The sequence below is a fragment of the Magallana gigas genome, chromosome 2 (assembly GCF_963853765.1).
Source record: "Magallana gigas chromosome 2, xbMagGiga1.1, whole genome shotgun sequence".
Lineage (NCBI taxonomy): Eukaryota > Metazoa > Mollusca > Bivalvia > Ostreida > Ostreidae > Magallana > Magallana gigas.
The window spans coordinates 20,883,750-21,027,928 of record NC_088854.1 but is presented as its reverse complement, the minus strand read 5'-3'; the positions used below and the strand labels follow the sequence as shown (position 1 = coordinate 21,027,928).

At 32.2% G+C, this 144,179-nt stretch overlaps 9 protein-coding genes and 1 long non-coding RNA gene across 15 annotated transcripts; 6 read left to right on the top strand and 4 right to left on the bottom strand.

Moving 5' to 3' along the window:
• Positions 1-9,579: 9,579 nt before the first annotated feature.
• Positions 9,580-15,595, top strand: LOC136272835 (T-box transcription factor T-like). 2 transcript variants are annotated; one of them, XM_066075542.1, is made up of 9 exons: positions 9,580-11,735; positions 12,087-12,354; positions 12,591-12,787; positions 12,911-12,952; positions 13,189-13,385; positions 14,114-14,233; positions 14,563-14,609; positions 14,900-14,980; positions 15,332-15,595. In XM_066075542.1, the coding sequence occupies exons 1-4, from the start codon at positions 11,713-11,715 to the stop codon at positions 12,915-12,917; spliced, it is 495 nt and encodes a 164-aa protein (XP_065931614.1). In that variant the 5' UTR covers positions 9,580-11,712; the 3' UTR covers positions 12,918-12,952; positions 13,189-13,385; positions 14,114-14,233; positions 14,563-14,609; positions 14,900-14,980; positions 15,332-15,595. The 2 variants fall into 2 exon arrangements, with proteins under 2 accessions (XP_065931614.1, XP_065931613.1); XM_066075541.1 differs by lacking the exon at positions 12,911-12,952.
• Positions 15,596-29,733: 14,138 nt separating this feature from the next.
• Positions 29,734-33,951, top strand: LOC117684121 (T-box transcription factor T). Of its 2 annotated transcripts, XM_066075540.1 has the most exons (9): positions 29,734-30,091; positions 30,443-30,710; positions 30,947-31,143; positions 31,267-31,308; positions 31,545-31,741; positions 32,470-32,589; positions 32,919-32,965; positions 33,256-33,336; positions 33,688-33,951. In XM_066075540.1, exons 1-4 carry the CDS (start codon positions 30,069-30,071, stop codon positions 31,271-31,273), a joined length of 495 nt encoding a protein of 164 aa, XP_065931612.1. In that variant the 5' UTR covers positions 29,734-30,068; the 3' UTR covers positions 31,274-31,308; positions 31,545-31,741; positions 32,470-32,589; positions 32,919-32,965; positions 33,256-33,336; positions 33,688-33,951. The 2 variants fall into 2 exon arrangements, with proteins under 2 accessions (XP_065931612.1, XP_065931611.1); XM_066075539.1 differs by lacking the exon at positions 31,267-31,308.
• Positions 33,952-39,793: 5,842 nt separating this feature from the next.
• On the bottom strand, positions 39,794-46,425 carry LOC105329364 (uncharacterized). The gene is made up of 7 exons (XM_034459603.2): positions 46,196-46,425; positions 45,158-45,277; positions 44,595-44,638; positions 44,299-44,397; positions 43,867-43,953; positions 41,208-41,294; positions 39,794-40,730 (listed from the first exon to the last, which is right to left on the bottom strand). The coding sequence occupies exons 2-7, from the start codon at positions 45,274-45,276 to the stop codon at positions 40,708-40,710; spliced, it is 459 nt and encodes a 152-aa protein (XP_034315494.2). The 5' UTR covers position 45,277; positions 46,196-46,425; the 3' UTR covers positions 39,794-40,707.
• Positions 46,426-57,672: 11,247 nt separating this feature from the next.
• Positions 57,673-69,602, top strand: LOC105338319 (neuronal acetylcholine receptor subunit alpha-3). Of its 3 annotated transcripts, none has more exons than XM_066075544.1 (6): positions 57,673-57,788; positions 59,154-59,293; positions 65,802-65,846; positions 67,201-67,310; positions 67,471-67,997; positions 68,256-69,602. In XM_066075544.1, the coding sequence occupies exons 1-6, from the start codon at positions 57,743-57,745 to the stop codon at positions 68,678-68,680; spliced, it is 1,293 nt and encodes a 430-aa protein (XP_065931616.1). In that variant the 5' UTR covers positions 57,673-57,742; the 3' UTR covers positions 68,681-69,602. The 3 variants fall into 3 exon arrangements, with proteins under 3 accessions (XP_065931616.1, XP_065931618.1, XP_065931617.1); XM_066075546.1 differs by having other exon boundaries at positions 68,335-68,585; XM_066075545.1 differs by lacking the exon at positions 65,802-65,846.
• Positions 69,603-78,264: 8,662 nt separating this feature from the next.
• On the top strand, positions 78,265-83,534 carry LOC117681065 (neuronal acetylcholine receptor subunit alpha-3-like). Its single transcript, XM_066077630.1, has 6 exons — positions 78,265-78,385; positions 78,719-78,855; positions 79,180-79,224; positions 79,316-79,425; positions 79,848-80,388; positions 82,987-83,534. Exons 1-6 carry the CDS (start codon positions 78,340-78,342, stop codon positions 83,464-83,466), a joined length of 1,359 nt encoding a protein of 452 aa, XP_065933702.1. The 5' UTR covers positions 78,265-78,339; the 3' UTR covers positions 83,467-83,534.
• Positions 83,535-95,740: 12,206 nt separating this feature from the next.
• On the top strand, positions 95,741-99,805 carry LOC105325268 (neuronal acetylcholine receptor subunit alpha-3). The gene is made up of 6 exons (XM_034446856.2): positions 95,741-95,861; positions 97,283-97,422; positions 97,717-97,761; positions 97,844-97,953; positions 98,046-98,578; positions 99,020-99,805. The coding sequence occupies exons 1-6, from the start codon at positions 95,816-95,818 to the stop codon at positions 99,463-99,465; spliced, it is 1,320 nt and encodes a 439-aa protein (XP_034302747.2). The 5' UTR covers positions 95,741-95,815; the 3' UTR covers positions 99,466-99,805.
• Positions 99,806-102,234: 2,429 nt separating this feature from the next.
• Positions 102,235-114,175, bottom strand: LOC105325269 (uncharacterized). Of its 2 annotated transcripts, none has more exons than XM_011424760.4 (18): positions 114,069-114,175; positions 113,482-113,621; positions 113,107-113,169; positions 112,972-113,004; positions 111,234-111,415; positions 110,914-111,073; positions 110,413-110,509; positions 110,132-110,217; positions 109,799-109,963; positions 108,890-108,971; positions 108,468-108,622; positions 107,848-108,010; positions 107,514-107,594; positions 106,493-106,641; positions 105,180-105,288; positions 104,282-104,402; positions 103,554-103,686; positions 102,235-102,892 (listed from the first exon to the last, which is right to left on the bottom strand). In XM_011424760.4, exons 2-18 carry the CDS (start codon positions 113,604-113,606, stop codon positions 102,766-102,768), a joined length of 2,031 nt encoding a protein of 676 aa, XP_011423062.3. In that variant the 5' UTR covers positions 113,607-113,621; positions 114,069-114,175; the 3' UTR covers positions 102,235-102,765. The 2 variants fall into 2 exon arrangements, with proteins under 2 accessions (XP_011423062.3, XP_034300463.2); XM_034444572.2 differs by lacking the exon at positions 114,069-114,175 and adding an exon at positions 113,876-113,946.
• A 1,152-nt stretch (positions 114,176-115,327) lies between these two features.
• Positions 115,328-120,743, bottom strand: LOC105325270 (neuronal acetylcholine receptor subunit alpha-3). The gene is made up of 6 exons (XM_011424761.4): positions 120,575-120,743; positions 118,400-118,542; positions 118,127-118,171; positions 117,896-118,005; positions 117,138-117,670; positions 115,328-116,225 (listed from the first exon to the last, which is right to left on the bottom strand). The coding sequence occupies exons 1-6, from the start codon at positions 120,627-120,629 to the stop codon at positions 115,744-115,746; spliced, it is 1,368 nt and encodes a 455-aa protein (XP_011423063.3). The 5' UTR covers positions 120,630-120,743; the 3' UTR covers positions 115,328-115,743.
• Positions 120,744-134,953: 14,210 nt separating this feature from the next.
• Positions 134,954-138,823, top strand: LOC105325271 (uncharacterized). Its single transcript, XR_010710862.1, has 3 exons — positions 134,954-135,117; positions 137,018-137,059; positions 137,433-138,823. It is a non-coding gene; the product is annotated as an uncharacterized lncRNA (long non-coding RNA).
• A 319-nt stretch (positions 138,824-139,142) lies between these two features.
• On the bottom strand, positions 139,143-143,305 carry LOC105325272 (lysosomal thioesterase PPT2-A). Its single transcript, XM_011424763.4, has 9 exons — positions 143,102-143,305; positions 141,765-141,918; positions 141,429-141,521; positions 140,939-140,996; positions 140,774-140,829; positions 140,593-140,676; positions 140,221-140,305; positions 140,035-140,089; positions 139,143-139,723 (listed from the first exon to the last, which is right to left on the bottom strand). The coding sequence occupies exons 1-9, from the start codon at positions 143,231-143,233 to the stop codon at positions 139,580-139,582; spliced, it is 861 nt and encodes a 286-aa protein (XP_011423065.3). The 5' UTR covers positions 143,234-143,305; the 3' UTR covers positions 139,143-139,579.
• Positions 143,306-144,179: the final 874 nt, after the last annotated feature.

The following is a 144,179-nucleotide window of genomic DNA, read 5'->3' as shown; positions in this document are numbered from 1 at the left end:
CAATTTAAAGACTAAAATTAAATGAATCTGCACTTTTTTTTCACAATGAGGCAGAAACTTTATTAGCAAAGAATGGAATTGAAGAAGTTGACGTTCCAACAAATAAATTTATTTCAAATTTATTCTTGAACCACAAAGAGATGGCTCTCAAAGACCAATAATTAATTTAAAAAGGTTAAATTTTAATGAGTTTGTAAAAAACTAACATAACAGACAAGAGATTCTGCAATTAAAAAATATGATTATTTGATTTGTATTGATCCCAAAGATGCTTATTTTATAGTTAGTGTTCATCCAGATTTTACAAAAATGTTGGCATTCTAATGGAATAATATTTTGTATAAATTAATGTATTACTATGTAGCCTCAGCACCGAGAGGTTTTAACTAAGGTATATAAACCAGTTTTTGCAGCTTTCAGAACAATGGATACAGTTTTGTTACATTATCAACGTTTCTCTTATTATTAACAAGAGTTTTGATGCAAAAGTGAAATAGTAATGAGTGATTTAGATTATCTTGGTTTCTCAAAAAATCATTAAAAGTCATTGAAGACACAAAGTCAAAGATTAAATTTGTGGGCTTATTATTTAATCGATACAATTTAAGATTTTTCTATCCTGAAGAAATGATCTCTAAAATCATGACATTATATTAGAAACAATGCAAGAACATTCGGTTCCGATACGGAAGTTTGTGTCTTCGATTGGTCTAACTGTTTATACATTCAAAGCAAAAATAAAAGTTGAAAAATTCCTGCTTTGCTTTAATAACACATAATTCAGAGGAAATTGTTTAAGAAATTACATAGTTGATACACGATGTTGAGAAATTTAATAGAAGACTAATTAAAAATCTACATATTGATTATTTGGTTGAAACAAACGCATCCATTTAGGACTGGGGGCAAGTTTTAGTGACAAATACACTGAAGGTCAATGGTCGTTGTTAGAAGCTAGAATGCATATATTTGAAACTTAAATATATTGAAATCCTTTTTGAAAGTTATACCAATTGTCACATTAGGATTAAATCCGATAACACGACGACTGTAGGAACTAATGTCAATGCGACGGACAGTATGTCTTCTAGATCATTGGATTTAATTCAAATCGGAAATTGATGTATAGGAAAACATATTATTATGTTAGCAAAAAATATATAGGGATTTAAATATGTTTGTGCATAATTGTTTTGTAGAAATTTCTAAGATTCAAAAGAATGAATGTTAAAATCTGATATTTCTTTCTATTAGGTTTATTTGGGAGAATTATGAATAAAAGCATATTTATTGGATAGTAGAGGAAGCTATTATCATTTCTCTTCTTTGAATAATACATAGTTGGTTTTCATTATTGAAATCAATTTTAATATCTATTCCTACTAGGTTGTCAAGACACAAAACTCTACTGATTATGCCACACATGGGAGAGTTTCATCCCTTGGTAAGGAAATTATCCTTGATAACTTATGTTTTATCTGGAAACAGAAGAAAAGTGGGTTGAATAGTGCATTTAATGGAAAATTAATCTCTGTCAACTTTCTGAAGTGAATGTTCTTATATTTAGTTATAAATTTTAACATAAATTAATAATTTTTTAACTCATTTTTTTCAATGTAAAAAAGATTAACAACCAGACATTGATTTCAACAATGATTAAAAGATATTCTTAATATAGACCTCCTGAGACTTCCTGTAAATGTAAGCAGCGATGGATGTTTCAAAGCTATTGCGATTTTATGTGGTCTTTGTCCACTTCAAACATTGAATCTCAAAATGATGTCTCTTAAATTAGTAGCACTCTGGGCAATAACTACTACCGCAAAAGCAAAAAAGCCTATCAGTTTTGAATTTAGATTTTATATGAGTATTTTCAATGATAAAACCGGATTACAAATTCAAACTCCTGTAAAAACGTCAAGGCCAAGAACACCTTTGCCTTCAATTACTTTTCACAAATATGATAAACTAATGTTATGCGTCTGAGGCCTAAGAGGATATCATATACCCACCTACAGACGCCTTTTGTTTTGTTTCCCAAACCCTGTAGGGGGGTTGTCACAAATTCGTTTAAGATGATTGCCGCGCTCGGACAGGCCTTTTTAAAGAGGTAAGGTTCTGTGTTGTCAAATGATCACCCGTTTTAATGTTATGCTACAAAAGATAACCATGCTATACGATACCTATTGAGCCTTAGGCTTATAACATATAATGGATCTTATCCTTCACACTCTTAAAATAATGCTCGGATGAGGGACCATTATATATGTATGCTTTTTGTAATCTTTTTACCTAAATGATACACAAATTGCACTTTGGCGTGATTCATTCATTAAGTTATAACAGAAGTATTAAACTGTCCAGGGTTATGTTACACGATATATAAGAACTTGTTTAGCCAATCAAATTATGTGTTACAATCAGAATTAAAATATTTCACTTAACATTTCCAGCCCAAATTGAATTTTTGGTTGTATATTGGATATCAAAATATTATTCAAAGAGAAAAGTTTTGAATGTCCGATCTGAAATTGCTTGAAAACTTTTAAAATAGTCTTTAGATTTTATTTCATGTTCGAAAAAAACAATCCATGTGATTCATATGTTGACAGTTTGCATATACAGTTGTTTGTTATTTTTATTTTGTTAAAAGCATTCATCTTTTATCCCTTTTGAGAAACAAACAACTCAATCAAACAAACAATGCAAATAGCTGATAAAACAAAAGTATTCTAAGTATTGCTTCAGGTCAATAAAAAAGCAAAGTATGATTTTTTGAGACTATATTTATTTTTTGTGTACAATAAGATTGGCTGTCAAGACATATTCAATTTACATGATTGTACATTGCTATTATAATCATTTTTTTGTCCATTTCAATAGCTAACCATTTTGATTTATAAGTATAATTTATGAACTCTTATACACCTATAGATTCATGGACAAAACAAAAGATCATTTAACTTAATACAATATTTCTTCTATTTCAAAACCTACTTTTCATTTTTTTACTTTTGTAAAGTGAATTGAAAAATTAAGAAGAAGGTAATAAAAAATAAAAAATACAATTTATGCACAACAACACAAATAACACCATGTAAACACATCTAAACACAAATGAAACAGACATGACCTTTTTTGATACCCGAAAACATATTATGGACATTTTTAATTTATCTAGAAGTTGTTAAATCATATTATTATACTTTCATGTTAAATACTGAAATCTGATTGGTTAAGACGCAGTTGATAATCCGTTCTATAACCTAAGCGTAAGCAACACACTTAGCAACGGGTAACACAACGAATTGTTACATGCGCGTAAACTATGCGCGAACCGTTCGCCAAAGAATTCACGTCATTCATATATAAGAGTAGTAAAGTTTTCTTTAAAATTGAAACATTCAGTATAATAAAATAAATAGTGCCTGTTTAGGAGGCTTCGCGTAGGTTGACAATAGTTTTCCCGGGGTGTCAATTTCAACTCTTACCCTCCTAAACAGGCACTATTGATATAATAACATCTTTCAAAATATCAAATAGCTTATGATCATCAATTCATTGATACATAAAGTAAAGATAATATCAACCCAAAGAAACTTTTTATCTGCTGCGTTATCTATGTAACTTGCTCAAATTGATAGAAACAATTGCAGGAGAAGAAAGGACCGCTTTTCATTCATTGTCTTTGAACCATTCTGTGGGGGAAAAACAATAAGTACTTACCAGGATGCGTTACTAATAATTATTGTATGAGGTTATTTCTTAAAACAGACCGGAATAGCTTAATCAATAAAATCAAGTATTACAAGAGAAATAGACTTCTCTAGTAATTTTTTTTAAAGAAATTCTTAGTTTACCTATTATGGTGGGTAAATAACAGTATTCTGTCATATTTCTTTTTCGCACAAATAAACTTTTATTATCCGCTTTTTTGCTGTTTTTCTATTACTTTTTTTTTTTTTTTTTTTTTTTCGTATCTTAAATAATTGCAAAATGCATACTAAGCTGCAAACTAATATGCTTGCTCACTGAATGACAGAATACTATAGGACAAATCCAAAGCTTTTTAAATTGTCGCTATCCAAGCATGCACAGAAAAACAATTATTCCGAAATATTCATAAAGTCGATTAGTGTATGCGAATCTAGAATTGCATACTTTTTAAAATTTTGTTTCGTCTCGTATTTTAAAGCGCATACTAATCTGCAGACGAATTCAAGCATGCACTGAAAAAAATATACCAAAATAATTATAAAGTATTCTGCATCGAATCTGTTACTATGATTGATTTCATTTTCATTGATATTCAAATTGAATTTCAAAAATTTTACCTGATGCCGCGGTAACGTAGGGTTTCCAAACACGGATAATTGTTGAAATGAAGATTTGTGATCACCAGTTCCCTTCTAGGGTGAAACACAGCCGCAATAAATGTTGATGCAGCTGTTTGATTTTGCAGAACAGAAAATTCCTCCTCCTCTTGTCTTTAGATGAACTCGCACAAGATGCTTATGCCTTGGTCGATGCGTGAGCTGTAAATAAAAGCAAACACTGGGTGTCTAGTTGTCACTTTGCTCTTATATATTACGTAGGATTAAAAGGTGTTCACTAAACGCCTTTCAAATATACTAATATCAAGACATTTACACATTCCTAGCCAATAAGAAAAAAGACTTGATGTTACACAGAACAGCTCACAATTCCACATTTACAGTCATAATGTTTCACACTATTAAACGATGGAAATAAATTTCTATTTCTAACGTAGTCAAAGAGAACCTGGTAACGCTTGAATAGATTAATTGTGTTCAAATTCTAATTCTGTTTCTAAAATACGTTTCCATTTGTTGTCTACGCATTAATTGCAATTTTTTATGCTGGGATTATTTTATTAAACGTAATGTCATATGATCGCAAAGAATCCAGACCTCTCAATGTGAACTCGACATACGTTAACATTCTCCTGAAAAAAAAAGGTTTCAACTGAAACAAAATTGGTTTTCTCATTTCGTCATCGATACGTTCATGTAGAAACAGTGTATTAACTTATTCATAAAAAAAAATAACTGAAGTTAGTTAAGCCATTTTGTTTTGCTTTGACAACAAAAGAATTTTAAATGGAATATCATTTATTTATTAAGCTTTTCATTTATAATTTTGTTTATTTATTAATTGTGAATTATTCGTTCTCAACCAGTTTAAGTTAGTTTAAAATCAGATGTTGATTTTCCATAAAACATGTTTTAAAACAATCTAAAATTAAAACTGAGAGGGGCATGGTCATGATTTTGGACGAATTCTATTTTCATGATTTTATTATTTACAATGCTTTAGAAATGCATTTCAAATGATCAAATAAAATTTGAGAGTCACTCGTAAAGTTATAAGCAAGATACAGGGCTCACAATTCTTTGTCATGTAAAAAAGGCTCGTGCCCTGTTTTTGGTTACATAGGTTCAATATCCCAGTACAAAAACTTTTCCCAGCCTATGAGTCTATCTTTTTATTTATTTCAAGCATTGATACACAGTTCCTAACGTTTAACACATTCGTTTTAGGTTTAAAACTGAAATTTTTACTTCAACGTTCAAAAGGTAAACAAACGCTTTGTTTACATATCAAGAATTTCAAGCCCTGTTACTCGCTTGAAACTCAACAAATGACACTCAAACTTTGGTTGCCTATTAAAAATGTCCTTCTGAAACATTGTAAATATTAAAAACAGAAAAATAATTTTTAAAACAAAAAATTGTGACCATGCCCCTTTTAACACATAACGTCCCGTTATGTTAATCATCTTTTAAGTTATCAATATAAAAAATCGGTCTAATAGTAAATACTTTCGAAATGCAACAACACAGACCCGTGTCGCAAGGGAAAAGCCCCGCTTGATGCATTTGACGTATCATCTCTGTTCCTATAGAACTTAAATTGAACTAATCAGTTCAGTTCCAAATATGAGGAAGAAGATAATGTATACAGGGTTATTTTCGCCCATTGTAATTTTCGCCCTTCTACACTTGCAAACAGTTTTGCCCCGTCCTGAATTCCCCCAGACACAGTTGTGTTTAAAGAAAATCAATTGAAGACATCGGAATTCGCCCAGTCCTAAATTCGTCCGTTAACAATGAGGGCGAAAGGGGCGAGAATAAAACTGGGACGAATATTTTTCTGTAAACAGTACCCTTTAAAGACAATATCTCACTCCCATATCACAGGAGCAAAAGCCTCACCCAATGCATCTAAAATAGGGATCTTAATCCGTCCCGTATCTCACCTTTAAACTAGGCAGAAAAGACATGGGGACTTTGATATCCAATGTTTGTACTTCTGATTCTTCCGACGAAGAACCGTTGGATAAGGAGGACAGTTTTGTTTGTGTGTGTGTGTGTGTTGTTTTTTTTTTAAGACAGGCCGGTGTAGACCGCACACTCAGAAAAGAACAGGCTGGTTTCTGGAGAGGTAGAGGGATTGTCTCTGAATTATATATATATATATATATATATATATATATATATATATATATATATATATATATATATATATATATATATACCATTTAAACTGTCTTATTTGTATTGTGATTCAACTTTTTCTTCTGTAATTGTAACATGTAAATCAAGAAAACTTTGATGATATGCTTTACCTTTATTACTTTCCGTCAATTCAAACGTAATTATGTTAAACTGAAAAAGAAAAATCTGACAAAAACATCTGAAAAACAAGAATCCTTGTGTGACAGATTTAGTCAAATTTGACTCTGTAGTTCTGAGTTCTAGATGAAAGACATAGGTTTGAGATTTACCTTGCATCTTCTTCGCCAAAGGTACATGATTTTTTTGTTCGCTATTTTGTAAAAAAAAACTTTTTAGAAATGTGTGTATGGTAGATTTCGTTAAATTTGACTTTGTAGTTCTAAATTCAGTAGTAAACACTAAGGTATGATATACCATAGGTATAAAATACCTATCATACAGATTACAAAAGATAGGACAGTTTATACCAGGCAAAATACTGGGTATATTGTAGACAAATTGTCCAGAAACAAGGTTGTCATGTTGAAGAAATCACGACAAACAGATAACTGTTAATTATCAATCAGTGACAAAGACTTTTGAGTATATCGTTTTATCAACTTTTTCTTATAAAAAATGGTATTCTTTAATTTCATTTATGTTTAAAATTGGTAATTTATACTTTTTGCAACAACAATTTTAAACTTTTTATAGATCTGGATTTTTATCACAAATCTTTATCTTTAATTTTTACAAATTCCATTCTTATTCTGTAGAGGAAGAAAAAGTGTCTGCAAAGTCAATTATGGGGGAAAGGTTTCTGCATAGTCTAGTTTAAAAAAACCACTTTCCTCAGAGTTTCTGCAGCGTTTATAATGAAAGAAACACTTGCTTTAGAGTTTCTGCAGAGTCTACAATGAAAGAAACATTTTCAACAGAATCTATAATGGAAACACTACCTTTAGAGTCTTAAATGGGAGAAACACTTTACGTAAAGTCTTTAATAAAGACGCTTTATGTACAGTCTATAACCGGAGGAACACTTTCTGCAGAATTTGTAATGGAAGAAACAATTTTTAAGGAGTCTTCAATGGAAGGAACCTTTTATGTAGAGTTTACAATAAAAAATAAAAACACTTGGCAGAGTCTTAAATTGATGAAACACATTCTAGGGAATATTTTCTGCTGAGTCTATAATGAAAGGAACGCTTTATGTAGAGTCTATAATAGAAGAAATACACTCTGCGGAATTTATAATGGAGTAAACACCTTTTTCAGTGATTGCAATTGAAGAAACACTTTCTGCAGGATCTATTATAGAAGAAACATTTTTAGCAAAGGAAGATACATTTTCTGCAGAGTATATCATTAAAGAAACAGTTTCTGCTGAGTTTATAATGGAAGAAACGCTTTCTGCAATTTATGAAAGTACTTTCATCTGAAAAAATACTTTATGTAGTCTACAGTGGAGTAATAATTTCTACAGAGTCTACTTTGGCGGACACAGTTTTTGCGGTGTTTATAATGGAAGAAACGCTTTCTTGTTTAGAGCTTTTAATGGAAGAAACACTTTTTGTTAAGTCTGAGGTGGGATAATCATTTTGGTAGGGTATGTAATATATAAACACTTTTTGTAGTCTGTATTAGATTAAATACTTTTTGCGGAGTCTAGAATTGTTCTTCTGGTGACTTCAATCTCAATTCGAAACATTTATTCATTTGAAACGTTTTCATACTTGAGGAAATGTTTCATCATTTGTTTTATTACCTAATCGAAGGGATTTTGTTGTTTTATTACCATTTAAATATTTGCGTTTATTTTGAACTGCCAGTCAATAGACTGCGATCTATTAGACCGACGGTCAATAGACTGCGATCTATTGGACTGGCAACGTTTTTCAGAACGCGGGTATGTTAATGTTACATCCTCTCAATAGTTCTCGGGGAAGGTATATTCCATTACATAGACGTTGTTTTTAGTACTTGGTGAAACCAAATTCAATGTTATCAAAATGGAGTATCAAATAATCAACAGCTTTAAAGCCTCAAATAAGGTAAAAGACTATTTAAAATCTAATGGGTTTAAGACCCCCTCCTTTGTGTAAACTAATATTAAATTGAGATGTTGTAATGCATGCAACAGGTTCTGTGCATGTAAAAGATGAAAAAAATCTTAGTATCTTGCATAATGGCACAAAAACCATCTGCAATATGCAAATTGTAAACCCCGAAAACTAAAAAAGGAATTAGGTAATAAAACAATTATTTAATGCTTGAACACTCAATAGACCAGAATTTGTTTCCCTTGGTGCAGCGAAACAGCTCATTATGATCTATTGCCCTCGGCCATTGGCCTCGGGCAATAGATCATACTGAGCTGTTCCCTGTACTTCGGGAGAAATATTCTGGTCTATTGACTGCTCAAGCATTAAATAATTGTATAATATTCCATAGTTTTAATTTATACAAGAGAATTGACGATATACAATAACTTTAATTCGGAAAGTCAAATGAACGTCACTAATAATATAATTAATCAAATGTACTACATATTTGCTCTTTTACATTTGTTTGCTTGTGTTTCGAATGTCTTATTACTATGCATAGATTATATCAAACCAAAACCAGTAAAGTGTAACTGAAACGTTGCATGATTCATTCATTTTATACTTTTTTATGCTGCAAATTGTATAAAAATATTTGAGTTTGAAAACTAATGCCATGAAGTTAAATGAAGACCTTAATAGATTGATATTGTTAGAATATAAGGACACTTGACAGCAAATTATTTTGCAGTTAATACAGGAATATTGATGATACTCTATATTTTAGGGTTTTTTAAAAATCTAAACACATGATAGAAAATCGTGATTTTAAAGTTTTAACAGTTTTTTCTGCTTTAAGTAAACTCTCTAAGTAAATGTACATGTAAATAACTGAATTGAAACTTTTAGTAAGCATACATGTATACACAGGTATCTGATGGGAAAAAAAATCAAACACAAGTTAAAAGAGAAGAAATCTTTAAGAAGATTGGGTTTAACTGGCCATTTTGGTACATTAAGGTTTTCAACGGGAGAGAATTATACAAATCCAAAAAAAGATTTTGAATTAACCTTAATGAATATAACTTTATTGTAATGTTAATCATATTAACAAACATTGAAGGTAGACCTGACAGGCAAGCTGGCCACTCGTCCTCATTAAAATATTGCGCAAGGATCACTAGAAACGTTGTAACCTTTCTGGAATTATCTACGCAGTTCTACATGTACACATACTAATGTTAATTATAATGAAATATCGAATAATTGTGTAATGTCACGTTTCCAAATATGAAAAAACCGACAAACATTTATATTAAGTTAACAGTTTCAGCAGTTAAATCTGGTTTGTGAGGCGTTGTTAATAAAAGTACAATAAAAATCTAAAAAAGATTTATTTCACACAAAAACCATTAATCTGCATAAAATCAAAACTTTAACAGGACCACAAGTAAGTAAGATTTTTTTTTACATTTATCCATGAAATGATATTAATGACATATCTGTATTTCCTTTTTTCATGTTCTTAAATCATAGTCAATGTGTATCTTTTGCAATTAACCAAGTTTTGAGTTTAGTTATTTGGTATCACAATGTAACTACATTTCAGTATTCAAAACCATTTTTACAAATTACTTGGGTTTCATAACAGTTGAACAATTCTTATAAGATTGTTTTAAATGTTTCTTCGTAATTTTCGATGTTATATTCTAGCAATTTGTTTAAGAATCTATTGCAATCGGCTATGTTTAATTTCAATTTATTTATTCATGTAGGCAAGCACTTGCAATAGAATATACAGATTATTTCGGAGCTAAAACGAGTGATCAAGAAAAAAGAAACACTGCAGCAAAGAGGCGGCGCTTTGAAACGTATTCATTGAATTCATCTCCGAGGATGAATTGGTCTCTTTTCAACACGCAGTCATCCTCCGCGGGTAGGTTAAGGCAACTCCGAGTTTAATGACCGTCAAAATAATGATCAATTTAAAAACTGGTTTTGTTAAAGAAAACAGTGCGGAATATTAATACCAAGGGAATGTGTTCACCAAGATATTATTTTTCTACTTCGGAATCGACTCGATCTTTGAAGCTGCCGTGCCATGGTATCACGTGACAGTTAAAAATAGATCACTTTTTTACCTTAACAAAAAATCAAAAAGTGTAACACTACCCCGAAGTTCATTTGTATGTTTGCTACAATAATTCGATCGGCAATTAGTTCATGTTTATTAGTATTACTGCTAGAATCCTATTGTTAATCCCATAAAATAAATATTGTAAATATTTATCGGAAACCCTCTCAACTTCTATAATTTCATTGTAAATACTACGTATTTTTCATTTAAAACAACGAAGCAGAGGATTCTAGCAGCACTTTTCAGGTAGTTTAGGTCATATACCGTTGATATTTTCCAAAGTCATCTTTCATAATATCCGGGGTAGCGTTACACTTTTGCCTTTTTTGTACACACTGTCAGAGGAAAGGCTGGTCAAGCCATATAAATGTCGATCTGCTTACCTTATAACACTCGCTGATTAAACAAAATATCCATGCCTGTATTATCCTGTTCATATCCTGACACTCATCTAAATCTTAGGTATCTATTAAATAAGTCTCATTTCGGCATTGTTTACACTGCATTCCGATGATTTGTCTCCCGACATGATCTTCGCTATTAGACATGCTTGTGACGTCATCAATGATAATTATACGTAATAGAGAGAAATCGAAGATATATTCAGTTAGAAGAGTCTCTAGTGATATTTTATGCCTGTAGTTTTTATATTTTAAACCAGAGATAAAGTAAAAATCGACATGTTTCTGAGTGAAATATGACATCATGCTGCTTATTGTGACGTCATATCGATCAGAGGAATTTGATCGCTGAGAGTTGCCTTATCGTACCCGCGTCTTCCAACGTTTCTTCGACAGAAGAACTAGAGGAACAATCATCAGATACCGAGACCTACACGGTGTCTACCTCAGGTTCCTCAGGGTATCCAAACACCTCTGAGTCTGAGAGCAAGTCTGAGGACACTGAAAGAAGGAATGCAACAAATACGTTTTAGCCTTTGCAAAACGGTTCCGAATCGCTGGAATTGGAAAAGAGCAACCTTTGAAATAACTTCTACAGAAATGGAATTGAAATGATTATCAACAGAACAGGACGGTATGTATGTGTAAATAATATGACTTGAAATTAGGTATATATCTTTTATCATCGAAACATGCTCCCAAACACTGTTTATCCAACATCCTCTTGTCCTTGACTCTCTCTCATCAGTTTTCTCATACAAATTCTTTGACGTCATATTCATGAACATGTTTAGTAGATTATCGTTAAGAAATGTGTTGTTGAGTTGGTTAACAACATGCATGTTGGTAAACTTGGGACCATTAGCTGTGTGGACGTTGGAAAAGCAAAATGTATTGACTTTAATAGATATTTATAATCCCTCTTAACATATGATAACCTGGTTTGATTTCATTTTAAATACTTGTATTATCCATTTTATTTCAGGAGAATGTTTCCGTATGTAAAGCTCACCTTGAAAGGCCTGGATCCTGCGGGATTGTATGACATAATGTTTGATATAATCCCAGCTGACACCAATTATTTTAAATTTGTGGACAACAAATGGGTAGCTATTGGAGAAGCTGAACAAGATTTTAATAACAACTTTTTCAAGCCTCCAGATTCTCCACAAATTGGGTCGGAATGGATGGCAAAAATCATATCATTCCAGAATGTAAAACTTTCAAACCAACCTAGCTGTAAATGTGGAATTGTAAGTTGTTTTCTTAGTCACTTCTTAAAATAGTGGCTTAAGCCTTGCTTTATTGGCTTTAAATGTGTTAATTGATATTTCGATAAAATCGTACTGGAGATGTCTACGTAGCATTTGACATGTAGGATGTGTTAATTGATATTTCGATAAAATCGTACTGGGGTTATCTACGTAGCATGTGACATGAAGCATTTAAGTACAAATTGATTTTTGCGTATCTTTGTATCAATTTACAGTTCAGTCTCCGAACCCTTAAGAAGTATTTAGTGAGAATATCTCTCATCAAACACAAGACTGACATATTTTCGGTGCTTGAAATTCCGGTTCCTGTATCGACGTTTGTAGCAGTTACAGCATACAACAACAGGCAGGTCATAGAGCTGAAGATCAAGAGCAATCCATATCCGAAAGCCTTCCGGTACCCCAAAAGCAGGTAAATCGAATCTTACGTTTTGCTATTAGAGAAGCTGAACAAGAATTTAATAACAACTTTTTTAAGCATCCAAATTCTCCACAAATTTGGTCGGAATAGATGGCCAATATTATATCATTCCAGAATGTGAATCTTTCAAACCAACCTAGCTGTAAATGTAGAATCGTAAGTTGTTTTCTTAGTCACTTCTTAAAATTGTGGCTTATGCCTTGCTTTATTGGCTTTAATTGTGTTAATTGATATTTCGATAAAATAGTACTGGGGTTGTCTACGTACCAATTTACATGGAGGATGTGTTAATTGATATTTCGATAAAATCGTACTGGGGTTATCCACGTACAATTTGACATGTAGCATTTGAGTATAAGTTGATTGTTCCGAATCTTTGTATCAATTTACAGTTCAGTCTCCGAACCCTTTAGAAGTATTTAGTGAAAATATCTCTCATCAAACACAAGACTGACATATTTTCGGTGCTTGAAATTCCAATTCCTGTACCGACGTTTGAAGCAGTTACAGCATACAACAACAGGCAGGTCACGGAGCTGAAGATCAAGAGCAATCCATATTCCAAAGCCTTCCGGTACCCCAAAAGCAGGTAAATCGAATCTTACGTTTTGCAAAAGTATCAAGATATGATTCCAAACGGTGATATACCGCTGTATCTCTGTTTATTGTTTTTTCTGAAAATATTGATATTTGACATTTTTCTACATTTTGAGTAAAGATAACATTTTAGACACCCAACGGTCAAGAACAGATCACGTGTTTGTCATGTTGATTTAGACACCTCAGAGAAAAGGTCTATACAGTATGCAAATGAAATAATTGTTTGAATCAAAATAAACGCACGTATGACCATCCTCTGATTAGTAAAAATCAGAACCTTTCTTTCTAAGCAGGAAATATATTTAATATACTTTATGCAAGAACGCAGGTGTTACCTGGTTTCCTACTAATGGTAATGAGATATCTAATCAAATGCATGTAATACATGTACCTATGATAAAATATTATTAAATCCTCATCACGAAAATGGTACCCTACATTTGTGTATTACAGAATTACATTATTTGATAAAATCATTTTTAGTCATATTTGTTTATCTTTTATTCCTTAATATGGATGGTAAGGGATAGGTAGGATAGAAAATAGCTCATTAGTGGGATAGGATGCATGATAGAGGATAGAATATAATTGATTTGTCAAATTTCACGATAACAGTTCTGCTACTTGTTGAAATGCATAGTTTTGTCCATTTTATATCTATAATCGAAACTATCCTTTATTCTTTTAAATTTAATCTTTATTTGTGTTACTCCTTAGAATGAAAAAGCCTTCAGTTTCTCTCTCTGATAAGAAGACCAATAAACATCAAAACAAAAAAATCCCAACATCAAGAATGGATATGTTCACGGAAAGCTTTGATGAAATTCACCACATACAGTAAGTTTTATAGAATTAAAAGCATGTATATTCTCTTTTTTTGTACTAACTATCCAATAACTGTAATTTCCATCATTCCATATATTTCATACACCAAAAAAAATCCTCAATTAGTTATCAATATTTTATTTTAAAATCATCAAGACGAAGACGAAGATGAAGAATTAAAAAAAAACACCAAAAAAAAAAATTGTATTGACTTTAAACAAATTTATATCAAGAAATGATTTCGCAGGGCTACTTTTCCTTAATATAGCTTCTACATGTATAATAACAAAAGACTACAGTCTATACAGCTTACATTATAAGTAATTAATTCTACATTTCAGACAACCATCACAATCTACGGCCTTGCAGAACGACAGACGGAGACCAAGTAAGTACACGTACCTAAGACTTTTCAAGTAAAACATTTTAACATAGCCTTGTCAAACAGAGTTACATATTATGTAATCACTAAAGCTGTGTTGGAGATAAGAAGTAATTAATTTTGAATTCAATATTTGAGAGAGAAATGGCTTACATATGTTAATTGCTTTTATGTTCTAAAGTGACATGCTTAAAGACAAAGGGTCTTTCCCTAGTTTTCTTTTTTTTTAATAATAGCTGACATAGACTAAACAATTAAGATTTATTTTGCCTTTTTCGGTTCATCAATCTCCGAAGAATCAGAATTGAAGAACGATCAAGGTACTCAAACAGAACTGTCAATGGCGGATGGAAACTTATGGTGCATGTTACCAGTCTGTAAGTTTTATATGATACTTTCCATAAACTTAATTAGAGAAACGTATATTTCATACGACAATACTTTGTATTTTGTTAACTATTAATTGAAATTCTGGGAAGGTTATTGAACGACAAAATAATATTTCACAAGACAATACTTTGTATTCTGTTTACTGTTAGTTGAAAATCCCGGAAAGGAAAGGTCTATGCAATAACTGTTTAGGTAATATTTAGGTACCTTTTATTCACGTGTGAGATCATGTGTTTGACAAAGAGAAATGCTTCATCATCATAAATCGGTATTATATATAACACAACACTCAAATGAAAAAAATGTTTTGTTAAATGTTTGGGTTGCTTTTCATTTAGGTCCAATTGTAAGGAATCTTTTAAACATGGCGACCTCTCCATCATGTCCTCGCAATATGAATCCTGACATCAACTCACTGAGGCAATATTTTGAGGCATTGTAGCAGGTGGAATTATACTCTGTAGAGAAGAGAATTCCTTGCAACAAGAATATGTATATATTTTAAATCGAGAATTGCTAGAGGAAAATCTTGGTGAAAAATAGATTGCTTTTGTATTATTTTCATGTTATATTTTCATTGAAATAAATGTCTGTGGAGAAAATATTTGTTTGTTTTTAATGCACTTTTATTCCTTCCAAGTTCTCCAAAAAGGCATCTTTCCAACTCAAGGGTTTCTGATCCGCTCGACTCTACATAAACCCTTGACCGAATAGGCATAGTTTAACTGGGTTAGAAACATCGTACGCTGGTTGGTGTCATACAAGTTTGCATGATCCAATAAGAAGCGCTGTTTTAATAATGTTGTGAAGTGTGCATTGATCAATGTTGAACCATTGTCAAATAAATTTGAGACGGACTAGTAAGTATTTGACTTACTGCTGTCGGTTTTAAGTCCGAGTGAATCCATCTTTTGTACAAATTCGATTTTGTTAATGGGAGCAGCCACGTTGCTATATTGTTTCTGTTTATAACGCATTCTCTGATTGGTCAGAGCAAGAAATCACAAAAGTCCCAAAATGAGTACACTCACTAGATGGCGTAATCGTTAACCCGCATATGTATTGTCTTTTCAGTCAAGGGTTTATGTAGAGTGGAGCGGATCAGAAACCCTTGACTTTGGAAGATGCAAAAAAAACTATAGCTGAAGGTTTGTAACATTCAGAGGTACGAACTGGGAGCTACAGTTCCGTACATATTAAAAACTAGCAATTCACGACGCAAAAATTGCGCTAGTTTTTGACTGATTAGTCTTATTTTCAAAACATATCTTTTACAAAATATCCTCAGACAATTTACTACAAATATCGTCACTTCACTTGCCAAAAATTACTGTAAACCAAATATTATTCGCGACAACTTTATTTCGCAATTTCCCTAAAATTAACTGGTTCGCAACGACTTATTTTCGCGACCAAGCCTTTTTTAAAATTACGATTATATGGTAAATACTCGTCCGCGGCGAGAAATTTTTGCGACGATGAGGCTCTCGCGAACCTCGCAAATATTTCTTGCACGCGTATAAAAGTTGGTTTACATTATTCTTTTGGGCACCATCTCCAGCCCGGTAAAGTGAACTGGTGTAGTTTGTTTTTATGCAAAATAAAGCGACTCACAAAATCTGTGCGTGAATTTAACTTTATTCCACGATGTCGGTTAGCGTATTTCTGAGAAAGTCAAAGGCCTGTATAGATTACAGTAGTAAATTGCCTGTAAAATGTAATAAAACTATTTTTTCCGCAAAATTTTTGATAAAATTAGAATAATCATTCCAAAATTAGCGTAATATTTAGTTCGCCGTAAATTGCAACTTTAAAACGCACATGGAACCTTAGGTTCCCGGTCTTCCAACTTATCTTTCAACCGGGAACTAAATACCCACAGCTAACAAAAGGCTAGTCTCAAAACACTGCCTATAATAACGCATTTAACTGCTTATGCGATTGCCCCAAACCAATATATACTCCACATCTTTTGTATTCTGATGCATATGTCAATTTGAGTAATGTTTAACATTGGTTTAAATGTTTCTTAAAATGTCGTTAAGATCAGGATGGGAGATTGTTACGTTCATTACATCGCAAAATATTTTGGTTAAAAAACCTTTTTGCTGCTTGGCCACAAGCAAGATTTTCAATGCACACATAGAGATTCTAATGAATGTTGACATGTGCCTTGGCACAGAAAATTGCGTGGTCTCTAGTATGGACGTGTACGTGGTCACCAAAATAGAACATGTCCAAAACTCTGAGGAGCCACGATTTGGTTTTGAAATTGACAAATAACTAATTCAAGCTTTGATAGAGTCAAAAGAGTTTGCAACATTAAAAAAAATACTAGTAGGTCATGTAACATATTCGAAAGTTGGCGGCGTGAAAGTAATGCGCAGTATCAATTAAGGGCCGGAACTCTTAAGGGGATGTGCAGCTATCTTGTACATTTAAGGATAAGAATGTAAACTTTTCTTGAACTGGCTTGTTTCTGCCCGAAACTGGCCAAAAATGTTGCCAAAAGATATAAAAACAATAAATATGAAGTCCTACATGTCATTTTGTTTTAAAAGCATGCAAACAAGAACAGGACAATGCCTTTTTAATCACTCAGAACAGCTGTCGAACTGCGCAGCTACAGACTTATTTAAGGGATTTCAAGATCTGAAAAAAATATGAAGTGGGGGGGGGGGGGGGGGTCATTTGTGTCCTTTCTAAATTTCTAAATTAAACAGCGCAAGGTGCAAGATTTCTCATTTCAATATTTCTTACTTTATTTAATTTTTAAAATTTTAAATGTACTTATAAAAATCCAAATGTCATTTTAAAAAAAAGCTGACACCATCATTGCACAAAGTAAGACTTTAAAAAGTACTAATTGTGCATAAGTTAGTTAAATTGTCACTTTTTTAAATGTAAACATACCCTGATCAAATATCATAATTTTAGTAAAAAAAAATGATACAAAAGCGAAATTGGTTTTGAAAACAAGCTTTGTTATTTTACTTAATCAATCATACCTAACATTGCCATATAATATACTGATATTTTCTTATTGCCCCAAAATACTTTGTGTCATTGAATCAAAAACCTACTTGTTGTCTTTAAATCCTTTTAAAAGCGTAAAAAAGATTAACACAGTCATAATTACCGCTTTCGTCATAGGAAAGACACAATTGATGGCCATGGTATTTTTGAAATAAAGTAATTGCTAACGCTAGAGTAATCCAGAAGTGTCTTTCGCAAACTAACATGTGCTAGACTGTCGATGAATATATTCAATTACATATCGCCTTACGGCTTTTAGAAGTTATCATTGCATTTGATATGTAGTGTTGTTTTCATGTGTACCAAAGCATACAATTTGGGATCTCAATTTAAAGACTAAAATTAAATGAATCTGCACTTTTTTTTCACAATGAGGCAGAAACTTTATTAGCAAAGAATGGAATTGAAGAAGTTGACGTTCCAACAAATAAATTTATTTCAAATTTATTCTTGAACCACAAAGAGATGGCTCTCAAAGACCAATAATTAATTTAAAAAGGTTAAATTTTAATGAGTTTGTAAAAAACTAACATAACAGACAAGAGATTCTGCAATTAAAAAATATGATTATTTGATTTGTATTGATCCCAAAGATGCTTATTTTATAGTTAGTGTTCATCCAGATTTTACAAAAATGTTGGCATTCTAATGGAATAATATTTTGTATAAATTAATGTATTACTATGTAGCCTCAGCACCGAGAGGTTTTAACTAAGGTATATAAACCAGTTTTTGCAGCTTTCAGAACAATGGATACAGTTTTGTTACATTATCAACGTTTCTCTTATTATTAACAAGAGTTTTGATGCAAAAGTGAAATAGTAATGAGTGATTTAGATTATCTTGGTTTCTCAAAAAATCATTAAAAGTCATTGAAGACACAAAGTCAAAGATTAAATTTGTGGGCTTATTATTTAATCGATACAATTTAAGATTTTTCTATCCTGAAGAAATGATCTCTAAAATCATGACATTATATTAGAAACAATGCAAGAACATTCGGTTCCGATACGGAAGTTTGTGTCTTCGATTGGTCTAACTGTTTATACATTCAAAGCAAAAATAAAAGTTGAAAAATTCCTGCTTTGCTTTAATAACACATAATTCAGAGGAAATTGTTTAAGAAATTACATAGTTGATACACGATGTTGAGAAATTTAATAGAAGACTAATTAAAAATCTACATATTGATTATTTGGTTGAAACAAACGCATCCATTTAGGACTGGGGGCAAGTTTTAGTGACAAATACACTGAAGGTCAATGGTCGTTGTTAGAAGCTAGAATGCATATATTTGAAACTTAAATATATTGAAATCATTTTTGAAAGTTATACCAATTGTCACATTAGGATTAAATCCGATAACACGACGACTGTAGGAACTAATGTCAATGCGACGGACAGTATGTCTTCTAGATCATTGGATTTAATTCAAATCGGAAATTGATGTATAGGAAAACATATTATTATGTTAGCAAAAAATATATAGGGATTTAAATATGTTTGTGCATAATTGTTTTGTAGAAATTTCTAAGATTCAAAAGAATGAATGTTAAAATCTGATATTTCTTTCTATTAGGTTTATTTGGGAGAATTATGAATAAAAGCATATTTATTGGATAGTAGAGGAAGCTATTATCATTTCTCTTCTTTGAATAATACATAGTTGGTTTTCATTATTGAAATCAATTTTAATATCTATTCCTACTAGGTTGTCAAGACACAAAACTCTACTGATTATGCCACACATGGGAGAGTTTCATCCCTTGGTAAGGAAATTATCCTTGATAACTTATGTTTTATCTGGAAACAGAAGAAAAGTGGGTTGAATAGTGCATTTAATGGAAAATTAATCTCTGTCAACTTTCTGAAGTGAATGTTCTTATATTTAGTTATAAATTTTAACATAAATTAATAATTTTTTAACTCATTTTTTTCAATGTAAAAAAGATTAACAACCAGACATTGATTTCAACAATGATTAAAAGATATTCTTAATATAGACCTCCTGAGACTTCCTGTAAATGTAAGCAGCGATGGATGTTTCAAAGCTATTGCGATTTTATGTGGTCTTTGTCCACTTCAAACATTGAATCTCAAAATGATGTCTCTTAAATTAGTAGCACTCTGGGCAATAACTACTACCGCAAAAGCAAAAAAGCCTATCAGTTTTGAATTTAGATTTTATATGAGTATTTTCAATGATAAAACCGGATTACAAATTCAAACTCCTGTAAAAACGTCAAGGCCAAGAACACCTTTGCCTTCAATTACTTTTCACAAATATGATAAACTAATGTTATGCGTCTGAGGCCTAAGAGGATATCATATACCCACCTACAGACGCCTTTTGTTTTGTTTCCCAAACCCTGTAGGGGGGTTGTCACAAATTCGTTTAAGATGATTGCCGCGCTCGGACAGGCCTTTTTAAAGAGGTAAGGTTCTGTGTTGTCAAATGATCACCCGTTTTAATGTTATGCTACAAAAGATAACCATGCTATACGATACCTATTGAGCCTTAGGCTTATAACATATAATGGATCTTATCCTTCACACTCTTAAAATAATGCTCGGATGAGGGACCATTATATATGTATGCTTTTTGTAATCTTTTTACCTAAATGATACACAAATTGCACTTTGGCGTGATTCATTCATTAAGTTATAACAGAAGTATTAAACTGTCCAGGGTTATGTTACACGATATATAAGAACTTGTTTAGCCAATCAAATTATGTGTTACAATCAGAATTAAAATATTTCACTTAACATTTCCAGCCCAAATTGAATTTTTGGTTGTATATTGGATATCAAAATATTATTCAAAGAGAAAAGTTTTGAATGTCCGATCTGAAATTGCTTGAAAACTTTTAAAATAGTCTTTAGATTTTATTTCATGTTCGAAAAAAACAATCCATGTGATTCATATGTTGACAGTTTGCATATACAGTTGTTTGTTATTTTTATTTTGTTAAAAGCATTCATCTTTTATCCCTTTTGAGAAACAAACAACTCAATCAAACAAACAATGCAAATAGCTGATAAAACAAAAGTATTCTAAGTATTGCTTCAGGTCAATAAAAAAGCAAAGTATGATTTTTTGAGACTATATTTATTTTTTGTGTACAATAAGATTGGCTGTCAAGACATATTCAATTTACATGATTGTACATTGCTATTATAATCATTTTTTTGTCCATTTCAATAGCTAACCATTTTGATTTATAAGTATAATTTATGAACTCTTATACACCTATAGATTCATGGACAAAACAAAAGATCATTTAACTTAATACAATATTTCTTCTATTTCAAAACCTACTTTTCATTTTTTTACTTTTGTAAAGTGAATTGAAAAATTAAGAAGAAGGTAATAAAAAATAAAAAATACAATTTATGCACAACAACACAAATAACACCATGTAAACACATCTAAACACAAATGAAACAGACATGACCTTTTTTGATACCCGAAAACATATTATGGACATTTTTAATTTATCTAGAAGTTGTTAAATCATATTATTATACTTTCATGTTAAATACTGAAATCTGATTGGTTAAGACGCAGTTGATAATCCGTTCTATAACCTAAGCGTAAGCAACACACTTAGCAACGGGTAACACAACGAATTGTTACATGCGCGTAAACTATGCGCGAACCGTTCGCCAAAGAATTCACGTCATTCATATATAAGAGTAGTAAAGTTTTCTTTAAAATTGAAACATTCAGTATAATAAAATAAATAGTGCCTGTTTAGGAGGCTTCGCGTAGGTTGACAATAGTTTTCCCGGGGTGTCAATTTCAACTCTTACCCTCCTAAACAGGCACTATTGATATAATAACATCTTTCAAAATATCAAATAGCTTATGATCATCAATTCATTGATACATAAAGTAAAGATAATATCAACCCAAAGAAACTTTTTATCTGCTGCGTTATCTATGTAACTTGCTCAAATTGATAGAAACAATTGCAGGAGAAGAAAGGACCGCTTTTCATTCATTGTCTTTGAACCATTCTGTGGGGGAAAAACAATAAGTACTTACCAGGATGCGTTACTAATAATTATTGTATGAGGTTATTTCTTAAAACAGACCGGAATAGCTTAATCAATAAAATCAAGTATTACAAGAGAAATAGACTTCTCTAGTAATTTTTTTTAAAGAAATTCTTAGTTTACCTATTATGGTGGGTAAATAACAGTATTCTGTCATATTTCTTTTTCGCACAAATAAACTTTTATTATCCGCTTTTTTGCTGTTTTTCTATTACTTTTTTTTTTTTTTTTTTTTTTTCGTATCTTAAATAATTGCAAAATGCATACTAAGCTGCAAACTAATATGCTTGCTCACTGAATGACAGAATACTATAGGACAAATCCAAAGCTTTTTAAATTGTCGCTATCCAAGCATGCACAGAAAAACAATTATTCCGAAATATTCATAAAGTCGATTAGTGTATGCGAATCTAGAATTGCATACTTTTTAAAATTTTGTTTCGTCTCGTATTTTAAAGCGCATACTAATCTGCAGACGAATTCAAGCATGCACTGAAAAAAATATACCAAAATAATTATAAAGTATTCTGCGTCGAATCTGTTACTATGATTGATTTCATTTTCATTGATATTCAAATTGAATTTCAAAAATTTTACCTGATGCCGCGGTAACGTAGGGTTTCCAAACACGGATAATTGTTGAAATGAAGATTTGTGATCACCAGTTCCCTTCTAGGGTGAAACACAGCCGCAATAAATGTTGATGCAGCTGTTTGATTTTGCAGAACAGAAAATTCCTCCTCCTCTTGTCTTTAGATGAACTCGCACAAGATGCTTATGCCTTGGTCGATGCGTGAGCTGTAAATAAAAGCAAACACTGGGTGTCTAGTTGTCACTTTGCTCTTATATATTACGTAGGATTAAAAGGTGTTCACTAAACGCCTTTCAAATATACTAATATCAAGACATTTACACATTCCTAGCCAATAAGAAAAAAGACTTGATGTTACACAGAACAGCTCACAATTCCACATTTACAGTCATAATGTTTCACACTATTAAACGATGGAAATAAATTTCTATTTCTAACGTAGTCAAAGAGAACCTGGTAACGCTTGAATAGATTAATTGTGTTCAAATTCTAATTCTGTTTCTAAAATACGTTTCCATTTGTTGTCTACGCATTAATTGCAATTTTTTATGCTGGGATTATTTTATTAAACGTAATGTCATATGATCGCAAAGAATCCAGACCTCTCAATGTGAACTCGACATACGTTAACATTCTCCTGAAAAAAAAAGGTTTCAACTGAAACAAAATTGGTTTTCTCATTTCGTCATCGATACGTTCATGTAGAAACAGTGTATTAACTTATTCATAAAAAAAAATAACTGAAGTTAGTTAAGCCATTTTGTTTTGCTTTGACAACAAAAGAATTTTAAATGGAATATCATTTATTTATTAAGCTTTTCATTTATAATTTTGTTTATTTATTAATTGTGAATTATTCGTTCTCAACCAGTTTAAGTTAGTTTAAAATCAGATGTTGATTTTCCATAAAACATGTTTTAAAACAATCTAAAATTAAAACTGAGAGGGGCATGGTCATGATTTTGGACGAATTCTATTTTCATGATTTTATTATTTACAATGCTTTAGAAATGCATTTCAAATGATCAAATAAAATTTGAGAGTCACTCGTAAAGTTATAAGCAAGATACAGGGCTCACAATTCTTTGTCATGTAAAAAAGGCTCGTGCCCTGTTTTTGGTTACATAGGTTCAATATCCCAGTACAAAAACTTTTCCCAGCCTATGAGTCTATCTTTTTATTTATTTCAAGCATTGATACACAGTTCCTAACGTTTAACACATTCGTTTTAGGTTTAAAACTGAAATTTTTACTTCAACGTTCAAAAGGTAAACAAACGCTTTGTTTACATATCAAGAATTTCAAGCCCTGTTACTCGCTTGAAACTCAACAAATGACACTCAAACTTTGGTTGCCTATTAAAAATGTCCTTCTGAAACATTGTAAATATTAAAAACAGAAAAATAATTTTTAAAACAAAAAATTGTGACCATGCCCCTTTTAACACATAACGTCCCGTTATGTTAATCATCTTTTAAGTTATCAATATAAAAAATCGGTCTAATAGTAAATACTTTCGAAATGCAACAACACAGACCCGTGTCGCAAGGGAAAAGCCCCGCTTGATGCATTTGACGTATCATCTCTGTTCCTATAGAACTTAAATTGAACTAATCAGTTCAGTTCCAAATATGAGGAAGAAGATAATGTATACAGGGTTATTTTCGCCCATTGTAATTTTCGCCCTTCTACACTTGCAAACAGTTTTGCCCCGTCCTGAATTCCCCCAGACACAGTTGTGTTTAAAGAAAATCAATTGAAGACATCGGAATTCGCCCAGTCCTAAATTCGTCCGTTAACAATGAGGGCGAAAGGGGCGAGAATAAAACTGGGACGAATATTTTTCTGTAAACAGTACCCTTTAAAGACAATATCTCACTCCCATATCACAGGAGCAAAAGCCTCACCCAATGCATCTAAAATAGGGATCTTAATCCGTCCCGTATCTCACCTTTAAACTAGGCAGAAAAGACATGGGGACTTTGATATCCAATGTTTGTACTTCTGATTCTTCCGACGAAGAACCGTTGGATAAGGAGGACAGTTTTGTTTGTGTGTGTGTGTGTGTTGTTTTTTTTTTAAGACAGGCCGGTGTAGACCGCACACTCAGAAAAGAACAGGCTGGTTTCTGGAGAGGTAGAGGGATTGTCTCTGAATTATATATATATATATATATATATATATATATATATATATATATATATATATATATATATATATATATATATATACCATTTAAACTGTCTTATTTGTATTGTGATTCAACTTTTTCTTCTGTAATTGTAACATGTAAATCAAGAAAACTTTGATGATATGCTTTACCTTTATTACTTTCCGTCAATTCAAACGTAATTATGTTAAACTGAAAAAGAAAAATCTGACAAAAACATCTGAAAAACAAGAATCCTTGTGTGACAGATTTAGTCAAATTTGACTCTGTAGTTCTGAGTTCTAGATGAAAGACATAGGTTTGAGATTTACCTTGCATCTTCTTCGCCAAAGGTACATGATTTTTTTGTTCGCTATTTTGTAAAAAAAAACTTTTTAGAAATGTGTGTATGGTAGATTTCGTTAAATTTGACTTTGTAGTTCTAAATTCAGTAGTAAACACTAAGGTATGATATACCATAGGTATAAAATACCTATCATACAGATTACAAAAGATAGGACAGTTTATACCAGGCAAAATACTGGGTATATTGTAGACAAATTGTCCAGAAACAAGGTTGTCATGTTGAAGAAATCACGACAAACAGATAACTGTTAATTATCAATCAGTGACAAAGACTTTTGAGTATATCGTTTTATCAACTTTTTCTTATAAAAAATGGTATTCTTTAATTTCATTTATGTTTAAAATTGGTAATTTATACTTTTTGCAACAACAATTTTAAACTTTTTATAGATCTGGATTTTTATCACAAATCTTTATCTTTAATTTTTACAAATTCCATTCTTATTCTGTAGAGGAAGAAAAAGTGTCTGCAAAGTCAATTATGGGGGAAAGGTTTCTGCATAGTCTAGTTTAAAAAAACCACTTTCCTCAGAGTTTCTGCAGCGTTTATAATGAAAGAAACACTTGCTTTAGAGTTTCTGCAGAGTCTACAATGAAAGAAACATTTTCAACAGAATCTATAATGGAAACACTACCTTTAGAGTCTTAAATGGGAGAAACACTTTACGTAAAGTCTTTAATAAAGACGCTTTATGTACAGTCTATAACCGGAGGAACACTTTCTGCAGAATTTGTAATGGAAGAAACAATTTTTAAGGAGTCTTCAATGGAAGGAACCTTTTATGTAGAGTTTACAATAAAAAATAAAAACACTTGGCAGAGTCTTAAATTGATGAAACACATTCTAGGGAATATTTTCTGCTGAGTCTATAATGAAAGGAACGCTTTATGTAGAGTCTATAATAGAAGAAATACACTCTGCGGAATTTATAATGGAGTAAACACCTTTTTCAGTGATTGCAATTGAAGAAACACTTTCTGCAGGATCTATTATAGAAGAAACATTTTTAGCAAAGGAAGATACATTTTCTGCAGAGTATATCATTAAAGAAACAGTTTCTGCTGAGTTTATAATGGAAGAAACGCTTTCTGCAATTTATGAAAGTACTTTCATCTGAAAAAATACTTTATGTAGTCTACAGTGGAGTAATAATTTCTACAGAGTCTACTTTGGCGGACACAGTTTTTGCGGTGTTTATAATGGAAGAAACGCTTTCTTGTTTAGAGCTTTTAATGGAAGAAACACTTTTTGTTAAGTCTGAGGTGGGATAATCATTTTGGTAGGGTATGTAATATATAAACACTTTTTGTAGTCTGTATTAGATTAAATACTTTTTGCGGAGTCTAGAATTGTTCTTCTGGTGACTTCAATCTCAATTCGAAACATTTATTCATTTGAAACGTTTTCATACTTGAGGAAATGTTTCATCATTTGTTTTATTACCTAATCGAAGGGATTTTGTTGTTTTATTACCATTTAAATATTTGCGTTTATTTTGAACTGCCAGTCAATAGACTGCGATCTATTAGACCGACGGTCAATAGACTGCGATCTATTGGACTGGCAACGTTTTTCAGAACGCGGGTATGTTAATGTTACATCCTCTCAATAGTTCTCGGGGAAGGTATATTCCATTACATAGACGTTGTTTTTAGTACTTGGTGAAACCAAATTCAATGTTATCAAAATGGAGTATCAAATAATCAACAGCTTTAAAGCCTCAAATAAGGTAAAAGACTATTTAAAATCTAATGGGTTTAAGACCCCCTCCTTTGTGTAAACTAATATTAAATTGAGATGTTGTAATGCATGCAACAGGTTCTGTGCATGTAAAAGATGAAAAAAATCTTAGTATCTTGCATAATGGCACAAAAACCATCTGCAATATGCAAATTGTAAACCCCGAAAACTAAAAAAGGAATTAGGTAATAAAACAATTATTTAATGCTTGAACACTCAATAGACCAGAATTTGTTTCCCTTGGTGCAGCGAAACAGCTCATTATGATCTATTGCCCTCGGCCATTGGCCTCGGGCAATAGATCATACTGAGCTGTTCCCTGTACTTCGGGAGAAATATTCTGGTCTATTGACTGCTCAAGCATTAAATAATTGTATAATATTCCATAGTTTTAATTTATACAAGAGAATTGACGATATACAATAACTTTAATTCGGAAAGTCAAATGAACGTCACTAATAATATAATTAATCAAATGTACTACATATTTGCTCTTTTACATTTGTTTGCTTGTGTTTCGAATGTCTTATTACTATGCATAGATTATATCAAACCAAAACCAGTAAAGTGTAACTGAAACGTTGCATGATTCATTCATTTTATACTTTTTTATGCTGCAAATTGTATAAAAATATTTGAGTTTGAAAACTAATGCCATGAAGTTAAATGAAGACCTTAATAGATTGATATTGTTAGAATATAAGGACACTTGACAGCAAATTATTTTGCAGTTAATACAGGAATATTGATGATACTCTATATTTTAGGGTTTTTTAAAAATCTAAACACATGATAGAAAATCGTGATTTTAAAGTTTTAACAGTTTTTTCTGCTTTAAGTAAACTCTCTAAGTAAATGTACATGTAAATAACTGAATTGAAACTTTTAGTAAGCATACATGTATACACAGGTATCTGATGGGAAAAAAAATCAAACACAAGTTAAAAGAGAAGAAATCTTTAAGAAGATTGGGTTTAACTGGCCATTTTGGTACATTAAGGTTTTCAACGGGAGAGAATTATACAAATCCAAAAAAAGATTTTGAATTAACCTTAATGAATATAACTTTATTGTAATGTTAATCATATTAACAAACATTGAAGGTAGACCTGACAGGCAAGCTGGCCACTCGTCCTCATTAAAATATTGCGCAAGGATCACTAGAAACGTTGTAACCTTTCTGGAATTATCTACGCAGTTCTACATGTACACATACTAATGTTAATTATAATGAAATATCGAATAATTGTGTAATGTCACGTTTCCAAATATGAAAAAACCGACAAACATTTATATTAAGTTAACAGTTTCAGCAGTTAAATCTGGTTTGTGAGGCGTTGTTAATAAAAGTACAATAAAAATCTAAAAAAGATTTATTTCACACAAAAACCATTAATCTGCATAAAATCAAAACTTTAACAGGACCACAAGTAAGTAAGATTTTTTTTTACATTTATCCATGAAATGATATTAATGACATATCTGTATTTCCTTTTTTCATGTTCTTAAATCATAGTCAATGTGTATCTTTTGCAATTAACCAAGTTTTGAGTTTAGTTATTTGGTATCACAATGTAACTACATTTCAGTATTCAAAACCATTTTTACAAATTACTTGGGTTTCATAACAGTTGAACAATTCTTATAAGATTGTTTTAAATGTTTCTTCGTAATTTTCGATGTTATATTCTAGCAATTTGTTTAAGAATCTATTGCAATCGGCTATGTTTAATTTCAATTTATTTATTCATGTAGGCAAGCACTTGCAATAGAATATACAGATTATTTCGGAGCTAAAACGAGTGATCAAGAAAAAAGAAACACTGCAGCAAAGAGGCGGCGCTTTGAAACGTATTCATTGAATTCATCTCCGAGGATGAATTGGTCTCTTTTCAACACGCAGTCATCCTCCGCGGGTAGGTTAAGGCAACTCCGAGTTTAATGACCGTCAAAATAATGATCAATTTAAAAACTGGTTTTGTTAAAGAAAACAGTGCGGAATATTAATACCAAGGGAATGTGTTCACCAAGATATTATTTTTCTACTTCGGAATCGACTCGATCTTTGAAGCTGCCGTGCCATGGTATCACGTGACAGTTAAAAATAGATCACTTTTTTACCTTAACAAAAAATCAAAAAGTGTAACACTACCCCGAAGTTCATTTGTATGTTTGCTACAATAATTCGATCGGCAATTAGTTCATGTTTATTAGTATTACTGCTAGAATCCTATTGTTAATCCCATAAAATAAATATTGTAAATATTTATCGGAAACCCTCTCAACTTCTATAATTTCATTGTAAATACTACGTATTTTTCATTTAAAACAACGAAGCAGAGGATTCTAGCAGCACTTTTCAGGTAGTTTAGGTCATATACCGTTGATATTTTCCAAAGTCATCTTTCATAATATCCGGGGTAGCGTTACACTTTTGCCTTTTTTGTACACACTGTCAGAGGAAAGGCTGGTCAAGCCATATAAATGTCGATCTGCTTACCTTATAACACTCGCTGATTAAACAAAATATCCATGCCTGTATTATCCTGTTCATATCCTGACACTCATCTAAATCTTAGGTATCTATTAAATAAGTCTCATTTCGGCATTGTTTACACTGCATTCCGATGATTTGTCTCCCGACATGATCTTCGCTATTAGACATGCTTGTGACGTCATCAATGATAATTATACGTAATAGAGAGAAATCGAAGATATATTCAGTTAGAAGAGTCTCTAGTGATATTTTATGCCTGTAGTTTTTATATTTTAAACCAGAGATAAAGTAAAAATCGACATGTTTCTGAGTGAAATATGACATCATGCTGCTTATTGTGACGTCATATCGATCAGAGGAATTTGATCGCTGAGAGTTGCCTTATCGTACCCGCGTCTTCCAACGTTTCTTCGACAGAAGAACTAGAGGAACAATCATCAGATACCGAGACCTACACGGTGTCTACCTCAGGTTCCTCAGGGTATCCAAACACCTCTGAGTCTGAGAGCAAGTCTGAGGACACTGAAAGAAGGAATGCAACAAATACGTTTTAGCCTTTGCAAAACGGTTCCGAATCGCTGGAATTGGAAAAGAGCAACCTTTGAAATAACTTCTACAGAAATGGAATTGAAATGATTATCAACAGAACAGGACGGTATGTATGTGTAAATAATATGACTTGAAATTAGGTATATATCTTTTATCATCGAAACATGCTCCCAAACACTGTTTATCCAACATCCTCTTGTCCTTGACTCTCTCTCATCAGTTTTCTCATACAAATTCTTTGACGTCATATTCATGAACATGTTTAGTAGATTATCGTTAAGAAATGTGTTGTTGAGTTGGTTAACAACATGCATGTTGGTAAACTTGGGACCATTAGCTGTGTGGACGTTGGAAAAGCAAAATGTATTGACTTTAATAGATATTTATAATCCCTCTTAACATATGATAACCTGGTTTGATTTCATTTTAAATACTTGTATTATCCATTTTATTTCAGGAGAATGTTTCCGTATGTAAAGCTCACCTTGAAAGGCCTGGATCCTGCGGGATTGTATGACATAATGTTTGATATAATCCCAGCTGACACCAATTATTTTAAATTTGTGGACAACAAATGGGTAGCTATTGGAGAAGCTGAACAAGATTTTAATAACAACTTTTTCAAGCCTCCAGATTCTCCACAAATTGGGTCGGAATGGATGGCAAAAATCATATCATTCCAGAATGTAAAACTTTCAAACCAACCTAGCTGTAAATGTGGAATTGTAAGTTGTTTTCTTAGTCACTTCTTAAAATAGTGGCTTAAGCCTTGCTTTATTGGCTTTAAATGTGTTAATTGATATTTCGATAAAATCGTACTGGAGATGTCTACGTAGCATTTGACATGTAGGATGTGTTAATTGATATTTCGATAAAATCGTACTGGGGTTATCTACGTAGCATGTGACATGAAGCATTTAAGTACAAATTAATTTTTGCGTATCTTTGTATCAATTTACAGTTCAGTCTCCGAACCCTTAAGAAGTATTTAGTGAGAATATCTCTCATCAAACACAAGACTGACATATTTTCGGTGCTTGAAATTCCGGTTCCTGTATCGACGTTTGTAGCAGTTACAGCATACAACAACAGGCAGGTCATAGAGCTGAAGATCAAGAGCAATCCATATCCGAAAGCCTTCCGGTACCCCAAAAGCAGGTAAATCGAATCTTACGTTTTGCTATTAGAGAAGCTGAACAAGAATTTAATAACAACTTTTTTAAGCATCCAAATTCTCCACAAATTTGGTCGGAATAGATGGCCAATATTATATCATTCCAGAATGTGAATCTTTCAAACCAACCTAGCTGTAAATGTAGAATCGTAAGTTGTTTTCTTAGTCACTTCTTAAAATTGTGGCTTATGCCTTGCTTTATTGGCTTTAATTGTGTTAATTGATATTTCGATAAAATAGTACTGGGGTTGTCTACGTACCAATTTACATGGAGGATGTGTTAATTGATATTTCGATAAAATCGTACTGGGGTTATCCACGTACAATTTGACATGTAGCATTTGAGTATAAGTTGATTGTTCCGAATCTTTGTATCAATTTACAGTTCAGTCTCCGAACCCTTTAGAAGTATTTAGTGAAAATATCTCTCATCAAACACAAGACTGACATATTTTCGGTGCTTGAAATTCCAATTCCTGTACCGACGTTTGAAGCAGTTACAGCATACAACAACAGGCAGGTCACGGAGCTGAAGATCAAGAGCAATCCATATTCCAAAGCCTTCCGGTACCCCAAAAGCAGGTAAATCGAATCTTACGTTTTGCAAAAGTATCAAGATATGATTCCAAACGGTGATATACCGCTGTATCTCTGTTTATTGTTTTTTCTGAAAATATTGATATTTGACATTTTTCTACATTTTGAGTAAAGATAACATTTTAGACACCCAACGGTCAAGAACAGATCACGTGTTTGTCATGTTGATTTAGACACCTCAGAGAAAAGGTCTATACAGTATGCAAATGAAATAATTGTTTGAATCAAAATAAACGCACGTATGACCATCCTCTGATTAGTAAAAATCAGAACCTTTCTTTCTAAGCAGGAAATATATTTAATATACTTTATGCAAGAACGCAGGTGTTACCTGGTTTCCTACTAATGGTAATGAGATATCTAATCAAATGCATGTAATACATGTACCTATGATAAAATATTATTAAATCCTCATCACGAAAATGGTACCCTACATTTGTGTATTACAGAATTACATTATTTGATAAAATCATTTTTAGTCATATTTGTTTATCTTTTATTCCTTAATATGGATGGTAAGGGATAGGTAGGATAGAAAATAGCTCATTAGTGGGATAGGATGCATGATAGAGGATAGAATATAATTGATTTGTCAAATTTCACGATAACAGTTCTGCTACTTGTTGAAATGCATAGTTTTGTCCATTTTATATCTATAATCGAAACTATCCTTTATTCTTTTAAATTTAATCTTTATTTGTGTTACTCCTTAGAATGAAAAAGCCTTCAGTTTCTCTCTCTGATAAGAAGACCAATAAACATCAAAACAAAAAAATCCCAACATCAAGAATGGATATGTTCACGGAAAGCTTTGATGAAATTCACCACATACAGTAAGTTTTATAGAATTAAAAGCATGTATATTCTCTTTTTTTGTACTAACTATCCAATAACTGTAATTTCCATCATTCCATATATTTCATACACCAAAAAAAATCCTCAATTAGTTATCAATATTTTATTTTAAAATCATCAAGACGAAGACGAAGATGAAGAATTAAAAAAAAACACCAAAAAAAAAAATTGTATTGACTTTAAACAAATTTATATCAAGAAATGATTTCGCAGGGCTACTTTTCCTTAATATAGCTTCTACATGTATAATAACAAAAGACTACAGTCTATACAGCTTACATTATAAGTAATTAATTCTACATTTCAGACAACCATCACAATCTACGGCCTTGCAGAACGACAGACGGAGACCAAGTAAGTACACGTACCTAAGACTTTTCAAGTAAAACATTTTAACATAGCCTTGTCAAACAGAGTTACATATTATGTAATCACTAAAGCTGTGTTGGAGATAAGAAGTAATTAATTTTGAATTCAATATTTGAGAGAGAAATGGCTTACATATGTTAATTGCTTTTATGTTCTAAAGTGACATGCTTAAAGACAAAGGGTCTTTCCCTAGTTTTCTTTTTTTTTAATAATAGCTGACATAGACTAAACAATTAAGATTTATTTTGCCTTTTTCGGTTCATCAATCTCCGAAGAATCAGAATTGAAGAACGATCAAGGTACTCAAACAGAACTGTCAATGGCGGATGGAAACTTATGGTGCATGTTACCAGTCTGTAAGTTTTATATGATACTTTCCATAAACTTAATTAGAGAAACGTATATTTCATACGACAATACTTTGTATTTTGTTAACTATTAATTGAAATTCTGGGAAGGTTATTGAACGACAAAATAATATTTCACAAGACAATACTTTGTATTCTGTTTACTGTTAGTTGAAAATCCCGGAAAGGAAAGGTCTATGCAATAACTGTTTAGGTAATATTTAGGTACCTTTTATTCACGTGTGAGATCATGTGTTTGACAAAGAGAAATGCTTCATCATCATAAATCGGTATTATATATAACACAACACTCAAATGAAAAAAATGTTTTGTTAAATGTTTGGGTTGCTTTTCATTTAGGTCCAATTGTAAGGAATCTTTTAAACATGGCGACCTCTCCATCATGTCCTCGCAATATGAATCCTGACATCAACTCACTGAGGCAATATTTTGAGGCATTGTAGCAGGTGGAATTATACTCTGTAGAGAAGAGAATTCCTTGCAACAAGAATATGTATATATTTTAAATCGAGAATTGCTAGAGGAAAATCTTGGTGAAAAATAGATTGCTTTTGTATTATTTTCATGTTATATTTTCATTGAAATAAATGTCTGTGGAGAAAATATTTGTTTGTTTTTAATGCACTTTTATTCCTTCCAAGTTCTCCAAAAAGGCATCTTTCCAACTCAAGGGTTTCTGATCCGCTCGACTCTACATAAACCCTTGACCGAATAGGCATAGTTTAACTGGGTTAGAAACATCGTACGCTGGTTGGTGTCATACAAGTTTGCATGATCCAATAAGAAGCGCTGTTTTAATAATGTTGTGAAGTGTGCATTGATCAATGTTGAACCATTGTCAAATAAATTTGAGACGGACTAGTAAGTATTTGACTTACTGCTGTCGGTTTTAAGTCCGAGTGAATCCATCTTTTGTACAAATTCGATTTTGTTAATGGGAGCAGCCACGTTGCTATATTGTTTCTGTTTATAACGCATTCTCTGATTGGTCAGAGCAAGAAATCACAAAAGTCCCAAAATGAGTACACTCACTAGATGGCGTAATCGTTAACCCGCATATGTATTGTCTTTTCAGTCAAGGGTTTATGTAGAGTGGAGCGGATCAGAAACCCTTGACTTTGGAAGATGCAAAAAAAACTATAGCTGAAGGTTTGTAACATTCAGAGGTACGAACTGGGAGCTACAGTTCCGTACATATTAAAAACTAGCAATTCAGGACGCAAAAATTGCGCTAGTTTTTGACTGATTAGTCTTATTTTCAAAACATATCTTTTACAAAATATCCTCAGACAATTTACTACAAATATCGTCACTTCACTTGCCAAAAATTACTGTAAACCAAATATTATTCGCGACAACTTTATTTCGCAATTTCCCTAAAATTAACTGGTTCGCAACGACTTATTTTCGCGACCAAGCCTTTTTTAAAATTACGATTATATGGTAAATACTCGTCCGCGGCGAGAAATTTTTGCGACGATGAGGCTCTCGCGAACCTCGCAAATATTTCTTGCACGCGTATAAAAGTTGGTTTACATTATTCTTTTGGGCACCATCTCCAGCCCGGTAAAGTGAACTGGTGTAGTTTGTTTTTATGCAAAATAAAGCGACTCACAAAATCTGTGCGTGAATTTAACTTTATTCCACGATGTCGGTTAGCGTATTTCTGAGAAAGTCAAAGGCCTGTATAGATTACAGTAGTAAATTGCCTGTAAAATGTAATAAAACTATTTTTTCCGCAAAATTTTTGATAAAATTAGAATAATCATTCCAAAATTAGCGTAATATTTAGTTCGCCGTAAATTGCAACTTTAAAACGCACATGGAACCTTAGGTTCCCGGTCTTCCAACTTATCTTTCAACCGGGAACTAAATACCCACAGCTAACAAAAGGCTAGTCTCAAAACACTGCCTATAATAACGCATTTAACTGCTTATGCGATTGCCCCAAACCAATATATACTCCACATCTTTTGTATTCTGATGCATATGTCAATTTGAGTAATGTTTAACATTGGTTTAAATGTTTCTTAAAATGTCGTTAAGATCAGGATGGGAGATTGTTACGTTCATTACATCGCAAAATATTTTGGTTAAAAAACCTTTTTGCTGCTTGGCCACAAGCAAGATTTTCAATGCACACATAGAGATTCTAATGAATGTTGACATGTGCCTTGGCACAGAAAATTGCGTGGTCTCTAGTATGGACGTGTACGTGGTCACCAAAATAGAACATGTCCAAAACTCTGAGGAGCCACGATTTGGTTTTGAAATTGACAAATAACTAATTCAAGCTTTGATAGAGTCAAAAGAGTTTGCAACATTAAAAAAAATACTAGTAGGTCATGTAACATATTCGAAAGTTGGCGGCGTGAAAGTAATGCGCAGTATCAATTAAGGGCCGGAACTCTTAAGGGGATGTGCAGCTATCTTGTACATTTAAGGATAAGAATGTAAACTTTTCTTGAACTGGCTTGTTTCTGCCCGAAACTGGCCAAAAATGTTGCCAAAAGATATAAAAACAATAAATATGAAGTCCTACATGTCATTTTGTTTTAAAAGCATGCAAACAAGAACAGGACAATGCCTTTTTAATCACTCAGAACAGCTGTCGAACTGCGCAGCTACAGACTTATTTAAGGGATTTCAAGATCTGAAAAAAATATGAAGTAGGGGGGGGGGGGTCATTTGTGTCCTTTCTAAATTTCTAAATTAAACAGCGCAAGGTGCAAGATTTCTCATTTCAATATTTCTTACTTTATTTAATTTTTAAAATTTTAAATGTACTTATAAAAATCCAAATGTCATTTTAAAAAAAAGCTGACACCATCATTGCACAAAGTAAGACTTTAAAAAGTACTAATTGTGCATAAGTTAGTTAAATTGTCACTTTTTTAAATGTAAACATACCCTGATCAAATATCATAATTTTAGTTAAAAAAAATGATACAAAAGCGAAATTGGTTTTGAAAACAAGCTTTGTTATTTTACTTAATCAATCATACCTAACATTGCCATATAATATACTGATATTTTCTTATTGCCCCAAAATACTTTGTGTCATTGAATCAAAAACCTACTTGTTGTCTTTAAATCCTTTTAAAAGCGTAAAAAAGATTAACACAGCCATAATTACCGCTTTCGTCATAGGAAAGACACATTTGATGGCCATGGTATTTTTGAAATAAAGTAATTGCTAACGCTAGAGTAATCCAGAAGTGTCTTTCGCAAACTAACATGTGCTAGACTGTCGATGAATATATTCAATTACATATCGCCTTACGGCTTTCAGAAGTTATCATTGCATTTGATATGTAGTATTGTTTTCATGTGTACCAAAGCATACAATTTGGGATCTCAATTTAAAGACTAAAATTAAATGAATCTGCACTTTTTTCACAATGAGGCAGAAACTTTATTAGCAAAGAATGGAATTGAAGAAGTTGACGTCCCAACAAATAAATTTATTTCAAATTTATTCTTGAACCACAAAGAGATGGCTCTCAAAGACCAATAATTAATTTAAAAAGATTTAATTTTAATGAGTTTGTAAAAAACTAACATAAAAGACAAGAGATTCTGCAATTAAAAAATATGATTATTTGATTTGTATTGATCCAAAAGATGCTTATTTTATAGTTAGTATTCATCCAGATTTTACAAAAATGTTGGCATTCTATTGGAATAATATTTTGTATAAATTAATGTATTACTATGTAGCCTCAGCACCGAGAGGTTTTAACTAAGTTATATAAACCAGTTTTTGCAGCTTTCAGAGCAATGGATACAGTTTTGTTACATTATCAACGTTTCTCTTATTATCAAAACGAATTTTGATGCAAAAGTGAATTAGTAATGAGTGATTTAGATTATCTTGGTTTTTCAAAGAATCATTAAAAGTCATTGAAGACACAAAGTCAAAGATTAAATTTGTGGGCTTATTATTTAATCGATAAAATTTAAAATTTTTCTATCCTGAAGAAATGATCTCTAAAATCATGACATTATATTAGAAACAATGCAAGAACATTAAGTTCCGATACGGAAGTTTGCGTCTTCGATTGGTCTAACTGTTTATACATTCAAAGCAAAAATAAAAGTTGAAAAAATCCTGCTTTGCTTTAATAACACATAATTCAGAGGAAATTGTTTAAGAAATTACATAGTTGATAAACGATGTTGAGAAATTTAATAGAAGACTAATTAAAAATCTACATATTGATTATTTGGTTGAAACAAACGCATCCATTTAGGACTGGGGGCAAGTTTTAGTGACAAATACACTGAAGGTCAATGGTCGTTGTTAGAAGCTAGAATGCATATATTTGAAACTTAAATATATTGAAATCCTTTTTGAAAGTTATACCAATTGTCACATTAGGATTAAATCCGATAACACGACGACTGTAGGAGCTAATGTCAATGCGACGGACAGTATGTCTTCTAGATCATTGGATTTAATTCAAATCGGAAATTGATGTATAGAAAAACAAATTATTATATTAGCAAAAAATATATAGGGATTTAAATATGTTTGTGCATAATTGTTTTGTAGAAATTTCTAAGATTCAAAAGAATGAATGTTAAAATCTGATATTTCTTTCTATTAGGTTTATTGGGAGAATTATGAATAAAAGCATATTTATTGGATAGTAGAGGAAGCTATTATCATTTCTCTTCTTTGAATAATACATACTGTAGAAGCAGAAATATTCGTTGAGGATTTAATTTCGTTATTTTTGTTGGCAGTATAAATCAACAAAATTAAATTCATGACGAATTTTTAACCCAAGTATTAATGATTACAAAGAAATCACAATATGACGAAATTAAATGCCAAACAGAATTTTATTTGGTTTAAAAACAACGACATTTTGACCCAACGAAAATATGTGCTTCTACAGTAGTTGGTTTCCATTATTGAAATCAACTTTAATATCTATTCCTACCAGGTTGTCAAGACACAAAACTCTACTGATTATGCCACACATGGGAGAGTTTCATCCCTTGGTAAGGAAATTATCCTTGATAACTTATGTTTTATCTGGAAACAGATTGAGAGTCAATGAAGATCATACTTCGAATGCTACGTTACAAACGAAACCCGCAAACCAGCCACCAATAAAAAGTATCAACATGCGTGGCATGGGTTGAATAGTGCATTTAATGGAAAATTAATCTCCGTCAACTTTCTGAAGTGAATGTTCTAATATTTAGTTATAAATTTTAACATAAATTAATAATTTTTTAACTCATTTTTTTCAATGTAAAAATGATTAACAACCAGACATTGATTTCAACAATGATTAAAAGATATTCTTAATATAGGCCTCCTGAGACTTCCTGTAAATGTAAGCGGACATTGGATGTTTCAAAGCTATTGCGATTTTATGTGGTCTTTGTCCACTTCAAACATTGAATCTCAAAATGATGTCTCTTAAATTAGTAGCACTCTGGGCAATAACTACTACCGCAAAAGCAAAAAGCCTATCAGCTTTGGATTTAGATTTTATATGTGTATTTTCAATGATAAAACCGGATTACAAATTCAAACTCCTGTAAAAACGTCAAGGCCAAGAACACCTTTGCCTTCAATTACTTTTCACAAATATGATAAACTAATGTTATGCGTCTGAGGCCTAAGAGGATATCAAATACCCACCTACAGACGCCTTTTGTTTTGTTTCCCAAACCCTGTAGAGGGGTTGTCACAAATTCTTTTAAGATGATTACCGCGCTCGGACAGGCCTTTTTAAAGAGGTAAGGTTCTGTGTTGTCAAATGATCACCCGTTTTAATGTTATGCTACTAAAGATAACCATGCTATACGATACCTATTGAGCCTTATGCTTAAAACATATAATGTATCTTATCCTTTACACTCTTAAAATAATGCTCGGATGAGGGACCATTATATATGTATGCTTTTTGTAATCTTTTTACTTAAATGATACACAAATTGCACTTTGGCGTAATTCATTGATTAAGTTATAACAAAAGTATTAAACTGTCCAGGGTTATGTTACACGATATATAAGAACTGGTTTAGCCAATCAAATGATGTGTTACAATCAGAATTAAAATATTTCACTTAACATTTCCAGCCCAAATTGAATTTTTGGTTGTATTTTGGATATCAAAATATTATTTAAAAATAAATGTTTTGAATGTCCGATCTGAAATTGCTTGAAAACTTTTAAAAATACAATGCCTTTAGATTTTATTTCATGTTCGAAAAAAAAATCCATGTGATTCATATGTTGACAGTTTGCATATACAGTTGTTTGTTATTTTTATTTTGTTAAAAGCATTCATCTTTTATCCCTTTCTGAGAAACAAACAATGCAAATAGCTGATAAAACAAAAGTATTCTAAGTATTGCTTCAGGTCAATAAAAAAGCAAAGTATGATTTTTTGAGACTATATTTATTTTTTGTGTACAATAAGATTGGCTGTCAAGACATATTCAATTTACATGATTGTACATTGCTATTATAATCATTTTTTTGTCCATTTCAATAGCTAACCATTTTGATTTATAAGTATAATTTATGAACTCTTATACACCTATAGATTCATGGACAAAACAAAAGATCATTTAACTTAATACAATATTTCTTCTATTTCAAAACCTACTTTTAATTTTTTTACTTTTGTAAAGTGAATTGAAAAATTAAGAAGAAGGTGATAAAAAATAAAAAATATAATTCATGCACAACAACACAAATAACACCATGTAAACACATCTAAACACAAATGAAACAGACATGACCTTTTTTGAAACCCGAAAACATATTATGGACATTTTTAATGTATCTAGAAGTTGTTAAATCATATTATTATACTTTCATGTTAAATACTGAAATCTGATTGGTTAAGACGCAGTTGATAATCCGTTCTATAACCTAAGCGTAAGCAACACACTTAGCAACGGGTAACACAACGAATTGTTACATGCGCGTAAACTATGCGCGAACCGTTCGCCAAAGAATTCACGTCATTCATATATAAGAGTAGTAAAGTTTTCTTTAAAATTGAAACATTCAGTATAATAAAATAAATAGTGCCTGTTTAGGAGGGTAAGAGTTGAAATTGACACCCCTCGAAAACCATTGTCAACATCCGCTTCGCGGCGGTTGACAATAGTTTTCCCGGGGTGTCAATTTCAACTCTTACCCTCCTAAACAGGCACTATTGATATATTAACATCTTTCAAAATATCAAATAGCTTATGATCATCAATTCATTGATACATAAAGTAAAGATAATATCAACCCAAAGAAACTTTTTATCTGCTGCGTTATCTCTGTAACTTGCTCAAAATGATAGAAACAATTGCAGGAGAAGAAAGGACCGCTTTTCATTCATTGTCTTTGAACCATTCTGTGGGGGAAAAACAATAAGTACTTACCAGTACGCAATTGAAATGTTATCTACTCAAATGGATTAGTGCATTGTGATCAGAACTTGATAAACGATAAAACTCATCTCTTTTTTTATTCGTTTTTTATATTTGTTTTGGTTTTTCTATTTTTATACATTCGCTTTTCCCAATTATTATTTTATTTATGAGTATTAACGTTTTTAAAGTTTGTTTTTCGAGATATACAAAGTATCGATATATATAGTCTTATATACATGCAAAGCATATACACTTTTAATTTTTTTATCCAAGAAAATAACATTCTTTTAAACCGTTGCAATGCTATATGTATTTAAATTTACCAATGCATTAGTTTAATTGATTTGATTTGAATTGATCATATTTGAATATGTAAATATATTACACTTATAAATTACATATAGGCAGCGGGCTTTGTTTATATAAGCAAAATATACCTTTATAAGAAACATTCTTACTTTGAATCCTTGTTTTGAGTTCTTCAAGATGCTCGGTCATCTGTTTCATGTCTTGTTCTGTGGTAGGCTCCCATTGAGTTTGAAATGCTTTAAGTAAGGAAATATAAAATATTCTAGTATATGTGCCAGCTGTTAAAACAATCATATTATTTATACATTATTATTTATACGAATTCTATGTCAAAAATAATATCTCTGTTAACACAACTACATCTGGGCGAATTCAAGACGGGCAGAAGTCGTATGCAAGTGAAGAAGGGCAAAAATGACATGGGGCGAAAATAACCCTGTATACAAAACATAGTTTGTATGTATTTTAGGTCGATAAGATGATAAAACATAGTATTTAAATATCTATTTACACTTCTTTATATATTTATGCAATATAATGACATAGTTATGATAAGTTTATTTCGGTCTATACGATCTATTGTACTGATAAAAAGACAAAACAATAATAGTTTTATTATATGATCCAGTGACAAAATAATAGCGAGCGCAGCTCGCCGGCGCGCAGCTCGCCGGCGCGAAGCGAGCTCTACCGGCAAGGCGTGTGTGAATAGAAAATTCGGACTAGTTGCACATTCATTCAACGGATTTTTTTGGCGTCAGTAAATCGGACCAGTAATGCACCGTTTTAATCGTCCCAGTAGTTCCCTGTAATCATGGCAATTTTTATCACTTCACACTCTCACGAGAATCAGCAAGACAAATTTAGACAGTAAAAACAATAACGATGTAAGCGACATACAGTCAATGTTACCTCTAAAGTTCACCTCAGTACACTTTCAATCAAAAATAATCGTGTGACGTCACAAACGTTTACATATTGATCCGATATATTTTTTCGGAGTCAGTAAATTTTGACCCACAATTCATAGTACCAATGGTTTCTAACCTCACGTTCCAACATCACGTTCTCCCGAGAATCAAAGTAAAACCTTTGAAAAGCTTATAAGATGTGTAATTTTAAGAACATCATGCTTTTTAAGTAAATAAAACAGTATACTTCGCATACTTTTATTTCTCAGGGGAGTTTTAAAGAGTAAGACGACACTTAACCAACGTCAGCTTTGACGTCACAATAAGCACTGATAAGGGGAAATTACTCTAATTGAAGTTATTGTAAATCTGCTGAAATGACAAAAATCCTCTTAAAATCTTGCAAAGGCTAAGATAAAGAACAGCTGACGAATAAGGAGATTTCTTCAGATACAGGAAACAGTTGTAAATTGCACTAATTTGGATGAATGCTCACAAATATTTTATTCACTATAATTACGGTAATTTCCTGAAACGTAACGTTATACGTAGCAGCGCCTTTTTTTAAAGGGGGTGGGTGGGTGGATGGTAGCCTCATCCAAAAAATCTTTGCAAGCAAAAAGAAAAAAATAAATCATGAAAATTCTAATCCTTCAGCTCTTTAGCAGTTCAATGGTTTCTTTATTTTCACTTCCATTTATTACATGCGGGGGGGGGGGGGGGGGCAACACCATGTTCTTTTAACATGATAAGCAAATATTTTTAAGCGTAAATTGAAAATAAAATTAAACATTAATTATTTTTTTTTAAGTGGAGGGGCAAATCCATGGTAAGTCGATTTTCTATGTATAAATTGACAAAAATGAAAAAAAATTCAGCATGGGGGGAGCTCTATGATGAGTCAAGTTTTATATGTAAGTTTAAGAAAAAATGTCTACTGCAAAAAAAAGGGGGAAATCAATCAATCAATCATAATCACAATCACTTTAAAAGAGGAGATGCAGTGCAATGAATATTTATATATTAAAATCTTTATTATTTAACAACATTGTATCTGAGATTAAACTTATGAATAATGAACTATGAATAATGAAAATTTACTGAAAAATAGGTATGTTTTATTTTTTGGCATTCAAATTTCACGTTGTTAATTTTATTTTATTAATTTATTATAATTCATTGTTTGATCACATGCTGTGCTCGCCCCAACGGTCGCACCGTAAAACATATTATAAACATAATAAATTCGCTGTTATTTCATCACCTTTATTTATTTTCTTAACATCAAGCTAAATTTATTGCCGAAACCATTGAGAAAAACACACAATTTCATTGGACTAATGATTACCAATTATAGCAAAGTAGAAAATATCAATTATTATATCCACTTTAACCGTTACATTAGGTTTATAATAACATGTTATTTTCTTAGAATGTTTGGTTTTAGCCAATCAGTAAGCTGCTAAAAAAGTAATATTTATTATTTTGTGTCTATTTAGAAATATTAACATATTCCACTTCTTCAGTTCGCCCGTGATAAAAGCAAAAGTGTATTTTAAGTCAGTTAATTATGCATGTACTGTAGGCATATACATATCATTATAAATGATAAATCGATGATAAATAATTACTTTATGCATTTTATGATTAGTATGCATTATCTAAATAATCACGTGGTTATCGTCGGTTTTGACCGCCACTGCTTTGAGATTTTAATGATGCCACTCATTTTTCTGTCTTATTTCTAACAAGAAATATAAAAACTTAAAAATTTTAATTTTTTTTATATATTATAAAACTTCTTAAATAATTTGTATTTTCTGTAAGACTAAATAGTAAATATCAACAACAAGTAATGAAATATCTGTTTTATGAGTTTATCACTAGAATCAAAAACCTTGTAGCAATAAGTTGATGTCCAAATTGTTACAGCAAGGAAAATCCGGAAAAGACGCCGTGTCCGAGGAACTCCAATCAAAAGGACCTAATAGAATTGTAATAAAACACGTAACAATGAAAATCGTGATAATAGGGGTTGTTCTGTAATTTAATAAATTTTTATTTAATGAATATTAAACAATTTTACAACCATGATAATGAAAAATCATGTTAATAGTGTTTGTGCTGTAATTGAAATTGATGTTTAACAGTTTAACACCTTTAGTTACTTAAAATTTAATTTTAACTTAATAATAAGAAATAAAAAATAAATTTAGTATAGATACACAATATTACTCGCCTCTGCACTCCCACCCACTCCCACCCCACCCCCCCCACCCAAAAAAAACCCAAAAAACAAAAACCTTGATTGATAGTGTTTTGAACTTACACAATGGAAACATGGACCAAAGGGTTCCATCTGCCATTGATATTTCTGATTGAGTTCCCTGGTCATTCTTTACAAGTGATCCTTCCGACGAGAATTGTCCTGGTTAAGAGCACCAACAATTGACAAACTTGAATTTCATTTCCCAAAATATATTCAATTTGAAAAAGGATTTTGTTTTCTTTTGACAACCCTCTCATTTTAGTTGATAGTTCTTTTAGCAACAAAACTTTATCGATAAAATGCTCAAGATCATAAGTTTAAGCATTTTCAGCATCAGTAGATATTTGTGCACGTACTTTGTCTCCTTCTGTTGGAGGCGTCGATGGATAATAACGGAAGTCTAAATGTAAACATAGTAACGTTTGTTAAAGCATACTTTTCAAAATCCACAATTCATTCTACTCATCAAACAAGTCAAGATAAACTATATTCAAAAACTATAAATGTTGAAAAGTACTAAATTTATACTTAGACCACAGGAATCTGAAGTTTAAGCAAATACATCGTACTAAGAAATTATTTTCTTTTTTACTAAATAGAAAGTAACTTCATATTCAGCGCTTAATTGGTAATTCTGTTATAAATACAATTTAAGGATCATTAAAAATTCAAAAAATATGCTGTATTCAAGAAGAACTTTGCCTCCAATTTATGTTTGCTCCTTCCACGTCGTCAGCAGGCAAATCTAACACTGGGCGAATTCAAATGTCTCAAATTATTTCTTTCTTAACACACTGAGTCTGGGCGAACTCAGGACGTTGCGAAACCGTTAACAATTGGGTATTTAAAAACACGGGGGCAAAAGAATCCTGTGTACAGTAATTCATATTAATTTATCAACTCATTTCCATCAACTTACTGTGAACGGTCGCTTCCATCAAAACGCCGAGCTATAGCGTGGGCTCTTGATTTTGTGCGTCTGTTTGGATGACTTTTGTAACATTTTCTATTTGCAGAGCTGTTTGAAAGCCTCTTCATTCTAAAGAGGCTTACTGAAAAATTACATAAACATTTAAAAAGACAAATTTTTTTATATATTTAATTTCTAATGAGGTTTTTATAGTATATCTGCAAAATCTTATAATTTCGAATATGTGTCAATTAGTTTAATGTTAATTTTTCTAGATTACTAATAAAAACAAAATGACATTTTTACAGAAATAACGTTATTCACACTATGCGTTAATACCATTAAATAAACCATGGAAACCAAACGCCTAGATTAATTGCGTTACATTAACTACCTGCAAACTGAGAAAAATTGATTTGCCTTGACGAATCTAGAATTGCATACTCTACTAATGCGTTACTAATAACTATTGTATGACGTTATCTCTTAAAACAGACCGGAATAGCTAAATCAATAAAATCAAGTATTACAAGAGAGATAGACTTGTCTAGTATTTTTTAAAAGAAATTCTTAGTTTACCTATTATGGTGGGTAAATAACAGTATTCTGTCATATTTCTTTTTCGCACAAATAAACTTTTATTATCCGCTTTTTTTGCTGTTTTTCTATTACTTTTTTTCGTATCTTAAATAATTGCAAAATGCATACTATAAACTGCAAACGAATATGCTTGCACACTGAATGACAGAATGCTATAGGACAAATCCAAAGCTTTTAGAATTGCCGCTATCAAGGCATGCACAGAAAAACAAATATTCCGAAATATCTATAAAGTCGATTAGTGTAGGCGAATCTAGGATTGCATACTTTTTTAAATTTTGTTTTGTAACGTATTTTAAAGCGCATACTAATCTGCAGACGAATTCAAGCATGCACTGAAAAAAATATACCAAAATAATTAAAAAGTATTCTGCGTCGTATCTGTAACTATAATTGCTTTCATTTTGATTGATTTTCAAATTAAATTTCAAAAACGGTAAATTTTACCTGCTGTCGCGGTAACGAAGGGTTTCCAAACACGGATAATTGTTGAAATGAAGATTTGTGACCACCAGTTTCCTTTCTAGGCTAAAACACAGCCACAATAAATTTTGATGCAGCTGTTCGATTTTGCAGAACAGAAAATTCCTCCTCTCCTTGTCTTTAGATGAACTCGCACAAGATACTTATGCCTTGGTCGAAGCGTGAGCTGTAAATGAAAGCAAACACTAGGTGTCTAGCTGTCACTTTGCTTTTATATATTACGTAGGCTTAAAAGGTGTTCACTAAACGCCTTTCAAATATATTGATATCAAGACATTTACACATTCCTAGCCAATAAGAAAAAATACTTGATGTTACACAGAACAGCTCACAATTCCACATTTACAGTCATGATGTTTCACACTATTAAACGATGGAAATAAATTTCTATTTCTAACGTAGTCAAAGAGAACCTGGTAACGCTTGAATAGATTAGTTGTGATCAAATTCTAATTCTGCTTCTAAAATACGTTTCCATTTGTTGTCTCCGCATTAATTACAATTTTTTAAGCTGGGATTATTTTATTAAACATAATGTCATACAATCGCAAGGAATCCAGACCTCTCAATGTGAACTCGACATACGGTAATATTCTCCTGAAAAAAAAAAGGTTTCAGCTGAAACAAAATTGGTTTTCTCATTTCGTCATCGATACGTTCATGTAGAAACAGTGTATTAACTTATTCATATAAAAAAAATAACTGAAGTTAGTTAAGCCATTTTGTTTTGCTTTGACAACAAAAGAATTTTAAATGCAATATCATTTATTTATTAAGCTTTTCATTAATAATTTTGTTTATTTATTAATTGTGAATTATTCGTCCTCAACCAGTTTAAGTTAGTTTAAAATCAGATGTTGATTTTCCATAAAACATGTTTTAAAACAATCTTAAATTAAAACTGAGAGGGGCATGGTCATGATTGTGGACGAATTCTATTTTCATGTTTTTATTATTTACAATGCTTTAGAAATGCATTTCAAATGATCAAATAAAATTTGAGAGTCATTCGTAAAGTTATAAGCAAGATACAGGGCTCACAATTCTTTGTCATGTAAAAAAGGCTCGTGCCCTGTTTTTAGTTACATAGGTTCAATATCCCAGTACAAAAACTTTTCCCAGCCTATGAGTCTATCTTTTTATTTATTTCAAGCATTGATACACAGTTTCTAACGTTTAACATATTCGTTTTAGGTTTAAAACTGAAATTTTTACTTCAACGTTCAAAAGGTAAACAAACGCTTTGTTTACATATCAAGAATTTCAAGCCCTGTTACTCGCTTGAAACTCAACAAATGACACTCAAACTTTGGTTGCCTATTAAAAATGTCTTTCTGAAACATTGTAAATATTAAAAACGGAAAAATAATTTTTAAAACAAAAAATCGTGACCATGCCCCATTTAACACAACGTCCCGTTATGTTAATCATCTTTTAAGTTATCAATATAAAAAAATCGGTCTAAAAGTAAATACTTTCGAAATGCAACAACACAGACCCGGGGTGTGAAGAAAGGACATCAATCAGCCAAACTCGTCCATGAAATTTACCAGGACCCGACACTCTAAACCAAACTTCACGACATTTTTTTCTTTGTTTTCCTTTGATACATAATTATATATAGTAATATAGTAAAGAGTGTTTCGGCGGTTTTTTTTAGGGACGGGTATTTGCCCGAAGGCCCGCCTCTTCAGGGGTCCACCTTAGCAATGTACTCTTGTGGTAAACGTGACCTAATGATCATATCGCCTATGCTTTTGTCCTTGCTATAGGCTATAATTGGTTCCGATGTAAAGATTTCTTTGCATCTCGTGTCTGTTTTCATTTCGTTCCAATATTTTAAGATGCGCTTTTTTAATCCTTTGATTCTCGGATTATATTTGGTGACCATAACTAATTTATTTTGGAGTTTCGATTTGTTGTTACTTTTATTCAGGATCTCATTTCTGTCTGCTCCAGTAATGCTTGTCATAACAGGGTCTATTTCTGTATCAGAGTAGCCTCTCTTTGCCAGGTGTTTCTTAAAGTCTTGTATAATTTCATTGAGAGCTGAAGTGTCATTGGTATTTCTCACATGTCTTATACATTCACCCTTAATAAAACCCTTGAATACCGCTTGGTTGTGAGAGCTTTCTCTGTGTAGATACTGAAAATTGTTTGTTGGTTTTATGTATGATTTGATATCTAGTTTGTTGAGTTCTTGGAATTGTTTTCCTTTATACACTGTTGTGTCTAAAAAGTTCACTGAATCAACAGAGATTTCAAAAGTGAATTTTAAATGCGGGTGGCATCGATTGCCAAGTTCAAAGAACTCAAGAATCTCAGTCTTAGACCCATTAAAAATGATGAAATCATCATCTCTAAATCTGCCGTGAAACAAGACTTTATAAGCATATTGAAACTGGGCCATGATTGATTGAGTTATCTGGAACATTCTAATATCAGATACCTCCGGTGAAACTGTTGAGCCCATTGCACATCCGATGATTTGCTTGTAATATTTTCCATTAAACTCAAATTAATTATTTTCGAGTATGCATTTTACAAGAAAAGCCCCGCTTGATCGATGCATTTGACGTATCATCTCTGTTCCTATAGAACTTAAAATGAACTAATCAGTTCAGTTCCAAATATGAGGAAGAAGATAAGGTATACAGGGTTATTTTCGCCCAATGTAATTTTCGCCCTTCTACACTTGCAAACAGTTTTGCCCCGTCTTGAATTCCCCCAGACACAGTTGTGTTTAAAGAAAATCAATTGAAGACATTGGAATTCGCCCAGTCTTAAATTCGTCCGTTAATAATGAGGGCGAAAGGGGCGAAAATATAACGGGGACGAATATTTTTCTGTAAACAGTACCCTTTAAAGACAATATCTCACTCCCATATTCAAGGAGCAAAAGCCTCACCCAATGCATCTAAAATAGATCTTAATCCGTCCCGTATCTCACCTTTAAACTAGGCAGAAAAGACATGGGGACTTTGATATCCAATGTTTGTACTTCTGATTCTTCCGGCGAAGAACCGTTGGATAAGGAGGACAGTTTTGCTTTTGTGTGTGTGGTTTTTTTTTAAAGACAGGCCGGTGTAGACCGCACACTCAGAAAAGAACAGGCTGGTTTTTGGAGAGGTAGAGGGACTGTCTCTAAATTATATATATGTATATATATATGTATATATATGTATATATATATATATATATATATATATATATATATATATATATATATATATATATATATATATATATATATATATATATATATATATATATATATATATATATATATATATTTATATATATATGTGTATGTATGTATATATATATATATATATATATATATATATATATATATATATATATATATATATATATATATATATATTTATCACATGTTTATCCCAATATACGGTGGATATCACTCATGGAATAAATATTTGATATTCCACTGTGTGTTCTTACGCCACGTGACGTCATAGTTAATTATTACGTAGGTTTAGACGGTTGATTGACTTAGAATGAAAAAGTAGATAATTAATTCAGTTGAGGGGTGTTGAGATATAAATTTGAAACATTTAATGTTGTTTCAGTTATTTGTCATGAATTCATAAAAAAAAATGCTCGAAAATGAATGTCTGTTTCTTAAACTTCAAGAAACTTTTTTTCCATGCGTAACGTTGTTGACGTGTTGTAAATAATGTGTTGTGCGGCTCACAATCACAATTTTTACAGAAAAAGTTGGGATTAACAAAATACTTGGTAAAACATGTGATAAAAAGAATCTCTCATGATTTGGGATGGTATGTGATTTTTTACACAACTCGTTGGATAAAAATCATATACCATCGCAAATCATGAGAGATCATATATATATATATATATATATATATATATATATATATATATATATATATATATATATATATATATATATATATATCTTTTTAAGAACCATAATGCTCAGTATGTGATATGGCTATAAAATTATCCTGTTACAAAAAAGGCTCAATGTTTTACGTTAGATTATCTGTAGAATATATTGAGAATTCTTTCATGATAAAGTGTTAAAATTGATTTAACAGTTCAAGCATACCAAATGATACCCTGTTTTAACAGTGATGTAAGAGTTCAAGCATACAAAGTGTTGTAACTATTTTAACAGTAATGATACAGTTCAAGCATATACAATTTTGCAACTCTTTTTCAAGCATACAAAGTGTTTTGACAGTGATATAAAGGTGTAACAACTGTGTTTAACAGTGATGTAAAAGCTCAAGCATACAAAGTGTTACAAAGTACAAATGGCATTGATAACACGTCAGAGATAGGTGTACAATGTCCAAAACATTGGTACCATGACTCTCCTACCGTTTATTCTAATAGCTTAAAAGCCACAGCTCATTGAAATAGTGGTATCTCTTCATTGCAGAGAAAAAAGGAAGGAAGAGCAGGAGTGTATCTGTTCATCTTTAATTTACACAGTGTCCAGTGTCAATGCAAATGACTTATCACAATGCTTCAATGGAGAACTTAAATTATCCCCCTAAATACTAATTTACATCACATCAGTAAGATTCATCAATAACAAAAGTGGTAATTAACTTTTCCTATCTTTTAAATGGTTTTTCATATCTCTTTATATGTCTTTAAAAGAACTATAATCTATCTCATATTTTTTTTTTAATTTGCATGTACGTTATTGGATGAAATTGTTGACATGTTCTACTTATTGGTAGATCATTTAGAAGACAGTTTAGTTAGCAAGCCTCATTTAAATTAAATGATTAAATGTTTAGTTATTGGAACCCATGTTCATTTCTAGAAATGGAAACTAAAAGGCACAATGATATAGATTCACCATCATTTAAGACTTTGATCTATTTATAGAACACTATCTGATACACTTCCTACCTAACAACCTATAAACAGTTAAAGGCATAGACGAAGAAATTACAGGTAATCCATTTCTGGACACATCGTGTGTTTTGAACAAACCTGATCTACCTGGGGAGGGATATACATTGATACTGCCGCTTGCCTTATGAAAAAATATTTTTACAGCATAAGGATAGCTGTTCAAGAACATTAAACTTTTCTGTTAAAATATTAATGAGATATGCAGAGTCGTTTGAGTTTTTTATGACATATGCTGAGTTGTGTGAGTTTGCTATAACACATACAGAGTCGTATAAGTTTGTTATAACACATGCAGAGCCGTGTGAGTTTGCTATCACACATACAGAGTCGTATAAGTTTGTTATAACACATGCAAAGCCGTGTGAGTTTGCAATGTCACATGCAGAGTCACATAAGTTTTCTTTAACACATGCAGAGTAGTGTGTATTTTTTTTTTATTTCCACATGCTTAGTCATGTGTATTTTTAATTTTCAGGTTCAGAAAAGTGTGATATAATTACAAAATAAACTTAATATTTGGAGCAAATGTTTGCCTTTAAAGCAGAAATCAGTAGAAAAAGCAATTCTAAGTCAGGGTTAATGTATATGTAGTCAGTTTTATTTTAAGACTTTGCATTAGACCTATCATGCAACTTGTTTCAAGTGTTTCCATGATCAAGGTTTCACATGGGATCACATGAACTTTGCACATGGCATTAAGTAGGTCTTTGGATTTAGATTTGACTAGCTTTAGTCAAGTGTATTTTCCATTTATAAAGATATTTAATTATCTTGAAGACATAACCATGCCGCAAAGCAAGCAACCAGAAGAGAGACAGGCTGAAACTCAACAACAATGGTGCTAAAAAGTCAAACTCAATGGTTAACAATATAAGTTATGTACGGTTGCCTAAAATAATTGTTAAGATCTAACAAAAACACAGAAAATGTATCTGTTCTACCCAATAACCATAAAGTGGCGATCGGACCTTCGAAAAACATTCCAGATGAGACATCTTCTATGATGTAACGCAGGAGAATCCAATTGCTTTTCTATGATTCAAAACTTTTAGATAACACTGCAGCTGAGCCAGTAGGCACAAACTATACTTAGGTAAATTCATTTCAATGACAGAGGGAATTCAAGTTGTCACAGTGCCACAAAAGATAAAAGCCAAAATCGTGTTCAATGAATGTTTAGCTCTCCTGACCAATGCAAAGACTCAAATGAGCTTTTTTTTAAAATAAAAGTTTGTCGGTTGTCTGCTGTCATTGTTGTCGTCGTTGTTATCGTTGTCGTCGTAAACTTTCACATTTTTATCTTCTGTTCATCTCAAAATCTAGATGTATAAAGATGCTTCAGGGGCGTTAGGATATGCTAAAATTCCAATTGATTTGTATAACACAGGAAAGTGTGAAAAATTACGCAAATTGCTATCAAAGAGCTTTAAAGTTCATTCATGTGTAATAAATGGGCTGTTGTACAAATTATTTATAAACAAACTTTCAAAAATACAATCCAAATGAAATCAGTACCCCATCTAGCTTGTTAGGAACCATTAAATGGAACATACATTATAGGGCAAAACGGTTTAGTGGAAAAAAATAATAATAGTTTAGCTGACCAATTACCTCATTTCCAGTGTTAGGTAGCCTTCCTGCAGATGCCTCAGCTAAATCTCAACCCAACACCAGTTTCAGACACTTGTTTGACCTTTGTCAATTTGTGCACAACGTCTTTTAGGCGTAGCTTTATCAGACAACACGAAGACTACTTACAAAAGATACTCGGGTCTCTATATACAATACTTTACAAGTATAACATCCATTCCTCTATCATCTATAGTATTATGCAATTTTATTGCTAAACTTTTTGTCTTGGTTCGTTCCATGTTTCATTCATAAGTTACGTATGCAAAATTTCAACGTACAGAATTCTGATTAAGAATTTTTCGTAAAGAAAATTGTGCGAGGTTGCAACCATTCTGCACTTGGTAAATATTCCAAATTAACTGTTACTGGTCCAATCTTTGCAAACATGATAAGATGATTCAATCCTCTAGTAGAAAATTTGTATACTAAATGGCTACTTAACGGGTAACTCCAATAAAAAAATTATTTCGTTAAAACACTGATCAGTTTAAACAGAGACTAAAAACGTGTGTGGGATTTATGGTTTAGCTGGAATTAGTTAAAATATTAAACCTCGCTTGGAGTTACTGACGCTCGGCTGTTTCCGCTTTTATAAGCTGTATAAAAAATGTGTCCAACTGCACAGGCAGTCTCTGTTTCTTTACAAAATAAGTATGCTCATCTAATTAACACAGTGAACAAAGTGGGGTAGAAAATGTGTTACGAGTGGGTGTAACACATGTGGTAAAATGGCACATATGTATTTCTGTTAATTTCTGATACCTGGAAACTACTTTCTTTCTTGAATAAACATGATTAGTCTAATAACGGGAATGTTTAAAAAAATGAAATATATTAGCTATTGCCAAATATTTAATCAAAAGAGACAAGCCTATAGTATAAAGGATTCTCATTTAATAACATTACTTGTATTATATTCAGGAGAACAAAGAAACACCGAGTCACTGCAATCCCAATCAAGGCATGCTTACGAGTACTTCAAGTTTTTCAGTAAGCTTGTTTTGAGAGAGAGAGAGAGAGAGAGAGAGAGAGAGAGAGAGAGAGAGAGAGAGCACTTATTGAATATACCTTGTACATATATATGTACCTATTTACCAACTTGCAAAATGGGCTTGTCGTCCTAGAGGTGTTTTATTCCCATTTCATAATATCTAGATCTTCAAAGTGCTGAAGTACTGATGGTCGGGCTCTTTTTATGTGTCTATGCATATTTTTATAGCAATGATTGGCAATATTTCTCTCTCTCTCTCTCTCTCTCTCTCTCTCTCTCTTATGTTTTTAATGTCAGCAAAGCGTCTGAGAGCGACTAAAATTTGTACGAGGATATTAACAAAATTATGTTTAGTAGAAAAAATCAGCAGTGCATTGAATTTCGAAACAAGCGTTATGAAATCAATCATCCATTTTTCAATGCGCAGCCAAATACTAATCCTTTAAAAATTAGTTCATTAAAATTCATGCGCATAGTCCAAAATGCGTTCTCTTATTTTTTTAAACACGTTATAATTAAGGTAACATCAACAAAAACCCTCCTCGCTAAATGTATTCGCAAAAAAAAACAACAACAACAACAAAAACATGGCTCGCTGTGTAACTCTTTGGATTGACTGAATCTTTTACATTAACGCTGTTCGGTTTTTGGTTTCCTTTTGAAGTTGTGCTATCTATAGTGACATTGGCGATTTGCCTGCCTAGAGCCAGGACTCTGCTTTCTAAAGATCCCAGCTGAAATAGCCTGGGGAAGGTGCACAAGAGACAGTTTTGAAATGATGAGGCGGACATTATTAAAAAAAATTTTACTTTAGATATTCAATACCCCTGGTAGAGAGTGGTATATTCTATGACCACTCTCTGACCATAGAGAGAGTCAAAGACATCCAAGACGTTTTCATTTTTTGCCTATAACAATAATGAGCGTGATGAGTCCTAATGAAGTGCTGCACAAGTGTGGGGATGAGGATGCCGCTCTCATTGTTATTTGCATCCCATAGATTAAATCAATATCTTTATTTAAATAAATCTAATGATTTGTGAAAACCTTCTTAATTTCGAAAAAATTAAACCTCATATTTTTCTTTTAACACTTTTCAGACTTCTGATTCATTTCATTGTAAAGCATTGATGCTGGTGGACACGTAGCGCATTTAACAACTGATAAGCAAACTTTTTATATTTTTCGTGCATTTCCGCGAGAAGGGAGAAACTATTATATTTATCATATTTAGTTGCTTTTATCAGCAAAACCAGTGCAGAGAAAGATAGATCGGTTCTATTGATTGGTGAAAAAAATTGACTGGAGGTGCCCTTAAGTCTCCAATGATTTCCTACGCTTGGGAGAGATTGTTGTTAAAAAAAACTTAAATAATGTATAGTAAACAAAGAATTTCTTTTAATTTCTGATACCTGGAAACTAATTTCTTTCTTGAATGATTAGTCGAATAAAGGGAATGTTTTAAAAAATGAAATTTATTAGCTATTGCCAAATATTTAATCAAAAGAGACAAGCATATAGTATAAAAGATTCTCATTTAATAACATTACTTGTATTATATTCAGGAGAACATTTCATGGGAAGAAACACCGAGTCACTGCAATCCCAATCAAGGCATGCTCACGAGTACTTCAAGTTTTTCAGTAAGCTTGTTTTGAGAGAGAGAGAGAGAGAGAAAGAGAGAGAGAAAGAGAGAGAGAGAAAGAGATAGAGAGAGCGCGCACTTATTGAATATACCTTGTACATGTATATGTACCTATTTACCAACTTGCAAAATGGGCTTGTCGTCCTAGAGGTGTTTTATTTCCATTGCATAATATCTAGATCTTCAAAGTGCTGAAGTACTGATGGTCGGGCTCTTTTTATGTGTCTATGCATATTTTTATAGCAATGATTGGCAATTCTCTCTCTCTCTCCCTCTCTCTCATTCTTATGTTTTTAATGTCAGCAAAGCGTCAGAGAGCGACTAAAATTTGTACGAGGATATTAACAAAATTATGTATAGTTGAAAAAATCAGCAGTGCATTGAATTTCGAAACAAGCGTTATGAAATCAATCATCCATTTTTCAATGCGCAGCCAAATACTAATCCTTTATAAACTAGTTCATTAAAATTCATGCGCATAGTCCAAAATGCATTCTCTTATTTATTTTAAACACGTTATAATTAAGGTAACATCAACAAAAACGCTCCTCGCTAAATGTAATCGCCAAAAAAAAGAACAACAACAAAAACAAGGCTCGCTGTTTAACTCTTTGGATTGACTGAATCTTTTACATTAACACTGTTCGGTTTTTGGTTTCCTTTTGAAGTTGTGCTATCTATAGTGACATTGGCGATTTGCTTTCTAAAGATCCCAGCTGAAATAGCCTGGGGAAGGTGCACAAGAGACACACACATTTTCAATATGCTATTATTTTTTAATTAAAGAAATATGTGATCTAATAACACTTACGAGCGAGAGATTACTACACGGGTATAGTTTTGATATGATGAGGCAGACATTAGTAAAATGTTTTTACTTTAGATATTCAATACCCCTGGGAGAGAGTGGTATATTCTATGACCACTCTCTGACCATAGAGAGTCAAAGACATCCAAGACGTTTCCATTTTTTGCCTATAACAATAATGAGCGTGTTGAGTCCTAATGAATTGCTGCACAAGTGTGGGAGTGAGGATGCCGCTCTCATTGTTATTTGCATCCTATAGATTAAATCAATATCTTTATTTAAATACATCTAATGATTTTTGAAAACCTCCTTAATATCGAAAAAATTAAACCTCATTTTTTTCTTTTAACACTTTTCAGACTTCTGATTCATTTCAATGTAAAGCATTGATGCTGGTGGACACATTTGTAACGTAGCGCATTCAACAACTGATAAGCGAACTTTTTATTTTTTTCGTGCATTTTCGCGAGAAGGGAGAAACTAATATATTTATCATATTTAGCTGCTTTTATCTGCAAAGCCCATGTGCAGATAAAGATAGATCAGTTCTATTGATTGGTGAAAAAAATTGACTGGAGGTGCCCTTAAGTCTCCAATGATTTCCTACGCTTGGGAGAGATTGTTGTTAAAAAAACTTAAATAATGTATAGTAAACAAAGAATTGATATTAGTTTTGGAATGTTGCATACGACATTGATGGGTTTTGGTAATTGTGTTAGGAAATTTTAAAACAAATAAAACTTATGACTTTTTTTTCAAATCCATCTTAAAGCATCGGAAATTAAAGAAACGTTCCCAGTTCAAACACTCGACAATTACGTAAAACAAACTTTGGCCATAAATCAGGTCCCTTGTTTAATTTATGGAAGGTGAACCAGTAACCTATGCATTTGAACCAAAACACCTCCAGGTTTGGACATTGTCCTTTACAAAGGTCACATTATAAGAATAGGGTCAGCCACTCAAGCGACACTATTTGGTTATTTTGAAAACTGCATTCAAAAGGTGGGCAGATAGATATCTGATGCAATTTGTAGACACTTATGCTTGACAATCTTTACATTTTAAATCCCACTCAGTACAATAACTATTGCAGTGAAGTGCAATATATGTATTCTTGATGTTGGACACATGTCAGACATCAAACACTGTGTTTTGATCTTTGTGTTGGTTACACAATTTTATATTTCAATTAAACTGCATAACAATACAATAGCAGATAAAATTTTAAACATGAAATTGTTACTTCCTGGTGCCAAAGCAGAGATCAGTGTCAAATGTCAACTGCTGTGCTCTGTTAATATATCTGTTTGATGTTAATAACATTATTCACAAACATTTGTAATGTGTTTGATATTCCCAGCCAGATCACCAATATAACATAAAAGAAGTTTATCTGATATTTATTTTGACCAATGGTTACACGCTCTCCCGGCTTGTTGATTGATCGCGGTTTCTTCCTCTTTATAACTATATAAAGCATACATTTTCTCAAATATCAGACTTTTTTTTTTAAAAATGAAGTCTATCATACTGGTGTTAGCTCTCTGCTTGACCATTCAAGGTAAGATCCAAACTTGTATCATCTAAATGGGATAATTGAAATCTTTTTTTCACCAGATAGAGGCATTTTTAAAAAAAAACCCGACTTTTCAGGGTTTAACGTATTTGAAAACTATGTAACTTTGGTTTAATTGGAGACATTAAGAAGCAATACCATTATATTCTAATATGGTTTCTTGTACAAACGCAACTTAGATCTCATAAAACAATTAACATTTAATGTTAAAACTGGTTCATATTATTTCTCTTCGTAATCAACAGAGTGATGTCATATAGTAGAAACATTTTGTTGCAATTATTTTCTTCTTATATGTATTTCTGGGTACTAAAACTATTGTTAAACACATTTTTGAGGATGTCAAAGTATATCTTCGCCATTTTCAAAATAAACCTCTGTTTGATGCATCGAAAGTAAAATTGCATTTGATATTCTTATTTTGGTTTTCGTGCGTAAAAATAAACATCTGTTTGATGCACTGAAATCTATATCGCATTTCATATTTTTTAATTTTTATTTTGGATTTTTTACCCACTCTGATATACTGTATTTAGTTTTAACTCAGAAACCAATTAAATGGTGAAAGATTCGATGTAATTTAGTTTCATACAAACTGCGTTATTTGAGCAAAGAAAATTATTCAGAATAAGGATTATAAGGATTCAAAACAACCAGGAGCAACTCTACTCTTTCCTAAGTTTCTGCTTCCAACACTTTTTGCTGAACATTTCAATAATCACAAGTACCATCAAGCCAAAGCTACATTCATTTACTTGAATAGAAAAAGGTCCATTTTCCTGATCTGAAACACCCCTCAGGTGTCAGTAAACATGTAAAATTATTACAGGGTTTGCAACATACATGAAAGTGGACGAATAATAACGTTAAAAACCTGTGCGAGGTATTTTGAGTGACTTTCAAATGAAGAAAGATATCAGATTTTTCCATTATAAATCTCCGTAAGAAATCTGTTTTTGTTTCCCTAAAAGTTTCCGAGTATATTGTGATTTATGTCATCAAAAAAATCTTACGCTTTTTTCATGTTAATTAATTGTATTTTGTACGTTGTCCTTTTTCCATTTTTCCAAAAATCGTCTAATTGTAAAGGAAACAATAACTTGGAACAGACTATAGATGAATACATCAGATAACCCGATGTAATCACCAGAAGCTTTTCTTCTTATTATCGACGACGATATCACTTCTGGGTTTTTTTTCTTTCAAAATAACAATTGTTTGCTCTTAAAACAAAACTTATAGAATATGCATTAAAATTTCATTTTAGAGTTAAACCTTTTTTAAAAAAATTATATTTAATAAAACATTTTGAACAACAAAAAAGACAAACTTGGCATCTTCTGTCTTTAGATTCTACGGGGGAATTCAGCACCACAACTGCAACTGACATTCATACCGCCATTTTTAACGCCTCTTACAACAAATATGTACGACCGTCTAATATCACGTATGTCGGTATCGAATTTCATCTGCTCTCAATCAATGATATGGTGAGTATCGCATTTCTAAATTTTAAGTCACTAGATGATATTTAAGGTTTTCCGTTTCCAACGGAAGACCTTATTGTTATTGCTCACTGGCGTCGGAAGCAAATTGAAAGTGGGGGGGGGGGGGCTAGACTAATCCTGCGAGAAAAGTGGGGGGGGGGGGGGGGGCTGAACCCTTTATCATGCTATTTTTCTAATGGTTAGGTATAACTTTGCAAAAAAAGTGGGGGGGCTAAGCCCCCCCTAGCTCCCCCCCCCCCCGGTTCCGACGCCTATGTTGCTTTCTTTCTCTTTCCCTTTAATTAGGGTCTTCCGTTTCCAACGGAAGACCCTATTGTTTTTCTTCGGATTCTTTTTCATTATTATTCTTCCTCTGACTTTTTTGTGGCTTATATCTCAAAAACTATTCAAACGATTTACACGAAATTTTCAGAACTTATTTGGTAACGTAAATACTCGGGGTTATTAAAATTTAAACTTATGACGTCACTTCCAGTTTCAGGTATTGACGATTTTGTAAATTTTTAAGGGTCATTTTGTCCACGCATCTCCTCCATAACTAATCAAGGTAGAAGCTTGAAATTTTCAGGGATTGTAGATAAATGTTTGTAGATGTACCCCATTGCCTTCACTTATGAAAATTGCTGAAGGCTTCGAAGCTCGCCTGAACCTGAAAATAAGCACCAAATTTGTCCACGAAATTTTTGAACATTTTCTGAAATATCTTTTGATGTATACATATTTTGTGAAATAATGTAATGCAAAAGATGTTTATTTTTGCAAGACCTTTAATTTGATATAAAGGAAAAGGGGCTGGCCCCTCAAATTAGGGGCCTAGAGGGTTCTAAAGTCTTCTTACAATAACCTTTTACTGAACAATAATTTGTTATCAATCATAGAAGCAAAAATGTTTATTGTACAACTGTTTATCTATAGAGTACCATAGCTTAGTCATATATTACGTAATTAGGGGTTTCAAGGGGCCAGAAGTTCAAAACTTTGATCATTTATATCGGAAAAAGGAGAAACATTTTGAAAAGCAATGTAGAACAAAAGTTGCCCAAAATAATGTTCTGTACAATATGCCACCTTAAATTTTTTGATGATGGCCCCACTAAGGATTTAAAGGGTCGGCCCCTAAAACACATTTATACAGATATCTTGAGAACGGTTAACACTTTGTGAACACTTGGTGAACAAAATATGTTTATATTTACAAGACCTTTAATTTTTCGTCAAGAAAAAGAGGCTGGCTCCTCAAATTAGGGGCCAAGAGGGCTCTAATGTCTTCTTACAATAACTCTTTACTGAACAATATTTTGTTAATAATTATAGAAGCAAAAATGTTCATTGTACAGCTGTTCATCTATACAATACCATACCTAAGTCATATATTACGTAATAAGGGGTTTCAAGGGGCCAAAACTCAAAACTCTGATCATTAATATCTGAAAAAGGAGAAATATTTTGAAAAGCAATGTAGAACAAAAGTTGTTCAAAATAATGTTCTGTACAATGTGATACCAAAAATTTTGTTGTTAGTGGGCCTGGTAAGGGGTTAAAGGGTCGGCCTCTAAAACACATTTGTACAGATATCTCGAGAACGGTTTACAATTCATGAACACTTGTATAACAAAATATGTTTATATTAGCGAGACCTTTTATTTGATATCAAGAAAAAGGGGCTGGCCCCTCAAATTAGGGGCCACAAGGACTACTAAGTCTTTTTATGATAACTCTTCTCTGACCAGTAATTTGATATTTATTATAAAGCAACAAAAGAGCTTTTATTAAGCTTAATTAAAAACTGAAATCCGTTTTAAAATCAGACGATGCATTACAGAGATATTGGGATTTAAAAATTGAGTTTTCCGGAAATTTTAATTCCACGTTTTTTGGTTCAGAAAATAGTGTTATGTTCTAAGTTAAATTAACTCGTTCCTAAAAAAATCGGAAATTGTTAATTCGTACTTGAACACATTCGGGATTTTTTTTTATTAAGTCGTTCTGGAAATTGTAAAGGTTTCTGTTAATTCATTCTTAAAATCATTCAGATACTGTTTAGTCGTACCAAGAATTATTCGATTTTTTAATTTTTCTTTTCAATTTTCTCTTGAAGTTGGTTTCAGATCTCTGCTTCTTACAGGAACTTCTAGCTTTACTCTCGACACTAACGGAATACCCACTCGTTGCTTTGCAACGAGCTTTGCTCTAGTTATTATTTTTTTCCTTACGCTTTTTTTTTTCCTTGAAAATGACTCGACCGATTTTTGTGAAAATTTCAGATATTGTAGATATTAATTTAAACCTTATATACAATTTTTTATTTTAATGACGTCATTTCCGTTCGGGAGATATTGACGTTTTAGCGATTTTTAGAGGGTCGGTTTTTCCTGCTATCTCCTCCTAAACGAAAAAAGATATTGAATTTAAATTTTCAGGGATTGTAGACGAAAGATTGTAGATGTGTTTAAAGGTATTTATGGTTGTCTGGCTTCAAAGGCGTAGAAACTCGCCTGGACCCGAAAATCGAGTTTGAAAAAACGACGTGATTTTGAACGGTTTTCGTTCTTTATCTCTTTTTCTGAAAATATTTTAACATAACATAGCAAATTAAATTTATATTTAGAAGAGCTTTCGTTTGATATCAAGAGAAACGGGGCTGGTCCCTCAAATTAAGGGTCAAAAGGGTTCTAAAGTCTTTCTTCCATAGCACTTTACTGAGAAATATTTTGTAATATGTTTAAGAAGCAAAAATGTTTATCTTTCACTTATAAAACTATACATTATAAAATTCTATATCATGCGTTACGTAATTAGGGGTTTTAAGGGGCCAGAAGTCCAAAACTTCCATCAGTTATATCTCAAAAAGGATAATTATCACAGATATAAGAAACAAAGTAAACTCAGGATCAACTACACCCCAATCTGTGTTTTGGTTAATGGAGGCCCTAAGGCGGTACTGTTCGTCATATGTGAGCCAGCCCTGTGATCTCTGGCTTCCAAGCCTAATGTCATGCATGAACTTTAAGAATTGTTGTATTTTTCTGGATGTGCTGCTGTGTAAATGCTCATGAAGATAATGAATGCATCTGTCCAACGATCAATGTTTTGAATTTTGTGCTGAGATTTAGGTTGGGCAATTAATTGGCCGGTCGCATCTATTGCAAGAGTGGATGAAACATGAGATTTGTTTGGGTCCCTAACGAGCAATGTCCCCAAGTTAATGTATTTACCAGATATGATCTTATCCCTAGTGCTAGGGTCAACATAGTATCCCAGAGAAAATTGAGTAGACCCTACAGGTAAGGGCAGGATTGTGTGGTTCGAGTCAAGAGGAACAAGAGTTAAGTTACCTGTGGGCACGGGTGGCTCAGTGACCGGAACTATTGTGCAAACGCTGGTTGTGGGCGCCTGTGGCGCTGACTGTTCAACTGGGCTTGTAAGTGCCTGTGGGGTTTTCGCCTGCACTACTGTCTGGGGATCATCCCTAGCAGCGGAGTGGAGTCGAGGTCGCCTGGACTGGCCTTGACTTAGTCTTAGGCATAGTTTGCGTTGGTGGTATTACCATAAAAATATAGAAACAATTGTCAAATTATTTTAAATGAAAAAGAGTCAAACTAAACAACTAAAAAAGTAAATAAACTACTGACACGTAATCAAAAAGAAGCGTGGCCCGATAGCCCACGTTGTAACGATGAATATGGCGTGTGTACAGTTCACAGTAAACAAGTTTGGGTGAAAGACAACAATCCGATAAAATTAACTGCCATCTGCAAATCCCAACAACGAATAATAATTTAAAGTTAGCGTATACAAAAAGATGTAAAAATTTTGAATGTTATTTTTAAGAAATTGTTAGGCAAATAATGATAATTTAACAGAGAAATTTTTAACCTACCAGTTTGTATGACGTGAAGATTGAAAAGGAGGATATGACGTAATATAGAAAAGCACTTAGTTAAAAACTATTTTAGAACTCAGCATGTGCAACCCGGATAAATCCGGAATGAGCATGGAAAGTATACTGAGATAAATGCGCATATTCTGAGACTGCGCTTTCATATGCGCTAATATTTTGAAAAGCAATATAGAATAAAAGATGCTTAGAATGATATTTTAAACAATATTCAATCATAATAGTTTCGTTATCTGGCTCCAATAGAGAGATAAGGGGTCGGCCCCTAAAACGTACTATCCCAGATAGCTCAAAAACGGCAACGAATTTCTAAACATTTGTTGAACAGAATATGTTTAAAATCAAAAGACTTTTCAAATAATATCAAGGAAAAGGGGCTGGCCATTCAATTTAGGGACCAAAAGGGCTCTAAAGTTTTTCTTCCATAGCACTTTACTGAAAAATATTTTGAAAAGCAATATTGAATTATAAATGCTTAGAATGATGCGCTTGTCAATATTCAACCATCGAAATTGTGTCATATGACATCAATAAGGAGATAAGGGGTCAGCCCCTAAAACAGTCTTTACAAAATAGCTCAAAAACGGCAAAGAATTTCTAAACTCTTTTTGAACAAAATATATTTAATATCAAAAGACATATCTTTTTTATTTTTAGGGGCCATAAAGGCTCTGAAGTCTTTCTTTTATAGCACTTCTCTGAAAATTATTTTGTTATATGTTTAGGAAGCAATAATGTTCATCTCACATTTATTTAACAATAAATTATAATTATTTTATCATGTAATCCGTAATTAGGGTTTTTTTAAGGGATTTTTAGGGGCCAGAAGTCCCAAACTTTGATAACATATCTCAAACAGAACAAATAATATCAAAAGCATCATTTTGAAAATCAATATAGAATAAAAATGCTGAGAATGATGTTCCTAACAAAATTCAACCATAAAAATAGTTGTAGTTGCCCCGATAAGTAGATAAAGGGTCAAATATCAAAGTCAAGGTCATAATACCTTTAAAAAATCGCGGAAGACCTCCTCGTTGCTCGCAACGAAATCAAGTCTAGTTTTGTTTATATTTGTATATACTCTCTGTCCGATTTATTCCTTATCTTCTACTTTAAAATTGATTGAAAAACAAACTGCATTGTTGGATATTTAGAGGAGCGGACAGGGATGAAAAAAATAAACTGAAATTGTTAATATATACAAATGTACATGTACGTTGTCTTAATCCTGTTTGTTGCAGCTGACTGAAAAAAATAAACTTTTTTATAATAGTATTTATTTCAAATCATTGAACTGGTATTTAGTGTATCTCTCTTTCTAAATTTGGTTCTTTTGGTCAATTTTCAATTTATTCGTATTGATCTTCCCAAATAAGAAATTGAGATAAAAGGCTCTTTTGAAAAACAATCTGTAGGTGGGGGCATCCCCATTAAACTCATAGACGTACATTAATCTGTTAATTAATGTTTACAAATCAATGTATAAGGTTTATAACCTATCTGTCGTGGTATAAAAACACGCTAGGTTATGCACTATTACCGATTTACTACATAATTCAAACCAAAGTTGTCAGATTTGGCCGGTGGTTAACTCGCCCGTTCTGGAAAGTTTTTTCCATTAATACTAAAATCGCATTAATTGTTCCATTTTATTTATTAACTTTAGTATTAATAGAAGTCCGATCCAAGGTACCTGGCCGCGATGCATGATGAACTTGTCCTACTCTTTTCGTTAATTAGTCAATCCGCGTTCTTGGTTACCCCGTTCTAAAAAGTTCTCAAGCGTATGTGTATCAAAAAATGAATCAAAAATAAAATCGCCCACTAAAGAAACGAATTTTCTCATTTTATTTATTCAACTTTTGTCAGATCTTAACTTCTCTGTTTTCTCTAAATAGGCTCACAGTAAATATATTCACTCTTTGCGTAATCATTCAATATTATTTCATTGTAAGTATATATTTTGATACAAACTATCCCTGACTTGGATCCACCAGAGCGTGTCCACCACCTTTGCTATTTCGGGCTTGTTTATCGAAAATGAAAGAAGGTTTTTGATTAATTTCACAATGATAACTCATCAGTTAAAATTCAATTATATCTTACAGACATCATCTCACACGTGTTGAAATACCAAAGGTGTAAGCAAGTACTCTGGTGCAGGCATTTTGTAGTTTATTTGCAAAATGCCTTAATTTATAAGTATAGATGTTAATGAGTACACTAAATCATATATACATAAACGCCTTTGAAGGAATTTAAAAATACAGTGTGTAAACAATTAACCCCTTCATCGTTAATTTAGTACTGCTCTTTTTCAGGGCAAATTTACATAAGTCGATGAAGTATGACGTAGCGTATATCGTTTACTTTTTTCAAGTTTCGGCAAAGTATATTAAATTACCTTGCAAGAGAGCAGTACTGCAATTATTATAATATCACTGGCAAAAGGAATTGGTTACAAAATTGGAATGGGAGTATTCTTTTGTTATATACATGTACAAAGGTAATACTTTTTTGAAATTTTGTTTGGGTTTATAACCGTTAATATCATGTTTATGGGTTTTTATTTCTATTTTCATCTTGAAGGACTTCAAAAGGCAGATAATGTCTTCCTCTGGCTGGCTAACGGTTGTAAGTACATTTTGAAATAAAAGCTCGGTTTCAAATATTTCTTACTAAATTTCTTAATAATAGTACAGAGTAATTTAAATATGCGCAGAGAAAAGGCTTTTAAAGAAACATTATCTTGAAAATTATGAGGTGATTGTTTTGGTCGATAGATCTGAACACGTCCCAACTGAAATTGTCACCTCATAATGTTCAGAAAATGATTCCTTATTACTTTTATTTATATAATTTTCAGCAGTTGTACGAATGTTATAAGTATGCGAACCCCACTTTGACACCAACATTACGTAATTTGAAATTGTTGCACTGTATAGTACAAAATCGATTCTTAGTGTTATCACAGACAAAGACACTAGGAGATATATACTAGTATATATATATATATATATATATATATATATATATATATATATATATATATATATATATATATATATATATATATATATATATATATATATCCAAATCACAAAAGTATTTTCTCACTGTCCGGTAAAAATATGATAAAAATATAAATATTATAAAAGTCATATAGTCCGATAAAAAATCAGACGTGAAGATTTTTAACAATGAAAGCGCTTACGCTTATTTTTTGCAGTTAGTGTTGCTTTTTTTCTTTTATTATATATATATATATATATATATATATATATATATATATATATATATATATATATATATATATATATATATATATATATATATATATATACTCTTTTTTCACAATCACTGAGTATATTCTCTATTTCTTAAGAAAAATTTGATTCCCCGCCTATGTAAAACTGACAGGGGTGAAATCTACGTTATCCGTTTCTAATCAATTTATCAATCGGCCCAGTCATCCTACAAAAATCACGGACTGCACGAAATGATCATGATGATGTCATACTCAAAATCCAATATAAGAAGAACTATCTAATTTTTTTCCTATCTAATGTTGTTACGTACATTCACAATAATTTACTTACTTTAACTAACTCTTTATGATTTATTCAATAATGTTGGAAAAGAAAAATGTAAATATAAACAATAAAACGCTACCTTTGATGTTTCAAGCGAACAATGAAAGTATCGATAATTGCAGAACAAATTGTATGTATGTTTTATGCAATGCTCGCTACCTTTAAAGCTAGATTGATCATAAATCATCAAAAAAATTTAACTTTCGTTGACTTTAAAAAATAAATAGTGTAAATAATAACCAAAGAATGAGTTTTAATAATATCGAAAAGGCCATTTGACATAGAACAATATAATTTATACATGATAATAATATTGACTTTAAGAAAATTTCATATCATATGTACACATTGCAAAACTATTGTTCTGTTATAAGCATATTAACAATGTTTTGCAGACTTGGGAAGATCCTCGGTTGACTTGGAATGCCTCCGCCAAGGGCGACATAGAATATATTTACACCAAGCAGGACAAAATCTGGCGCCCAGAACTCATCATTGATAACTCGTAATGTGTATACTATATATTACATATTCTCCATAAAGAATATTATAGAAATGGAAATGTGTGCAGATACTCCTACATTAACAAAAAAAAGACTTTTTTCTAAACGCGTAAATCTGAGGGTTCACACTATTTACTCAATTAAAAATAATATTTGTTTCAGTGTCGAAGGAATGAGTCCACTAGGCCATGATGAGATATTTTTCAAAGTGAAGCATAACGGTGAGGTTCGCTGGGAACCGCCTGGCCTTTACGTCACTCATTGTGATTTCAACGTCGTTTATTACCCATTCGACTACCAGATGTGTTCAATTGAGGTCTTAAGTTTTGCCTTCACCAATAAAGCCGTTGCTTTTAACAGTGTTTCAGAAAGCACCAAAAATTTAAAAAAGAACGGGGAATGGGTTTTGCATTCTTTGCGTGGAAACACGCAAAATTTGACGGAAAATGGTGAAGAGTTTTCGCAGGTGGAATTCAAGGTGATCTTAAAGCGCCTGTCGAGATATTACGTTAACAACGTCGTTTACCCAGTGGTTGTAATTTCTCTTCTGACAAACGTAGTTTTCCTTGTGCCAGCAGAATCCGGGTGCAAGATATCCTACATCCTGACGGTTTTATTGACCCAAGCAGTGCTGCTAACCCTGATCGGGAACAGCATGCCAACAACGTCGATCCAAATACCTATCATAGGTAAAACCAATAATATGACTTTTTTGTATGATTTAAACTAAATACTCAATGAAGTAAATTATTTTTGGGGTATACATGCATATAATTTCAAAATTTATTTTAAAGTTTTGTTGAAGTCAATTACTTAGAAATATAAAAAAAATTATGTATCAAATTTAATTAGATTCTGTTAATATCTTTAAACGTCAAGTGAAAAAATACAGATATATTGATACTTCTATGCTTTCATAAAAAATTATGCCGTTTCTATTAAAATAGCGATGTACATCTCCTTTGTTCTCCTGATGGCTGCCTTGGCCACTATCATCACCACTCTAAACGTTTATTTGTACCTCAGAACGGATCAAAAAGCAGTACCAAGATGGCTCAAGGCATTCACTTTCGTTGTGCTTCTCAGAATCAACTGTCGTAGCGCAAAGGTCAACGAAGAAGACAAAGGGAATGTAGTTTCCAACGAGGACACGGTCAACGTGGAAGAAAGCAACGGAAAAGGCAAAACCCTGAAGCTCACGTGGAATCGGTTACTGGCTCAAACCAAGGATGATGCCGAGTTTCCATTTAAGTGCCAGGAAGTGTCCGCTTTCCTGGACTGTTTCTTTTTTTATCTATTCAACATTGTCTTAATTATTACGACGCTGGTTTTCCTTGTAGTTTCAGCGGTATCTGATGTGCCTCCTTCATAAAACACAAATCGGTGAATAATATCTTAACCGTTTGAAATAAAGTATATTAATAAGCCATAATTACGTGAAAATAAGTTCTGTACAAATGATGAGGATCGATGCAAAAGCTATGTCAGAAATATGACAAAAAGGGTGAAAAGTATATATATATATATATATATATATATATATATATATATATATATATATATATATATATATATATATATATATATATTAAAATTACAAATGTTCATAAATAAAAAGTCCTGTCTAATCGATTGATAAATTATTCCTCTCTATATTAAAAATATCAAATCAAATAGAATATGGGTTAAAGTGACAGCCAGTCTAATTAAAATAAGCTGTTTTGATACGCTATCGCAGCGCATCAGAACAGCTGATTTTATATCCAGATTGAGGGTAAAACCAAACATAATTGTTGAGAAGGGAAATGAAAAATATACATTTAAACAACAAAAATAAAAATAAAAAAAATGTCTTTTGAGATTTAAAGGAAAACATGTATTATATTTCAACTAGTATTAAATGCTAAATCAATTATTACGCGAGGTAAAGATTAGAACCAAACAAAATTACCACGGGTAACGAGCTCGCGATCGTATGTATAGCTTGTCATTTATTTCTTTGCACTAGTTATCTTTTAGATAGAGAATTACGATAGAGTTATTACGACGTATAATCGTACAAATGAGCATTTTTTGAAGATGTTTTTATTGCTATTATGACAATATATCTTGTAATTTAATAACTTAATATTTTGGTATCATATTTGTATGACAAAATTTCCCCAACTTACGACAAAAATACGAAATGTAGGAAGAGAACAGTGTAAAATAATAACATAATTATGCTGAGGTATTATTTTTTTGCAGTGTTAACATTATGTACATATAAAAGAATAAAATGTAATCTGTCAACATCGTTTGTTTTATTAAATCATTTTTCTAAGGTGTTCTTCTACAAGATAAAATACCAGAAAAGGGGTTGAAATCCTTTCACCCAAATAAAATTAGCACAGTGGTTAAAGAATGAAAATTTATAAAGGAAATCGAGATATAGACTGTGTAGTATAAACAAGTGATTAGAAAAACTCGCCTGGACTTTTAGTCTAGCTTAGCTAAAAGCGGATGTTGCAACACAGATCATTAGAACATACAATTTCTGACATAGAGTTAATTCATTTATATAGGAATATATACATTGTTTGGCAATTATGCAGTCTAGAAATGTTTTTATCATTATATTTTCCAAACAAAATTGACTGTTTATCAAAATTCCGAGGATGGTTTTGAACCCATTCTAAATTTCTATACAAGTTTTAAACCTTCAAATCAACGTAATAGGAATTCAATTTTCTGTTCGATAAGTTGCCTCCAACTCCACTTTAAACTTTTCTTAGTTTTAAAATATGTGAAACTGTATACATATATTACACCTTATCGAGTATGAATATCATCTCTGAAGTTGTGCATAATGGATTTTTTTTAAATTTCCTTTCATTAGATGGTAATTAAACTTCTACCAATTGATAATTCCTCTGATTGTTGTTAAATTACTAGTATTCCTCTGCCTCGGTGAATCTTGGTAAAATATCTCCTAAGTACTGAAGTACTGAGTAGGAACCAACGTCAAATTTTCATTTTCTTTCCCTGCATCTTAGTCATGATTAGAAACCTTCGTTTTTTATATTGTTGTACCTTAAATGTAGTGATATTAGGTTATTTCAACATTCACTCTGAAATGTATCATATGTAAAATGTTGATTTGTTTGTGATATATGAATGCGTCGAAACATGGGTCGAAGCGTAAACCGTGTTCGGTCCCGACATTTACATGTTTTCCAGAATCAAAATATGAGGGCTTGCGAAGAAAAGTGGATGTAAGCTATGCCTGTCCACTTTCCAATTAAGAAATAAACAGCAATTTAAAAAGTTCACCGAGATATGAAGTTAGTTGGTAAGGCCATGGCTATCTGGTTACTGATCTGGTTACATCTCCCAGGTTTGTTAATCTCGGTTTACTTCCTCTTTGTGAAACAGATTTTTTAATAAGTTAATATCTATATAAAGCATACATTTTATCCAGTAATAGCCTATTTTTCACCATGGAGTATATGGTACTGATATTAGCTCTCTGCTTGACCCTACAAGGTAAGACTTTTACCTGTATCATCGAAATGAGATAATGCAAATGCATATTGTTGACAGATAGATGTTTCTACAACTAAAATTTTATGGCTAAACGTAGTTGAAGATTTTGTAACTTTGATTAAATTGAAGACGAAAACCATTATATCCTTATATGGTCTCTTGTACAAACTCATGCACAAATTAGATATCAAAAATTATTTGTCTTGTAAAATTTTAATGCTTAAACTGGTACACCCTATTTCTTTTCTAAATCGGTTAAGTAAAGTGGTACAATACAGGAGAAACATTGTCATATTTGGTTTTTTTCCTTCTTATGTGTATTTCTTAAGAAATAAGGAATCATTCTTTGAGTATTATGAAGTGATAATTTTTGTCGAGGCGTGATCAATTCTAGTATAGCCCGAATGGCTTTATGATAGATTTTATCACGCCCTGACCAAACTTATCCCCTCATAATATTTAAAGAATGATTCCTTTTTATTTAAAACTATATAATTTTAATTTCAACCATTGTACGATTAAATGTTTATATATAAATTTGCAAACCCCGCCTGCGCCCAATTAGACGTCATTTGAAATTATTGGACTGTATAGTACAAAACGATACGTGGTTTTATCACATACAAAGACAATAAAAATGTAACTATTGAGTACTAAAACTATTATTGAATATATTTTTAAGGACGTCAAATGGTCTCTCCGTCATTTAAACCGGGTTTTGCATTATCATTTATATAAGTAAACCTTTTTGTTGCACTGGTATTTAGATGTATATTGCATTAATAAGAGGGGAATAATTATAAAACGTCGCTATAATTTATTTTATGTGGTTTGAATCATTCTCATTTTAAGCAAATAAACTGTGCTAGAGTAAATGTGTCAAGTCTTAACATCATTTTATAAATGATTATGATATTTAAAAAGTTGTTAATTGATAATCGTTACATATGAAAAACAACATTTACATCAGAATATTTTTATTTTTTCTACTCTGATAAACGGTATTTTCTCCTAACTCAAAAAACCATTTTTATAATGAAGGAGTCGATGCTACTTTATTTTATACACTCATAAAGAATTTACCAAGTATGTTCAAAGAGGTATTATATATAGTATTGCGTTATTTGAGCCAATAATGTTACTCAGTATGAGTATTCAAACCACGAGCTACTTTACTTTGTCCTAAGTTTCTGCTTCCATCACTTTTTGATTAATATTTCGATAATCATACAATCCTTCGAGCCAAAGCAACATTCATCCACTATAATTAAAAAAAAGTAAAGAATTTCTGTTTTGAAACACTCCCCTGTAACTTGTCATGTTTCACTACACAGCTAAAAATAATAAAAAAATCTTCAAGGATTTTGCATTGCAATGTCAGAATCCGTGATATACATGAAAGTACCATTATAAGAACTTAAAAAAAATATGCGAGGTATTCTGCGTGACTTCTGAAAAAATGAGATGCAAGATTTTCCAGTTATAAATCTCCGTTATAAATCTGTTTTCGTTCCTGTGAAAGTTTTCGAGTAAAAAGCCATAATGTGTTATGAAGAAATCTTTTTCGATTTTGTACTTCACATAGTTGGATGGAATATGACTTAACGTCAATTGTTTTATTAACGTCATTTTAATTATCAACATACTAATATATATATGCAAAGTATATCAATTTACCCTGCAAGAAAGAAGTACCGCAGTAATGGTAAAGTGGTCCTTAGCCATACTACAAGGGTTGATCCAAAAGTAATGTCACACTATGCACCGTGAATCTTACTGGTGCTATATTGTATAAAATGATTCATCAACAGTTTTCGTATCCAAATTCTAATTTGAATTAAAATTTTGATTAATTTTTGTTGAACTCTTAACAAGGTATTGATGTTTTAGCATGATATATACGTGACATCGCCGCGTTTTGAGTTTACGTCTTTTTTAGGGTTTGTATTTTTTTGATAAATTACAAGCTTCAAAATTTGAAAAAGCTTCAAACAACAAAATGTTTTGAAACAGTTATAATATAGACTTTTTCTAATTGTTTAAAAAAATTAGACTTTTTCTAATTGTTTAAAAAAATTAGGGAACGCTACCGTGCATTTCAGATATCAATGCCTTTCGTCTCTAGATCAAGAAATAAAAAGGCTGGACATGCGAATAGTGATACGATGCATTTTTTGCTTCCATGGATAGAAATCACAAGAAAAAGTACTGGAATTGATATATGGCCCTAAAATTGAGAGCTAGAGAATATGGTACCCTCAACGTAGTTCCAATATCTAATAAAAGCATATGTCATATTAATGAATAAATTATATATGAAGGAAAGTTAAGGCTATGTCCTTGCATAATGAGCTATATTATAAAGCTACATTCATGATTTCTTGAAGGGACTTCGACAAACTGATCGCACATTCTATAATCCAATATACCATTCCATCGATTACAACAAGAGTTATTATTTACATTATGAAAATAAAAATGATCAAAAATATGTAGAAAGAGCATCATGGCCAATTTATACAGAGTATCAAATTATGAAATTCTACCAGAATGCCAATGTCTAGAATTGACGTCGCTAGCATGCGGCGACTATCCCCACCTCGGGCTCTACAAAATATATTATCTTCAGAAATAATTATCACAAAGCATTAAAATTTTTCGATTTTAATTGAAATAGGTAGACATCTCAAAGCATGAATTTTTGTCACTTTACACCGCTTTTTCACAATTTTATCGCATCTGTGACATTACTTTTGAATCAACCCTCGTATACCATTTTTAATAGCACTCGAAAAATAATTGGTGACAAAATTGGATTGTGGGCATATTTTGATATAAACAGAGTTTTAATATGTTTTTCGGGTCAGTCATCGCTGATATCATGTTAATATTTGTTTTCTATTTACATCTTGAAGGACGTCAAAAAGCAGATAATGTCGTCCTCTGGCTGGCTAACTTTATCTATTTAAAATAAAGAGCTATTTAAAAATGGAAACAGCATTTGATTACCCTGCGTTAACAAAAATGGTTTTTGAGTACGTGTTAATCTTGTTGTTCCTACTTGTACATCAATTAGCCTTGAGTGTCGAAGGAATGAGTCCAATAGGTCATAAAGAGATATTTTTCAAATTGAAGCGCTGTAGCAACCTCTAATGATACACCGTCCACTAATGATATAATGTTGCATTAGTGGTTAGGATGTTGACCACCAATGATATAACTTTATCATTAACGAAGTACCTAACCGTCCGCTAATGATATAATTTCAGATTTATATCATTAGCGGTCAAAAATCGTAACCTCTAATGATATGGGGAAAAATGTGAAATAAGTACTCCCTTGACCACTAATGATATACATTTGCACACATTTTCAATTGCATTAGAGGATGGATTTGCAACCTTTAATGATATATCATGATATAATATAATATACCTGCGCTCTATACTTACAAAGGCAAACTATCACATTTACATTTGCAAACAAAGTCAATTTTAGTGACGTCATAGATGGACATGTCATGGACAACGGTGACTAATGTTGAGTCTAATATGTTAGCCAACCTCTGTATAATGTTGGATAAAGATTTGATTTTGATTCGATACTACATAAGAATTGGTTAAATTGGGGGGGGGGGGGGGGGGGGTTCAAGGTATTTGATCAAATATATCGTCCTTTATTGTAATATACACCATTCTGACATTGCCCCTGGCATTTTGCCGTTTTACTTGAGATGAAATAGTCACATACAGACAAAATACATACAATTTATGACTTCGTTTGTTTACTTCAAAATCCAAATTGATCATCATTAAACAAAAATGAGTTGTGCTAGATATTTTTAGTAGAGGAAAAATTTAAATAAAAGCAATTTTACGATATTAAAAAATTTATGTAAGACTTTTAGAGGGATTACATTAACATAAAAAGGTCCAATTGATAAGACTATTTGCTATTGTTGTCTGTAGTACAACTGAATCACTAATCTGTTGTTAAGTTGAATATGTGGGTTTGTTTATTATAGATAAGAACAACAAAGAATATCAATTAAAGTTGGTTGAATTAAAACTACTTAAAAACAATAGTGATCATGTTGGTGTAACAAAGAATATTGACACGGGTTGAAAATTGACCCGGGATAAAATTAAATCATTAGTGGTCAACATCCTGACATGTTTTTTCCGCAAATCAGAGCCTAAAACAGTATGTAAAATTTACGCGAATCAAATTTTCACTATTTCAAAGTCACATTGAAAATATAATTTACGATTGTTTAAACCTGTGAGGTAAGAGGGGAAAAGTATCCAAATTGTCGCTCTTTCGGACAATTAAACCATATACACGATTTCCTTAATGTGAAATAATTACCAATAATAATTTTCAGGGACGCAAACAGTCATAGATAAATAGATAATGTACTGTTACATATACCAGTAGCTCAGGTATAATTGGACATCCGTTTACCCAAGGAAAGCAACCGTTTTAATTAACTTGTCAATTGATTATTAAATAAACAATAACGGCTAACAATCTATTATCTGGCGCTTGTCCTCCGATCCCGCAATTTGTACCTCTAACTAAACTAACTGAACACAGTTCACCGTCATTTTACTTACCTGTTTACTTTATCAGGAAAGAGAAAACTCTTTTACAAAAACAAAACTTTGTATTAAATTTACGCTGATTTATTTTCTGCGTTTCGGAAATCGTCGCGAACAAAGCGGAAATTGGATACACGCAGAAAAAACCTGATAAACGGTATAAGATTACATTGTGTTCATTTTGGTAGATGCATACTTATGTTCACACTAAAATGATAATTTTATTGTTATAAGGGATGTACATCTCCTTTGTTCTCCTGATGGCTGTCTTGGCCACTATCATCACCACTCTAAACCTTCGTCTGTACCTCAGAACGGACCAAACAGCAGTACCAAGATGGCTCAAGGTATTCACCTTTGGTGTACTTCTCAGAATCAACTGTCATAGCGCAAAGGTCAAAGAAAATGAAAAAGAGAATGTGGTTTCCAATGAGGACACGGTCAAAATTGAGGATATCAACGAAAAAGGCAAAACTCTGAAGCGCATGTTAAACCTTAGGTCACAGGCTCGAAGCAAGGGAGATGCCGAGTTTCCTTTTCAATGCAAGGAAGTGTCTGTTTTCTTAGACATTTTCTTTTTTTTATCTATTCAACATAGTCTTAATTATGACGACACTGGTTTTCCTTGTAGTTTTAGCGGTATCTGATGTGTCTCCTTCATAAAACACAAATCGGTGAATAATATGTTTAACCCTTTGAATGAATATTATTAATAAGTCGTAATAACTAGATAATCATTTCTGTACAAATGACATATACTAGGATCGATACAAAAGCAATGTCAGAAATGTGACAAAAAGGATTAAAAGTATACATTAAAGTAACAAAATTCATAAATAATAAGTCCTTTAACGATTTAGATGGATTATATTTTTCTATTACATTTTGATCAGATTTAGGGTAAAGCCAAATACTTTTAATACGGGAAATGGAAAATATACATTATAATAACAAAAATTCGTAAATAAGGTGTATTATCTTTTTATTATTAAGATGAATGATATCCTTCTACTAGCATTAAAATTTAAAAAATCAAACAGAACGAGAGGTAAAAGGTAGAACCAAACATTATTAACAAGGGAAATGAATTCGTTTGTATGGCTTTAAATTTTGTCATTGCACCAGTTATCATTCAGATCAAACGTCGTTATTACAACTTACTATGTCTTTCTTACAAATTAGTAGCTTGTGAAGACTTTTTAAATAATGAATCAACAATGAATTGATTGCATTCTGAACTTTATTTACATATTTATACTTTACACACTGTAAAAATGTATCTAATCTTTTTGTATTGTTCTGAAATGTGCGAAGAAATTTACATGTAATGATAATTTGTCTAATAACCTAGAAAATTATTTGTGATTGGGATATTTTGTTTTTCATAATTAAATAATGTACGTTTTTAAAATAAGATGCCAGTTTTAATAAAGGAGTAAGAAATGTATCTTATTATTCGATTCCTGATAATATCAATACGCCTGCCTTCAAATTAAATTTGTTACAGAGTAGGTTGAATCTTCGTTGTCCAAAGCTGTGTATATATACCGGTATATCTATAGTTAGTCTATAATAAGATGCCTGTTTTATCAAAGATGAAAGAAATGTATCTTATTATTCGATTCCTGATATTATCATTCACCTGCCTTCAAATTAAATTTGTTACAGAGAAGTTTGAATCTTCGTTGTCCAAAGCTGTGTCTACAGTGTTGACGGTTAACATTGTTATGGGTGGGTGGGGGTGACTGTACCTCTGATTTCTGTTGTAAATTTGATCCTCTTAGAATCGGTTTGGGGGCGTTTCTGTTCATTATAGACACTTCACAAATAAACCTCACCACAGGCTGCATGGACTTTGTAAAAGGCAGTTGCAGATACTAAAAACATTTCAGCATTGACAGATACTAAAAACAAACAAACCTACCTCATTGTAGCTATATTCCTGTCTAACTCCTGTCAAATCAGCACCGGTGTTTTAACAGCGATGTACAGTTCAAGCATACAAAGTGTTACAACTGTTTTAACAGTGATTTGACTGTTCCAGCATACAAACAGTTGCAATTGTTTTAAAAGTTCAAGCATACAAAGTGTTACAACGGTTTTAACTATTAAAGCATACAAAGTGTTACAAAGTACAAATGGCACATCAGAGATAGGTGTATAATGTCGAACATTCGCGCCTATAACTCTCTTACCGTTAATGTTGAGAATTAATCATTTTTCAATGAGTGGGCATCACACTCTGATGGAAACCGAGCCACACTTCCCTACCCCCCACCAGGGAGTGGTGGAACCCTTCGATGGGGAGAAGAATGAAGGCTCATCAGGTAATGATCCGTCCACATCACATTAAAATAGTGTAAATGAAAATGGCACATTTCAGAACTTCAATGAAGAACATAAATTACCCCCCCCCCCCCAGATAAGATACATTACATAAAAGTTATGAGATTCATCTATAATAACAAAAGTGGTAATAAACTCTTTTAATCTTTTAAATGGTCTTTCATTTTTTTATAAGCACCATCAATCATTTTTCTTTCTTTTTTCTTGATTTGAACAAATAAGACATACACGTTATTTAGTAAAATTGCAATTGGTTCGATTCATTGGGTGATTATTCAGAAGACAGTTTTGTGAGCATGTCTTATTGAAATAAAGTGATAAAATGTCTAGTTATTAAAACACATGATCATTTCTAAGAATTTAAACTAAAAGACACAATGATATAGATTCAACATTTATTAAGACTTTCATTTTATTATGTAAGATTATCTGACACACTTCCGACCGAACAACGTTACAAGCTATTTTATATTCGCTGGTCTAAGTTCACTCCCTCTTCCTTTTAACAAATTACAAAGCTAACTTTAAGCAAATTCTGTAGTGAAACTTTACTTTCACAATGAAGTTAATGATACTGCAATTAACTCTTTGTCTGAGCCTGAAAGGTAAGATTTGGACATGTATCATATTATATATATTATGCAAGAAATGGATACTTACGTCCAACAAAATCCTAGTCTTTAAAACTGCAAACCTAACAAAAATGAGAGACATATTTTTTCAATTAAACTTTGTATTTGTTGATTAAGAAAAATGCAAGAATTTTGAGCAAATTAAAATAGTTTTTGAATTCAACACAATATTAGTCTTATAAATTACACACATTAATTTAATACAACTGTTTATCAATGAGGGATCTTATATGTTGTATTTTAATGGATATACAAAAGTTAACAATGTATAAAGAAAATGTTTTTGCATACTGTATATTTTTGCAGATTCAATGGGCGAATTCACGACCAGACATGCAACTCAAATCCATTCTGTTTTTGACGACTCCTACAACAAATATGTCAGACCATTTGCTCTCACCAATATCAGCATTGAATTGGTTCTGTTTTCGATCGATGAATTGGTAAGTTTCTATTACTTTTAAAATTTTCAAGGATAGAAATTGCGCGTACATGACTATATATATGCGAGATTTTTTTTTTCAATATAAAAATTAACTAGCTTTCTGCAAAGAACTTTCTAAGTATGGGAGTATAGTATACATTAATATATTATTTTTTCCAGTTGTAAAAAGAAATAGCTACAGAATCAAATGTGTAAATACTTGAGACACATGGCTTGATTGATATAATAAATCAACAAACACCTCTGATCCCCAGTTTTAATACGTTAACCTAAAGTCAAAACTTGTATCAAGTTGAACTTTTCTATTTTTATCTTTATTAAGGACGTAAAAAGGCAGACAATGTCTTCCTCTGGCTGGCTAACTGTTGTAAGTACTAACTTTGCGATTTTCAAGCAAAAGCTAAATGGTAATATGTACCTCAAGGCTTAAAACTAAGCTTTTTCCTATCTGTGTGCAGACTTGGGATGATCCACGATTGACTTGGAATGCGTCAGCCTACGGCGGCATAGAATATATCTATACCAAACAGGACAAAATCTGGTGCCCAGAACTCATCATCGATAACTCGTAAATATCTTTTCTATACATAATCCATTAAAAAAAAACAAGAGCTTGGACTTTTGGCAGTAGGTGGCCAAATCTGATTTGGTGAAGGCGCAGTCTACTTAAGGTTAATTGTCCAGTCGTTGTCTAGTTATTACGAATAAATTGAACACTTGTCCGACTTCATCCAGGGGTGTATATTTCATTTGAAACAGTGTCAATTTTACACAACAAAGCATATTTCTGATGTTGACAGGCTATGGATATTACTAAGCTTCTCTTAAAAATAAGAAGAAATAAGTTTAATATTTGACAGTTTGTTTTGATGGGCAAATTCGTAACATCCAATAGAAAGTCCAATCTCTTGTCAAAAAGACTCAATAATATAAGTTTAATAATATCACAATTGCACATTAATCGTGTCTAATTCTAAAAATAAATTATAGTGTTGAAGGAATCAAGCCTATTGGGGATAAAGACTTGTATTTCAAAGTGAAGCATACCGGTGAGGTTCGCTGGGATCCTCCTGGTCGTTACATCACTCATTGTGAATTTGACGTCACTTATTTCCCATTCGACTACCAGAAATGTTCTATTGAGATTGTAAGTTTCGGTTTCTCGAAAGAGGTTGTGACTTTGAAAAATTCCAGAGATACAATCAACATCGAGGATTATCAGGATCACGGGGGATGGGTCCTGCATTCTACAAGGACAGAAAATCATGTTTTAGTAGAAAATGGCGAGGAATTTTCTATGTTGGAATTTCAAATGATCTTTGAAAGGCGGCCCGGATATTACATTACGAACATTATTTACCCCGTGATTCTAGTCTCTCTTCTGACTAACCTAGTTTTTCTTCTTCCTGCGGATTCCGGGGAGAAGATATCATACATCATCACTGTTCTGTTGGCCCAGGCAGTGCTGCTGACCCTAATCGGGAACAGCATGCCGACGACGTCTAAAAAAGCACCTTTAATGGGTAAAATCGTTTAAACACTGCGTATCTGCTCAGAAATATGTGTTAAAGATAGTGTACACATCGTTTGATAAGACATGCTAACGAACTCATAGTTTCATTGAACATATAATCAAGATTCTTCAACGATAATATCAAATTTATTTAATGACACAACACATATGAATAATTATAATTTCACTTATGCAACCCATTTATATTTTAATTACACATACACATTACACAAGTATAATTAATAAATCAAAATTGCATTATTACTATTTTAACAAGAGTTTAGACTTTCGATGGGATGTTTCTATCTAGTTTGCTCATCAAAACAAACTCTCAAATATTGACCTCCTTTCTTCTAACTCGAGAAGCTCATTGACAATCATAGATATTCAAAACCGGAAAGTTTTCCCCCAAAGATCTGCTCTGTTGTGTAAAATTGACGTTGTTTCAACAAAATATACACCTATCCCCCCATCCCCTCCAACACACACCCACAAAACGCTCTTAAACAATAAATCTTGCTTCAATTAACCGGACATTAAAATTTGATGATACCCACTAAATACAATAGAAAGATCACACCTGTTAATTAGTTTCACACTTCTTTACGTGCTAGACCTGTTTGAGCAGTATGACTACCCAAATCACTTTCAAATTACCGACATGATTAGGCATGCCGTACTGCACATGCCTTGGATATCTTGACCAGTGCACATGTCAAATGCCATCGCTTTTCTTCTCTTTTTCTCATAGACAAAAATGTGCTTACTAAATCAAGAAAGCAGGAAATTACATAACTTTGTGGTTTATCTACCGTATTCAGAAGTAACGAATTGTCTTATGGATACTTTGTTAGATTAGGTCAAATGTGGTGTTGTATAGCAGCCCCCCCCCCCCCCCCCGAAAAACCTGCTATATAGTAGTTTTACCCCTCGAAGAGAAAAGCTCCTGCATAGTAGACTTTCCTCCATATTAGAATTTTTTCCCCACTTTTTGGTTCAAATTTTATAAAAAGATTAAGGAAATACCAAGTGGTTTTAAAAATTCAAATTGATGTTTTGTGCATCCTAACTTTGCATAAACCTGTATAAATACATGTACCGGTATGAGTATGTACATGTGTTTGTCGACTCGTTATTTTATATAGACAATATTTACTTTGTTTATATAGTAAGGAAAACAGAGAATTGACGTAATGTTCAATAAATCTGTGAGGTATAGCATGTTATACATACATGTATGTAGACAAACGTTAAAAAAAGAAGATTTTGCTAATATATGTAGATTCACATAATATAATGAAAACTATAATTTAAATTCGTTTAACACTAGTTAAGAGACATTAATATAAGTTTCATTCATCCTGAAACTTTATTTATCATATTAAATATGTTCTGTAATCCCAAATTATTGTCGGTGTTAATTATAGTTAACACTTTTGAAACATAAATGATCGAATTAACTATGGTTTACAGATGTGAAATATAGATTAACAACGTTAACTGTAGTTTCACAGATGATAAACTAGGTTCATCGAATGTTAATATTAGTTATGAATCCTGGACTATGGTCTATAAAACGTAAACAACAGTAAATTATTCGTTAACTATAGTTTTCATCTATGAATTATATTTAAATGTTGTCAACTATAGTTTACAAGTAGTTAACAATAGATTTTGCTGATAAATATAGATTCACATATGTAATTATATAAGAAATAAGGAATCATTCTTCGAGTATTATGATGTGATAATTTTGGTCGGGGCGTGATCAAATAATATAAACTATAATTTACATTCGCTAACTATAGTTACATTTTACAAATGAAAATTTATGTTTACCTATCATAAAATAAACGTTAACAATAGATTTTGCTCATAAATATAGATTCACGTCTGTAAACTATCATTTACATTCGTTAACTGTAGTAAACAGTTGTTAATCAGTTTCACAATCGTGAAACTGTATTTATCAGATAAATCATGTTTTACAGTCGCAAATGGCTGTATTCAGTATTAATTATAGTTTACACGTCTGAAATATAAATGATAGTGTTAATTATGGTTTACAGATGTTAAATATAGATAAACGTCGTTAACTATAGTTTTCTGTCCGTAAAATACAGTTTACAACCTATAAATCTACTTTATCGACTGTAAAACTACTGTATTCAGGGTTATTTTTGCTCTTTTCACTTGCAAACGGTTTCGCCCCACCTTGAATTCGCCGTGACAAAGTTGTGTTCAAAGAGGGATAATTTGGACATAGGAACTCACCCAATGACAATAAGTGCGAAAGAAACTAAAATAAAACGGGGCTAAATATGTGCCTGTATACAGTATGCTTAGCCCATGTTTGTGAATTTGGCATGCCATAAACATAACAAATGTATGGGTTTTTAAAGGTATTTTTTTCCAAAAGAAAAACTTTCACTATCTTATATAATGTTAAAAATAAATAAAAACGAGTCTTGTCGAGTTGGTCAGTCAGTAAATGCGCTTGCAAGACTTGCGGTGGGTTTCTAACGACGGTGACACATCACACAATTATTTTTATATCGTTGGCATATATATCCTTTGTGCTTTTTCTATATATATCAAAACACTCATTTCAAAAAGATCATATCTCTATTCGTTTACAATAAACCTTATGTTTTTGTTTCTGTTATGACAGAAGTATACGTCTCCTTTGTACTAATGATGGCGGCCTTGTCCATTGTCATCACCATCCTGAATCTCCGCCTTCACCTCAGAGCGGACCAATCAGCGGTGCCAAAATGGCTTAAGTTCTTCACACTCAAAGTGCTTCTCAGAATCAGCTGTCGAAGTTCAAAGGTCGAAGACTACATGGTTTCCAACGAGGTTTCCAACGAGGGCATAGCCGAATACCACTTCCTAAATCGCATGTCAACTACAAGGCCACAGGTACCAATCAGGAAGGATCGAGTGTTCCCATTCCATTGCAAGGAGGTGTCAGCTTTACTTGATCTTTTCTTTTTTCATTTATTTAACATCATAATGTTTATAATGACAATGGTTTTGGTTATAATTCTATCGGTGTCTGATGGACCTCCAACAAAAACCACACATAGTGAGTAAAAGCAAGTCATTTAAAGATAATCTTACTAAAATACCATCTTATATTTTTTTTTAACTTTAATTTAAACAATGTACACAGCAAAATGTGCCACATACGTTTAACATACGTTAAACGTGTGTGATACGTATGTGACCTCACGTACGTTTAACGTGATTTAAGTACCACATGTGTTTAACGTACGTTAATGAACATATGTGAAACGTATGTTACACGTGTGTTAGACATACGTGAAACATTCCATACGTTTTGCGTATGTGGATCCAACGTACGTTTTTCACATGAATTACATACATATCGCATGTAAATTGCTTAAAATTAAATTACTTGAATATTTTTAATTTTTCAGTTCATTCTTGATATACTTCATCTTGCTGCTTGAATCATTTCAATTAATTACTCAGTAACTTCAGAGGATCTTTGGAAACATTCATTTTGCATTTCCAGCTACTTGTGAATCTAAAATTAGAGTTACAGAAAAAAGACAGTTTCGAGATTAAAAATGAATTTAATTCCTTGAATGATTACATTTAGATTTATATTGTTGTCATTCTTCTGTGCTTTAAAGTTAACCATGTGTTTATTAACATATGTGTAACATGTGGTTGAGATCTACATATGTAAAACATATGGTTCACATATGTTTAACATATGTAAAATCTAACGTATGTTAAACATATGTGATGTTGAACGTATGTTATCACACGTATGTTAACCATGCGTTTCTCAACATATGTGTAACGTACGGTTAGACTTCACATGTGTGTAACGTATGTTTAACGTATGTTGTACGTGTGTTAAGTTCAAACATATGTGAAACGTATGTGGCACAATTAGCTGTGTAAGTGTGGCTCGCAAAATCTACAAAAATGAACAGTTTCACAGTCGATAACAGCAGACGGACAGTAACGAAGTCAATCTATATTTCATATGTTTCAGAAATGTAATCTATTATTAACCTGAGAGCAATTATTTGCAGTTGTAAAACATAGTTTATCTAAAAGATAACGTTTCACGATTTGTAGACCATAATTGACGTTTATTTACAGACAAATAAACTTAGATAAGATTTCTTTAACTATATTTTACACATTCAAATATTGTTAATAGCTGAAAACTATAGTAAGTGAATCGTTTACTATAGTTAACAGGTTTGTAAACAATAGTTAACAGTTGATAAACCTTGTTTGTCACCTGTAAAACTGTTTAGCTCACGTTTAGCTCATTTTTGTATATTCGGCGTGCCATAACGCTAAAATCATAAAAATGACCATGAGCTAAACATAGTCTCACAGCACTCAGTTTTCTGAAATTCTGGCTATTACCTCATGATCTACTATGCATGTACGATGATATAACAAAATGGCAAAAAATAATATACCTTTTAAAAAATATGCAAAAGAACGTTTATTATAACAAGTAATAAATAGGTAGATAAAAGAACATGTCAATGTTTTTTTTTTAATTTGAACCCATTTCGACATCCTTATCATTTTTCAAAATATTGAATTTAATGGCTGAATTAGAAATCAATTGAGTATTCTCGAATTGTTTTTAATTTAAACTTGGAAATATTAGGACCCGGGTGAGGATTAAACTCAGAAATGAGAAATTTCTATGAAAATTTATGATTTCATTCTTTGTTATAATAAACGTTCTTTTGCATATTTTTTAAAAGGTATATTATTTTTTGCCATTTTGTTATATCATCGTACATGCATAGTAGATCATGAGGTAATAGCCAGAATTTTAGAAAACTGAGTGCTTATTTATAAAACTGATAAAAAAGACAACATGTTGTTACTTTCTCGGGTTTATCGTCGCTTATTCATATGTTGGATGTAGTAACGGAGTCTTTTATATGATGCATTCTGTTTAAAAGACGCATGTGTGATTATTTTTTCTTCAATGATCGTTACTTTCATAGACTGCATGAATTACCAAAAAAGTATTTCATTGTCTGAATGAATTTATGTCAGCTTCAAAAAATTCGTAAGCAATTTTTTTGTCGTTCTTATGTTTTGTAAGATGATTTTGTTCTGTATTTATGTATAAGTTAACAGGAAAATTATGATTATGAAACATTCTGAAAATTATGTGTCTTGGATATAAAGAGTTTTTTAACTATGTTTATAAAAATATCTTCAATGGTACTTTACAGGTCCATTGTGTTGAATGTTGTTATGAAATTCCTTTTCGAAACCTAAAACTGTCCCAAGATAAACAATATTATATTTGGAAACTTTAAATTCATTTAATATAAGCTAATATTGTATTTTTTTTATCATAACAATGTAAATCTTGAAACATTTCATAAATGGTCTCCCTAAATTAAACTCAAGTATGTCACACTGTCGCATACACAACTCCTTGTACATATACATGTTTAGTATATATGCTTAGAATTATGTATTTGATAAAATCACAAAACCCATATAAAATTTTAGCTATAACATCTTATTGAATTAATAACATCGTTTTGTGTTTGATTTATAACTTAGCAGCAAGTAATATATATAATATTGATTCTTTTACATTTTGGAAATCTAAACTTCAAAAGTTCCTAAAATACTATTGCGCAAAAATTTCATCATTATATACCTGAATACACTCGTACATTCATCTGTCACTAACCTTTGATGAAAACTTTTATTTGTTGGTCAATAGTTACTGGACATAATACAGATGGGTTTGTATATGTCTGCTGTACTTATCTCTGGAGAGTCTGCTGCAACAGTATTAAGAATTCTGCAGTAGGAGCTGCCTGTATTTAGTTTAGTAGACAGGACGGTCCATCTGGTGTGCCACTGTTGTAGGGTGTTCTGGTCCACTTTGACCCAGGGCACGGTATGCTGGGCTGGTTGTTCTAATCATTAATCATAAACATAGGTAATCACAGATTACAAAGCTCACCGAGACGAGGCATCACCTTACTGAGGCATCATCTTTTGATACCACCTTTATCATTTTATATAAAAATCATAGTTAATGATCTTGGATATTCAGGGATACTGTTTTGACACAATATCGTTTATCATATTTTAATAAATAGCTTGATAATTATATGTTCATTTATTACGGTATTGTAAGATAAATGCTTATCAATACAACAATACAAAATACGATATTGCATCCTATGATACTATGCAATATAAATGATACAATAAAATACTAAAATATATAATGATACAATATGATATTGTGACATATGATATGACATGGTATCAAGATAACAAATTGTATCGTATCATTTGATATGATATTTTATCATGTAAAACATAATCACATAATACAATATCATAATATATGATATGTGATACGATCGGTATTATATGATAAAATATAATATCAAATAATAATCACAAAATTGTAACATATGATATTTATTATAAATTGTACGGTACAATATGATATTGTATTTTATGATATTGTATCATATTTGATATATGAAATGATTTGTACCGTAAGGTACAATAAAATTTGATACATTGGATAATGTCATACAATAACATGTGATATGATAATATATTATATAAAAAAAATATGATATTATACAAAAACATGTCATATGATACAATATAATATATTACAAAATCATATGATACGATTTTATGTGATATTATACTATATTATATAATGCAATATCATATTATACAAAATTGTATCATATAATACGATATTATATATATACTACAATATCATATCATATGATTCAATGTGATATATTACAATATTATATGAAACAATATAATGTGATACAATAATATATTATGAAATATTATATTATACAATATTGTATCATAATATGCAATAATTTACATACCAATATCATTATACAATATATCATAATATACAAAAAATTTAATACAATATTATATATATGTATCATATAATTTTTTACAATATAATATATGATGTAATATTGTATCATATAAAAATAGTTTTCATATCATACAATACTACAACATAGGAATTATGTTACACATGTATATTATTTCACAACAAACACATTTATCAAACAAGTTTGCGTGAGTTCGGAGTTTTTTAGCATCCTTGATAATGAAGATTAGGCTCTGCATCTGATGATACCTCTGCAATTCATTTATATTATAGTTAAATCAACTAGGTAGAAGTTCTTTTATCTATTAAACATGTGACCTGTTCCAAAAAACTAAGCCTCATTCAGCATTCAAGCCTATCATGTGCATCAGTATCATAAGATGCACTATCCATGCAATTTTGGTGAAGTTAGGAACAGTAATAACTAAGGTATAATCATCAGAGGGCTCATGCTCTATAAACTTTAACCAGCTCTAAAAACATTAACCTCCTCCAGCATCCGAAACCAATGGATCAGATTCATATTTATACTTTATATATATTTATTCATAAATTATGCATGATAGTTATATTGACATTAATATGTTTTCATTTCCTTGGTACATGTAAATATTGCGAAAATGTTATAAAAATAACATCTGTTTACTGTGTGCAGACTTATTCGGTTCATCCTTGTTTGACTTGGGATCCGTCTTGAAGAGAATATATTTAAACAAACCTAGACAAAATATGGCGCAAAGAACTTATCATTAAAAACTCGTAAATGTCTATATCGTTTCGTATCTATTCAGAATAAAACAAAATATAGGAATAAAAATCGATGTAAAGAATTCTGCATTTACAAAAATGGCTTTTAGAAACGCGTAAAACTGAATCTTCATGATTGTCTTTCAATTAACCTGAGAATTCTTCCAGTGTCCAAGGCATGAGTGCCATAGGTCACGATGAGATATTTTTCAAAGTGGAGCATACGGTTGGGTTGGGTTGGGTTGGGTTCCATTGGAGCGTGCTTCCTTTGTAAAACACAGATTCGTGAATAATTTTTATAACCCCTAGAATGATTTTAATAATAAATTATAATTACGAAATAACAAGTTCTGTACAAATGACATATACGCAGATCGATACAAAAGCCAGAAATGGGACAAAAAGGATATAAAAATATATACATTTTAATAACAAAAAACTCATCAATAAATACTCCTGTCTTTTCGATTTAGATATAGATATCTTTTTATTAAAAATATCAAATCAAAGATAAAGATAAAGTGTAATAAATTTAGACGGAGTAAAATCAGCTGTTCTTATACGTTATCTAGCGTATCAAAGCAGCTGATTTTAAACAGATTGAAGGTAAAGCCAAACACTTTAAGGACGGAAAATTAAAGATTTACATAAGAATATTCGTAAAAAAAACCCTATCTTTTTCGATTTATACATGTATTAGATGTTTCTACTAGTATTAAAATATCAAATTAGGTAGAACGCGTAGTTAAGGGTGGAACCAGACACTATTAACACATGAAACGAAATCTTATGTATGGCTTATTATTTTCTCATTGCACCACTTCTCAATTAGATAAAACGTCGTTATAACGACTTGTTATATCTTTCACACGAAGTAGAATCTCGTAAATCACGACCTGATAATTGTCGTTTAATGACTAATTTTCTTTTTTGATTAATCATTTCAGTATTTTAATTGTACGACTAAGTATCTCCTACCAACTACTACAAACGACAAACAAATTTAATTCAGAAAGGGATACGGCTCCTAGAATACTCATTTATTAATAAAAATATTGTAAAACACATCGTGCTCTTTTTCCGAGTAATCTATAAACTATTTTTCAACCAAGCAAACCATTTGATATTTTTACCCTAATTGTTAACCCTCTGGTTGGGAGAAGAATGAATGACCGACAGGAGTGTATCTGTCCCCAGTGTCGGTACAAATGGCCATTACGGAACTTCAACAAAGAACTTTCATTATCCCCCCTGATAAGATATATTACATCAAATCTGTGAGATTCGTTATTTTTTAAGTATTTATTTAAGTTTTTCTAAGTTATTTATTTTAAAGTAGTAATAAATAATTTGATCTTTTAAATGGTCTTTCATATGTCTTTTAATGCACCATCATCTTTTTTCACAGAATGTTTTACATTGTCTGGATTTGAACAAATAAGACATGTCATCAAGTTCGATTTATTGGTAGATCAGTTAGAAGACAGTTTAGTAAGCAAGTTCATATTGAAGTGTTTAGTTACTTATGATTATTCCTGAGAATTAAAATCGGACAGTTATATACTCAATATTTCATTAAGACTTTTAAAAACGTTAAAAAGATCTAAGATTTTCTGGGCATTCAGAAGTTGGAGTTCTATTCGCTTTTCACTATTCACTATTCGAATAGCAAATAGAATTCTGTGGTCGGTTCGCTATTCAAATTACCGTAAACATGCTAATAAACGTAAATTCAAAATTTCAAATAAATTTCCCTTTTTAATTAAACAAACAGTTTTATAGTAAAAATTATTACTTGCTGACCTGACCTGAACATTGACATAATGAACACGGCCAGTAACAGGCTTAGCTAGCCTGGCGAAAATTGGAAATTTCGTATAATACAATTATGATGGGATATCTTTCGAGGGGCTGGCTAACACCCTGTATCCCATATTTGGGCCTTCATATTTGGTGGGGATGGGGTCCCGGGGAAGCCCAGTCGACCCTCAAAAGGAATTGGGTTTACACGGCCAGTAACAGGCTTAGCTAGCCTGGCGAAAATTGGAAATTTCGTATAATACAATTATGATGGGATATCTTTCGAGGGGCTGGCTAACACCCTGTATCCCATATTTGGGCCTTCATATTTGGTGGGGATGGGGTCCCGGGGAAGCCCAGTCGACCCTCAAAAGGAATTGGGTTTACACGGCCAGTAACAGGCTTAGCTAGCCTGGCGAAAATTGGAAATTTCGTATAATACAATTATGATGGGATATCTTTCGAGGGGCTGGCTAACACCCTGTATCCCATATTTGGGCCTTCATATTTGGTGGGGATGGGGTCCCGGGGAAGCCCAGTCGACCCTCAAAAGGAATTGGGTTTACACGGCCAGTAACAGGCTTAGCTAGCCTGGCGAAAATTGGAAATTTCGTATAATACAATTATGATGGGATATCTTTCGAGGGGCTGGCTAACACCCTGTATCCCATATTTGGGCCTTCATATTTGGTGGGGATGGGGTCCCGGGGTAGCCCTGTCTCTTGTTGTGATAGGGTTTAATACTAAATTTAAAATAAATTATATATATTTAATTTTGCTCGTCGCCCTGTAATTTGATATTCATTTGTTTCATGTATATGTCTGATTATTTCTTTTGTTTTTGCTAAATGTTTATTCATTTTAAACTGTAGGTTAAAAGGGGAATTTTTTTATCTGTGGAGGAAATGTGAAGCAGATACTGGTGGTATTTCTGTTTTATTTTTGAGCGGATTTTTAAATAGGTTTAAACTGGTTTAAATGTAGGGGAGACATGTTTAGGACTCTTTCCAGACATTGCAGAATAAAAGATGTACAACTTACATAAAACATTTACTTAAACAGCCATGGTCGATCTCAAAAGTTTTTGAAGATGTGTCCCTTATTCGCTGTTTTTGAGGTACGTAGGTCCCAATATACTCTCTAATCCCCGGCAATTCCCATACACTACGATAGGATTTGCAGCTATGTCCATGTAAATATTCAAGAGTTTATTTGATATCATACACTTTCCCTCTGAGTGAGATTTCATGTTCTGACACCCCCCCCCCCCCCCCCATTTCCATTATGAAATCGAAAGTGAAAATTTCACAAAAGTCACAGTTTCGCATCTAAAGTGTTGCATGTCAATTACATAGACATAAGGTCTTCTATCCACACAATAAATGAAATAGATATTCTAAAGTTTATACCCCTCAAATACCCAACCAAACCTCACATTTACCCTTTTTTCTAAAATTTGACGGGTCTTTCCTGCGAAACTGTCCCACGCCACCTATCCTAATAAACAAAATATCCGTTTGTTGATATGACAGTCGAGCTTGCTTTCAATATTTAGAAGAAAAAAACGCGCAAGACACAAAATTGCCTATTATTTCCTAATCAACATTATGCATCGGATCCAAATAGTTTATAAATAAGCAGCAATGACCCCACCCCCACCCAACCCCAACACCTGAAATATGCCTTTCCTTCGACCAATTACTCAATGTTTTACAACATTTTATATAAAGGAGGCGGTGTGTAAATGACATTAAGTAATTTTTTATAGATACCAGAGAAAAACCAACTGTACCTAGAGTGGACAACTAGAGTGAGGGGGTCGGACCCCCCCCCCCTCCCGGGGGAAAGAAAATAAAATTATTTTCCAGTCCCCTCCTTTTGGGTTGAATTTTCTTGATCTTGAAGGCATCCCCTCTCTCTCTCTCTCTCTCTCTCTCTCTCTCTCTCTCTCTCTCTCTCTCTCTCTCTCTCTCTCTCTCTCTCTCTCAATCCGCCCACTCTTTATCGACATGCAAAATGGTGATAGTTTTAGAGAACTGAACCTATGTTCCGGCAGCAAAATGTCAAATAATGTATCAATATCAATGACTTGTATTTGTATGCATTTATTTGTATATAAAAAAAATTGTTGTTTAAAGGGGAAAAAAAACAATCCAGGAAAGGTGTGGCTTGATTACAGCCCCCCCCCCCCCCCCCGAAATATACATCATTGGCAGATAAGATAGTCTAAATTACTCTAAATTACCCTTTAATTTTTTTATAAACAATTAATTTATTTGTTCGAACATATAGCAAATTCGTCAGAACTTAAATTATTTTTTTCTTCATTTGGTTCTAGGCTCTTTCACGCCGCAATACATACCAAACCATATTGTGTATTGATCATAAAGGGTTCCAAAAAGGTTAACAGCAAAATTGTAATAAACATTCATAATGTACAATCAACACATCCACAAGATGGAACAATTGTATGATTGAAAGGTTACGGATATAAACCACAGCATCCATGTACAGTAAAACACGGTTATGATTAACAAAGTGCCAGTGAGTGATTTTGCTTCGTTATAACCGAAAGTCGTTATATAGTCATTACATGCATATCTTACAATTTTATGCTATGCTATGGTATGAGATTTGTATGCTATGCTATGAGAAATTGAAATGAAGGGCTTAATGATATGGTATGCTATGCTATGCTATGCTATGCTATTGTATGCTATGAGATTTGAACAAAAGCGCCTCCATACACAGAAGAGTTCCACACTTTTCAAAGTAAAATACTAAGAAGCCAAAGTTTACCACAAATCTATCATGTGAACATTTATTTTCTTCAAATAAAAACATTTAAAACCGAGTTGAAATAATGTTGTATGCTATGCTATGGTATGATATGACGAATGCGATTCTATGAGATTATATGCTATGGTATGAGATTCCAATGCTATGCTATAAAATTTCAATGCTATGCTATAAGGTTTCAATGCTATGCTATGCTATGCTATGGTGTATGTTGTAAAAGATATGCTTGAATTTACAACGTGCTATTTAGTCACGGGGAATGAAAATCACTTTACTGTAAGCGTCAATTCATTATAAGCGTGTTCTCTATAACTGTGTTTACTGTAGATCTATATGCTTTATACATGTATGTATATCTACATATACATTTATTTCACGCCCATATATAGATATTTAAGAAATAAGGAATGTTAAGGTGATAATTTCAGTCGGAATGAAAATCACTTCGCTGTAAACGTTAATTCATTATATGCGTGTTCTCTATAACTGTGTGTTTATTGTATATCTATATGCTTATTACAAGTATGTATATTTATATATACATGTATTCAGCGCCTATATATAGATATTTAAGAAATAAGGAATCATTCTTTGAGTATTATGAGGTGATAATTTCGGTCGGGGCTTGGTCAAATCAATAAATTTGACCACGCTCCGACCACAATTAACACCTCATAATATTCATAGAATGATTACTTATTACTTATATTTACATTATTTTAAATTTGTACACTTTAAAACAACATTATTTTAAAACCACTATTATTTATGTAGCACATTCTATAATATATATTACTACGCGGCGCAGCCAATACCGTTTTTCGGTTATGCTATAAGACACGCCCATTTTGTGTCACTCATGTTTTATGAAGTTATTGGGTTTTAGGGTTCAAAATTGATTCGTTATTGTATCACAGACAGACAGTTGACAATGGAAATATGTCAAAATACATACAAAATTCAAATAATTCATCACGTGTTGAAAAATTTATCATTGTCTCCGAAATGCAAACTGATCATGGGGCAATGTCCATTAAATACATTCTATGTAAAGGGAAAGCTTTCGTCTCGGCAACTACCAGGTTTAATTTCACACTCGTACATATTTCTTTTTTAAGCCTTACTTATTTGATTAGTAGATAGTAAGTTTCGACTTGGAAAGAATTATAGTAGTTACAGATTTATGATATTTTAAACAAAAGAAAGTATCTCGCAGTTCATCGGTATTAGCAATTTACATCATATTTGCCACTTCAAATAGCTATTTACACACATGTCTGTAAGTCATGTAAACCAAATTACAATTGATGGTAAACTGGACAGCCGAAATTCAATTATACCTGTATCATACTAATTTCAATATTTCGCCAGGCTAGCTAGACCTGTTAATGGCCGTGTAAACCCAATTCCTTTTGAGGGTCGACTTGGCGTTCCCGGGGCCCCATCCTCATCAAATATGAAGGCCCAGATATGGGATACAGGGTGTAAGCCAGCCCTTTGAAAGAAATCCTATTGTAACTGTATTAGAGGAAATGTCGCATTTTCGCCACGCTAGTTAAGCCTCTTACTGGTCGTGTAAACCCAATCCCTTGCGGGTCGACTGGGCTGTCCCAGGGCCTCATCATCTGCAAATATGAAGGCCCAAATATGGGATACAGGGTGTTAGCCAGCCCCTTTAATGAAATCCCATTATAACTGTATTATAGGAAATGTTGCATTTTCGCCAGGCTAGCTAAGCCTCTTACTGGTCGTGTAAAACCAATTCCTTTTGAGAGTCGGCTGGGCTGTGCCAGGGCCCCATTCTCACCAAATATAAGGGCCCAAATATTGGATGCAGAGTGTTTATCAGGCCCTTGAATGAAATCCCATTAAAACTGTATTATAGGAAATGTCGCATTTTCGCCAGGCTAGCTAAGCCTCTTACTGGCCGTGTAAACCCAATTCCTTTTGAGGGTCGACTGGGCTGTCCCAGGGCCTCATCATCTGCAAATATGAAGGCCCAAATATGGGATACAGGGTGTTAGCCAGCCCCTTTAATGAAATACCATTTTAACTGTATTATAGGAAATGTTGCATTTTCGCCAGGCTAGCTAAGCCTCTTACTGGTCGTGTAAAACCAATTCCTTTTGAGAGTCGGCTGGGCTGTGCCAGGGCCCCATTCTCACCAAATATAAGGGCCCAAATATTGGATGCAGAGTGTTTATCAGGCCCTTGAATGAAATCCCATTAAAACTGTATTATAGGAAATGTCGCATTTTCGCCAGGGTAGCTAAGCCTCTTACTGGTCGTGTAAAACCAATTCCTTTTGAGAGTCGGCTGGGCTGTGCCAGGGCCCCATCCTCTGCAAATATGAGGGCCCAAATTTAGGATGCAGTGTGTTTTTCAGGCCCTTGAATGAAATCCCATTATTTTCGCCAGGCTAGCTAAGCCTCTTACTGGTCGTGTAAACCCAATTCCTTTTGAGTGTCGAATGGGGTGTCCCGGGGCCCCATCCCCTGGAATTATGAAGGCCCAAATATGGGATACAGGGTGTTAGCCAGCCCCTTGAATGAAATCCCATTATAACTGTATTATAGGAAATTCGCATTTTCGCCAGGCTAGCTAAGCCTCTTACTCGTCGTGTAAAACCAATTCCTTTTGAGAGTCGGCTGGGCTGTCCCGGGGCCTCATCTTCTATAAATATGAAGGCCCAAATATGGGATACAGGGTGTTAGCTAGCCCCTTGAATGAAATTCCATTATAACTGTATTATAGGAAATGTCGCATTTTCGCCAGGCTAGCTAAGCCTGTTACTGGCCGTGTTCATTATGTCAATGTTAAGATTAGGTCAGCAAGTAATAATTTTTACTATAAAACTGTTTGTTTAATTAAAAAGGGAACTTTATATGAAATTTTGAATTTACGTTTATTAGCATGTTTACGGTAATTTGAATAGCGAACCGACCACAGAATTCTATTCGCTATTCGAATAGTGAATAGCGAAAAGCGAATAGAACTCCAACTTCTGAATGCCGATTTTCTGATACATCTCTAACCAACCATTCGTTACAAATCTTCCCATACTATCTGGTCTTGACTTACTTCCTCTTTCTTACAACGAAATACAAGGAAACTTGAAATATTCACTTCAAGCAAATGCTTTTTGGGTAGAAAGTTGTCTTCATAATGAAGTCTATGATACTTATTTTACCTCTTTGTCTTTCGCTACAAGGTAAGATGCATACGTGTATCATTTATTTTACATGAAAAAATATCAAGCCTGACAAATTTGTAATCAATAATTATGAAATTGATATCTTCAAAAATCTAACTTCTTAGCATACTTGAAAGAAAACATTTTTATCATATGATAGAGAACCCTTTTTCAACTTTAAATTAATAGTTTAGTTCAAGTTTGCAATACAAAATCAATCAATTGTATTCAGTTCGTTTCAATTTTGAACATCAAAATAAAAAGTGAGCAACCATGGATTAGAGTCGTTAAAATTTATTTAATAATTTTTCGCAACTTTTCTTTTTTCCCTTCAATATTAAGTCTGTTTTTATAGACTTTAGGAAAAAAATATGAGTTTATCTGGAGAAACTAATACAAAATGGGTAATTTAGAGCACGAGGAAATAGTAAAATGTTAATGTACTAACTAACAGGAAAGATATTTCGGGCTTTTCCAACGCCGAGCGGAAAAACAAACTCCAACTTTGTCGGAAGGGCCCTAGAAACTGCAAATTGACCGTATCGAACGACGAACGGTGTAAACGGACACAGATCACATGTATCACGTAAAGTCTCGAGTTTTTCCCTGTTGTGAAAGCGGTTTCACGCGAAGATAAAAAAAAAAAGTATCTTTAAATACAAGAACAATTGTTAGCAAACTAGATGGGAAAAAATATCCATATGTTGCACAGTACAATAGAACAATTTTGAATGCTACAAATTTCGTACTCCGAGAAACCTTAAATCTTGTATAATGTAGAGGGCAAAATTAAGGTACATGTTTGTTTGGGAACACTCACATTATTTTGACAAAATAGTTTATACACCTTCTCCAGATTTTGAAGAAAATAAAAATATCTATACCACTTCTGGAATTTCTTCTGTTTTATATATATACCAGATAATGTTGTTAAGAGTATAGAGCTTTATTGGACAATTCTTCTAACAATTTAATTTACAAAAATGAAGGAAAAGAATCCAAAACGAATTTTTTATTGGCTTCATTTATTAAAGGAGAAGTAAAATGTTCAATATCTCAGTAATTTCAAAAAGACCTCGTGATTTTAATTTAAACAAAAAACATATTCTAAACATGATCCAGAAAAAGTATCAAATTTCAAACGATAACTACTTGCATAAAAAACTATTAATTATATATTTTTCTAAAAGAACCCGAACCCTATATGATGTAAGAATTCCAGGGTACATATTCTGATTAGACTTGATATAATTAACGCTGTGTTTTTGGTCTGCCCCCCCCCCCCTCTTAAAAAAACGATGGTACGGTGTTATAACACACACACACACACACAATTTTTTTTCATATATCGATGATAAATCTTATTTGTCTTATATAATTAATGAAATACTCAGATAGTACAACAGATACGGGAAATAAATTTGGGTATATTTGTGTAGATTCACTAGGCGAATTCACGACCAGAAGTGCAACTGAAATCCATTCCATAGTTCTTGGGTCCTCCTACAACAAATATGTAAGGCCACATGCTATCACAAACATCAGCATTGAATTAGTTCTGTTTTCACTGGATGAACTGGTAAGTTTCTATATTCTTATAATTTTCAGATCAATAATTTGCACGTGCATGTACATGACTGCATACATTAAAAAAGTAAATAGCTTCGTGCAAATAACAATTTAGGTAATACGTGTTATATGGATTTTTCAGTTCAAGAAAAAAAAATAGATACAAAACTGAATGTGAACAAATTTGAGATACACGAGTTGATGACATTTTAACATCAAGAAACACCTTTGATCCCCCGTGTTGGTAATTTAACAAAGTCAAACTTGAGTCATGTGAAACTTTTCTATTTTTATCTTCATCAAGGACGTAAAAAGGCAGACAATGTCTTCTTCTGGCTGGCTCACTGTTGTAAGTACTAATGAATGTTGCAGTTTTCTTTCAAACGATAAATACATGTGTATTGTTAGTCAACTAAACTTTCGATGTGCAGACTTGGGACGATCCTCGATTGACTTGGGATGCATCAGCCTACGACGATATAGAATATATCTACACGAAACAGAACAAAATCTGGCGCCCAGAACTCATCGTTGATAACTCGTAAATATTAATTTTTTTACATTTAAAATTATAAAAATACAACCACAATTGCATAAAAATCTTGATTAACTAATAAAAAAATGAATTTTTAGTGTTGAGGGTATCACGCCTATTGGCCATGACGAGTTGTTTTTCAAAGTGAAGCATACCGGTGAGGTTCGCTGGGATCCCCCTGGTCGTCACGTCACTCATTGTGAATTTGACGTCACCTATTTTCCATTCGACTACCAGAAATGTTCTATTGAGATTGCAAGTTTCGCTTTCACGACAGAAGTTCTGACTTTAATAAAAACCAGAGATACAATTAACATCGAGGATTATCACGACCACGGGGAATGGATACTGCATTCCACACAGGTAGAAAATCATGTTTTAGTGGAAAACGGCGAGGAATTTTCGATGTTGGAATTTCAGGTGATCTTTGAAAGGCGACCCGGATATTACATTACGAACATCGTTTACCCAGTGATTCTAGTCTCTCTTCTGACTAACCTAGTGTTCCTTCTGCCGGCGGACTCCGGGGAGAAGATATCCTACATCCTGACGGTTCTACTGGCCCAGGCAGTGTTGCTGACCCTAATTGGGGACAGTATGCCATCGACTTCTAAAAAGGCACCTTTAATAGGTAAATTCAAGGATTAAAATCAGATTATATAGAGTTTTTTCTATTTTTTATGAGTTACTTCTAAAGCTTAATCCGCGTAGCTCCTTTTGAAACAGAAATTTTGCCAATTGTTGTAATGCTGAAGCATGCATATATTACAATTGTATTTTTTTTTTCAAAATGTATTTTTTCATGCCTCTAAACGTTTCACTTTTCAACATGTGGATTGAAAAATTCCAATACTCATGAAAACGAAGTTAATTGAGTTATTCATGGTCAGTACATGCGCACGCAAGACTTGTTGTTGCCTTCTAACGACGGGGACCTATAAAAACAATTATTTTTGTATCGTTGGCGTAGATACCCTTTGTGCCTTCTCTTTATAAATATAAACACAAATTTTAAAAAGATCCTATTTCTATTCGTTTACAATAAACTTTTATGTTTTTGTTGTTGTGACAGAAATATATGTCTCCCTTGTTCTGGTGATGGCCGCCTTAGCTATTGTCATCACCATCCTGAACCTCCGCCTTCACCTCAGAGCGGACCAATCCGCAGTGCCAAAATGGCTCAAGACCTTCACCCTCAAAGTGCTTCTCAGAATCAGCTGTCGAACTTCAAAGGTCAAAGACTGCGTGGTTTCCAAAGAGGTTTCCAACGAGGACACCGACGAAGATGACTATGTCAACGTAAGAGGTATAGCCTTAAATCGCATGTCGACTCTAAGGCCAAAGGTTCCGATCAGGAAGAATCCACAGTTTCCATTCGACTGCAAAGAGGTGTCAGCTTTCCTTGACCTTTTCTTTTTTCATTTATTTAACATCGTCATATTTATAACGACCATGGTTTTGGTTCTAATTCTATCGGTGTCTGATGTACCTCCAACACACACCGCACATGGTGAATAAAAGCAAGTTTTTAAAGTTTTTGATAGAAAAATATTTATAAAATATCACGTTACTTTTTTATCTTAAACTCGAATAATATATGTATGGCACACAAACATAGGTAATTAAAGATTACAAAGCTCACCGAGATGAAGTATCACCTTTATTAGATCACCTTGATGATAATATTTGTTTATGAAAATCATACTGAATGATCTCTTTTATCAAAATATGAGATAATATAGCGTGTTTTGTCATATATCAGAAATACAAACTTGCATGATACAATATCATATGATACAACATTAATAACACAATATCATATTACATAAAACAAAATAGCATCTTATCATATTGTATCATATGATATAATATTGCAATATATCATATAATAGTGTAATATATATTATGTAATGATACGATACTGATGATAAGATATCGTATCATTTAATATGATATTATTTCATATGATAATTTATCTATTGAAATGATATTGTAATATATCATATTAAATCATATGATATGATATTATATTAAATGGATACAATATCATATTGTATCATAATCCACAAAAATTTGGCAAAGGGTGAACCAAAAATAACGAAGATTTGTCTATCAAAGAGCACATGCTTCAAAAACTTAAACCAGCTCCAAAACCTTAACCTCATCCGGCATCTGAAACTTGTTGTCGGATTCAGCGTCCGAGGATGTTGAGTGCATCAGTATTACAAGATGTACCAGCCATGCAAGTTTGGTGATGTTAGGACCAGAAATTACTTAGAGATAGTCATCAATGGGCACCAGCTTCAAAAACCTTAACCTCATCCAGCATCCAAAACCCATGGCTTAGATTTAGCAATCGAGCCTGTCAAGTGCACAAATAGCATAAGACACACTGTCAATGAAAATTTGGTGACCAGTAATAACTTATATAGATACAATCATCAAAGGGCACCTGCCCCGAAAACTTTAACATGCTCCAAACACCTTAACCTCCTTCAGCATCTGAAGTTCATTGCCCAGATCCAGCATCCAAGTCTTTCAGGTCCATAAGTATAGGTCCAGATGCATCAACCATGCAAGTTTGCTGGATATATGACAAGTAATATCTTGGAAACAGGACAATTTCCAAAAGACTTTAAACAGGTCCGGACGCCAACACCGAGTGTATAGCATAAGCTTCCCCCGACTTCCTCTCGGTGAGCTAAAAAATGAGCGAAACACGGTTTCACAGTCTATAACTGTAGTTTACGGACAGTACACTAAATGTATAGTTAACGGCGTTAATCAATTTAATGTAATGTTAAATATAAATGTATATTCGGCGTGCCTTAGCGCCAAATTCACAAAATTAAGTTAAACATTGTTTCTTAGTCGAAATACTATGTTTACCGACTGTAAACTTTAGTAAACGCTGCAAACCAAATTCTATGATTCAGAAGTGTAAACACTGAAAACAATCGTTTGTGATCGCAAAACGCTGTTTATCTGAAAAATATAGTTTTATGATTAGCATTCATAAACCGTACTGTAGTTTACAACCGTTAAATATTGTTCTACAGATAAAATCAATGTAAGCTTATTGTTTATCAGTTGTAAAACTATGTTTAGCTCATTTTTGTGAATTTGGCGTGCCATAAGTAAATAAATAAACTTTCTTTGTCAATGTTTTTTTTTTAATTTGAACCCATTCCGACATACCGATACTGAGTAATTTGTTAAAAAATTTAATTTAATTGCTAAATCAGATATCAATTTAGTATTCTCGAACTGTTTTTTCATTTCAACTTCGAAAAATTAAGGCCAGAGTTTGGATCAAACTCGGAAATGAGATTTTTTTTTTTATAAAAATTAACAATTTCATTTTTTGTTAAAATGAAATTAATGAAAATACATCTTTATTAAAGAAAATAATATTTTTTCAGAAATATCCCCAAAACGTAAAGCTGACAAGACTTTATTTATATGCGTTATTCCCCTTTCATTTTCGACTACCGTTATTTTTAGTTGTCGATATCTAATGTTACGCTTATCGCTACACATCCCCTATATAAGTCCGAGGGCACTATTTATGCTTCATCGTAATCAGGTATTTCATTCATCCGAACACCCCATAAAAAATGGAAACAGATTGTTACTTTCTTGGATTTAATTAGGTTTTTTCCTATTTTGTAGTACACGTGTAACGGGGTCGTCAATATGATTTATTTTGTACGAAAGATGCACGTGTTCGATGTTATCAGTATTATTTTTTTTTGCAATGATCGCTACCTCGAAAGCCCGCATGAATCAGAAAGTATTTTATTGTTTAATGTATTCCTGTCAGCTTAAAATAAAATAAATTCTGTAATATTGTTTGTAATTCAAGCGTTTTCTTTGTCCTTCTTGGCATGTTTATACATGTTATTAAAGGAGCTTGGTCACGATTTGGGTAAAAAAAAATTTGTTTCGATTTTAATCTTGACAATGCTTCAGTAGAACTTTTTTAATATGCAACCAAAATTGGAGTGTCATTTGTTGAGTTATAAGCAAGTTGCAGAGCTTACGTTGACAATTCTTTGCTAGGTAAACAAAGCTTTTGTTTCCATTTTGAATTTAGGTGAGAAAATTCCAGTTTTATATTTAAAATGAATCATTACGTAAGGAAAATATAAAAGAAGTTTTTCCTCTATCTTTATATAGAGCTCTTCTTTTTAGGAAGTTTTTTATTCTCTTAAAATGGCCACAACCATCCAGCCCTCTCAAACTGTCCCATGATACAAGTGTAAACCAAAAGCTATTACATTTGGAAAATTTTAAATTCATTTATTATAAGCAAATTTTCTACCAACAAGAGCAGGAAAATGCTGTTTCAACAATTCTATAAAACAGGGTAAATCTTGATTCATAAATGGTCTGGCTAATTTTAACTTATCATGTCACACTGTCACATAAGCAACTCTTTGTACCCGTACATATGCTCAGAATTATGTATTTATAATAAGTCAAACTGATAAATACACAAATTCAGTCAGAACATTTTATTGAATAAATAAGATAGTTTTGCTGTTCATAGCAAGTAGTAATCTATATTATATTGATTCGTTTTACATTATAGAAAGCTAATCTAAACTTCAAAAGTTCCTAGGGGCCTAAAATACTTTTGTACAAATATTTTAATATATAACTACATACATGTATACACTCATACATTCATTTATCTCCTGCATCTTTTTAATTCCTATTAATTCAAGGGCAATAGCTACTAGACATGATACAGATGTGTATGCCTATGTCTGCTGTACTAATCTTTAGGGAGTACATGTATGCTGCAACAATCGTTTATGATTTCTGCAGCAGGAGCTGCCTGTATTTAGTAGACAGGACGGTCCACCTGGTGTGCCACTGTTGGAGGGTGTTCTGGTCCACTTTGACCCAGGGCACGGTATGCTGGGCTGGTTGTTCCCACCTTTAATCATACACAAATCAAAATTTTTCACTAATAATAGTTACATGTATTTAAAGATTGGCAGCTTTCATTGTTGAATAAAAAGTCTACCTCTTAGAAATAGTTTTCATTATGATATTTTGTCTTTATTCTGTTCAGTGGATTGTGTCTAGAGGTCTGTGTTGCTCTGCTTTGAATTTGTATTTCGTTTTATGGATTTTTGAGATGGTTTACAGTATGTTATTTTGAATTTAAATCTTATCCTTTTAATGCATAGGATTACTATTTTCAGTCCTAGGTTCTCCTTTTTATCACTTTTTCTTTGATATATTAATTTCATAAAAATCTATTTGATTAAACCCTTTCACTAAAATAAAAATGTCAGACTCATGTTTTAATCCAACCACTCAATTTTGTCAGATCAAAACACAAAGTTAGAAAAGTCTATAAGGATTTTGCATTGCAAAGAGCAAAATAGTGAAAAGAGATAATGTAAAAAAAATACCAGTAAATGTGAATTGTTCCAAAAAGTTCTAAATATAAATTCCATCAGAAATTTGTTTTCACTCTTATAGTAATTTTGTTTACACTTCAAACTGATTTTGTTTATTATCTCATATATTGAAGAAGAAAAAATCCCCATAATGAAAAGGCCCTCCCATATTGATAGAAAAGTACTTGCCATTCCTGAATCCTCTCTGACACCATACTACAGTCCGTTAGGGCGGCCCCTGTTTTGTGTAGCCTCTGCTGTAACACTGGTAAAGTCCTCTCCAACAGAGCCTTGTCTTGATCCTTAACTCTCTCACACAGTCCTAAAATTAAAATACAGAATATCTATCGTCAAGCAATCTTAATATACAGTCTACTACGTATAAACAAATATATGTAGATAGTTTATTAACTAACAAATAGTAGATTTAAATTGACATGATATTATATAATTTCTAATATAAATGGACAGTCCTGATTGAAGATTATGCATAAGCTGATGAAAACTTTTAAAAAATTCTGCTATCACCCTTGTGTCCCTGAATACATGAAGGCATTAGCTCTGACAAACCATTAATCGAATTGCGGATGATGCAAATAAACCATGTAAATACCATTTGAAACATCTTTTTCTATTGTGCTATTAATGCAAATATTGTTTTTTATGAGTGGGATTTTGCACAATTATACTAAAGATCCCAACAAACAATTACATGCTGCATAATTCAACATGAACAAAGTCACACCATAGCTTTCTGGTAATCATTCCTCATTAATAAGGATCATGCTGCATTCTATGTGTGTTCTGATTATTTACCTCTATTTTTACCATATCAAAAAGTGTTGAATTGTTTATTTACATCTTTTTTTTGTATGAATTCACTACATGAACAGGTACTTTACTTTACTTTTAAGTACCTGCAATCTGTTTTATGCTCTCTCCATCCTGGTCATGTATTTTCAGTGGGGCAGACAATTTCTGCAGTTTTTGGATTTTTCTTTTTAATTCTATACAGCTCCAGACTAGCAGCTCTGGGGCCTACAAAATATATGTACTCATATTATGTGATATATACAAAATATGCCTTAAATACATGTACATGTATGTACTTAAAGTTGCACCAGTATATGTTATTACATACAATATGTTATGTACTAGTTTTTGTGTAAAAATAAAACATTTATCAAATGACTGTTTTATAAAATTATAAAGATCATCACGAATAAAATAAATAAAACTCATTACTTGTAAAATATACAGTAACTGGTAGTAACAGTTCCTTAGTGTTTTGTTTTAATGTAAACCCTTCTTTTAATTTCCTTTTCAGTCTACTCTCAGGTAGGGTGTTGCAAAATTTAAAACCAAACTGAATCAACACCATTAATGTACATTGTATATCAGGATGCTTAAAATGGCAAATTAAAGCATTGCATCACTGGAGAAAAGATATTTGTAAAAAAAAAATTGTTTCCCTTCTCTTCATTGTTGAAACTTGCACTCTTCCTGATCTAGTAGGTCAATAATAAAACAATCTAAAATCTCATGCTTGAAGCTAATATTATACATTGTAGCACTATATGTTTCAATGATAAGATTTTGAAAATTGTCCTCTATATATTTCAACAATTTAGATTTCCCTTTACTTGAGGATACTTAGTGCCAAGTTATATTTAAATTGGCTCTTGTATCTAGAGAGGAAGTCGTACTCACTTGTAGTGTGCAAATTTTACAGGAAGACTGATAACTGAATAGTATACAATGGGGCTCAGAAAATCTAAACTCTCCCTTTGGTTTGCCAATATACATGTAAAATACCTGAAAAGCTTTGAAGTCGAGACGATGAAGAACTTGGTTCATGGCCTCCCGTGCAGTCAGGGCACCTGTTTGGTGTATAGACATGTCTGTGACAGCTACTTTAAGAGCCCTGAATGTAATAAAAAAAACTGATATACAAATCTTCTCTTGTTATATGATTTGAAAAATTACCAGTAGTTATTTTAAAATTAAAACAGGTAAATTTAAAAACTGGAGTTTTAAAAGAGAAATGTAAAACATATCTCTTTCAATGACAAGTTACATATGACATAAAAGGTTGAACAAATGTATTAAAGCTTTTCTGCATGGAGACCTAGGAATTCAATTCCTCTTTTCTGATATGCATTATAACCATATACAAGTACCAGGTATATAATTCCTAAAAACATGTAGTAAATTTGAGCAAGATATCTGTGAGCCAATGCTCACTAGTAATAACCCCACTCTGATGAGAATATACAAAATTAGCAAAGTCATCATAGCCAAGAGGAATTTGACGTCTGATTGGTACAAAAATATATCCTACCATATGGCATGCCTAAACAAAGAGTGTGTTAAAATTTCAAGCGTCTGCAATGAATAGTTGCTGTGAAATCTTTGACGAAAATGTTTAAAAATTTAGTCTAAAAATAAACAAAGTTGTCATTTAACAGGAAGTATGACTTCCAATTGGTACAAAAATATATCCTAACCGCTGGCAGACTGTGTTAATATTCCAAGCACCTGCGATGAATAGTTGTTCAGAGAAATGTGACTTTTGTTAGGGACAGAGACAGACAGATGGACAAACAGACAGACACACAAGGGTAAAACATTACCTTCCCTTTTCCTTCTGAGCAGGGGTATAAATATGAATGTTTGTATTTTCATGATCAGCAAGAAAAGTTAATCTCAGTATTTAACTAAAACCACCCTCATAGAAAACACTACACTTTTTAGCAATGTTTGAGTTTTTAGTTTTAAATTTGTAAAGCCTAAAATTCCTATTAAAGAATGTACAATTTGCTTTCTATGACCTCTTGTGCACAAAAATAAATTGGCTATACCAGAAAAATTATCATTTTAGAGCTCTAAATAACTATGAAAATTTATAAGGAATTATCGGTATTAAGAATATTGAAAGAAGTCCCATAAAATACTTTACACTATTTATCTTTTCATATAAAATGGGACTTACTGTTTGGTAATTAAGAAGGCTCATTGGTTGTGGCCATTTTAAGACTGTATTGATCTCCTTTAGAAGAAGAGCTCTATATAAATATATAGGAAGATATCCCCAAATTATTGAACGCCATCACTTTTCAGTACACTACCTGTCAGAGGAATCACAGAACAGGAGCTGAGGGAGGTCTAGAGAGGCGAACTTGTCCACTTCTTTGTTCACAAATCCATGAAGGTCCTCCTTCAGTAGTCGGGCCTCCATGTGATGACTCTCTGATGACTTCTTTATGTATCGAAATATCTACAGAAGCAAGACAGCTATGAATCAGTGTGCACTTTCTTTATAACTTCTGTTGTACAGTAAAACTCGTTTAGTACGAACACGGATATAGCGAATTATCGGTTATAGCAAAGTTTTTTACAGTCCCCGGTAAAATTCTAATCAAATCTTTGGAAAATTTTATGTATATAATGAATTAACAGATAAAGCAAACTGATTTTGAGTGCCGTATAGGTGAATAATAACGGAATTTAACACTTTTATAATGAATTTGTTTACAAATCAAAAAGTTTGCACTACCATTTGATATGATAGTTTGAATGAATTTATCTTCATATAAATTTTTCAATTCACAGTCCATTTATTAAAGGTATCAAAGTAATGTATTTTTATCTTTAAGCCTTAATTAGCAAAAATTATAGTCTGGTGGAGAAAAAATGTATATAGTGAATTCGCTATAGTTATTTTCACGAATTTGTTATACGGATATAACGAAGTAAATCCATTGGTCCCTAGGACTTTGCTATAACCGAGTTTTACTTTAGTAGCAAAATTCAAAGTAAGTGATATACAGATCTGGGTGTAATATCCAACTTAATGAATTGTCACTTCTCATTTGTAATAAAAGAAAGTAGATATTTTCAAACCAAGTTTCAAATAATTGTCAAACATCAAGCCCCCTCACATGCACAATATGAGAGTATCATCTAGAAGGGTCCATATACTTTAACAGGATCCCAATAACATAATGTTTGCCTCTTAATACATAGTTAGTGAAATCAAGATGATTATGATTATTCATGATGATGATGAACATATTCAATAAACTTAAACAAACGTAAACTTTTTATATTACTAAGGTCCTACAAATAGCCCAGTATATGATCTTATACCTCTTCTCTTTGAGATTCCAGTCGAGATCTGGCATTCATATTCTGTCTTACAATGACTTGGATCAATTCCTGTTTCTTGTTCTAGATATTAATCAAACAATTTTTTCATTTAAATAATCAAACAATTCTTTAAACATAATACATGAAAACATCAGCTAGTCAACACATTTATTACAACTTAACACCATATCTGATCCTGCTTACATCTTTCAGTAAGTGAGAATCATCATGAAAATTTAGTGTTAATTTTTTTTTTTATTCTCTAACATTTATTTAAAAAGTTGTCTTATATGAAAACACTATGAGTAAAGATAAATACGGCCTGTTTTCTTACTGCTATTTCCTTGAAGTCCTGTATTTTCTGATACTTGACAAACAGAATTTCCTTCTCTCGTAGAGCATCAGCGATATTTTCACGTAACAGATTGGCTTCTTGTGAAAGACATTGCAGCTCCGCCCTTTTTGCTGCTAACTCCACCTCTAAATCTACAAGACTCCTGGAATAATAATGCAATGGCATTGGCTAGTGTTTGTGAAACATAAAATTTTGGTAAATATCAGTATCTCAAAATGAGATTTCTCAAATATTCTGCTTATGTCAAAGTCTACTGCTGGTCCCGACAGTTTCCTCCATATAAATGATTTTTAAAACTCCTGGTATCGCAAATATTTTAATCTCAAATACCCCACTTATGACAAAGTTTTTCAAGGTCATCAGCCCCAATTTCCCAGGTTTTTCTCAAAGTGAAGTCATTTTTTTCAGTCAGATGTACATAATGTCTCAAACCCCTAAAGAAAATTGATCCAGATGAGGATTTTTGTTTATAAAATACCACTTTGACAATGTGTTTTATGTTTGGTAAATCTAGCAACTACAATGTCATATCCACGATTGTTTGCAAATCCCTAAAAATTAAACTTACTCAACTACTTGTACGGAACATTACAACTGACCTAGCAAGGTTAAGATCTCTGGAGTTACGGAACAGTTTTTTCAAATGACCATCTATTTTGGTGTTCAATTCTTCCAGCAGTTGATTATTCCTCCAAGCACTGTTTAAATATTTCTCTGTTTCAATGAATCTCCTTACTTGAGACATCCTGTTTTCCTGTTCAAATCAAATCAATTGAAAATTACAAACCATACATTAGGCATCGTGAAAAACTGTTTAACTACATTTTAACTTTTTGTAATCTAATTATATCTTCAAATAATTTAATAGTTGTGTTCAAAATTTTAAATAAGATTTGGTATAAAAGATAAAGGAAAATTGTTTTTAACATGTTTCTGTGAAGCATAAAATCCTGGTTATTATTTAATTCTTGATTTCAATACACCATCCACAGTCTACACAGTCAACTTGGCATGTCTCTACCTCTAGTAACTGATGAACACTCTGTAACAAGGATGGAGAACTGGACAGGTCTGTCAACTCTCCAGAGTTCTCATATTTAAACCTACAATAAAATATGCAAGTTTAACAAAAAATCAATTTTACATACAAACAAACACCATCAAACACGAAGCTCATATGGAAAAATGTCTTTGAGTATTTTTGTATCTATTTTTTTTTTAATTATAGATGTATATTAAATTTCAAAAATCTTATTGCAGACACACTTTGGGGAATCATAATCTATACACATCTGATATTTACTTTAAAAAATGAAAGCATTTATATGTAATTTGAAAGTTATTAAAACTCAAATTCATTAAGAATTGTTAAAGGATCTTCCTCTTCCTATGATGAACTTTACATCGCTCTTGGATCTTCCATCATTACACTGAAAGTCATGTTTTTAACAAAGGATTTTCATTATATCTGTATGCCCGCATAGTAGTATCACAAGCCATAACACTAGATCTTGTAAAGAAGATCTTAAAAATGATTTTGCCCAATATATATCAATTCAGAACTTTGAGTTCTACTATCGGCTATAGCTAATGGTTTAAAGGGGTCAAAATATATATACATGTACAGGTAGCTTTCTCATAAATATTTACATTTTTTATGTAAAAGATTTTTAAGAAATTCATCATTTTTTCAAAGTTTTTTTTTTCATTATCTTTAAGCAAGTTTTCTGTTCACCTGAAAATGCATTGGACCAAGTATAGCTAAAATTGGCCATGCAGTTCTAGAGAAGTGGATAATGAAAAATGTTTACAGAAGCTCTGAGAAGGACAGAAAGATGGACATCAGACAACACATATTCAATAAAGCTCACTTCATAAAAAATGGAATTTTTTTATGCTTCTTCTTCCAAACAAAATACATCAGCTTTACCTTAGTTTTTCAGCATCTTTCCTGATATCTACTTTAGAGGTCTGATCTCTCATGTCAAATGCTGCATTCTGGGTATTGGTTACCAAAGAATTATATATCTGTTGTACTGAGTGGTCAGAAAACGTTTCTTCCATATATTTCCATAGCAACTGTTTCTTTTGTTGGCTAAAATCAAAAAAATAAATTCATTACATAATTTCATTGATAATTCATATGGACAAGGTAATCATTATACAGTTTACTGAATATAATGAAAATCTAACGAAACAATTTTGAAAAACCAATATCGAAATATTAATCCATTCTAATTACTAGGAAAGGCAGTGCACTTACAATACATTTTTATCTGTTCCAAATTCTCCTTGTAAGGCCCCAAGCAGAAACTTCCCTACGTACTCACAGGTTTTCCTGACATCCCTCTAAACAAATTATATAATCAAAGTATTTAATTAAAGGTAAACAATGTACTGGAAATTGTTAGCTCTAAGATTTACAGCAATAATTATCTTCATGTCAAATTCTATTATACATGTACAAATACACATGTACATTTTACTAACAAACACTTTACATCATGATAACATATCCATGGATTTTTAGGCAATAGCACTTACACTACATTTACTCTCTAACCCTGCATTCACACCTCCTTGATCGTCATCAGTTGAACTCTTCTTGCGAGAATAAAACTCCTCATTTTCTGTTGATTTTCTACAAAATAAAAACAATGTAACAGCACATTCTAAATAATGTTTACCAATTCTATTATCAATTATTTCATTCGTTTCCACTATGAAATGTACATGTATCTATAATTATAAAGTTGTAAATTGGTAACATGGCTACCTATTTTTTTTTTACTATCTTTTTTTTGACTCAGTCTAATTATTTGAGGAGTTCATGATTACTGGTACACAAAAATACATGTACAATTAAGGTTTATGGCATAACAACAAAGTTTTTGTATGTAAATTTCACACAGTTGTCTTACATGTAAAAGCAATGTAACGTTGTTTTATTGTTAAAAATAATTTGTTTGTACTGTACTACTTTTACTTTGATTTTTTGCTGATGAAATTGATTTGAAATATTAAAGAACACATTTAATGCAATACTTGGCCCGTTTCGTGATGACAGTCATCTTTTTGGTCATCTGAGAGGCGTACTCCTCAAACTCCCTCGCCATCAGGTCACACTGGGCCGAGTAGGTCTTTAACAGAGCACACCTCCTCCTAGTGTTAGAGACAGAGGCTGTTTTCACCTGACAATCCTTGTCTGTAATTCAACAAATTGTTTTATATGGATACAATTCATATATATATCATAATATATGGACTAAAATCAACTTTTATTTATGTGCTATTACACAATGCTGCCAAAGTCAGTAAATTTGCACAGAATGGATTACGGATTTTAAGCAATGCAGGTTACTGACCAGTATCTAGCATTTCCTGTTCCAGTCTACCAAGGTCATTTTCAAGATGTGAGATGTCTTTCAAAGCTGCAGTGACCTCCCCTGTCAACTGAGCTCTTTTGTCCAGGAGGTTCTGTCTCCTTTCATCCAGTTTGTCATCAGATTTGTATTTGACTTTATATGATTTTGTTTTTGCTCCCTTTCTTTTGATAAATTAAGGACTTTTAGTGGTGCAAATGAATCAGTAAACTATTGATTAATTGAGAATGGTCACTTATTATCTTTCTAGGTTTGATTTCTATGCTTACTGGTGACTACAATTTTCTAGGGTGTTTTAATGAGCATCTTGTATCTAGATTCTCAAAACTTATTAGTTTCTGTTTTTCATTTTTGCCCCATTAAAAACAGCTTAAAAAGTTTTACTTTTATCTCAAATAATGTTTGTTGAACATTTGGCTTTGAAAGAACTTAATTGTCGTCTTTGACTACTGCAATCTAATTAAGGTGGAATGCTACACCAAAATTTTATTTTATGAATCGTTAGAGTATCATTTCTGAAGCAAGATTGCATTGTTCAAAGAAGGATATATGCACTTAATTTTTTATATGAATTTTTTAGTATTTTTTTCAAAGAAGTAGAGAATCTATTTTGGTTGCAAGAAATGCACTGTAGAGTTTAAAATTTGATGTGAATGAATGCATAGTATAAATATCTAATAAACCATGACCAGTAATATCAACAAGATGTTTTAAATTTTTTAATAAAAAATATTTATGTAAATGATCTTTTGTTCATATTTTTCAAACCTATGGATAAAATCTTTGAAAGAGATATGTCTTATGGAAAAGAAAAAAGACGTGTCTAATGGAAAAGAAATATAAGGCAATCACTTTTTAAAAAGAAATTGAATCAAAGTGACGAAATTTTAGAAATATTGCTAATTTTCAAAATTTGGCCCATCCTGATTAGAAAAAACTGATCTCGATCTAAATTGTAAAAAATTGAAAATCAACAATATTTCTTCATGTGCATACAAGAAATCAATTGAAATTGTAATTGTTCTCCTAATTTACAAACTATTTTACAACCAAACATCCTAGTTTTTGGGTGCCATTGTTATATATTTAAATTTTCTATCATTCAAGTCAGGATCAGTTTAATTTTGATCGGGTGTGGTTTAATTTCAAAAATTTGCCATATCTCTAAAATTTCGCCAATTTGATTTAAAAATAATTGCTTTATATTTCCTTTCTATAGAGCACGTTATTTTAGAAAATTTTATCCGTAGAATTGAAAAATATTATCAAATTAAAGAAGCTTTTTGTTTTCATAAATATTTTTTTTATTAAAAAAAAATAAAACATCCTATTGGCATTACTGGACATGATTTATTTGATATTTATATTATGCATTTATTCACATCAAATTTTAAACGCTACTATACGTTATTTGCAACCATAATAGATTTTCTACTACGTAAAAAAAAAAAAAATTTGTATAAAAAAATTAAGGGCATATAGGGTATCCCTCTTTGAACAACGCAATCTTGCTACAGAAATGATACTCTAACGATCCATAAAATAAAATTTTGGTGTAGAATTCCACCTTAAAATTAGATGTTAGATCCGCTCGCTTACTCGCTACACAAGTGTACATCTAATTTTAATTAGATTGTGACTACTGCCATCATTAAGAATTGAAAAATAACAACCCTTAATGTGTAATTTACACGAACAGATACGTACAATATAAGGATACAGTGCAAGGTTGCCTTTCACTTTTCTTACAGTTCTGAAATAAGATGTCATAATATTATAAGAAAGAAAAAAACTATATATTAAAAAAAATATTATCTACGATACTATTATGATTGAAAATGCATGTTCTACTTACTGAGCTGAGTGAACATTTTCGATTATAAATTTCCATATGTCTTTTTGGGGACCCTTGCATATCCTAAAAAAAAAAATGTAAAAACTGAAAATAATTTATGATCTCAAATGTCACTAACAAATTTATCATTGTTATTCTCGCAGACACATTGCAATATCCTACTTAACGAGAGATCACTTTTCTAAAATACACCACTTATAGAACCATAATCATTCATGTATTAAAAACAATGTACCTGTAATAGTTAAATACAGTGTGACTTCTTTGTTCTAAAGTCTACATTTATACATGTATTCATGTACCCTTTTCAATTGTTTTAATTTCATTTATCCATAAAATTAAAAGAATTCTAAATTCAGACTTATAAATTCTTACTCTTTATAATGTTCCACCTTGGGTATTGGACTGTTGGCATGGATTCCCTGAGGAGTGAACAACATTTCTTCGACAGCCCATGCCTGGAGTTTCTCAGCGATATCTTGGTCTTGTTTTGCAGCCATGTTGCCATAAACTTACTGTAACAATGTTCTATATAGTTATAAAGATCTAGACAGAATTACTGGCCTATAGAACCAATTCTCACCAAGTACCAGCTCTCCCATTGCAATGACAGTTACATTACCAGATTACAGTTTAACCACAGGCCTATGAATTTCTATCAACAAGTCGTTGAATATATGGGAAGTGAGATAAATTTAATATAACCTTCATAAATATAATTATATTTACATGATAATGTATTTATATATATATATAGAGTATACTTAACCGGCAATAATGGGTACTCGGCAATAAAGGGTAGTCGCACGTTATCTATCTTCCAATACATTTTACCTAGCAAACATTTTAGGCCTAGAACAAAATGACTTGATCAAAATGAGAAAATAGTGGGCTTCTTTATTTCCTATCCAATTCTATGAAAGGATATTCAGAGGTCAATTTTCTTGCTCGTAACTGCTTACCTTAGGATGAAGGTTTTTCTACAGCATATGACATTAGTTTACGTCGGTATTTAACTTACATTAGAAACCTCAAAAATACCGCCATATTGGCTGTACTTGCGAATCTCGAACCCGACATAAAATGAAGCTTCATAAAATGGCATTGAAATTGAAAATGAAAATTAGATTTTAACCGTCACATGTACAACCACCCCCCCCCCCCCCCCCAAAAAAAAATAAAAAATAAAGAACCAATTAGAAAAAGCAAAAACAACAACAACAAGCAACCAAAAAAGCCCCAAAAACAAACAAAAAAATCAACAACAGAAAAAAAACACCAAAAAACAAAAAAAACAAAGAAATATAGCTATTTGACTTCCATGTTCGGATTCAGAATTTTCTATTTGGGGGGAAGGGAGACTGAGCACTGGGACTGAGTTAATCATTTTTGGATGTCGTCGGTCCTATCACACACTAAGCGGTGCAGACAAATTCAATACCGCGTATGGCATGTCAAACGTTGCATTACTCGATCTTTGCCATTTGTATTGTATAATAATTCATTTGTATTGTATAATTTTCTATTTGTATTGTATACTTTTCCAATTCTATAACTTTACATTTGTATTCTATAATTTTCCATTTGTATTGTATAATTTCTTATTTGTATTCTATGATTTTCTATTTGCATTGTATTAATTTCATTTGTATTGTATAATTTTTCATTTGAATTATATATTTTTCCATTTGCATTGTATAAATTTCATTTGTATTGTATAATTTTCTATTTGTATTGTATAATTTTTTATTTACATTGTATAAATTTCATTTGTATTGTATTATATTTTTTGGCATTCTTTAACTTAATATCCATTTGTATTCTATAACTTTCAATTTGAATTGTATAAATTTCATTTGTATTGCATTACATAGGCTTTTACACAAATGCTTTATTTTATTTTTAATTTTTTTATGGTTCAGCCCCATTTGATACAAACAAACGTGTATGAGTTTACATGGGTAGCAGCGAGATGATTAAAAATATTTACAGACAAATGCCCCCATTTTCCCGCCTCCCGGTCCCAAATATCATCATCATAAATTAAAGGACTTCAATGTCGAGTGTCACTATTTTGTGCATCAGTAATGAAAGCAATACACTTCACCACGTTGCACCTGTCTAGAAAGGGTAAATCTTCACATTGAGAGTACAAAACGTGGACAACTCAATCGCGCCCTTTATTCAACCTTTTGAAATGAGAATAAAAAAATCTTGAAGCTGAAATAAAAGTGAGATGTTTATTAAGATAACAATGCATGCATTTGAATACAAATCTGACATATCATAAGTGCCAGCTTTTCTTAAGTCTGAATAAATACTTCAACAATTTTCCAAATGTGTTGTGTTGTGCAAATTTTAAATTGTCCATTATTCAATAAACATTTAATATTTACATTATTACGTAAATATAGAGTTTTCCAAGTGCGTATCCAGTGAAGTCCAAATACATGCACTAGTATGCAGAAAATAATGTTACATGCATGTTGCTAGTCTAAGGGACTTGTGTATGATATGGAAAGATCTATGTTATTTTATTTTCCACTGTTATTAATTAATACAATGTATAAGTAAAATATATCAAATATAATAGATATAAGAGAATGAATTTGATGTGACGTATGTAGGCATCTGTACTCATTTGGGCTGGGAACCAGCAGCAAGTATCGCCATGAAAATTATTGTCAGAATGACATTAAATAAATTGAATAAGTGAAAGAAGAACCAGTCAAGCATTCCCGAGATATCTCGGCACAGATATGGGAAATCTGGGTCTCTCTCAACCGTGTCCGGACTTTTTTCGAACTCCTCCTTCCTCCGACTGCGCCGTTTTAGTGTCTTATTTTTCAATTTATTGTTCTCGACCACATCTACTTTTTCTCCTTCAAAGTCGATGACGCTTACTGCATTCGATTTTTCCTTTATGAAAGGCTCAACTTTTGCGGAGTCTTCTCCCGCCTTTGGAGATTGGCAAGAGCATGGGACAAGAATGGCCATAGTTAACCTTTTGAGCCAGTTTGGAACCTCTTTTTGTTTGGCTTTCAGGAACAGCCGGAGATTGAGGACGGTAACAAGAATGACGATACCAGAGAGTGACAAAACTATTGACAGGTACGCAGCTGCAACAAAAAGAAAAACATAATTTAAAGAGATATGCCAAGATGGTGAACACATTGCCATCAGATTTTTAGCTATAAACTTTTGGTACGAAAAATTCCAAATTGTTTTAGATTAAAAAAATATTTTCCTGTATCCTTATACAAAGCACTTCTTCCCAAGAAGATTTTTGGGAGTTAATTTCAATCAACTCTCCTATGCAGTTACTCTGGCAAACCGAAAGTGAAACAGTGTTTGGACCTAAGCACAAATCATCGCCGCTGACAAGACTTAGTTCTTGAAAATAATAGAAAAATTCGATGTAACGTAGGCTGAAGCATTGTTTTTCAAGGAAACTTATCTACATGTATAAACACTTTGAAAATAGTCAGATTTTAATATAATACGAACAATTCAGATATTTTTTGTAGTCTCATGTGTTCCTACGCCATAGTGTAATAAAATCTCGTTCAACCAGACGCTCGGCTGTCTCCGTAAATTTCCGACAATTAAGCAGAGAGGCTCTCTTGCTTGTCGGAGATTAACGGAGACAGCCGAGCGTCTGGTTGAATGAGACTAGAGTTCGATATCAATAGTGCTTGGGTCCATACGATGTTTAGAATTGTTTCGATTACTAATACATAGTTTGAAATCTATCTTTAAATATTACACAACATGATTCATATGGGGTTTCTCGAAATTCTTGTCGGAAAAGTCTAAAAATTCATATAATAAAAAAGTGCGTAATTCAAATACAGACTAGAAACTAATTGCATGCCATGAAAGATAAGTTGATTTTACAATAAAATCAACTCCCCTCAGTACTTCAGTACTTTGATTATGATTTATAAGTGATCAAGACTATATAGCCTTTAAATACAGTTTCTTCAGTGCGTCTGAACAAAAAAAGGTCATCATGTTACGTAATAACGTACATAGAATTGAGGTGTGTCTGGAGGTGGTCGGCATACTGTCGCCAATCAGCGTCAGTAGGACCGCTAGGGACAGGAGGATGGTCAGTATAAAGGATATCTTCTCGCCGGAGTCCGTGGGCAACAAGAAAGTAATGTTTGTGAGGAAACTTATGACGAGAATTGGGAAGATGATCTGAGACAGATAATAGCCAGAACGTCTCTTCAAAGTCAGGGCAAAGTTGACGGTAGAAAACGTTTCCCCTTCCTCTGTACGGGAGGTCTCGGTGACGGAGTTAGAGTACAGGACCCACTCCCCATTCTCGTTATAGTCCTCGGTGTTGACGTAATCGGTGGCCCTCGTCAAGTTGACTTTGTTGGTATCGTACACCCAGCTGGTAACTTGTAGGTAGCAGGTCTGGTAATCAAAAGGAAAGTAGGTTACGTCCATCTCACAATGAACGTCGTAGAGTCCGGGCGGGTCCCAGCGAACCTCGCCGGAGCTTTTGATTTGGAAAAGCATGTTATCCGGTCCAATGATTTCCATCCCAGCAACCCTGTAAAATTAGAGAAAAGGACGAATGACTTATAAATTGGATATAATGAAAGCCTTAGCACGGCCGGTAGTTGTCGTGCGGTTATTTGAAAAGTGAAAAGAATGAAATGGTCTCATACAGTAAAAGAAACGCATGAATACAGTATAAAAGCAGACAAACACATTTTCGAACATTCTCAAGAGAAGAATCCATGAAAATTTAGCAAAACTACAAATGAATACTAACGAGTTCTCGACAATAATTTCCGGTTTCCAGATCTTGGATGGTGCTGTAAAAATCATGTCGATATCGCCATAACTTGCCGGAGTCCAGGTCAGGCGGTCGTCCTGCCATTTCTTAAAGATTGGTAATTTTAAAAGATTAAAAACATGAACATAAAGTAAAAAACAAAAATCGTCATGTAAAATAAATTTCTTGCATAAACGAATATGAAAGACGGTGCTTATATATACGTACAACTGTGAGCCATCCTGACAGAGATATGGTTTGACTTTTCATATCCTGATAAAGGGAATGAAAGTAAAGTAAGAGTATTGTTACAACAGTATGGTGGTGGCTAAAAAAAGTTCACTATGATCTGCGTTAATCAACAAATATATAAGAATTTTCGACAATGGCCTTTATTGGCCATTGTATCTTTCGAACTTTAACTTACATTGCTTATGTATTAGATAAAATAAAGAAACATGTAATGGTCATGATTTATAATGAAAACGCTAATTCACAAACCACTGAGTTGATGGAAAAAATCACGAACTCCAGGTAAACATTGGTCAGCTCTGCAGGTCTGACGAGGTAGTTGTAGGAGGCTCCCAACACCGCACTGTGTATGTTGTTAGCGTTTGTAGTTGTAAAAGCAGCATAACTTGGAGCTATATATATATATATATATATATATATATATATATATATATATATATATATATATATATATATATATATATATATATATATATACACACACGACACATATATAACCAAATGGTACATGCACATTTTATTCTTAAAGAAAAAAAAAACCCTTTTCTTGTGAAATATGTTTTTTCTTTTGCATCCTTTGGGACCCCTCCGAATGATTTATAAAAAAAATTAACAAGCGTTTTGATCTTAGTTAATAGAACCATTTTAACAAGACCTTGGAATTTCAGTAGGATGTAACGATCTAGTTAAAATGACGCTGGTTTAAAGTAAAATATACACCGATTGCGTAGTCTTTGCTCAAAAGCCAGACAAATCGTGTTGATTTCAAAGAGCCATGTACCATAGCTTGGCGAGTTTTCTATTGTTAAAAGTGTGGGTTATTTGTGCAAACCCCACACTTTTTTAAAACTCCGCCCGCTATCTCGAGTAAAAACAACATCAACAAGGTTGTTTTAGCGCGTCCATAATATTCCACAGTAAGAGTTTCCTCCAGATCAAAATTGCTAAAACTCAACACGGATAAATGACTCGACTAACTGAGTTCGTCGAATAAATCTCATTTTTAGCTCGAGACGAAACAATATCGGCAATGGCTTTGTCAGAAAGACTCTATTTTAATATTCCTCTCCATGTGTGCGGACAAATAGAGAAACGTGTGTTAAATGAAATAGGGGTATCCTGTTTAAAGGTTTTATAGAAAGTCAATCACGTGATAGGAAATCGTTTGAATAGAAAACTTGTGGACAGAGTGAATAGCTGTAGCCAATCGAAATTGACATTAACCATTCACGGTTTCGCGACATACATTTCTCAAATAAATTTTTTTTTGCTTAAATTGATTGATTTTGTTCAAAATATATATATACATGTTTTTCAGCCACTTTTTAAAAACATAATTTGATACAGAGTATCAAATAAGATTTAAAAAAAATAATTACCTTCATCAATTTAGATTTAATGTCAATTGTTTAAACAGAAGCATTGCACAATTTAGGGTTCGTACATATGAAATTGTGTTAATACGTTTAATTCTTTGAAGCAAATATCGATACTATAAGTCGGAAAATGAATGAATATGAAATAAAATCAAAACAATGAGAAGTCGATCTATTCATTAGGGCTATGATTTAAAAAAAATGAAGAATAATTAATCTTTGTCGGGGATAGAAAGTCATTTGGGAAATTCACAAAGTACAATTACATATATAAAGACCAACGCATTGGCACCGTATTGTTTAGAGGCAGGTGCAATCCTGATATTACCTTGATAATAAGATATAATGAATAACTGTAAACTATGGTACAAGCCCGATTAGCCTACAATGAAATAGACACCTCTACGTCAAATTGCCTTTAGACTCAACTACCCTAAGTCCAAGATCTTGTTAAAATGGTTCTAATTGAATCTTGAAGATAGAATTGCGAAATAAATTTCAAGTTGTCAAATTTTAAGTCGTGCGAAAAGTTATCAACATATTAAAGCCATGTTGCTGTCTCCATTTAAACCAAGATATTTAATTTTTCTCCACACAATCTCAAAGGTTTGAAAAGCTTTTTACCGAACTGTATATTTTTATCAAGTAAGCGGCAGCAAATTTTGAAATGTCTATTTATAACAGAAAACAGGTTTTAAATTGGATTTTTCTTTAATCATGAATGATTGAACGTGTGTGTTCTCTCACATATTCCAATTTAAAAATTCACGAGTTTTACGTATTACTTGAAAGTCATTAAAATAAAGACAGATTCCTTAAATATTTGTTTGACACAATAAAGAATTTTAACTTTTATTTGGTTCACTGTTAACTTAGTTAATATCAATTAGAAAAAGAGGACTGAGACAGATTCCTATGTAATAGTGTGATATATAACTGAAAGTTGAGCTTCTAGTACAAAGGGTTATAAAATCAAATTCATTTGAACAAATTATGACAAAGATGTCAAACAGGTAATTGATGATGATCAAAAAAATAATGTACTCACCAACAAACAGCAAAGGAGAAACCAAGATGGACAACAATTTGATACACATAACCATCGCTATTCCTGTTGTGATCAGCTAGGTGTTATTTTACCCGTTAAACAGTTGAACTTGTTTTGATATCATCTCTATTGTAACAATAAACTGAAAATGAAATGTTTAAATTTAAAGTCGACTGCATATTTAAATCGTTTGTCTGAAGATCGAGAAATGTTGGTTTTGAGGATTACTGTTTTTTAAATGAACGATTTGAGATGGTTCCATTTAAACAGAATTATTGATACATGTATATATATATATATATATATGTTGAAATGAGGTCATGTAGATAATGAAGAATAAAGAATTGGGCAAAGAAACAAATTCTTAGATAATTTACGAAGCGGAAAATTGATTTTTACTGACTTCATTTTACCAATTATATGCTGAAGTTAATAAGTTAATTACTTGTGCCTTAGCACTGGCATAATAATTCGGCATATTGGTGCATAGTAAAACAAATCAATTGTAACTAATGAACTTCGTATTCTTAGTTAGAATGTATGACTTCAACCAAAAAAAATGTTGAGAATGTTGAGAATGTTGTAAACAAAGTGTAATTTTATTGAGAATCAAAAGTAAGAAAAAGAGTTAAAATAAATTATGGTTAAAACACACCACCAAGGACTGCATTGTGACGACATTATTTTTTCATGAATATTAACGAACATATTCTGTTTACATTGTACAATTACATGTATTTTCGAATGTCCCTAGCTGCAAAACTGGTAGTTATCAGTAAAATTTCGACAGTCAGCTTCTGCATATTAAAATTTTCATGAAAAAGTTTTTATGATCATGAAGATAGATACACGTAATATGTTTATTAAAACACCGGTACAAAGCATTTTGGAAAGCAATTTTTTACGTGAAGCGAATGATATGTGTTATATAAAACGACAGAAAAATTAAAATGAACTCTTGTTGTGGAGTCTTTCCGAGAAAAATTGAGGCAAGGGAAGGATGGCACTAGTGGTAGTGATGAGGGATTGTGTTATTTTCGGCGTTGTCATCCGATGAACGTGTAGAAGCTGTTCCCATAGATAACCTTTTGATGATTCTAACTTCTACAAAGTTTAAAGAAGGTTCAAATGGGGACAGCCAAGGACTTAGTAGACTTGGACACTGAATGTAAGTCATAACTGTTCCATCATGGTGGAGGTTAAGCTTTTGGAGCAGTTGTCTTTTAATGGTCATATCTAAATAAACACTTATCTTATTTCAATCAAACTTGGATAAGTAATCTATCTCACATGTACTCATTCATTTGAAGGCCTAGATGCTAATAAGCCAAATGTTTCGGATGGTAAAGTAGGTCAAAATTTGAACCAGGTATCACAAGTTGTAAGTGGTTCAAATTTTACCATCTATCTGAGGAAAGTAATCGGCTTCCATGACGAATTTAATGCATAAATTTCGAATGCGCGTGCTGGAAAAAGTTAAGTTTTGTAGCAGTTTAAAAGTTTTAGGACAGGTCATATATTTATTCACTAATTGCCCATACCTATTTGTTGCGAGTTTGTCTCACTATATTTACATTCTACATGTACTGTGTTTTTCCATTAAATTTGTGATCTTTAAATCCCTCTAAGAACAACAACTAATCACTGCGTATGAATTTATATGTAATTTACATAATTAGTTCCCAAACAATGATTTCTATGTTATCGGTTAAAAATTATATTTCATACATGTTGTCAAAGCACCATGTTTTACAATTATTCAACAAAAAAGTTGATTTTATTGTTAAAAGCAATATTTCAAGAGGTTTTTTTTTTTCATGGATTATAGTTTCAAGCTCATCGATCTCAACTCAGCAGTCTATGTGATAACCAGACTTTAAACCGATTTTTATAAAACAGCTGTTCCTGCTGTTACTAATTTACTCCCTCCGTGATCTGCAATTAGTATCGATTTATTTACGTTAAGTATATAATTTATTCATCAGTAGAAGAATGTATATGTATATAAGCATTAAATGATTTATTTTTGAAGTCGTCGTGTCAATAACTGCCGACACCAATAAATAAGTAAAGAGTATTTAAAATCCAAAGAAAAATTCTGTCGTCTGCATGTGATTCCTTTGATCGATACACATGTAAACATTACTAGCAAAACCGTTGGGGTTACACGGAACAGCCGTCAAAATCACCTAGATCGTCTCTCTATAGAGAGAAACGATCAATCGCAACTTCTCGGGTCTTTCCGACAGAGCTCGGAAAAACACATCGAATGTATTAACATTACTGGGTGTTAGAATTTTATACAAAATGGAGTCGCTTCCCATTAAAATAAGTATCGGCTAGACAGTGTTATATTTTAGGGTATATCATTTACTTTAATGAAGTCAAGCTTACATCTCAACAGATCGTTAAATGTGTTGTGTTTGTATCAAGTTTTATAAAAAGGGGGGTTGTCATGGACGCCTAGGTAATACATTCGAGGTGTTTTTCCGAGCCTGCCGGAAAGGCCCGAGAAGTTGCGACTGCAGAAACGATCTGTAAAAATACTTGGCTGTTAGTAGAATATAATAGAAATAAAGTTTTTATTATCCCTTCATATTTTTTCATATTTTTTGATGTTCAAAATAAGTCTGTAGCTGCGCAGTTCGACAGCTGTTTTAAGTGATTGAAAAGGCATTATCCTGTTCTTGTATGCATAGTTTTCAAACAAAATGACATGTAGGACTTCATATTTATTGCTTTTATATCTTTTGGCAACATTTTTTGCCAGTTTCGGACAGAACAGGCCAGTTCAATTAAGAAATGTTTACATACTTATCCTCAAATGTACAAGATGGCCGCACATCCCTCTTTACGTATACAGTTATAAAGTACTTTTTTCGATATTTAGTTACAATCCGGTAGGATTTAAATTTATAAAATGCTACAATATTGTAACGTGCAAGGGGTCACTGCCTATGTTCGCCAGCGGGCCCGTATACGAGATAGAATCGGATAGCCCTGATTGCTGCCAACATTTACAAGTGCTGACTCCAATCACCATGCCTACACATATAAGGGACTCAAAGTTACGTAGCCGGGAATGACCGCACACCTACGCAACTCAACAGGTACCAACGTCAATGCAGCAGGGATGACCGCACACTTGCACCAACAATGCAACCTAACGCAAGCAGGGAATTCCGCACATTAGCGCAAGAAAAGCCAGAACACCAGCAGGGATCGATGATCACACACTAGTGCTCCGCCGCAACCAATAGCAATACAAGCAGGAAAGTCCGCACACTTATTTTGATGCGAAACAGAGCAGGGTTCTCTGCACATTCTGTATCGTAGGTTATATCACACGAAGATTAGATAGAGCAGGCAGGACCACACTCAATCATGTCGATCCTGTTCCAGTTTAACCCAAACAGTCATACTTAAACAACTAGAAATAGCTTTCCGAAAAGCTTGCCTGACTAAACAAAATTATTCAATGGAAGCATGCATGTACTAGTATCAATTATGCTCTAAATATTAGAAATGAATTGCTTATCATAAATTCATAAACGGAACGTGCAGATTTGAGAAGAATTTTCAGTCTTCTCTTCGATCTACTGCATGTACATGACTGTATATCACCAACACCTGAAATTAAATCATTTTATTAATTCAAATTATTTTAAGAATGTACATATATCAAATAATTGCTTGAAAGCTTGAAAGCGGAAGATAAAACAATCAAAATATTAAATTGTATTTTTTATATTAAGATGCAAAATCAAATGAATGGCATTTTGTTTATTTCCAACCATAGGAAATAGGAAATGATATTAAACACGTTCAAGCACGTAGCAATGTTTTTGAAAGTGTGTGGGGCAGCTTCATCCCAAACATCTTGACAAGCAATGAAAAAAAGAGTGAATTCTCAAAATCATGAAAAAAATTCCTCATTGTAACTTAAATTCAATTCAATTAGAAGTCCTTATTTTCAGTTTCATTTATAACATGTACATGCTCCGACAAAAGTACAGGGGGGGGGGGGATCCATAATATTTCCATATGTTATGTTTAGTTAAGAAAGGGTCTGTATAGTATTATAGCTCTGTGAATATTTTCTATGTAAAATTACAACAAATAAACATGCTACTCTATCTAACCGTGAATCAGTTTTCCGGCTATCTGCCCATGGTGAATAGTCATCGAAACTATTAACCGGTGGCCTTTTTAACTCGGAACTCCGCAGGCGTAATACGATCGCTATGATACACATATAACGCATTTTGAAAAATAACACACTTTGAAAAAAATTCCAAAGTGCGTCAATTTTGGGACCAAGTCAATGCAAAAGCGATTAGAGTTTATTTCTTTTCTCATAAGACAATATTGACAATTAACACAGAAAGAACAATTCGGGAGATTTGAATTATTCAAAATATGACATTAACTGCATCGCTTAGCAACTGCATTTTCTGTGTACATAGCAGATTTACTTTTTATCTGATATATTAGGCTATGTCAGAACGAATATGATTTATATACATTGATAATGAAGATCAATGTATAACATATTTCAAGTGACTTATTGCATGTGCTTTAAACAAACATGATGTATAAAAGGGATACGTTAGTTATGTTTATCAAAAACAATAAGATCATTTAAAAGATCAATGCGAGAAAAAAAAACCTACAGCCTAATGCATATGTTTAAGTTTATAATAATTAAATGTTTGTTAATGTTATATTTTTATATTGAAGTGATTTATTTGATTAGAAAATGAAAGGAGGATTTATGCTGAAACACTTAATTACATACTATCGTGTCAAAGATTTTACTTCTGTTTACTAGTATTTTGTTTTTCTTTTAAATTTTTAACGCGATTTTAATCAAAATACTTTCTCAGGGTTTGAATATGGCTATATTGTTCGGAAAAAGCTTACTCGTTTATCTAAGTTCATGATAGTAAAAACGTCAAATGTCTTAGAGTTTTAGATAATTGAATTTCCTCACCTGTCATCTTTATTTTGCTAAAAGCATTTACAGGCATTATATACTTCAAAGGAAATTAATTGGCTAGGTAATTTACTTAGGGATTAACTCAGGTGTCATGGTCTGAGCTATGTTGTCATGTACAAATTTTGATTCTCAATAATCTAAATTTTTGTAAAGGACAATACCATTGAAAAAATTATTGTTTGGTCAGCTAGCTCGTTTTTTTTTAATATCACCGTTCTGAACTTACAACAAAGCGTATTTGTTTTTCCGATCTTAAACGCTTACTTCAAGTTGCTGCACAATATCATATGTTTTGGAAGGAAAAATCAGGGGTAGAAGACCTTCTTCCTGTATATAATCAATTGAATGATACACTGGTAATTGACCTGTATCTTTGGTTAACCCCTACCCTTATCCCCATCCCCGTTCTCACAGACGGTAGTTTAGATAACAAAACGTCATACTATCAACAATTAGAAATTCAATTCCAGAATTTGTGATTTATTAATATATATTTTTTCAAAGTTCGTTAACAGTCTCGATGCCAAAAAATGTTCAAAGTCCGATAACTCTAATTTTTTTATCATCAAGAAATTTTGCATCTCAGAAAAATAAATTGTTCTTCCGTATAATAATATACCTATTTACTGACTATTCGGACGATAGCAAGTTTATTGCCCCCCCCCCCCCCCCCCGACAGCAACTATTTCCCTCGGCTTCGCCTCGTGAAATAGTTGCTGTCTTGGGGGACAATAAACTTGCTATCGTCCTCATCACAGGGGCCATGGTTACATTGAAATTAATGTTAAAATGGGTTTGGTCCCTGTGGTCCTCATAGCTATTAAATAGGTACATAATATCTGACGTTTTCCTGGCTTTTTTTTTTTTAATGATTTTGATATTTACTTGCCAGAAAACACAACAGGAAGGATCTTGCAATAAGAAGCTCATACAGGTTAAACGGATATAATTTTTAGTGTTATCAGGATATAAATAAAATGGGTAAAGATACATTACAAAACTCAATACTCTGAAATTGGATTAAATCCAAGAGAAGGTATTTGAAAAATTAATATTTACCCACTTTGGTAAGTAAAAACAATGCTCATCTACATGTATCAGTGCTTTTTGTCTTTGAAGATCTAATCTTACTATTAAGTTAAAATGGCACATACCTAGCTTTTGTTTAATTGAGCTAAATACATGTGACTAAAAAATAATATGATTTTTTTCATGTAATACAAATCTCTACTTGCCAGGAAAAACGTCGTTTTCCTGACAAGTAAATATCAAAATCGTAAAAAAAAAAGCCAGAAAAACGTAAGATCAGGCACGTAGCATCACTTTTTCTCGCAGCAACAAATTTTTTAAAATTTACATATAAGAAATTGAATTTTGAGTCCCCCCCCCCCCCACTTATTTGGGAGTACGTAAAAAATGATATGAAAATAAGTAAATGTGGAGTGAAACTGAAGTTATAAGTTATATACTACACTAGTTGTTTATTTATCGATAATATAAGGAAGCCACTGTTTTGAATGTAAACACATTGTCATTGTTTAAAGGGACTTTGACACGATTTGAGATAAAAAAAAAAATACAGAGATAGAGAGGTAAGAATTGATGTAGAGAATTGCCATTTCTTAGACAAAATGACATGTAAAAAGCAATTTAAACTAATTCAATATCTTCATAAAAACTATTATCAACAAAAAAAAGATACATTTGATTGAAACTTACACCAATACAACACATATGTAAAAAAAAATGACAATATTAGAGCTTTGTTTACAGAACAAAGAATTATAAACTCTGTATCTTGCTTATGACTTGATATTTGACTTTCAAATTTTGACATAGCATTATTTTTATTTAAACAATATTTTATTATGTAAAAAATATTACATAATAGGATTGGGCAGCAGGCAATCTGCCTATTTGAGCCCTCTCCTTTAACAGTCAATTTGACAAACATTGATGGTACAATGTAACAATAGAATATAGTAGAGAAAAATAAAGGAAAAAATAAGTGGAATCAAAATGCTTGGTACCGGGTATTATTTATGTACAACATGAAAAATAGTTGTAGAAAGCTAGCAGTTCAGCTGTTTGAGTGACACTGTGAATAATGCATTAAAACTTAAATCTTTTGGTAGCTAATATATAATCATGTACAATCTTGAATATAGCAACATTTTCGTTATAAGGCAAACTACTGTCCCCATATAACAATAAGTCCAGAGAGATGGGGATATCTAAGTGTAAATTATTTATTGACTGTATAAAAACTTGCCTCTGTGCATCATAATGTGGACAGACAAAAAAATAATGATAAGCATTTTCAGATACATAACCAGTGTTTTAACCACACATATCACAAATAGAATTTTCACACAAAAAATGATTGAATAGGTCAGCATTTAAATTGCTTGCATTATTTCTTATCTGACAATGTATAATATTTACTTTTCTGTTTCCAAAGTCATAAAGTTTGTTTGGCTTTCTAAAGAATATGTTTTTTATGGCTGTTTTGAATGAAGACTCAGTTGGTAAAATTCTAATGTGAAGAGGTAATTCATTCCATAATTTTATAGACGAAGGTAGAAAACTGTTCATAAAGGTAGTTGTTTTTATCTGGGGTATAACAAATTTAAAATCATCTTGGTGTCTTAGTGAGTAATTATTTTGCGGTGTACATGGCATAAGTAAATCCTGTAGATATTTGGGAGCAAGACCATGGACCATTTTATAAAATAATGTGAGTTTATGAACCTTTCTTCTATCTGATAGTAGATCAATACCCAATTCATCATATAGAGCTGACCTGGATGAGTTACTTCTAAGACCTGATATAATCCTTGCAGCAGTTACTTGAATATCTTCTAGAAGTTTAACTTCTCTATCATAACAATTATCCCAAACTATATCAGCATATTCTAAAACTGGTCTTATAAATGAAAAATATAGCATTATAAACTTCTATATTTATCAGTATTAACATTGAAAATGGAAAAATGAAATTTGAAAATTTTAGGTAAAATCGTGTCCAAGTCCCTTTAATACATATGTTGGTAGGATAGCGAATTTAATTATGTATGTGAAACATGAGGAAAATTACCTGCGGAGAGTATTTGGTATTCTTCATTTCAATATATTTATCAAACAATGACAGTGTGTTTACATTCAAAACAGTGGTTTCCTTATATCACCTTATAATATTAAAAGAATGATTCCTTATTACATGTATTTATATAATTTTAAGTCATCGTACGATTAAATATTGAGCTACTTTGATATAATTATATTGAAGACTATTTATACATTGAATCCCCGGAGTCAAAGGAAGATAAAAAATGGAGTGCGATAGAAGAAGATAGGATGCCATAAAAGTTTTTATAAATAAATATGCTAAACTACGAACTTGCATGTATCAATCAATTTTGCAGTTTAAATGAAAGAAACATCTATTCTACTATATTAAAATAAAAGACTCGAATTTTTGGGCTTTAATACCGAGAAGTCGGAAAATTTCTGTATTTTGATATATATATTCTAAACATTATTGGTACTTGAAGATACCAATTTGGGTTTTTATTTTTTTCTCAATCAAACTTCTCTAATTAATAATCAACGAAAATTTCTTTTAAAAATCCGGAAATCACCTGGGTTTTTTTTATATTTTACGATCTTGCGCATGAGCATTACATTCACGCTAAATCACAGGAGGCTCTTTAGTTTATGTTTCCACAATATCACATTTACATGGATAAACTCACAAACGATATCACAAATAAATGTAATTTTCATTGAGAATTTGTCATATATTCTGTTCATCAAAGGAAATACGGGATATAACTCTAACTCTTTTCAATGCAGCTTCATCAATTTTCTCCAAAATCGTTTCGGGGCGATTCTGAAATTTTTTGGTACATTACGGGTATATGGGAGGCATTTTAACTGTGGCGATGGCCATCCCAAGACAGAGTTAGATTATTCTAACTAAGCAAAGTGTAGTGGAATAGCATTATTGTAGGCTTAAAGCTTGGTTATGTAAATGTCAATGATAGGTACGAAGAGTTGATGTATCTATTTTGAAAAAAATTTTAATGTCCGATATCATATGCAATGTCAACCCGTGCACGCACGGGTCAAAGTCTAGTAAAGGATAAAATTAAAGAATCTCAATACTATTAATACCATAGCCCGACGTATGTACACTCATATAAATGTATTTAGTACTAATGTTGACAAAGTTGGAAGTATTCGCTTTTCTATATAATCAAGTTCGCAGTCTGTATAGCGGTATTGCTCTAGAATTAGGAAAGTTTAAGCTATAATATTTACATTTTCCATGTCTTTGCCTGTAATATCACTACGTATCGATTTCGTACTATACAGTCCAATAATTTCAAATGACGTATAATTGGGACGCAAGCGGAGTTTGCTTATTTATATTCACTTATTTAATCGTGCAATTGCGGAAAACTATATAAAAATAAGTAAAAAGGATTCATTCTTTGAATATTATGAGGTGATAATTTCGGTCGGGGCGTGATTAAATCTATCATAAATCCTTTCGGGCTTCATTGGATTTCCTCACGCCCCGACCAAAATTATCACCTCATAATACTCAAAGAATGATTCCTTCTTCCTTATATTCAGTCAGAATCTAGCTATGATGCAAATGCATTGCTATGTAATAGAACATGAAAACTAAAATCATTGTTTTTGTTTGTATATCTATATTTAAAGAAAGAACAATAACATTTTGTCCAGAAAAGAATCAACCCCTCCCCACCCCCCGGCTAGCTCTGTTTTTTTATGAATTATTATTAAACGGATTTCACTGAGCATTACGACATCGAGATGTGTAAACTAGACTAGTAAGGATAAATGCCAAATATATTTCTTTGAATTACGAAAATAGAACAATCAAGTTCCGAAAACGGGACTTGATTTGTCAACCGTTTTCAGAAATACGAAACAGCATATTCGAAGTAGATTATCATTCCACTATGATATTTTTGAAATTCGAAATAGTGAAGTTTTAGCATACGAATATCATACATGTACATTTTTGTACTTTCGATTCTATTATTGTTCAGAAACTTTACAATGTCTATTTTTATAACGTACTATTTGCATAAAGTGTTTAACATTGACCTCGTTCTTAATGCTAATGTATGAATAGTCTAACGAGCAGATCTTGATGAATCTTTATGTCATGCGTGCGTATTTACAAAAGTTAAAATCCAGTGAAGAATGATAAGCACTCTATTTGTTTTGCAAAATTTAGCCCCATTTAACCAGATACTTCCCAATATTGTAAATTTTCCTTCGAAGTAGAGTTTACTTATATGGAGCAAAATTTTTCCGATATTGAAAGCAAAGTGACAATATCCATTCAAAACTTCTACTTCAGACAAAAAACTACGTTTGATATTTTTTTTACATATTAAGCATTGTTAGAACTGTTAACGGTAAATACAGCAATTCAATTCAATTTATTATCCTTGAGCTTTACAACTCATCTGAATACAAATTATAATATATATAAAATTATATACAAATGTGCAATGTGCAGTAAGTGAGTGGACATATTAAGACAATATAATCATGTACATATCTAAGATATGAATGAACATCAATGTATAAGTAGCTTAAACTGTAGTATTATTACAATGCTGCGCTCTCATTTTGGAAGCGCTAGATAAATATTTTCCTAAATTATTGAGTTCCTTTGTATTGTTAACACTTAAAAGTTTAGTTAGCTTAAAAACACTTGGTTTTTTATAATAAAAACTCTTTATATATTTCTTTCGTAATTCAGCGTAAAAAGGACATATGAGTATAAAGTGGAACTCATCTTCTAAATCTTTTTTAGTACAATGATTGCAAAATCTTTCATTTCTTGGCACCTTGTTGTGTCGACCTTTTTCAATATTTAAAGAGTGTGATGAAGTTCGAAAAATACTTATAAATTTTTTTTAAGTATAATTAATCGGTCTCCTAAGATAAGTTTGCAAACAAAAATTATCCACAAGGTGTTGATATAACATACTCTTCGGAGATGTCGAAAAAGATGACATCAAACTTTGTTTATAAATATCTAATATTCTGCACTCAATTATCTTGTAAGTTTTACATTGATTTGAACAAGTTTCGTCAAATATTTTAGACCCATGCTAGATAACTCGCTTTGTATGGAAACCATCCAGTTATCGTTATTGACAAGCATGCTTTCGTATGCCTCCTTCAAGATAATGTTATTTGTATTTTTAATTTTTAACCAGTATTTGAAAATTCGTAGTTTTCTTCTAATATACAAAGGAAATCTACCCAGTTCATAATACACTAAATTATTTGTAGTTTTTTTGTTGACCCCAAGAATTCTCTTACAAAAATTGAGATGTACCAAGGAGCACAGAACTCCTTGAGGTCAGAAATTGATCCTTTAAGGAGTCAATTATTGATTTAAAAACGTCCTTTGCATTATTATTTTGATGAACATGGATGCTGTATTTAGAGGAAGTATACATATATGGTACATGTATATGGTTATATCATTAATTTCAGTTAGTCATATTATTTACCCTTTCGGTCAAATAGAGGTATATTGTAGGAATGGGGTCTAACTTTAAGAATACACTCAAAGCATTCTTTCAAAGCAGAATGCTAGTTGCTTTGCTATCTGTGAATTTATTATAAAAGGGAACAAATACGGCGAGAAATTATATATATATATATATATATATATATATATATATATATATATATATATATATATATATATATATATATATATATAAAGTGAAATTCCTTGTGCTTTATATATATCTTTATCATTCACTATGGGCAGGTATATGTCAATTTGAGAGTTATTGCATTGTTTGTGCTTATTATATATGTGTGTATCTATGCAATGTGTATCGTTCCGATCCTCTCAAATTGTCGTTTAACTGTATTCCACCTGTATCTCAAGCGACTGTGCAGTGCTGTGCGGCCAGCGCGCTAGGTTCCGTTCGTCATCGAAAGAATGATTTTTGTCTTGCCTAGATGGCCGAGTGGGTAGCGCGGTGGCCGCGCACTGCTAGGAGAATGGGTTCCAAAGGTCGTGAGTGGCCGCTCACTGCTAGGAGAATGGGTTCCAGAAATAGACAAGAACCCTTCTTTGAATACGAAAAGGAAGCTTAATCTTCACAGATTTATATGAAAGCAAGCAAGTAAATGTTAAAATTAAAAGTTAAAAGTTAATGTTAAAATAATTAAATAAAGTAAAAAAAAAGTTTTGTGGTTTTTTTTTTCTCAATCGAACAAGTAGATGGGTAGTGCAAAGAAGATGGAAAATAATTCATTTCAATAATTTGTAAATAATGATCATTTCATTGGATTAAAAATAGATATACAGCTTACTCCACTTATATTGAAATCGCTTATTTTGAAATTCCGCTTATTTTGAAATGGAAATAAATCCCCAGTTTTTGCCTCTCATATTCTTTGCATTATTTTAACGGATATAATGAAATCGGCTATTTTGAAATATCGCTTATATTGAAGCCACTGATTGGTCCCCATAGGTGATAATTAGTTGTTTTAATAACGGTTATATTGAAGTACTCCCTGGCGGCTGTCGTCACGGTTGGTGACAGTAATTATGCCAGACTGACCGGTTGATATACATGTATTTTTAAGGCATTGCAATATATCTAGACCAAAAAAGAGTACTATTTATGTGAACATTGTGTCTCTTATGATCTCTTGTTTAATAAATTTTCAAAATTCTGACTATGTTCTGGTTCTGGAAGCAGTGTTGCAACCACTATTGAAATAAATTATTTCAATAGTGGTTAGGGATGTAATTCATTTGAAGAATCACTGTGCAACCACTATTGAAATAAAACCACTATTGAAATAAATTGTTTCAATACTGGTTAGGGATGTATTTCATTTGAAGAATCACTTTGCAACCACTTTTGAAATATAACTACTGTTAAAATAATTATTTAAATAGTGTTTGGGAATGTATTTCATGTGAAGAATCAATTTACAGTCACTGTTGAAGTACAACTACTATTAAATTTATTTTTCAATCGTAGCTTAGAATGAATTTGTTTATAAATATTATTTTGAAAATTTATATTTTTTGCTGTACCTTTCTCTTTCTAAAGGCATATCATGTTCTTTGAATATTATAAATTATTTGCACAAGAGTGAACATCTTGTAAATTGCCAGAACTTCTATTCGAACCCCCTGTATACTGAATAATTATTTATTGATAAATAATATTATAAATATCACTATAGAGATAAATCATTTCAATAGTGGTTGGGATGTACTTCATATCATTATTATTATTTCTTTTTTATGTTTTAAAGCGAGAGTTATGTCGTGTTCATCCTGTGTTCAAAGACAGCCGGTTGTTGACCTTCGACAACTTCACAGAGGTGATCACATAGAGTTTGGAAGGATAAACTTCATCAAGCCTTTCTTGAGAAAACTCGTTTCAGGCACGGAACACATACGTTTTGGATACCTCTATTTTCATCATGCAATTGTAACAGAAGTTAATCATGTTGGACAGTATATAAAACTTGTGGAATTTGGCTCAAATGGAAAGTCATTGTCGTCTTATCTAAAATCCCAACAAAAGGCGATTGTCCGTGAAAGTCAAATGAACTTTCACGACCTCTATGATGACTTGGATATATTTCTTGTAATTCATAAGAATAAAGGTCAACATCCTCCAAGTCTGCATGAAATTGTGAAAAATGCATTGGGTCTACTACAAAAAGCACGAAGTGAAAAATACAATCTCTTTTTTAACAACTGTGAATATTTAGCTAATTTGTGTGTAACTTAGCAAAGGGTATCAATGCAAATCAGAGAAGCAACAGATGGATTGATAAATGGGATCTTTGTCAATAAACCAACCTGGTTCAAAACGTTACTTAAAACTCTATGGAAAATGCTTCTCACATTGATAAGCAAGGTTCAAGAGATTTTGAAAAATTATCCCAAGTTGCATGAAGCGTTTGTTTTTATGGCACGTTAAACGTTACCTCGGAAAGTGGCTCGGATGTACCTTTGCGATAGCGATAATTTTTACAGCCCTTAAGATTTTTATCTTTTACTACCCATGGAAAGATCATGCATTTTGTTCAGATTGTTTCAAAGTATGGGTGGTCAATTTATCATGGCAATTACTGTCAATGCTTTTGTCTGCAAAATGTATGTTTTTGGTGGGTATTGGAATTTGTTTTTCTGGGTTTTTGCCATACGAATTTCTTTTTAGGAATCGTACAGATTATTCTCAGCTCCACTCTTTGAGAACAATCAGACCTGGTGACGTGATCACGTTCAACCTTTACATCCCTTTCAGTTTCCACGATGCTATCGCAGTTCTCAACTCTGAGTGAAGAAGAGGTTTTTGGACTGTTGACATCACTGTTAGACGAGTTTTTGAGAATTGAAAGAAAAAAATCAATTGAAAATCTAGATATCTACGTGAAAGATACGAGTGAACAAGGGGGTAACTCAGTATTAGAATCGATCCCATATCAGAAGGTAAACACTTATAATTATTGTAACTAAGATAAAGGTATGATACTATAAAGCAACCTTTTTAAAGCTGACATGAATTCATAAAAGCATTTGGTCGCCATATTAGTTTCGATCGCTCCTCTACTGCCACTGGGGTATATATACCGGTTGAGAAAGTTACGGTCGGTTGCTTTCCGATCGAGGCATTCAGGTTGCACGGACTTCTAAATGCATGAACTACACATTGTAGTAAAATGTTTGTAATAAAGACGAAAGGAAACAACAATTGATAAAACACAAATTATATTTATTCGTAGAAGGAATTTCCAAGGTACCCGTATACTTTTGCACAGATACATCGTAGTGCTGTCTTACCGGTACTTCGCATGCACATCGAACACGTGTGTCGTTCATACAGAGAGCATAGCGGCTGCATCTTTTTGAAAACCCCGGCGGCACTTCATCCAACACAATAGCTATATCATGTAGTTAATCCTAGATTGTAACAAAGTAGCATCGTTTCCATCGGTTTCTACAAAAACGTTCCGTTTCTAAAATTCATGCGACATTGCTCGATCTGCCACAGCGTGTAGTTTGCGCATGTGCGATGTTACAACATACACAGGAAAACGGCCTACAATTATCGAGGATTATTGAAGTATATGTTTCTGGATTTCAGTCTGTCTTGTTATGTCGCTCATTGGAAATTCCTTGCCAGTGCAGTTGTTGTCATATCATTTTTGTTTAAAACGCGTTTCGGCACGTTTTATTCATCCAAGGTAATGTGTTCGGGTGTATGAAATACCTGAATGCGGTGAAGCATGAATAGTGCTCTTGGCCTTATATAGGGGTGTTTAGCGATGAGCAGAACAATAGAAATCGACAACTAATATGGCGGTAGTCGGAGATAAAAGGGAAATAATGCGTATTTATGAATTCATGTCAGCTTTAAGGAGACAAGTTGACGATAAATCGCATTTTAGTAGCAGACATGCTGTGCTATATATTAAAGCTGCCATGAATTCATAAATACGCATTATTTCCCTTTTATCTTCGACTACCGCCATATAAGTTGTCGATTTCTATTGTTCTGTTCATTGCTACACACCCCCTATATAAGGCTGAGAGCACTATTCATGCTTCACCGCATTCAGGAATTTCATACACCCGAACACGTTACTTGGATGCAAAGACGTGTAGACACGCGTTTTGAACAAAAATAATATGACAACCACTGCAGTGTCAAGAAATATATCCAATGAACGACGAAACAAGACAGACTGAAATCCAAGCACATAAACTTCAAAAATCCTCGGCAATTGTAGACTCTTTTCCTGTTTATGTTATAACATTGCACATGCGCAACCACACACTGTGGGTGATCGATGTCAATGATCGCATGGAAACGGAGCGTTTTTATAGAACCGATGGAAAAGAGTTGCTGTTACGTTGAACATACTTTCGTGGATTTACTATCATTTAGCTACTGGGTTGGATGTAGTGCCGCTGGTGTTTTAAAAAAGATGCAGACGTTGTGCACTCTGTATCAACGACACACGTGTTCGATGTGCATGTGAAGTAAGGCAGCACTATCTGTGCAAAATAATACAAATACTATGGAAATTCTTTCAAACAATAAATATATTTTGTAATTTATTGATTGTTGTTTCCTTTATTCGTTATTACAAACATTTTACTGCAATGTGTAGTTTATGCATTTAGAAGTCCGTGCAATCTGAATGCCTCGATCGGAAAGCAACCGACCGTAACTTTCTCGACCGGTATATATACTCCATTGGCAGTAGAGGAGCGATCAAAATGCTCTTATGAATTCATGTCAGCTTTAAGTATGCTTCAAATGACATTGAATTCTAATTGTATTTGCATTGTATTAATATTTTCATAATTTTGTATGACTTTTCAGATGAATGAATTTTTGAATACGCCTCGACTCTGTTTTAGAAAGGTACGTTTGAGAGTATACAAACAAGTATGTTTTGTTTGAAGGACTATTTAAGAAAAAAAAACAACGTTATTTAGTGAACTTGGCGTTATGAATTGCAATTGCCCTGCTGGCATATTCCATGATGCGCGCTAGCGCATCATGGAAAATATGTCAGCAGAGCAGCTGCTATTCATAACGCCATGTTCACCAAATAATCGTTGTTTATTACTTATCTTTGCACTTTATCCTGTGTTAGCCTAGTTCTAGACCTTGAAATTTAGCTATTGCATCTATAATAAATGCTCAGACCGCAATGTATAACAATGTAGAACAATGGATATGCAAATATACCGGTATTTAAATGAAATACCGTATTTAAGAGATTTTCATTTAGGAAAATGGCAGATGGAAACAGCTTCTCTACAGCAGGAACGATTGTAATACACCAATTGTGATTGCTCTGACCGATGGAAAGCATATCAAACTGTATCATGACCTACTTCAAACCTATCATGTAGAAATTGTTCACTATGATTTAGAAAGAGGATTAAAATTCCCTGATATTTTGTTTCCGTCTGCTAGAGTGGTCAAATTTGAGACAACGACTCTTTCCATTGGAACCAAACACGATGTTTACAAAAAGAAGCTTGTAGAGTCTGAAGCGTACAGAAATGTACCTGAAGTAACCATACAAAATGCTCTTGATATGATAGGCGAACAAAAAAGGTCTTTGTTTGGGAAGTGGTCATCTGATTTTGCAACTGAATGTGTTATTGTGGACCTCGATAGATACTACAACCGTGGCTACAGGTTTGCCAGGCTTGTTCAGTCACATTGTTTTGACTTGCTTTACGGTGAGACATTACGTAGATGTCAAGACTTTGGGCTAGATCGCATAAGCTTTCAAGAATCTGGATCTGGACTAGAACGCATAAGCTATCTCATAAACTTTCTTATGAAATTTCCTCGAAAGAGAAAAGCATGAGTTGCTGCCTCCTTCTCATCTTTAGGATTATTTTTTTTAAAAAAACATGATTGAACTTTTTTAATTTTACCTGCTTTAAAATCATATCTCCTGTCTACATTTTCATGATTTAAAAAAAAAAATTAATCTGTCATTTTGTATTGCCAAAATCATTCATTAACATGTGTGTTTCTGTGAAAGTATTTTACTTGCATATATTACACCTAAATTTCATTATGTAACTGGATGTATAAATATGTTTTATTAGACATCCAAATTTTAAAAATCAAAAACTCGAAAAATGTTAATCCATCAGTTAAAAATATGACCACAAAAATGTTCACCTTCATCTCATAATATCTAATACAAAAAAATCATTAATATTTACTGATATACATCACTCTCGTTATTTTCATATTTAAACGTATCTAATATTTAGAATTTAACCACAGGTTAAACTTTCAAAATTATAAACATTTAGACACAAGTAACATATTAAAATACATGTATCTGAAACGATAATCTAAAGACATTGTACAACAACAAACAATACAGAAACCTACAACAATAGTTTTAAAATTAACCAAACAACTTATGTCACCGTGTTTCGAACCCATGTCATACAGATTACTGATTGACGTTTCGAAAAATGAATGCTATCAATAAATTGATGAAATTAGAAAACTTCATTTTAGAAGAATCATTTCTATAGAAGTTAGATGCGTAAAAATAATAATGGTCTATCACTTATATTTGGTGTTGTAAAAGTTTATGTGATGTTTTTTGTTAAATTTATTTCACAATAAAATGTATTGATTTTTTGAAGTGTTGGGCGATCTTTTTATCTCGGCTCTCCATAATGAAATATTGAAAACTGCGTTACTGTAGTTCAACCACCAGAAAAACAGAGGACTTAAACATTGTGTTAACATTATTAGCACATTAAAATTGAAATAAAAATTGATCAAACGTAAGAAAACTCTTGTACACCCTTTATCTCAGACAATCAAGCAGAGCAAGAAGAAAAGCCAAAAATGACACACTCACACTAAAAGAAATTTAATGCTTAATATTTCTGTACAAGTCTGAGTATTTAGCCCCTGATGATATCCAATAACAATTTTGAAGAAAAAAACACCATAGTGAATAAGTTTTTAATTAACTTCTTCTATACATTGCACATGTAGTTTTGGAAAACACACTTCAGGACTCTTTGCCTTTCCATACTTGAACTTTTGAGATTGTTCCGAGAGCAGACGTGATCCATTGCTGGCTTCAAGTGCTCTCGAATCTTTCTTCCTCAAAGACTGTTCTGAGACATGCCAAATGTTGCAACGTTCATTCATCTCACCACCAGTATTTAAAGGAAATTAATCAATTGTACAGTCATGTCTCAGTATTCACCATTTCTATCAACCCTTTTATAGCTCTACATGAACTTCTCTATTCAGTAGAAGTTTAGAAATCATACATAAAAGAATTTTATTTGCACAGTAGCAAGAAGGATGACTCAATTTCTATTTCAATGAACATCGATATGAAGAAAACCGACACAAATTATTCACGTAATTTGCCTTTTATGTCAGATAAGGAAGAATTGCAGAGTTGAAAACTGTTCGGTTGGCATACCATTTTCTGTGTACAACTCCTGGGAAGGTATGAATATCGACCCTTTTCTTATTATAGAGCGTTTGCAGTCCAAAACTGTCATCCTGGAAGAACTAGATACAACAATTAAAAAGATATCATAAACGCACAAAGCTTATGGTTTATTAACTGCATATGGGAAAATTCAAAAGGAAATAATCAGAAACATTTTGTTGTAAAAACCAAAGTATAACCGATCAGAACAGGTTTTCTTATAATATAAACTCTTATTGGAATCTCCAACGCCCAAGAACGTTGGTTTAATTTAATGGGGTTTTTTTTACTGAAGATTGAGATCAAGTGAATGTTATGAACTTGTGTTAAGTTGAGTACATTTAAGATTTCCATTAAGAAATTGGGATAAATTTTCTACAATTTATCTTACCTTTTGTTTCTTCATTTCTACGACATTTTCATTTTCGTCGTAAAAACTAAAATGACTGCAAAGTCAATTGTATTCATACAAGTATATGTAAAAATTTGAATCGTTAGCGATTTCAATGAAAATTGTACCATGTAAAGTACAAAATCTTGTCAAATTGGTCATATATCATATTAAATCCGCCGTTACCTTGATTGCCAAGGCGTGACAACATCATCATCCGGGCCTCCAATCAGAACTAGTCGACGGAGTTTTAAAAAATTCCTCTTGTACTCTATAAATAAAATTCGGTTCAAACCAATAAACTGTTGAGTTTTCCCTCCAATACATGTTTGATTGAAACAGAATTACACCAAAACAGGTGTGTTTAAACGACAGAAAAAGCACATGACTATACACTGCTCGTTAAATTAAAGGATTATATGTTCAATACCATTGAATTTATAACTAAAAGACGCTTACTATGGATTAATATAGAATGTTTATTCTCCATAAAATATATAAAACCGCTCAATTTCTAATTACATGTAAATTTTTACGCAAAAAAATATGTCAACACACCACTCATATTTGGCGAAGGCGTGGATCCGTCAAGATGTGAGAGGAACACAGAATAGTTTCGATACAGAGTTTGGTGATGCGGATCTAGTAGCAGTAAAATAAACATATAAATTACAGTAAATATGTATTCATTTAAGTTATTGAAATAGCAACACTCTATGCATCTTTTGAATCTACTCACCATTCCAATAATTTGCAACGGACAGATGATTTTGGACAAAATGTGTATAAAAAAACCTGTTTGCGAAACGAAATGTTAATTTCACAAGAAATAAATTTAATTAACAGGTGGTTTTTATTCATTTGAACACATCAATTATGAAAACAGCCTCATAATAGCACTCACTTATAGATGTTAGTTTTTATACAGTTCGCTGGCATGTATCTATCCCATTTTCTTGGAACTACAAATAATATTGAACAGTTGATGTAACACGTTAATGTCGTCATGAAATGTTACCATGAATAGAAAGGAAGATAATTTTTACTAAAACAGGACATGTTACATGCACTCAATATTCATTATCTTAAATTATATAAATTGATTAGTGATTGGGGTAAAATTGTATCATAAACCTACCATACATAATTATATGTTTCCATTAATGGATGGACAAACTATCATTTGGTATACATATGTATTGCAAGCAGAAAGCAGACAATTGCGCACGTTCGGAAGTTCTTTAAATTATGCATGCTGAGCAACTACATGTGTATATGAATGTGATCACTGACTGTTTATGCCAGTAATGTTTGTCTAAATATTTTAAATGTAAGATTACCTTAAATCAAGTGTATGGTTGACGGAAGCCACGGCGACTTTTACGTGTACTTACTTCCGTACTGTCCTGCCTGGGGTGAAGACAAGGAAATAAAGTTGTGTACGTTGTGATTCATTGAGGAAACGATTCCACGACACAGCAAGCCTCCTAAAGAAAGTAATAAATAACATAATTTTAATTTTAATTTTTTTTATTAGAAAGTAAATGTATTTAACTTTTGTGTAATGTTCTTACGGCATATTTCAATCCGAAAATGAAAGTATGCATACATGTAACGAGTAGTCATATGCATACTTTTATTAATAAAAATCAAATATGTCAGTCTTTTCTGTTTGATTCAAAATTTTATCGAGTTAAATGAGTCAACCAAACATAGAGCATAGCAAGTACCTTGCGAATAGCAAACAAAGTGGACCCCTTCTGGGTGTCCCCTCATGATTTCCCGTACTTGTTCATTGATTTTTCCTATCTGGTACCACATTGGACGTAGGCTGCACAGCTTCTCAAACATTCGAATAGCATAGATTATAGTGCCATTATGTTCCTGTAATAAAAAAAAAGTCACTTTAATATACAGTCTCAATTTTTCCAATAAAAATATCGATGAAAGACAGTAAACAAAATTTTCAGGAAACATGCATATATCGATCCTTGTTCTGAATAGATTTACAACAAATTGGATGAAATGAAAAGGGATTCAATTTAAGGAAATCATTTTGATTTTAATCATCGGTTTTCCTGTCCAATTGACAGCTGTCCACAATAAGGAAAGTGTTTGAGTTATATATACAATGTGTTATATTTAACATATATATTCTTTAAGCCACGGTGACACTATACATGTTTATGTTTATATAAAGTTTATATAATAATATTCAATTTTTCATATCATTATTCTTTTTGTTTGAAACAAAATCTGTAACTCTGTTCGCGTGTATCACCAAATACATGCAGTTTTATACGTGGGCGAATCTAGATTTTTTATTTTTCAGATTGGAAACTTTCTTGTTCTTTAATGTTGATCAGATTATCACAAATAATTTCAACATGTTTGAATATGATACTATTATTTTTCATATATCTATTCTCATCCATTACTATTAAAGGGGCATGGTCACGATTTTGGTCAAAAATTATTTTTATGATTTTAATGTTTACCATGCTTCAGTAAGGCATTTCTTATAGTCAATCAAAATTTAAGTGTCATTCGTTGAGTTATTAGCTAGTTACAGAGCTTAAAATTCTTTGCTATGTACACAAAGCGTTTGTTTACATTTTGAATGTTGATGTGAAAATTCCAGTTTTAGACCAAAAATGAATGTGTTAAACGTTAGGAACTGTTTATCTATGATAAAAGTAAATAAAAAGATAGATAAATCAGCTTAAAAATATTTTTAACTGGTTTATATTGATATGTAAACAATTACAGGGCACGAGCATTGTTTACATTACAAAGAATTGTGAGCTCAGTATCTTTCTCATAACTCCATGAATGACTCTCAGATATCATTTGATCATTTTAAAGCATTGTAAATATTAATATCAGAAAATTAGAATTTGGCCAAAATCGTGACCATACTCCTTTTAGGGATAACGGACGTTAGTTGTATTCTTATTAATCAGTCATTTCGTAATACAATTAATCAAAATTGTTCGTTTTTACCAAAACCTCTAAAATAACAAGCGATGCATCGAATTGTCAAACGATATAGGGCCTAGATACTTACACTTTTAATCCAGTTTTCGAAAGTTTTTCCGAATTCACTGAGAGCAGATCCAAACATCCCATGGACCAAGACTACCGGCCTGTAACAGGAAACGCAGATAAAGGATACAGCTAAAAGAAATGGTGCAAGCATTTTCCCCTGCCTCAAATGTTTACCCTACGAAACTCCCTGTGTTCTCAAAACTTGATCATGATGAATGATTGTTTATCTTCCTTATTTAAATTTCCCTTATCCCTTATCCGGAAATGATCTTGTGAATAAATTTGTATTTATTATAAATTCGTTTAATTGAAAGATGAATTTGAATTCCCACTTAAAATTGGTACTTATTAACAGGAAAATACCTATAAGTACAGCAAAAAATTCAAAGGTTTACCAGTCGCTCATGAATACGTATATATGTATATCACAATCACCTCTTTATCAATTTTTACTTAACAATGCTATATCAATTTCGTGTCGTTTGTTTTAAAAAAAAATAGATACCTATCAGCTTAAATTGTTCATGTAGTTTACAACTGAAATCGTCCACAGGTGCTTGAGGACAGAACCGATCCCCCTTTATATATTACAAAATATAGAAGCATGTGACGGAGATATTGTAGATATTGTCTATCTGTTGCCTAGTTGGCACAAATACATTTATACAATAGTACATGGTGCCATAATGTTCATGTAAGCCATAGAACCTTTGAAATTCACTTCACATCGATTTGCACACTTAAATTCATCTTCTATGTATTTGAATTCTTTAATAATTCTATATATCGAATGATATAATAATCATGTATTTGTTGAAAATTATCTTTTAAAGATTTCCATGGGTTGCTTATATTTTCAAAGATTAAAATTTTGGAGAACTAGTAAAGCACAAAGAAAATCAGTAAAATATATTTCATAAACAAGCATGCAGTCATAGTTATAGGTCATAGTTATACCACATTATTCTCAGAGCCTATTGTACCCAGTCGATCAGACTTTTAAAGGTTGTTTCCGAAAACATTTTGCATGATTATGACTATCACCGTGCAAAATTCACTGGTCAATAATAACTTTTATTATGGACTTTACATTTTAA

Coding starts and splice junctions, on each gene's coding strand:
- LOC105338319 (XM_066075544.1), top strand. CDS start 57,743: ATGAAGTCTATCATACTGGTGTTAGCTCTCTGCTTGACCATTCAAG. Junction 57,789..59,153: donor TCTCTGCTTGACCATTCAAG/GTAAGATCCAAA, acceptor TTCTGTCTTTAG/ATTCTACGGGGGAATTCAGC. Junction 67,998..68,255: donor GATCCAAATACCTATCATAG/GTAAAACCAATA, acceptor CTATTAAAATAG/CGATGTACATCTCCTTTGTT.
- LOC136272835 (XM_066075541.1), top strand. CDS start 11,713: ATGATTATCAACAGAACAGGACG. Junction 11,736..12,086: donor ATTATCAACAGAACAGGACG/GTATGTATGTGT, acceptor ATTTTATTTCAG/GAGAATGTTTCCGTATGTAA. Junction 12,788..13,188: donor TTCCGGTACCCCAAAAGCAG/GTAAATCGAATC, acceptor ATCAATTTACAG/TTCAGTCTCCGAACCCTTTA.
- LOC105325268 (XM_034446856.2), top strand. CDS start 95,816: ATGAAGTCTATGATACTTATTTTACCTCTTTGTCTTTCGCTACAAG. Junction 97,762..97,843: donor CTTCTGGCTGGCTCACTGTT/GTAAGTACTAAT, acceptor TTCGATGTGCAG/ACTTGGGACGATCCTCGATT. Junction 97,954..98,045: donor GAACTCATCGTTGATAACTC/GTAAATATTAAT, acceptor ATGAATTTTTAG/TGTTGAGGGTATCACGCCTA.
- LOC105325270 (XM_011424761.4), bottom strand. CDS start 120,629: ATGGTTATGTGTATCAAATTGTTGTCCATCTTGGTTTCTCCTTTGCTG. Junction 118,543..120,574: donor TTCTCCTTTGCTGTTTGTTG/GTGAGTACATTA, acceptor ATATATATATAG/CTCCAAGTTATGCTGCTTTT. Junction 118,006..118,126: donor TGTCAGGATGGCTCACAGTT/GTACGTATATAT, acceptor CCAATCTTTAAG/AAATGGCAGGACGACCGCCT.
- LOC117684121 (XM_066075539.1), top strand. CDS start 30,069: ATGATTATCAACAGAACAGGACG. Junction 30,711..30,946: donor CTAGCTGTAAATGTGGAATT/GTAAGTTGTTTT, acceptor ATCAATTTACAG/TTCAGTCTCCGAACCCTTAA. Junction 31,144..31,544: donor TTCCGGTACCCCAAAAGCAG/GTAAATCGAATC, acceptor ATCAATTTACAG/TTCAGTCTCCGAACCCTTTA.
- LOC105329364 (XM_034459603.2), bottom strand. CDS start 45,276: ATGAAGAGGCTTTCAAACAGCTCTGCAAATAGAAAATGTTACAAAAGT. Junction 44,398..44,594: donor CTCCAACAGAAGGAGACAAA/GTACGTGCACAA, acceptor GCTCTTAACCAG/GACAATTCTCGTCGGAAGGA. Junction 41,295..43,866: donor CATCAACTTATTGCTACAAG/GTTTTTGATTCT, acceptor CCTTACTTAAAG/CATTTCAAACTCAATGGGAG.
- LOC117681065 (XM_066077630.1), top strand. CDS start 78,340: ATGAAGTTAATGATACTGCAATTAACTCTTTGTCTGAGCCTGAAAG. Junction 78,386..78,718: donor TCTTTGTCTGAGCCTGAAAG/GTAAGATTTGGA, acceptor ATATTTTTGCAG/ATTCAATGGGCGAATTCACG. Junction 79,225..79,315: donor CCTCTGGCTGGCTAACTGTT/GTAAGTACTAAC, acceptor ATCTGTGTGCAG/ACTTGGGATGATCCACGATT.
- LOC105325269 (XM_011424760.4), bottom strand. CDS start 113,606: ATGGCTGCAAAACAAGACCAAGATATCGCTGAGAAACTCCAGGCATGG. Junction 106,642..107,513: donor TGGAATCTCAAAGAGAAGAG/GTATAAGATCAT, acceptor TTGCTTCTGTAG/ATATTTCGATACATAAAGAA. Junction 105,289..106,492: donor TTCTGTGATTCCTCTGACAG/GTAGTGTACTGA, acceptor TATTACATTCAG/GGCTCTTAAAGTAGCTGTCA.
- LOC105325272 (XM_011424763.4), bottom strand. CDS start 143,233: ATGCTTGCACCATTTCTTTTAGCTGTATCCTTTATCTGCGTTTCCTGT. Junction 141,522..141,764: donor CTTTGTTTGCTATTCGCAAG/GTACTTGCTATG, acceptor TACTTTCTTTAG/GAGGCTTGCTGTGTCGTGGA. Junction 140,306..140,592: donor GCCTTCGCCAAATATGAGTG/GTGTGTTGACAT, acceptor TTTTATTTATAG/AGTACAAGAGGAATTTTTTA.